The 143,341-nt window shown below is 51.7% G+C and overlaps 1 protein-coding gene across 1 annotated transcript; it reads left to right on the top strand.

Moving 5' to 3' along the window:
• The first annotated feature begins 32,267 nt into the window (after positions 1 to 32,267).
• trappc14 (trafficking protein particle complex subunit 14) lies at positions 32,268 to 136,805 on the top strand. Its single transcript, XM_085977499.1, has 12 exons — positions 32,268 to 32,774; positions 79,585 to 79,680; positions 96,320 to 96,448; position 96,765; positions 99,267 to 99,353; positions 102,981 to 103,101; positions 111,380 to 111,527; positions 116,588 to 116,670; positions 118,285 to 118,457; positions 125,879 to 126,033; positions 132,244 to 132,440; positions 136,623 to 136,805. Exons 1-12 carry the CDS (start codon positions 32,322 to 32,324, stop codon positions 136,774 to 136,776), a joined length of 1,797 nt encoding a protein of 598 aa, XP_085833625.1. The 5' UTR covers positions 32,268 to 32,321; the 3' UTR covers positions 136,777 to 136,805.
• The last annotated feature ends 6,536 nt before the right edge of the window (positions 136,806 to 143,341 follow it).

The following is a 143,341-nucleotide window of genomic DNA, read 5'->3' as shown; positions in this document are numbered from 1 at the left end:
CGGCAATAGAGTGGGAGAAGGGGAAGTGCAACGAGACCTGGGTGTCCTTGCGCACCAGTCGCTGAAGGTAAGCATGCAGGTGCAGCAGGTGGTTAAGAAGGCAAATGGTATGTTGGCCTTCATAGCGAGAGGAGTCGAGTACAGGAACAAGGATGTCTTGCTGCAGTTGTACAGGGCCTTGGTGAGACCACATCTTGAGTATTGTGTGCAGTTTTGATCACCTTATCTGAGGAAGGATGTTCTTGCCATGGAGGGAGTGCAGCGAAGATTCACCAGACTGATACCTGGGATGGCAGGGATGACATATGAGGAGAGATTGGGTCGATTGGGCTTATATTCGCTGGAGTTTAGAAGAATGAGAGGGGATCTCATTGAAACTTATAAAATTCTAACAGGACTAGACAGACTAGATGCAGGAAGGATGTTCCCGATGGCGGGGGAGTCCAGAACCAGGGGTCACAGCCTAAGGATAAGGGGTAAGCCATTTAGGACAGAGATGAGGAGGAATTTCTTCACCCAGAGAGTGGTGAACCTGTGGAATTCTCTACCACAGAAGGCAGTTGAGGCCAATTCATTAAATATATTCAAGAAGGAGTTAGATATATTTCTTAAGGCTAAAGGGATCAAGGGCTATGGGGAGAAGGCAGGGACAGGGTACTGAGTTTGGATGATCAGCCATGATCGCATTGCATGGCGGAACAGGCTCGAGGGGCCAAATGGCCTACTCCTGCTCCTATCTTCTATGTTTCTATGTAACTTTTTCCAGTTCTGACGAAAGGTCACCGACCTGAAACATTAACTTGGTTTCTCTCTCCTCAGAGGCTGCTTGACCCCTGCTGAGTGTTTCTTTATTCAATGCATTATTTTATATGCCGTTATTTTATATTCAGTCACGTTTTATTACTATCGAAAGGCTGAATGATATCTGCTGAAGTCTATAAAAGTGGGTTGCAGCCTGATGGTGCTGTCCTGCCTATTGCTGGTGGTTGTACTTCAGTGAGGAAGGACCAAGAGTGGTCCGTGCCGGTGTTTGTGCTCCACTCGAGCCTCCTCCCACCCCTCTTCATCTCACCCTATCAACATATCCTTCTATTCATTTCTCCCTCATGTGTTTATCCAGCTCCCCCTTAAATATATCTACAATATTCGCCTCAACCACTCCCTGTGGTAGCGAGTTCCACATTCTCACCACTCTCTGGGTAAAGAGGTTGCTCCTGAACTCCCGATTGGATTTATTAGTGACTATCTTTATATTTATGACCAATAGTTCTGGTTTCCCCCACAAGTAGACACATCTTCTCTACGTCCACCCTATTGAACCCCTTCATAATTTTAAAGACCTCTATCAGGTCGCCCCCTCAGCCTTCCCTTTTCTAGAGATTGAGGCCAGTGAGAGAAGAAAGAAAGAAGATCTAGATAATGGAATCCTCTACCACTGCTGGAGACTTAATAGTGGAGGACGCATCTTCATCATAGGACAGGTTGAGTGATTGGGCAGAAGCATGGCAGATGCAGTATAAGGTGGATAAATGCGATGTTATCCACTTTGGTGGCAAAAACAGGAAGGCGGATTATTATCTGAACGGCAATAGATTGGGAGAAGGGGAAGTGCAACAAGACCTGGGTGTCCTTGTGCACCAGTCGCTGAAGGTAAGCATGCAGGTGCAGCAGGCGGTTAAGAAGGCAAATGGTATGTTGGCCTTCACAGCGAGAGGGTTCGAGTACAGGAGCAAGGATGTCTTGTTGCAGTTGTACAGGGCCTTGGTGAGACCACACCTTGAGTATTGTGTGCAGTTTTGGTCGCCTTACCTGAAGAAGGATGTTCTTGCCATGGAGGGAGTGCAGCGAAGATTCACCAGGCTGATACCTGGGATGGCAGGAATGACGTATGAGGAGAGATTGGGTCGATTGGGCTTATATTCGCTGGAGTTTAGAAGAATGAGAGGGGATCTCATTGAAACTTATAAAATTCTAACAGGACTGGACAGACTAGATGCAGGAAGGATGTTGCCGATGGCGGGGGAGTCCAGAACCAGGGGTCACAGTCTAAGGATAAGGGGTAAGCCATTTAGGACAGAGATGAGGAGGAATTTCTTCACCCAGTGAGTGTTGAACCTGCGGAATTCTCTACCACAGAAGGCAGTGGAGGCCAATTCATTAAATATATTCAAGAAGGAGTTGGATATATTTCTTAAGGCTAAAGGAATCAAGGGATATGGGGAGAAGGCAGGGACAGGGTACTGAATTTGGATGATCAGCCATGATCTCATTGAATGGCGGAGCAGGCTCGAGGGGCCGAATGGCCGACTCCTGCTCCTATTTCTATGTATCTATGACACAAGGAATCTCTGCTCTGTATAGATTGAAATTTTCAGTTCTTAACTTTTGAAAATTGGCCAGGACTTACATTTCAAAAAATTGGGAGAGGGCTGTGGTGGAAATAAGTCAAGAGTTTTTTGGAAGTTAGAGGAAAAGCTAATCTTAACACAGTTGACAAATGTGAGTATTGTGTGCGAACATATGAAAGAAATTATTGTGCTCGGACTGCTCGGCATAATTGAAGCGCCGGACAGAAAGGGGGAAACCTGTTCGTATCGCAAGCTGGAAAGAGTTCAAAGCCATGGGGACTGTGAATGGAGGGAATGGATTTCAATCAGAGGGTATAGGGGTGCACAGAAGAGGTAGTGAAAAATCACAAGTTGGAAAATTTGAATGGCCTGAGGAGACAGAAAGGAATTTTTCAGTTTGAATGGGCAGCCCTCTCTATTTTTGCTTGATAATCGCTCATGTGAGGAGCCTTGTGATGTTTTCGAATGTTAAAGGCACTGTATAAATATAAGTTGTCGTATTTAGTTCTGTATAATTTACTTAATATGGCCTCGCCCCTCCCTATCTCTGTAATCTCCACCATTGGCGGCCGTGCCTTCAGCTGCCGGGATCCTAAGCTCTGGAATTCCCTCTTTTAACTTCTCCGCCTCTCTTTCCTCCTTTAAGACGCTCCTTAAAACCTACCTCTTTGATCAACCTATCCTAATATCTCCTTAAGTGGCTCGGTGTCAAATTCTGTCTGATAATCGCTCCTGTGAAGCGCCTTGGCACGTTTTGCTATGTTCTTTCAAAACCCTCCAGGGCCTCGCCCCTCCCTATCTCTGTTCTTCTACTTAGGCAGTCCCTCGGGAACCGAGGATGACTTGCTTCCACATTAAAAATGAGTTCTCAGGGGACTGATGAGTCCAATGCGGGACCGACAGTCTCTGTCACAGGTGGGGCAGACGGTGGTTGAAGGGGCGGGTGGGTGGGGTGCTCAGGTTGACGCGCGCTGCCTGCGCTTGGCTTCCGCTTGCTCCCGGCGAAGAGACTCGAGGTGTTCGGCGCCTTCCCGGATGCTTCTCCTCCACTTTGTACTGTCTTGGGCCGGGGATTCCCAGGTGTCAGTGGGGATGTTTTTTTCAAGGAGGCTTTGAGGGTGTCCTTGAAGCGTTTCCTCTGCCCACCTGGGGCTCTTTTGCCGTGCTGGAGCTCCGAGTAGAGCGCTTGTTTTGGGAGTCTCGTATCGGGCATGCGGACGACGTGGCCCGTCCATCAGAGCTGATCGAGCGTGGTCAAAGCTTCGATGCTGGGGATGTTGGCCTGAGCGAGAACACTGACGTTGGTGCCTCTATCCAGCCAATGGATTTGCAGGTACCCTCCATGGCCTCGCCCCTCCCTATCTTTGTAACCTGCTCCAGCTCCACAACCACCCCCGAGATCTCTGCGCTCCTCCAATTCCGGCCTCTTGAGCATCCCCAATTTCCATTGCCCCGCCACTGGGGGCCGTGCCTTCGGCTGCCCGGTCCCTAAGCTCTGGAATTCCCTTGCTATATGGATGCAAGTTGTTGTGGAGGGGCTTCAGTTATCTGGAGCGACTGGAGAAGGATTGTCCTCCTTGGAGGAGAGAAGGTTAAGGGGCCATGGAAGGAGTTCAGCGAAGATTCACCAGGCTGATACCTGGGATGGCAGGAATGACGTATGAGCAGAGATTGGGTCGATTGGGCTTATACTCGCTGGAGTTTAGATGAATGAGAGGGGATCTCATTGAAACTTATAAAATTCTGACAGGACTGGACAGACTAGATGCAGGAAGGATGTTCCCGATGGCTGGGGAGTCCAGAACCAGGGGTCACAGTCTAAGGATAAGGGGTAAGCCATTTAGGACAGAAATGAGGAGGAATTTCTTCACCCAGAGAGTGGTGAACCTGTGGAATTCTCTACCACACAAGACAGTTGAGGCCAATTCATTAAATATATTCAAGAAGGAGTTGGATATATTTCTTAAGGCTAAAGGGATCAAGGGATATGGGGAGAAAGCAGGGACAGGGTACTGAGTTTGGATGATCAGCCATGATCTCATTGAATGGCGGAGCAGGCTCGAGGGGCCGAATGGCCTACTCCTGCTCCTATCTTCTATGTTTCTATAGGAGATTCAACAGATTATGAAGGTGCTGTATGATCTCAGGATGTTCCAAAGCACTTTACACTGCCAACTGAGTACTTTTTTTTCGAAGTGTCATCACTTTTGTAATGCAGAGAAATGTGGAAGCCAAGCTGTTGTTGCACATTCATTTCACACTGTGGGGCTTTTATGCTGCCTTCTCTTAGGCAGTCCCTCGGAACTGAGGATGACTTGCTTCCACACTAAGAATGAGTTCTCAGGTGACTGATGAGTCCAATGCGGGACCTACAGTCTCTGTCACAGGTGGGGCAGAAGGTGGTTGAAGGGATGGGTGGGTGGGGTGCTTGGGTTGACGTGCGCACCTTCCGCTGCCTGCGCTTGGCTTCTGCTTGCTCCCGGCGGAGAGACTCGAGGTGTCCGGCGCCTTCCCGGATGCTTCTCCTGTGCCCTTCAGAACAGCGAGTAACCGTTTCTTAGGGCATGGCGAGTTCTAATCCTATTGGATTGTCCGTGCGGAGATTTATGCGTTATGCTGCAGCATTGCTTCCTGCTGTGGTTTGCACTTTTTTTTGAACTGCGAGTCTCTTTTCGCCGAGGCCTTTTTATTTTTTAGCCGCGGCGCTGTTGCGGACGGGAGCGGTTTCGCCAACAGTAGCCGCGGTGCTCGACAGCAGTCGTTCCACTTGGTCTTCCAAAGGCAGTCAGGGATGGAGAGGAATTCAGCAAGAGGGAGGTGGGGAAAAAAAAGAAGCATTTCCATCGCAAACATCTGGTTGGTAACGCCCTCGCCTCTGAGCCAGAAAGTCGTGGGTTCGCATCCCAGTCCGGAGAACTCAGCACAAAATCCAGGCATGATCTCAGGACGTTCCGAAGCACTATACACGACCAACTGAGCACTTTTTTTTTAAGTGTAGTCACGTTTGTAACGCGGAAGCCAATTTGCGCACAGCAAGCTCCCACAAACAGAAATGGGATAATGACTACATCACTTCTTTTAGTGAAGTTGGTTGAGGGGTAAATATTGGCCCCAGGACACGGGGGAGAACTCCCCTGCTCTTCGGTTTTTAATACTCTCTCCATTGAGGTTGCAATTTGGGGGTCAAGTACCACTCCAGAGATTTGAGCACATAATCCAGGCTGACACTGCCAGTGCAGTACTGAGGGAGTGCTGCACTGTCGGAGGGGCAGTACTGAGAGAGCGCCGCACTGTCAGAGGGGCAGTACTGAGGGAACGCTGCACTGTCGGAGGGGCAGTACTGAGGGAGCGCCGCACTGTCGGAGGGGCAGTATTGAGGGAGCGCCGTACTGTCGGAGGGGCAGTACTGAGGGAGTGCTGCACTATCGGAGGGTCAGTACTGAGGGAGAGCGCCGCACTGTCGGAGGAGCAGTACTGAGGGAGCGCCGCACTGTCGGAGGGGCAGTACTGAGGGAGAGCGCCGCACTGTCAGAGGGGCAGTACTGAGGGAGCGCCGCACTGTCGGAGGGGCAGTATTGAGGGAGCGCCGTACTGTCGGAGGGGCAGTACTGAGGGAGTGCTGCACTATCGGAGGGTCAGTACTGAGGGAGAGCGCCGCACTGTCGGAGGAGCAGTACTGAGGGAGCGCCGCACTGTCGGAGGGGCAGTACTGAGGGAGAGCGCCGCACTGCCGGAGGGGCAGTACTGAGGGAGCGCCGCGCTGTCGGTGGGGCAGTACTGAGGGAGCGCCGCGCTGTCGGAGGGGCAGTACTGAGGGAGCGCCGCGCTGTCGGAGGGGCAGTACTGAGGGAGCGCCGCGCTGTCGGAGGGGCAGTACTGAGGGAGCGCCGCACTGTCGGAGGGGCAGTACTGAGGGAGCGCCGCACTGTTGGAGGGGCAGTACTGAGGGAGCGCCGCACTGTCGGAGGGGCAGTACTGAGGGAGCGCCGCACTGTCGGAGGGGCAGTACTGAGGGAGCGCCGCACTGTCGGAGGGGCAGTACTGTGGGAGCGCCGCACTGTCGGAGGGGCAGTACTGAGGGAGCGCCGCACTGTCGGAGGGGTGGTACTGAGGGAGTGCTGCACTGTCGGGGCAGTACTGAGGGAGCGCCGCACTGTCGGAGAGGCAGTACTGAGGGAGTGTCGCACTGTCGGAGGGGCGGTACTGAGGGAGCGCCGCACTGTCGGCGGGGCAGTACTGAGGGAGCGCCGCACTGTCGGAGGGGCAGTACTGAGGGAGCGCCGCACTGTCGGAGGGGCGGTACTGAGGGAGTGCTGCACTGTCGGGGGTGCCGTCTTTCGGATGAGATGTTAAACCGAGGCCCCCGTCTGCCCTCTCAGGTGGGCGTAAAAGATCCCACGGCTGTTATTTTGAAGAAGAGCAGGGGAGCTCTCCCCGATGTCCTGCCGAAAGTCGCTATCTAAATGAAAGTCTTTCTTTTTGATAGTCCGTTCTTGGAATGATTCTGCACACCGTATGAAGACCAGAGCACACTGCTATTTGAGGGATGCTTTTTTACATTTTTTTAATTCATTCACGGAATGTGGGCGTCGCTGGCAGGGCCGGCATTTATTGCCCGTCCCTAATCGCCCTCGAGAAGGTGGTGGTGAGCCGCCTTCTTGAACCGCTGCAGTCCGTGTGGTGAAGGTGCTCCCACAGTGCTGTTAGGGAGGGAGTTCCAGGATTTTGATCCAGCGACGATGAAGGAACGGCCGATATATTTCCAAGTCAGGATGGTGTGTGACTTGGAGGTGGTGGTGTTCCCGTGCGCCTGCTGCCCTTGTCCTTCTAGGTGTAAGAGGTCATGGGTTTGTGAGGTGCTGCCGAAGAAGCCTTGGCGAGTTGCTGCAGTGCATCTTGTAGATGGTGCACACTGCAGCCACGGTGCGCCGGTGGTGGAGGGAGTGAATGTTTAAGGTGGTGGATGGGGTGCCAATCAAGTGGGCTGCTTTGTCTTGGATGGTGTCGAGCTTCTTGAGTGTTGTTGGAGCTGCACTCATCCAGGCAACTGGAGAGTATTCCATTGCACTCCTGACTTGTGCCTTGTAGATGGTGGAAAGGCTTTGGGGAGTCAGGATAGCCGCAATCATCTCTTTCTCCCTCCCCCCTCCGCCCTGGTTCCACAACGTCCCCGATCCCCTCTCCCTCCAGCCCCTCCCCTGTCCCCCCGGAGGCCAGCACCGGCCCCCACCCGATCCCTCCCTCCCTCCCCTCTCTGTGCAGCCTAGTGCCCCGGGCCTACTTGCCGAAGCCAGCCAGCCTCTCAATCTGGCTGAGGGTGGGAAACTCAGACTTGAGATGTCAATCAGGCCCTGCCTTGGATTTATTAGTGACTATCTTATATTGATGGGCCCTAGTTCTGGCCTCCCCCACAAGTGGAAACATCTCTACGTCCACCCTATCGAACCCTTTCATAATCTTAAAGACCTCTATCAGGTCGCCCCCTCAGTCTCCTCTTTTCTAGAGAAAAGAGCCCCGGCCTGCTCAGACTTTCCTGATAGGTGTAACCTCTCCGTTCTGGTGTCATCCTTGTAAAAAAAATTTGCACCTTCTCCAGTGCATTTTTTTGGTAAAATGGAGACCAGAACAAAACAACAGCCCCGGGGCTCCACTGTCCTTGGGAAAAGCAGAGAGCGGATGATAATTATTTGAATGAGCTGACCTTGCTGAATCCGACAAGGCCAGCTTCCCCACCTCCATCAATACATGCCGTTTTTTTTTAAATATCCGCTCCTGGGATGTGGGCGTCGCTGGCAAGGCCAGCATTTATTGCCCATCCCCAGTCGCCCTTGAGAAGGTGGTGGTGAGCCGCCTTCTTGAACCGCTGCAGTCCCGTGTGGTGAAGGTGCTCCCACGGTACTGTTAGGGAGGGAGTTCCAGGATTTTGACCCAGCGACGATGAAGGAACGGCCGATATATTTCCAGTTGGGCAGATGCAGTATAATGTGGATAAATGCGAGGTTATCCACTTTGGTGGCAAAAACAGGAAGGCAGATTATTATCTGAACGGCAATAGATTGGGAGAAGGGGAAGTGCAACGAGACCTGGGTGTCCTTGTGCACCGGTCGCTGAAGGTAAGCATGCAGGTGCAGCAGGCGGTTAAGAAGGCAAATGGTATGTTGGCCTTTTCGTAGCGAGAGGATTCGAGTACAGGAACAAGGATGTCTTACTGCAGTTGTACAGGGCCTTGGTGAGACCACACCTTGAGTATTGTGTGCAGTTTTGATCGCCTTATTAGAGGAAGGATGTTCTTGCCATGGAAGGAGTGCAGCGAAGATTCACCAGACTGATACCTGGGATGGCAGGAATGACGTATGAGGAGAGATTGGGTCGATTGGGCTTATACTCGCTGGAGTTTAGAAGAATGAGAGGGGATCTCATTGAAATTTATAAAATTCTAAAGGACTAGACAGACTAGATGCAGGAAGGATGTTCCCAATGGCCGGGGAGTCCAGAACTAGGGGTCACAGTCTAAGGATAAGGGGTAAACCATATAGGACAGAGATGAGGAATTTCTTCACCCAGAGAGTGGTGAACCTGTGGAATTCTCTACCACAGAAGGCAGTTGAGGCCAATTGATTAAATATATTCAAGAAGGAGTTAGATATATTTCTTAAGGCTAAAGGGATATGGGGAGAAGGCAGGGACAGGGTACTGAATTTGGATGATCAGCCATGATCTCATTGAATGGCGGAACAGGCTCGAGGGGCCGAATGGCCGACTCCTGCTCCTATCTTCTATGTTTCTATGAACGGCCAACGTATTTCCAAGTCGGGATGGTGTGTGTGTGACTTGGAGGGGAACTTGGAGGTGGTGGTGTTCCCGTGCGCCCGCTGTTCTTGGCAGTCCCATCACGCTAACATCCCATCCTGAATACAGGTAGGATAGCAATGTTCCCTCTAATATTTTTTTTTGGGCTGCGCGGCCCATTCAAAATTATTATTTCCCTATTTAAAAGCCGGTGAGCCGGCTGCGCGGGAGCCCCAGAGCGCCGTGCGGCTTAAAGGGAACATTGTAGGATAGTCCCCCACTCTTCAGAGAATGCGAATAAGGATGATCTTCAGGACAAAGCAACGATGCTTAATTTTATTTTAGTACCAGTTATTAATATTGTTAATGCATGCCTCGCCCTGTATGTTTACAAGTTAAATCTACATGTAATAAATCGGGCGTACAGATTTACATTGGTTATGTGTTTGTCCACCCTCTATGGACAAGGAACAACAAATGATGGAGGGATCCTACTGGGACTCATAGATAACCGGCTTGTATAAAGACTAAATTATGTTCCTTGGACCAATGTGACGGGGATATTTTTTGTAATTTGAAGTGTATTCCACTGGTGTCGACGCGAATTCATTATGCATAACGTTTTAACGATTGTTTTTAATCCAGATATTTAAAAAAAAAACGTCATGGCATGTCCTTAATCAATTTGTGAAAAGCTGTAATGGAGAAACATTTAATTTATTAAAATATGTTCAGTTATATCGATCACAATCTTAAAAATTCACTCTTTAAGCGGCTGTGAAAATCTAACAATTCAGGCACACTTCCTTTCCAAATTACAAGGAGTTTAATAGAATAGAGTACGTTCTAGTCCTCCACAATTGATAATCTTTTCTCAGGTCGTTTAAACACAAATTATGCAGCCTATTCTACAATGCAAATTAAAGTACTTCTCACAATGAAGCATACAACACCACAGCATATTGACCAAGGCACCCAGAAACTGATTTAAGCTGACGGAAGGTTGTGGGTTCAAGTCCCACTCCAGAGACTCGGCTAAAGAGGTAAGGGACAGCATAAACTAAAAGAAAAAGCCAGGATGAGAGGGGCTGTCCTATGATGAGAGATTGTGTAGATTGGGCCGATACTCTCTGGAGTTTAGAAGAATGAGGGCTGATCTCATTGAAACATATAAGATTCTGAGGGGGATTGACAGGGTCGATGCAGGGAGGTTGTTTCCCCCTGGCTGGAGAGTCTAGAACCAGGGGTCACAGTCTCAGGATAAGGGGTCGGCCATTTAGGACTGAGGTGAGGAGGAATTTCTTCACTCAGAGGGTGGTGAATCTTTGGAATTCTCTGCCCCAGAGGGCTGTGAATGCTGAGTCTCTGAGTATATTCAAGGCTGAGATCCATAGATTTTTGGACTCTGGGGGAATCGAGGGATATGGAGATCGGGCGGGAAAATGGTGTTGAGGTCGAAGATCAGCCATGATCTTATTGAATACTCCATGGGGGAAAAATTGAATTGCGCCCCCTTTGCAGCGCTCCAGAAAGATTAGCACCCCCACGGCCAAAATTGAGTGGTAGCACCCCAAGAGGGAAGCGGGATGCTACCGGAAGCGCCCCAGCCCCGTCTTGGGGCGCTGCGATGGAATATCGCGGCACTATGCGCTGCGGCATGTCACGCTGTGGTTTACAGGCCTTCCTCTGCTTCTTAAAGGACGGGGTCTTGCGCAGCGTGACCATGGGCCCAGCTGGGCCCCCGGGGATCGGAGTGCCAGCACTCTGCGGGAGGGGCAGGTTAGGAGGCAGGTACTGGCAGGCGGCCAGCAACAAAAATGGTCGCCCAGCACCTCGCCTTTAATTAGCGCCACCCTGGCCGCAGGTAGGCCCCCCTGGCCCCGTCGGACATAGCGTCCGGCGCTAAGTCAGGGGGCGCTACCGAAGATCGCGAGCGGGGTGCTGCGCGCGGCGATGATGTCAGCGCCGCGGAGCACTAGCGGTTAGCTACGCCGCGAGCCTCCCGCTGAATTTTGCGGGAGGCGTTAGCTGTGCTGCACCCGGGCGCGAGTTGCTTTGCGCCCCGTTAGCGCCCTCTTGGGTGCAAAGCAACCGAATTTTTCCCCCCTTGAGTTTAGAAGAATGAGAGGCGATCTCATTGAAACATATAAGATTCTGAGGGGGATTGACAGGGTAGATGCTGAGAGGATGTTTCCCCTTGACTGCAGTGTCTAGAACCAGGGGTCACAGTCTCAGGATAAGGGGTCGGCCATTTAAGACTGAGATGAGGAGGAATTTCTTCACTCAGAGGGTGGTGAATCTTTGGAATTCTCTGCCCCAGAGGGCTGTGGACGCTCAGTCATTGAGTATATTCAAGGCTGAGATCGATAGATTTTTGGACTCTGGGCGAATCAAGGGATATGTGGATCAGGCGGGAAAGTGGAGTTGAGGTCGAAGATCAGCCATGATCGTATTGAATGGCGGAGCAGGCTCGAGGGGCCGTATAGCTGACTTATTTCTCATGTCAAAAATTAGCACAGATCCTGGCAAATGGGGAAGATACAAAGAACGACAAAGGGTCACAAAACAGATAGTAAGAGAAAGAAGGAAAGATAGTAAGTGCTACAAAAAGGGAGTATAAAAGAAACTTGCAAGGGATATCAAAATCAGTACAAAGAATTTGTACAACTTAGGAAAAAGAGGGTGGTCAGGAGCAACATTGGCCCCCTAAAAACTGAACGCGGTGATATTGTCAATGACAATGGGGAAATGGCGGACATATTGAATAATTACTTTGCGTCAGTATTTACAGTAGAGGAAGAGTCGGAAATCCCAAGGAAATGAATATTGAATCGGGGACAGGGACTCAATAAAATTAACGTAAGTAAAATAACAGTAATGAAGAAAATAATGGCACTAAAGAGTGACAAATCCCCAGGACCAGACGGTTTCCATCCCAGGGTTTTAAAGGAAGCAGGTGAGCTCATTGCAGATGCCCAAACTATAATCTTCCAAAGTTCTCCCCATTCAGGAACCGCTCCTTTAGATTGGAAAATTGTGCATGTCACTCCGCTATTTAAGAATGGCGAGAGAGGGAAACCAATGAATTATAGACCAGTTAGCCTAACATCTGTTGTCGGGAAATTGCTCGAGTCTATAATTAAGGACAGGGCGACTGAACACCTCGCAAATGTTCAGTTGGTCAGAGAGAGCCAGCATGGATTTGTGAAAGGTAGGTCATGCCTGACAAGCCTGATGGAATTTTTTGAACAGGTGACTAAAGTAGTGGGCAGGGGAATGTCTATGGATGTTATTTATATGGACTTCCAGAAGGCATTTGATAAAGTCCCACATAAGAGAATGCTAACTAAGGTAGAAGCCCACAGAATTGAGGGCAAAGTATTGACCTGGTTAGGAAATTAACTGAGCGGCAGGAGACAGAGAGTAGGGATAATGGGCAGGTACTCAAATTGGCAGGAGGTGACTAGTGGTGTCCCGCAGGGATCTGTGTTGGGGCCTTAACTATTCACAGTAGTTATTAACGACTTGGATCATAAGAACATAAGAAATAGGAGCAGGAGTAGGCCAATCGGCCCTTCGAGCCTGCTCCACCATTCAATAAGATCATGGCTGATCTGATCCTAACCTCAAATCTACTTCCACTCTCCATCCCACCCGAACCCATGTGATCTCCCGGGAGAGGCGAAAAACCAGATAAAAAACCCAATGGCCAATTTGGGAGAAAAAATCTGGGAAATTCCTCTCCGACCCATCTAGGCGATCGAAACTCGTCCAGGAGATCACTCTGTCCTTGTATTTCCTACAGTACTTACCTTCTGTAAACAGTGATCTCCACCCCAGCCAGGAACAGGCCCAATTTACTCTTGAAGGACTCCTAGCTGGCAGCCTGTTCGATGTCTCCACTAATCCCTGTGAATAGAACCATCTCCTGAAATCTAACACAGAATTAGAACACAAGAAGTAGGAGCAGGACCAGGCTACACGGCCCCTGGGCCCGCTCCGCCACCCACAGGGCCATGACCATTCCGAACCTAGACTCATGTCCAATTTCCTGCCCGCTCCCCGTAACCCCTAATTCCCTTTACTTCTAGGAAACTGTCTATTTCTGTTTTAAATTTATTTAATGATGTAGCTTCCACAGCTCTCTGGGGCAGCAAATTCCACAGACCTACCACCCTCTGAGTGAAGAAGTTTCTCCTCATCTCAGTTTTGAAAGAGCAGCCCCTTATTCTAAGATTATGCCCCCTAGTTCTAGTCTCACCCATCATTGGGAACATCCTCACCGCATCCACCCGATCAAGCCCCTTCACAATCTTATATGTGGAGTTTGCACATTCGCCCCGTGTTTGCGTGGGTTTCTTCCGGGTGCTCCGGTTTCCTCCCACAGTCCAAAGATGTGCGGGTTAGGTTGATTGGCTATGATAAATTGACCCTTAGTGTTAGGGGGATTAAAGACGTGGGGTTATGGGGATAGGGTGGGATATGTGTTGGTATAGGGGTTACGGGGATCGGGTGGGATATGTGTCGGTGCAGGCTCGATGGGCCGAAATGGCCTCTATCTGCACTGTGGGGTTTCTGTGATTCTGTGATTATATGTTTCAATAAGATCACCTCTCATTCTTCTGAGCTCCAATGAGTAGAGTCCCAATCTACTCAACCTCTCCTCATATGTCCACCCCCTCATCCCCGGGATTAACCGAGTGAACCTTCTTTATACTGCCTCGAGAGCAAGTATGTCTTTTCTTAAGTATGGACACCAAAACTGTACGCAGTATTCCAGGTGCGGTCTCACCAATACCTTGTACAACTGCAGCAATACCTCCCTGTTTTTATATTCTATCCCCCTAGCAATAAAAGCCAACATTCCATTGGCCTTCTTGATCACTTGCTGCACCTGATGACATAGACAGTCATAAATCCAAATTTGCCGATGACACAAAGGCGGCATTGTAGGCAGTGTAGATGAAAGCATAAAATTACAAAGATTAAGTGAATGGGCAAAACTGTGGCAAATGGATTTCAATGTAAGCAAATGTGAGGTCATCCACTTTGGACCTAAAAAGGATAGAACAGGGGACTCTCTAAATGGTGAAAGGCTAAAAACAGTGGAGGTCCAAAGAGACTTGGGGGTGCAGGTACATAGATCACTAAAATGTCATGAACAGGTCCAGAAAATAATCAAAAAAGGCGAATGGAATGCTGGCCTTTATATCTAGAGGACTAGAGTACAAGAGGGTAGATGTTATGCTGCAGCTATACAAAACCCTGGTTAGACCACACCTGGAGCACTGTGAGCAGTTCTGGGCACCACACCTTAGGAAGGATAGATTGCAGCGTAGGTTTACCAGAATGATACCCGGGCTTCTGGACTGGTTCCATCTCCTGAGAGGGGATCGTAGAGGAATTTCCCAGTGTGTTTTTTTTCCCCTTATTGGCCCTGGGATTTTTTCTCTGCTTGTTGCCTCTCCCAGGAGATGACATGGCTGCAGGGTGGGGTGGGCGGGAGGGCGGTAGGAAGTGTTTAGTCGAAAGGTGATGCGGCCATCATGAGGTTGGGTAGGCTCGATGGAGCAGCTGGTCTATTTCCTGCCCGCCAATTCTGTATGTTCATATGAGAGTAAACATAGAAACATAGAAGATAGGAGCAGGAGTAGGCCATTCGGCCCCTCGAGTCTGCTCCGCCATTCAATGAGATCATGGCTGATCATCCAAATTCAGTACCCTGTCCCTGCCTTCTCCCCATATCCCTTGATCCCTTTAGCCTTAAGAAATATATCTAACTCCTTCTTGAATATATTTAATGAATTGGCCTCAACTGCCTTCTGTGGTAGAGAATTCCACAGGTTCACCACTCTCTGGGTGAAGAAATTCCTCATTTCTGTCCTAAATGGCCTACCCCTTATCCTTAGACTGTGACCCCTGGTTCTGGACTCCCCCGCCATCGGGAACATCCTTCCTGCATCTAGTCTGTCCAGTCCTGTCAGAATTTTATAAGTTTCAATGAGATCCCCTCTCATTCTTCTAAACTCCAGCGAGTACAAGCCCAATCGACCCAATCTCTCCTCATACGTCATTCCTGCCATCCCAGGTATCAGCCTGGTGAATCTTCGCTGAACTCCTTCCATGGCAAGAACATCCTTCCTCAGATAAGGCGACCAAAACTGCACACAATACTCAAGGTGTGGTCTCACCAAGGCCCTGTACAACTGCAGCAAGACATCCTTGTTCCTGTACTCGAATCCTCTCGCTAAGAAGGCCAACATACCATTTGCCTTCTTAACCGCCTGCTGTACCTGCATGCTTACCTTCAGCGACTGGTGCACAAGGACACCCAGGTCTCGTTGCACTTCCCCTTCTCCCAATCTATTGCCATTCAGATAATAATCTGCCTTCCTGTTTTAGTAAAGATCCCATGCCTCAATTTGAAGAATAGAAGTGCTGAACAGCAATCCTCCCTCAACCGGCTAAAAATAGACTGGCCATTCATTCATCTCACGGATGTTTATGCCTGTGTTCCCCTGAAAGTATGAGGGAAGTTCATAAAGCTTTTTGGGTTTTACAAATAGGGGTATAGAGTTCAAGAGCAAAGAAGTGATGACAAATTTGGACAAAATATTGGGTAGGAATTATCGGAACAGGAGGAGGTCGTTCAGCCCCTCGAGCCTGTTCCGCCATTCCATTAGATCATGGTAGATTTGCATCTTAACTCTATCTAGCCGCTTTCATTCTATGTAACTGGAGCCCCAAGTCTCTTTGGACCTCCACTGTTTTCAGAAGGCCTTCGATAAGGTCCCACACAAGAGGTTGGTGAACAAAATTGGAGCACATGGAATTGGGGGTAATATACTAGCATGGATTGAGAATTGGTTAACAGACAGAAAACAAAGAGTAGGGATAAACGGGTCATTTTTAGGAAGGCAGGCTGTGACTAGTGGGGTACCGCAAGGATCGGTGCTTGGGCCCCAGCTATTCACAATCTATATCAATGATTTGGATGAGGGGACTAAATGTAACATTTCCAAATTTGCTGATGATACAAAGCTAGGTGGCAGTGGCAGTTGTGAAGAGGATGTGAAGAGGCTTCAAGGGGATCTCGACAGGCTCAGTGAGTGGGCGAGAACATGGCAGATGGAACATAATGTGGATAAATGTGAAGTTATCCACTTTGGTAGAAAAAACAGAAAGGCAGAGTATTTCCTAAATGGTGAAAGATTGGGGAATGCAGATGCTCAAAGGGACCTGGGTGTCCTTGTACATGAGTCACAAAGTGAATGTGCAGGTGCAGCAAGCCATCAGGAAGGCAAATGGTATGCTGGCCTTCATTACAAGAGGATCTGAGTACAGGAGTAAAGAAGTCTTACTCCAATTATATAGGGCCTTGGTGAGACCACACCTGGAGTACTGTGTACAATTTTGGTCTCCTTACCTAAGGAAGGATATACTGCCATAGAGGGAGTGCAACAAAGGTTCACGAGATTGATTCCTGGGATGGCGGGACTGTCGTATGAGAAGAGATTGAGTAAACTAGGCCTGTATTCTCTTGAATTCAGAACAATGAGAGGGGATCTCATTGAAGCATACAAAATTATTACAGGGCGTGATAGGGTGGATGCTGGGAGAATGTTTCCCTTAGCTGGGGAGTCTAGAACCAGGGGCCACAGCCTCAGAATAAGGGGTCGGCCATTCAGGACTGAGATGAGAAGAAATTTCTTCACACAGAGGGTGGTGAATCTTTGGAATTCTCTACCCCAGAGGGCTGTGGAGGCTGTCATTGGGTATATTCAAAACAAAAGTCGATAGATTTCTGACGAGTAAGGGCATCAAGGGATATGGCGATAAGGCCAGAGAATGGTATTGAGGCAGAAGATCAGCCATCATCTCATTGAATGGTGGAGCAGGCTCGAAGGGCCGAATGGCCTACTCCTGCTCCTATTTCTTATGTTCTTAACCCTTAATACCCTTACCCAACAAAAATCTATCGCTCTCTGTTTTGAAATTTTCAATAAATGAAGTACTTTTTGAAGTGTAGTCACTGCTGTAATGTAGGAAAAGCCACAGCTAATTTGTGCACAGCAAGCTCCCACACACAGCAATGTGATAATGACCAGATCATCTGTTTTTAGTGATGTTGGTTGAGGGATAAATATTGGCCCCAGGACACCGGGGAGAACTCCCCTGCTCTTCTTCGAAATAGTGGCCATGGGACCTTTTACAACCACCTGAGGGAGCAGATGGGGGCCTCGGTTTAACGTTTCATCCGAAAAACGGCATCTCCGACAGTGCGGCGCTCCCTCAGTACTGACCCTCTGACAGTGCGGCGCTCTCTCAGTACTGTCCCTCCGACAGTGCCGCGCTCCCTCAGTACTGCCCCTCCGACAGTGCGGCACTCCCTCAGCACTGCCCCTCTGACAGTGCGGCGCTCTGTCAGTACCGTCCCTCCGACAGTGCGGCGCTCCCTCAGTACTGCTACTCCAACAGTGCAGCACTCCCTCAGTACTGCCCCTCCGACAGTGCCTCGCTCCCTTAGTACTGCTCCTCGACAGTGCGGCACTCCCTCAGTACTGCCCCTCCGACAGTGCGGCGTTCCCTCAGTACTGCCCCTCCGACAGTGCGGCGGTCCCTCAGTACTGACCCTCCGACAGTGCGGCGCTCCCTCAGTACTGCCCCTCCGACAGTGCGGCGCTCCCTCAGTACTGCCCCTCCGACAGTGCGGCGCTCCCTCAGTACTGCCCCTCCGACAGTGCGGCGCTCTCTCAGTACTGTCCCTCCGACAGTGCAGCGCTCCCTCAGTACTGCCCCTCTGACAGTGCGGCTCTCCCTCAGTACTGCCCCTCCGACAGTGCGGCGCTCCCTCGGTACTGCCCCTCAGACAGTGCGGCACTCCCTCAGTACTGCTCCTCCAACAGTGCAGCACTCCCTCAGTACTGCCCCTCCGACAGTGCCTCGCTCCCTTAGTACTGCTCCTCGACAGTGCAGCACTCCCTCAGTGCTGCCCCTCCGACAGTGCGGCGTTCCCTCAGTACTGCCCCTCCGACAGTGCAGCACTCCCTCAGTACTGCCCCTCTGACAGTGCGGCGCTCCCTCAGTACCGCCCCTCCGACAGTGCGCTGCTCCCTCAGTACTGCCCCTCCGACAGTGCAACGCTCCCTCAGTACTGCCCCTCTGACAGTGCAGCACTCCCTCAGTACTGCCCCTCCGACAGTGCTGCGCTCCCGCAGTACTGCCCCTTTGACAGTGCGGCACTCCCTCAGTACTGCCCCTCCGACAGTGCAGCGCTCCCTCAGCAGTGCCCCTCCGACAGTGTGGCGCTCCCTCAGTACTGTCCCTCCGACAGTGCGGCGCTCCCTCAGTACCGCCACTCCGACAGTGCGGCGCTCTCTCAGTACTGCCCCTCCGACAGTGCAGCGCTCCCTCAGTACCGCCCCTCCGACAGTGCGGCGCTCCCTCAGTACTGCCCCCCGACAGTGTGGTGCTCCCTCAGTACTGCCCCTCCGACAGTGCGGCGCTCCCTCAGTACTGCCCCTCCGACAGTGCGGCGCTCCCTCAGTACTGCCCCTCCGACAGTGCGGCGCCCCCTCAGTACTGCCCCTCCGACAGTGCGGCGCTCCCTCAGTACTGCCCCTCCGACAGTGCGGCGCTCCCTCAGTACTGCCCCTCCGACAGTGCGGCGCTCCCTCAGTACTGACCCTCTGACAGTGCAGCGCTCTCTCAGTACTGTCCCTCCGACAGTGCAGCGCTCCCTCAGTACTGCCCCTCCGACAGTGCGGCGCTCCCTCAGTACTGCCCCTCCGACAGTGCGGCGCTCCCTCGGTACTGCCCCTCCGACAGTGCGGCGCTCCCTCGGTACTGCCCCTCAGACAGTGCGGCACTCCCTCAGCACTGCCCCTCTGACAGTGCGGCGCTCCCTCAGTACCGCCCCTCCGACAGTGCGGCGCTCCCTCAGTACTGCCCCTCCGACAGTGCGGCGCTCCCTCAGTACTGCCCCTCCGACAGTGCGGCGCTCCCTCAGTACTGCCCCTCTGACAGTGCGGCGCTCCCTCAGTACTGACCCTCTGACAGTGCAGCGCTCTCTCAGTACTGTCCCTCCGACAGTGCGGCGCTCCCTCAGTACTGCCCCTCCGACAGTGCGGCTCTCCCTCGGTACTGCCCCTCCGACAGTGCGGCGCTCCCTCGGTACTGCCCCTCAGACAGTGCGGCACTCCCTCAGTACTGCTCCTCCAACAGTGCAGCACTCCCTCAGTACTGCCCCTCCGACAGTGCCTCGCTCCCTTAGTACTGCTCCTCAACAGTGCGGCACTCCCTCAGTGCTGCCCCTCCGACAGTGCGGCGTTCCCTCAGTACTGCCCCTCCGACAGTGCAGCACTCCCTCAGTACTGCCCCTCTGACAGTGCGGCGCTCCCTCAGTACCGCCCCTCCGACAGTGCGCTGCTCCCTCAGTACTGCCCCTCCGACAGTGCAACGCTCCCTCAGTACTGCCCCTCTGACAGTGCAGCACTCCCTCAGTACTGCCCCTCTGACAGTGCAGCACTCCCTCAGTACTGCCCCTCCGACAGTGCTGCGCTCCCGCAGTACTGCCCCTTTGACAGTGCGGCACTCCCTCAGTACTGCCCCTCCGACAGTGCAGCGCTCCCTCAGCAGTGCCCCTCCGACAGTGTGGCGCTCCCTCAGTACTGTCCCTCCGACAGTGCGGCGCTCCCTCAGTACCGCCACTCCGACAGTGCGGCGCTCTCTCAGTACTGCCCCTCCGACAGTGCAGCGCTCCCTCAGTACCGCCCCTCCGACAGTGCGGCGCTCCCTCAGTACTGCCCCCCGACAGTGCGGTGCTCCCTCAGTACTGCCCCTCCGACAGTGTGGCGCTCCCTCAGTACTGCCCCTCCGACAGTGCGGCGCTCCCTCAGTACTGCCCCTCCGACAGTGCGGCGCCCCCTCAGTACTGCCCCTCCGACAGTGCGGCGCTCCCTCAGTACTGCCCCTCCGACAGTGCGGCGCTCCCTCAGTACTGCCCCTCCGACAGTGCGGCGCTCCCTCAGTACTGACCCTCTGACAGTGCAGCGCTCTCTCAGTACTGTCCCTCCGACAGTGCAGTGCTCCCTCAGTACTGCCCCTCCGACAGTGCGGCGCTCCCTCAGTACTGCCCCTCCGACAGTGCGGCGCTCCCTCGGTACTGCCCCTCCGACAGTGCGGCGCTCCCTCGGTACTGCCCCTCAGACAGTGCGGCACTCCCTCAGCACTGCCCCTCTGACAGTGCGGCGCTCCCTCAGTACCGCCCCTCCGACAGTGCGGCGCTCCCTCAGTACTGCCCCTCCGACAGTGCGGCGCTCCCTCAGTACTGCCCCTCCGACAGTGCGGCGCTCCCTCAGTACTGCCCCTCTGACAGTGCGGCGCTCCCTCAGTACTGACCCTCTGACAGTGCAGCGCTCTCTCAGTACTGTCCCTCCGACAGTGCGGCGCTCCCTCAGTACTGCCCCTCCGACAGTGCGGCTCTCCCTTGGTACTGCCCCTCCGACAGTGCGGCGCTCCCTCGGTACTGCCCCTCAGACAGTGCGGCACTCCCTCAGTACTGCTCCTCCAACAGTGCAGCACTCCCTCAGTACTGCCCCTCCGACAGTGCCTCGCTCCCTTAGTACTGCTCCTCAACAGTGCGGCACTCCCTCAGTGCTGCCCCTCCGACAGTGCGGCGTTCCCTCAGTACTGCCCCTCCGACAGTGCAGCACTCCCTCAGTACTGCCCCTCTGACAGTGCGGCGCTCCCTCAGTACCGCCCCTCCGACAGTGCGCTGCTCCCTCAGTACTGCCCCTCCGACAGTGCAACGCTCCCTCAGTACTGCCCCTCTGACAGTGCAGCACTCCCTCAGTACTGCCCCTCCGACAGTGCAGCGCTCCCTCAGCAGTGCCCCTCCGACAGTGTGGCGCTCCCTCAGTACTGTCCCTCCGACAGTGCGGCGCTCCCTCAGTACCGCCACTCCGACAGTGCGGCGCTCTCTCAGTACTGCCCCTCCGACAGTGCAGCGCTCCCTCAGTACCGCCCCTCCGACAGTGCGGCGCTCCCTCAGTACTGACCCTCTGACAGTGCAGCGCTCTCTCAGTACTGTCCCTCCGACAGTGCAGCGCTCCCTCAGTACTGCCCCTCCGACAGTGCGGCGCTCCCTCAGTACTGCCCCTCCGACAGTGCGGCGCTCCCTCGGTACTGCCCCTCAGACAGTGCGGCACTCCCTCAGCACTGCCCCTCCGACAGTGCGGCGCTCCCTCAGTACTGCCCCTCCAACAGTGCGGCACTCTGTCAGTACTGCCTAGGGTTGCAAAGGGGTGGAAAGTTTCCGGCAAATTTCCGGAAATTTTCCACGGGAAGTTTAGCTTGGGAATTTTGCCCAAAAAAGCACATGCTAGCATAATATTGTTTTTTTTGTATTTCTTTCTTTTTTTTCCACAGGTCCTCTCTTAAAATTACTAACAGAGCTGGAATCTTAATTATTAAGGAATTTCTTAATCAATATATGTTTATCTTCTTACTTGGCCTGTTTTAATAATTACAAGTTTTGTGTGTGACTGTGAACAAATGTGTCCTGATTGGTTGGATGAGTGGATGAGCGATTAGCTCCCTCTCTTTGTAATATTTGCATATCGAATTGTGATTGGCCTGCAGGCATCTGTAAGACTGCTATAGTTTTTTTAATATCCAGGTTAGGGGTCCTGAGGGAAGTCATTTTGTTTTTTGCTGATGTTGTGATGATGCAGTAAGTAAATCAGACTTTATACCAAATAAACCAGTTACTTGTTGAACTCTGTTGTCCTTCAATTTAAAATATACAAAATAATACACTATTGGTGATGTAGCGTCGTGTGTGTACAGGTCATGCTTCCATCAGATGGAGCATCAGCAAAAATGTACTCACCCTGTTGCAATAGTGCTGATCGACCGCAGTTCGACAGAGTCGAATGCCCTTTATTTCTCTGCATAGGACAATGCCACGTTTATCGTCGGATGTGTGGAAGCATTTTACCCCAGGCATTAAAGATGGAAAGACTGTGTACATGTGCAAACACTGTAGAAAGCCATATGTAAAGAATGCCACAAAGATGCAGCAGCATTTATCCAAATGCAACAACTTCACTCAAAGCTCACAGCAGTCAGCCCAGAGTTCCTCTGCTTCCCTTCAAGAAGATGATGGTTCGCATTCAGCATCAGGCTCCTTATCATCAGCAACTCCTGGCCCACTTGGAAGGTTCTTTGATACAATGGATAACCATAGCCAGAAGAATGCAGATGAGTGCCTTGCTCGAGCTGTATATGCAACAGGCTCACCCCTCATGCTCAGAGCCAATGTGTACTGGAAGAGATTTTTCAATGTTATTCGCCCTGCATACTGTCCTCCCACCAGACATGCTTTGTCTACTTATTTGCTGGAGGCTGAGTATAACAGAGTCCAAGGAAAGCTCAAAGAAATGATAGCGATGGCAGACTGTGGTGCAGTTATCTCAGATGGGTGGTCAAATGTACGAGGGGAGGGCATCATAAACTACATCGTCTCCACTCCTCTCCCAGTGTTCTTCAAGAGCACAGACACGAAGGACAACAGACACACAGGCACATACATTGCTGATGAGCTGAAAGCGGTCATCAACGATCTTGGATCACAAAAGGTCTTTGCAGTAGTTACTGACAATGCTGCGAATATGAAGGCTGCTTGGGCTCAAGTGGAGGAGGCCTACCCTCATATTACGTCTATTGGGTGCGCAGCTCATGGGCTTAGCCTGCTCCTCAAGGACATCATGGGTTTGAGAACCATGGAAGCACTGTACAAGAAAGCCAAGCAAGTTGTTAAGTATGTCAGGGGAAAACAGGTAGTTGCAGCAACCTACAACTCCAAGCAAATGACAAAGAACAAGAACACCACACTGAAGCTGCCCAACAACATTAGATGGGGTGGTGTTGTCATAATGTACAACAGCCTTCTGGAGGGTAAGGAGTCGCTGCAAGAAATGGCAATATCCCAGTCTGGGGATATGGAAACCACCATCAAGAAAATACTGCTGGATGATGTGTTTTGGGAGAGAGTGGTTAGCAGCCTTAAACTACTCTCACCAGTAGCATCTGCAATTGCTCAGATTGAAGGAGATGACGCTGTCTTGTCAGATGTTCTCAGGCTTTTTACTGATTTAAAAGAACAAATCAGCATTGCCCTACCCACATCCCTGCTGCTCAAAGCAGAGGAGAAGGCAATTGTTCAATTCATACAGACGCGTCAAGAATTTTGTGTCAAGCCGATTCATGCTGCAGCATACATGCTGGACCCAAAGCATGTTGGGAGACCAATACTTTCTGGAGAACAGATCAACAGTGCTTAGAGTGTGATTTCTACCCTCTCACACCATCTCAATCTGGATGTGGGCAAAGTTCTGGGAAGTCTGGCAAAGTTCTCTACCAAACAAGGTCTTTGGAATGGGGATGGGATATGGGAATCATGCAAGCACATCAGTGCACATACCTGGTGGAAGGGACTTTGTGCATCTGAGGCCCTGTCACCCATTGCATCGGTGATACTCCAAATCCCACCTTCATCAGCGGCCTCTGAACGAAACTGGTCACTTTTTGGGAATACGCATACAAAGGTGCGCAACAGGCTGACTAACAAGAGAGTGGAGAAACTGGTGGCTATCCGGGCGAACCTACAACTTATTGAGCCAGATACAGAAGTGTCCACCACACAGCTAGACAGTGACACAGAGGAGGAAATGGACACGTCAGAGCCAGAGTCAGAGAATCAGGAGGAGTAATGATGAGTAGAAGACTCAGAAGACTCATGAGCAGAAGACTCAAAGGGACAAAATAAGGACAAATTACAGGCTAAATAAGCTGACGCTCTTTTTATTTTATTTTAGATGGGTCTTTTTTGTGGGGGTTCAATAAAGTTCAAAATTATAACCTAAATAAAGTTTTGAAAGCCTGTTTTTATTTGTATGGAACAGTATGTCTATTTTGACGACAAAGATAATATAAGGGCCAGAGACAAAAATCATCAGTGTGCAAAAAAACTCAAAATTCCCATAAATTCCCCAAATTCCCATAAATTCCCAAAAATTCCCATGGAAAGTTTCCTCTTTTAAAAATTCCCAGAATTTTGCAACCCTAGTACTGCCCCTCTGACAGTGCCTCGCTCCCTTAGTACTGCTCCTCGACAGTGCGGCACTCCCTCAGTACTGCCCCTCCGACAGTGCAGCGCTCCCTCAGTACTGCCCCTCCGACAGTGCAGCACTCCCTCAGTACTGCCCCTCCGACAGTGCCTCGCTCCCTCAGTACTGTCCCTCCGACAGTGCGGCGCTCCCTCAGTACCGCCCCTCCGACAGTGCGGCACTCCCTCAGTACTGCCCCTCCGACAGTGCCTCGCTCCCTCAGTACTGCCCCTCCGACAGTGCGGCGCTCCCTCAGTACTGCCCCTCCGACAGTGCGGCGCTCCCTCAGTACTGCCCCCCGCCAGTGCGGCGCTCCCTCAGTACTGCCCCTCCGACAGTGCGGCGCTCCCTCAGTACGGCCCCTCCGACAGTGCGGCGCTCCCTCAGTACTGCCCCTCCGACAGTGCGGCGCTCCCTCAGTACTGCCCCTCCGACAGTGCGGCGCTCCCTTAGTACTGCTCCTCGACAGTGCGGCACTCCCTCAGTACTGCCCCTCCGACAGTGCAGCGCTCCCTCAGTACTGCCCCTCCGACAGTGCAGCACTCCCTCAGTACTGCCCCTCCGACAGTGCCTTGCTCCCTCAGTACTGTCCCTCCGACAGTGCGGCGCTCCCTCAGTACTGCCCCTCCGACAGTGCGGTGCTCCCTCAGTACTGCCCCTCCGACAGTGCGGCACTCCCTCAGTACCGCCCGTCCGACAGTGCGGCGCTCCCTCAGTACTGCCCCTCCGACAGTGCGGCACTCCCTCAGTACTGCCCCTCCGACAGTGCGGCGCTCCCTCAGTACTGCCCCTCCGACAGTGCCTCGCTCCCTCAGTACTGCCCCTCCGACAGTGCGGCGCTCCCTCAGTACTGCCCCTCCGACAGTGCGGCGCTCCCTCAGTACTGCCCCTCCGACAGTGCGGCGCTCCCTCAGTACTGCCCCTCCGACAGTGCGGCGCTCCCTCAGTACTGCACCGGGAGTGTCAGCATGGATTTTGTGTGCGAGCCACTGGAGTGGGACTCGAACCCACGACCTTCTGCCTCAGAGGGAAGAGTGCTACCAACTGGGCCACGGCTGACACCTTCAGATTGTGGGTAAGTGAAAGAGACCACTTTTTGCAGCCACAGGTGGATAGACCTAAGGATCTTAATTGGAGCTTACTGTCTTGTTGAGGGAAACTCCCATTCGGCTTCAGTCAACCCTGTAAGTCAATACCTTGGTGACTGCACGGCTGGCCAAGCAGCGGAAAGCAGACCCGTTCTGTGTTGATAGGCTGGATAGTTTTGGCTGGTTAAACATTGTCAGTATTCACGTGTACCTTTAGGGATGTTACTGAGCAAAGTGAGCCGTGTCCAACACAGCTGATTAGGTGTTATAAATCTCATCATCATCAAGAAACTACTCATGAAATAACGCTGGACGGCCAGCTGGTGGCGCCGTCCAAGGAGTTTAAATACTCGGGCATGGGCCCAGCCTCCCAGGGACATTTTGTAAGACAAGGGCCTAGTGAAGTACAACTAGACCTCCATGTTCTGAAACAAGTTGATTAAAGCCTTGCTTTATACTCAAACCAAGTGCATAGTGAGCTTCATTATGTCATCAGGCAAACAGAATCTTTATCTCTATGCAATTCTCAATACCCGCCCTGCTGTATGCCTTGGAGTCACGGACCATGTACAGCAGGCACCTCAAAGCACTGGAGAGGTACCACCAACGCTGCCTCCGCAAGATCCTGCAAATCCATTGGCAGGATAGACGCACCGACGTCAGTGTTCTCGCTCAGGCCAACATCCCCAGCATCGAAGCTTTGACCACGCTCGATCAGCTCCGATGGACGGCTCACATCGTCCTCATGCCCGAAACGAGACTCCCAAAACAAGCGCTTTACTCGGAGCTCCAGCACGGCAAGAGAGCCCCGGGTGGGCAAAGGAAATGCTTCAAGGACACCCTCAAAGCCTCCTTGAAAAAATGTAACAACCCCCACCGACACATAAGAACATAAGGACATAAGAAAAAGGAGCAGGAGTAGGCCAATCGGCCCCTCGAGCCTGCTCCGCCATTCAATAAGATCATGGCTGATCTGATCCTAACCGCCAATCCACTATCACAGAACCATCTCCTGAATCTAACAGAATTAGACACACGAACTAGGAGCAGGATCAGGCTACACGGCCCCTGGGCCCGCTCCGCTACCCACAGGGCCATGACCGATCCGAACCTAGACTCATGTCCAAATTCCTGCCCGCTCCCCGTAACCCTTAATTCCCTTTACTTCTAGGAAACTGTCTATTTCTGTTTTAAATTTATGTAATGATGTAGCTTCTACAGCTTTTTGGGGCAGCATATTCCATGGACCTATCACCCTCTGAGTGAAGTAGTTCCTCCTCATCTCAGTTTTGAAAGAGCAGCCCCTTATTCTAAGATTATGCCCCCTAGTTCTAGTTTCACCCATCATCGGGAACATCCTCCCCGCATCCACCCGATCCAACCCCTTCACAATCTTATATGTTTCAATAAGATCGCCTCTCATTCTTCTGAACTCCAATGAGTAGAGTCCCAATCTACTCAACCTCTCCTCATACGTCCATCCCCTCATCCCCGGGATTAACCGAGTGAACCTTCTTTGTACTGACTCGAGAGCAAGTATGTCTTTTCTTAAGTATGGACACCAAAACTATATGCAGTATTCCAGGTGCGGTCTCACCAATACCTTGTACAACTGAAGCAATACCTCCCTATTTTTATATTCTATCCCCTAGCAATGAAAGCCAACATTCCATTGGCCTTCTTAATCACTTGCTGCACCTGCATACTAACCTTTTGAGTTTCGTGCACCAGGACCCCCAGATCCCTTTGTACTTCAGTACTTTCCAGTTTCTTGCCATTAAGATAATAACTTGCTCTATGATTTTTCCTGCCAAAGTGCATAACCTCACACTTTCCAGTATTGTATTCCACCTGCCAAATCTCTGCCCACTTACTTAGCCTCTCTATGTCCCCTTGCAGGTTTTTTATGTCCTCCTCACTCACTACTTTCACCCCCATCTTAGTATCATCTGCAAACTTTGATATGTTACACTCGGTCCCCTCCTCCAAATCGTTAATATAGATTGTAAAGAGTTGGGGACCCAGCACTGACCCCTGCGGAACACCACTAGTTACTGATTGCCAGTCTGAGAATGAACCATTTATCCCAACTCTCTGCCTTCTGTTAGATAGCCAATCCTCTATCCATGCCAGAATATTACCCCCAATCCCGTGATTTTTTATCTTAAGCAATAATCTTTTGTGTGGCACCTTGTCAAATGCCTTTTGGAAGTCTAAATACACTACGTCCACTGGTTCCCCTTTATCCACCCTATATGTTACTTCCTCAAAGAACTCCAGCAAATTTGTCAAACATGACTTCCCCTTCATAAAACGATGCTGACTTTGTCCTATTAAATTATGATTATCCAAATGTCCTGTTACTGCCTCCTTAATAATGGACTCCAAAATTTTACCTACCACAGATGTTAGGCTAACTGGTCTATAGTTTCCAGCCTTCTGTCTACTGCCCTTTTTAAATAAGGGTGTTACATTAGCAGTTTTCCAGTCTGCCAGGACCTTTGCCGAGTCCAGGGAGTTTTGGAAAATTATTACCAATGCATCCACAATCCCTACCGCCACTTCCCTCAAGACCCTAGGATGTAAGCCATCCGGTCCAGGTGATTTATCCGCCTTGAGTCCCATTATTTTACCGAGTACCACTTCCTTAGTGATTTTGATCGTGTTTAGCTCCTCCCCCCCTATAGCCCCCTGTTTGTCCAGTGTTGGGATATTCTTGGTGTCCTCTACTGTAAAGACTGATACAAAATATTCATTCAGTGTTTTTGCCATCTCCATATTTCCCACCATTAATTTCCCGGTCTCATCCTCTAAGGGACCAACATTTACTTTAGCCACCCTTTTTCTTTTTATATAACTATAAAAACTCTTACTATCTGTTTTTATAATTTTTGCTAATTTACTTTCATAATCTATCTTCCCTTTCTTAATCAATCTTTTTGTTATTTTTTGCTGTCTTTTAAAGTTTTCCCAATCCTCTATCCTCCCACTAGATTTGGCTACCTTATATGCCCTTGTTTTTAGTCGAATACTATCCTTAATTTCTTTACTTAGCCACGGATGGCTGTCTTTTCTTTTACAACCTTTTCTTCTCAGTGGAATATATATTTTTTGGAAGTTGTAAAATAACTCCTTAAATGTACACCACTGATCATGTATCGTCTTACCCTTTAATCTATTTTCCCAATCCACTCTACTCAATTCCGCTCTCATACCTTCATAGTCTCCTTTATTCAAGCTTAGCACGCTTGTTTGAGATCCAACCTTCTCACCCTCTAATTGAATATGGAATTCAACCATGTTATGGTCACTTATTCCAAGGGGATCCTTTACTAGGACATTTTTAATTAATCCTGTCTCGTTACACAGGACCAGATCTAAGGTTGCTTGCCCCCTGGTCGGTTCAGTTACATACTGCTCAAGAAACCCATCCCTAATACATTCAATGAACTCATCCTCAAGGCAGCCCTGCCCAATTTGATTTGTCCAATTAATATGATAGTTAAAATCCCCCATAATTATAGATGTTCCCTTATTACAAGCCTCAACTATTTCCTGATTGATACTCCGTCCAACAGAGTTGCAACTGTTCGGAGGCCTATAGACTACGCCCACTAGTGTTTTTTTCCCCTTATTATTCCTTATCTCCACCCAAACTGTTTCATTATCCTGATCTTTTGACCCAATATCATTTCTCTGTATTACAGTGATTCCTTCCTTTATTAACGTAGCCACCCCACCTCCCCTTCCTTCCTGCCTAGCCTTCCTGATCGTTAAATAACCTGGTATGTTTAATTCCCAGGCATTGTCACCCTGCAGCCATGTTTCTGTAATGGCCACAAGATCATACCCATATGTAGTTATTTGTGCCATTAACTCGTCTATTTTGTTACGAATGCTACGTGCGTACAGATAGAGAACTTTCAAATATGTTTTGTGACACTTAGTTCCTGCTGTTGCCCTTTTTATTACTTTACCTTTTACTCCACACCTTCTGCCCCCTCCTGACACGCTCTGGTTTTTAATTTCCCCACTGCTACCTAAGTCTATGACCTTCTCTGTTGTCATTTTTATTATTTGCTCTCTAGGAACCTCCCCCCCACTAGTTAGTTTAAAGCCCTCTCTACAGCCCTAGTTATATGATCTGCCAGGACTCTAGTCCCAGCACTGGCCAAGTGAAGCCCGTCCCAACGGAACAGCTCCCTCCTGCCCCAGTCCTGGTGCCAGTGTCCCAGGAAGCAAAACCCATTTCTCCCACACCAGTCTTTGAGCCACGCATTTAGCTCTCTAATTTTATTTGTCCTAGCCAAATTCGCTCGTGGCTCAGGTAATAATCCAGAGATTATTACCCTTGAGGTTCTGTTTTTTAATTTGACCCCTAGCTGCTCATACTCCTTTAACAGAACCGGCTTCCTAGTCCTATCTACGTCATTTGTACCAACATGGACCACGACAACTGGATCCACCCCCTCCCACTGCAAGTTTCTTTCCAGCCCAGAGGAGATGTCCTTAACCCTGGCACCGGGTAGGCAACACAGCCTTCGGGACTCTCACTCTCGGCTGCAGAGAACTCTATCTATCCCCCTAATAATACTATCCCCTACCACTACAACATTTCTATTTACTCCCCCCTCTTGAATGGCCCCCCGTTCCACGGTGCTGTGGCCAGGTTGCTCATCCTCCCTACAGTCCCTGCTCCTGTCCCCACAGGGAGTAAGAACCTCGAACCTGTTGGTCAAGAGCAAGGGCTGCGGCTCCTCCAGCTCTACCTCCTGGATCCCCGTACCTGCCTCACTCGTAGTCACACCGTCCTGTCCCTGACCATGGGCTACATCTGAATTACTTAACTTCATAGGTGTGACCACCTCCTGATACACAGAGTCCAGGTATTTCTCCCCCTCCCTGATGTGTCGCAGTGTCTGAAGCTCAGACTCCAGCTCATCAACACGGAGCTGGAGTTCCTGTAGCAGCAGACACTTGTCACAGACGTAATCACCGCGAGCCTCAATGGGGTTCACCGGCTCCCACATCTCGCAACAGTAGCACATCACCTGCTCCATTCTATGTAATTAATTAAATTTGTTATTGTTAGTTATGGACACCCTCTGCCTGATTTTAGATGCTAGTATCCCCTTTAATTAATTGGATTTAAATTAAATCAACCCCTCTAGTTACGCCAGTTAAATGGTTTACCAACAGTCACTCTGCACCAGAAAGGCCTTATTAACTACAACCCACAGAGTTAAAGTTTGAAAAGAGCACCTAACACCCCACTTAACCTCTCTCACACTTACCCAAACTCACAGCACTCTCTGCTGACCTCGCACTCAGTGCTTGATCGCACTAGCAATGGTCTTTTTATACTGTTTGTTTGTTTACAGCCAAATGAGTCACCCCTGCTGATTGGTTAGAAAACTGCCAATTTACTCCTACTGCAGTGTAACCTTGTTTTACTCTTCTTAAACCAACAGAATCCCAAATACTTAACTTTTCCCCTTTACTTAAACTGCTTAAGTAATCTTATCAAGAATGATTTAAAGAGAGATAACAATTAAAGAACTCTCACACTTACCCAAACTCACAGCACTCTCTGCTGACCTCACACTCAGTGCTTGCTCGCACTAGCAATGGGAATCCCTGGCCCAAGACCACACAAAGTGGAGGAGAAGCATCTGGGAAGGCGCCAAACACCGCAAGTCTCTTCGCCAGGAGCAAGCAGAAACCAAGCGCAGGCAGCACAAGGAGCACACGTCAACCCAAGCACCACACCCACCCGCCCCTTCAACCACCGTCTGCCCCACCTGTGACAGAGACTGGAGATCCCGCATTGGACTCATCAGTCACCTGAGAACTCATTTTTAATGTGGAAGCAAGTCATCCTCAGTTCTGAGGGACTGCCTAAGAGAAGAGAGGTTCAAAGCTTCTTATTATGTTCATTCTTTTTTGGACTCTAGGGATATGGGGATAGTGCAGGAAAGTGGAGTTGTGGTCGATGATTAGCCATGATCTTATTGAATGGCGGAGCAGGCTCAAGGGGCTGAATGGCCGACTCCTGCTCCTATTTCTTATGCTCCCTCAACACTACGGTGGGAGTGTTCTCCTTGATTTTTGTGCTCAAGTCTCTGGAGTGGGACTCGAACCCACAACCTTCTGACTTAGAGGGGAGGTGTGGTACACAATGAGCCACAGGCTGAGTGAGGGGGTTGAGGGGATTGGTGGATGAGTGAGGGCGGGATGGAGGTGATTGGTGGATGAGTGAGGGTGACGGGATTGGCCGATGAGTGAGGGGGGATGGAGGTGATTGGTCGATGAGTTAGGGTGAGGGGATTGGTCGATGAGTGAGGGGGGATGGAGGTGATTGGTCGATGAGTTAGAGTGAGGGGATTGGTCGATGAGTGAGGGGGGATGGAGGTGATTGGTCGATGAGTGAGGGTGAGGGGACTGGTCGATGAGTGAGGGGGATGGAGGTGATTAGTCGATGAGTGAGGGTGAGGGGATTGGTCGATGAGTGAGGGGGTGGAGGGGATTGGTCAATGAGTGAGGGGGAGGTGATTGGTCGATGAGTGAGGGTGAGGGGATTGGTCGATGAGTGAGGGGATGGAGGGGATTGGTCAATGAGTGAGGGGGAGGTGATTGGTCGATGAGTGAGGGGGAGGTGGAGGGGATTGGTCGATGAGTGAGGGTGAGGGGATTGTTCGATGAGTGAGGGGGAGACCGCGGATTGGTGGCTGTGTGAGGGGGGGGGAGCGGGCTGTGATTGGCCGGCGCGGTTGCGGTTGCCGGGGGGAGCGGGTTGTGATTGGCCGGCGCAGTTGCCGGGGGGAGCGGGTTGTGATTGGCCGGCGCGGTTGCAGTTGCCGGGGGGAGCGGGTTGTGATTGGCCGGCGCCGTTGCCGGTGGTGGCGGGCGGGTGGAGAGGCTCCAAGATGGAGTCGCTGTGCGAGTATCTGATGTACTTCCCGGCCGGCCCGCTGGCCGACTACCGCCGCTACCGCAGCCTGCCCCGCCGCAGCCACCTCTACCTGGGCGAGACGGTGCGCTTCGTGCTGGTGGTGCGCTGCCGGAGCCGGGAGCCGGAGGGCGAATCGGAATCGGATTCGGCGGCAGACCGAGGCCTCCTCCCGCTGCCGGGCCCGGCCTGGCGCCGCCTCTCCGCCTCGCTCTCCGCCCTGGCTAGCGTCTGCCCCGGCCTGCGGCGCCACCAACACCCGCTGGAGCAGCAGCAGGAGGAGCTGCAGCAGGAGCCGGACAACATCAGCCTGGGAGCAGCAGGAAGGGAGCTGGGCCTCAGCCTGGGGCTGGCAGTGGCGGAGCAGCCCGCCGACAAGGGTTTCCGCCACTGCCGGCCTCTGCTCACCCACAACGGCGGCCGGAGCCAGGTGAGCCTCTCCCCCTCTCCTTCCCTCTCTGGGGTGTGGAGGAGCGCCTCCTGAATTGCCCCATTGGATTTGTACAGTGACTGTCTTCACATTAGAAACATAGATCGGTCCTTGGACCCCAGCTATTCACAATATATATTAATGATCTGGACGAGGGAATTGGATGTAATATCTCCAAGTTTGCAGATGACACAAAGCTGGGTGGGCATGTGTGCTGTGAGGAGGATGCAGAGAAACTCCAGTATGATTTGGACAGGTTGGGTGATTGGGCAGAAGCATGGCAGATGCAGTATAATGTGGATAAATGCGAGGTTATCCACTTTGGTGTCAAAAACAGGAAGGCAGATTATTATCTGAATGCCAAAAGATTGGGAGAAGGGGAAGTGCAACGAGACCTGGGTGTCCCTTGTGCACCAGTCGCTGAAGGTAAGCATGCAGATGCAGCAGGTGGTTAAGAAGGCAAATGGTATGTTGGCCTTTGTAGCGAGAGGGTTTGAGTACAGGGACAAGGATGTCTTGCTACAGTTGTACAGGGCCTTGGTGAGACCACACCTTGAGTACTGTGTGCAGTTTTGGTCGCCTTATCTGAGGAAGGATGTTCTTGCCATGGAGGGAGTTCAGCGAAGATTCACCAGACTGATACCTGGGATGGCTGGAATGACGTATGAGGAGAGATTGGGTCGATTGGGCTTATACTCGCTGGAGTTTAGAAGAATGAGAGGGGATCTCATTGAAACTTATAAAATTCTGACAGGACTAGACAGACTAGATGCAAGAAGGATGTTCCCGATGGCAGGGGAGTCCAGAACCAGGGGTCACAGTCTAAGGATAAGGGGTAAGCCATTTAGGACAGAGATGAGGAATTTCTTCACCCAGAGAGTGGTGATCCTGTGGAATTCTCTACCACAAAAGCAGTTGAGGCCAATTCATTAAATATATTCAAGAAGGAGTTAGATGTATTTCTTAAGGCTAAAGGAATTAAGCGATATGGGGAGAAGGCAGGGACAGGGTACTGAGTTTGGATGATCAGCCATGATCTCATTGAATGGCGGAGCAGGCTCGAGGGGCCGAATGGCCTACTCCTGCTCCTATCTTCTATGTTTCTATCCTTAGCCTGTGACCCCTGGTTCTGGACTCCCCCGCCATCGGGAACGTCCTTCCTGCATCTAGTCTGTTTAGTCCTGTTAGAATTTTATTAGTTTCAATGAGATCCCCTCTCATTCTTCTAAACTCCAGCGAATATAAGCCCAATTGACCCAATCTCTCTTCATACGTCATTCCTGCCATCCCAGGTATCAGCCTGGTGAATCTTCGCTGCACTCCCTCCATGGCAAGAACATCCTTCCTCAGATAAGGTGACCAAAGCTGCACACAATACTCAAGGTGTGGTCTCACCAAGGCCCTATACAACTGCAGCAAGACATCCTTGCTCCTGTACTTGAATTCTCTCGTTATGAGGCCCAACATACCATTTGCCGCCTTAACCGCCTGGTGCACAAGGACACCCAGGTCTCATTGCACTTCCCCTTCTCCCAATCTATTGCCGTTCAGATAATCTGCCTTCCTGTTTTTGCCACCAATGTGGATAACCTCGCATTTATCCACATTGGGCAGAAGCATGGCAGATGCAGTATAATCACCCAACCTGTCCAAATCATACTGGAGACCTCTGGTTATTGACCTACTCACCGAAGGGAAGAGTTTTTCTCTATCTACTCTTATCAAAACCTCATCATATCGCAAACCTCTATTAGGTCAGCTCTTAACCATCTCTGTTCCAAGGAGAACAGTCCTAACTTTTCCAATCTCTCCTCATAACTGAAGTCCCTCATCCCTGCTAACACCCTGGTAAACCTCCGTTATACCCTTTCTAAGGCCTGTACATCTTTCCTAAAGTGCGCTGCCCAGAATTGTCCGCAATACTCCAGCTGAGGCCTAACCAGTGAAGTGTAAGGTTCTAGCCTGATCATCTTGGTGTGTTACATAAGTACATAAGAAATAGGAGCAGGAATTGGCCCCTTGAGCCTACTCCACCATTCAATAAGATCATGGCTGATCTTGGGCTCAAAGCCACTTCCCAGCCCGCTCCCCATAACCCTTCACTCCCTTATCTTGCAAAAATCTGTCTCTCTCCACCTTAAATGTATTTAATGACCCAGCCTCCACGGCCCTCTGGGGCAGAGAATTCCACAGATTTACGACCCTCTGAGAGAAGAAATTCCTCCTCATCTCAGTTCTAAAAGGGCGACCCTTTATTCTGAGACTGTGCCGCCGAGTTCTAGATTTCCCCACGAGGGGAAACATCCTCTCTGCATCTACCCTGTCGAGCCCCCTCAGTATCTTATATGTTTCAATAAGATCACCTCTCATTCTTCTAAACTCCAATGAGTACAGGCCCAGCCTGCTCAACCTTTCCTCAGAAGCCAACCCCCTCCTCTCGGCCGTGTTAGTTGACTCTTGGTGATGCCCACTGGCTGTGGGTGGACTGGTGCCAGTCGCCTCAGGCCCTGGCACAGTGGTCGCAGTCAGTTGAAAGCATGTTACTCGATGGTTTGCTGGCGCGGCTGGATTGATAGTACAAGGGGGTTCATTCCAGTTGGTTCAGAGCCTACTGCCGGTATTCGGTGGTGCCAGGTCGTTGTGAATATGCTGTTGTCAGTGCGTGGTGTGCAGGTTGTTTGCATTTCTGTTTCTTGGATGCATGCTTAAGTTGATTAACTCATTAACACTTCGAGCTGACAACTAGCTGACGAACGTGTCCCTGCTCCCTGTGCTGTATCAGTGTCCTAATTGTTGAGAATTGTGTTACTAGCAGTTTCTTTACAGCTGAGGTGTGTATCTAATATTGCACTGTTTACATAGAAACATAGAAGATAGGAGCAGGAGTAGGCCATTCGGCCCCTCGAGCCTGCTCTGCCATTTAATGAGATCATGGCTGATCATCCAAACTCAGTACCCTGTCCCTACTTTCTCCCCATATCCCTTGATCCCTTTAGCCTTAAGAAATATATCTAACTCCTTCTTGAATATATTTAATGAATTGGCCTCTACTGCCTTCTGTGGTAGAGAATTCCACAGGTTCACCACTCTCTGGGTGAAGAAATTCCTCCTCATCTCAGTCCTAAATGGCTTACCCCTTATCCTTAGACTGTGACCCCTGGTTCTGGACTCCCCGCCATCGGGAACATCCTTCCTGCATCTAGTCTGTCTAGTCCTGTTAGAATTTTATAAGTTTCAATGAGATCCCCTCTCATTCTTCTAAACTCCAGTGAGTATAAGCCCAATCGACACAATCTCTCCTCATACGTCATTCCTGCCATCCCAGGTATCAGCCTGGTGAATCTTCGCTGCACTCCCTCCATGGCAAGAACGTCCTTCCTCAGGTAAGGTGACCAAAACTGCACACAATACTCAAGGTGTGGTCTCACCAAGGCCCTGTACAACTGTAGCAAGACATCCTTGTTCCTGTACTAGAACCCTCTCGCTACGAAGGCCAACATACCATTTGCCTTCTTAACCGCCTGCTGCACCTGCATGCTTACCGTCAGCAACTGGTGCACAATAACACCCAGGTCTCGTTGCACTTCCCCTTCTCCCAATCTATTGCCGTTCAGATAATAATCTGCCTTCCTGTTTTTGCCACCGCAGTGGATAACCTGCGGTGTCCTGGATTTGGCGCATGAGCTCTCATCAGTCCAGTATGGAAACCTAAAGGAGCTGCGTCATTTTGACTGCATGCCGCTGTAACTGAGAGTTTCTCCAAGCCGTGTGTTCTGCTTGTACTCCCAACCACTGACCACTTAGTTTTTATGCTGAATTGGGATGCGTTGCGATCACCCGCTATCGTAAGCCTCTATAACTGCGACTGTTGCAACCGCTTACTTTTGCTCTGAGCCAGACCGACTGGAAGACTGGGTTCTGCCATAACCGCCATGCTATTCCAGCGGCCAGTGTAAAACCTAACGTGTCTCGAATGCACGCGCCTAAATGTGGGCCGGTCGTGTTGGGATGTTGGCTCCCGGTCTGGCAGCTCCTCAAATTAAAAATTCTCCTCCTTGTGTTCAAATCCCTCCACGGCCTCCCTATCTCAGTAACCTCCTACAACCCTCCGAGATCTCTGCACTCCTCCAGTTCTGGCCTCTTGCGCATCCCCGATTTCCGCCATTGGAGGCCGTGCCTTCAGCTGCCTGGGCCCTAAGCTACGAATTCCCTCCCTAAACCTCTCCGCCTCTCCTCCTTTAAGACGCTCCTTAAAACCCACCTCTTTGACCACCTGTCCTTTTGTGGCTCGATGTCAAAGTTTGGCTGATGACGCTTCTGTGAAACGCCTTGGGGCATTTCACTACATTAAAGGTGCTGTAAGTTGTTGTTGGTATGGTTACATGCCAACGTACAAAATTCTTACAGGGCTTGACAGGGTAGATGCAGGGAGGATGTTTCCCCTGGCTGGGGAGTCTAGAACCAGGGGTCACAGTCTCAGAATAAGGGGTCGGCCATTTAGGACTGAGATGAGGAGAAATTTCTTCACTCGGAGGGTGGTGAATCTTTGGAATTCTCTCCCCCAGAGGGCTGTGGAGGCTCAGTCATTGAGTATATTCAAGGCTGAGATAGATTTTTGGAATATTAAGGGACTCAAGGGATATGGGGATAGAAACATAGAAAAACAGGAGCAGGAGTCGGCCATTCGGCCCTTCGAGCCTGCTCCGCCATTCAATAAGATCATGGTTGATCCTCTATCTCAATCCCATATTCCCGCTCTCTCCCCATGCCCCTTGATGCCTTTTGTGTCTAGAAATCTATCGATCTCCGGATAGTGCAGGAAAGTGGAGATGCGGTGGATGATCAGCCATGATCTTATTGAAATGGTGGAGCAAGTTCGAGGGGGTCGAATGGCCGACTCCTGCTCCTATTTCTTGCGTTCTTACGCAGTTTTATCATGCACAGGTTAAGAACACTGTTGCCGGCTGTGCATTTCTATTTAAATCGCTTCCATACTCGTGCCAGCTTAGTTGGTCGCATTCTCATCTCTTGCTTCAGAAGGTTGTGGCTTTGAACCCCATCTCAGACCTGAGCACAGAGCATGGGCAGCTACGTGTGTTTGCCCTGCAGGAGTGCTGCGTCGCTGGAGGCGAGTGTTTCGCACGGGATATTAAGCCAAAGTGCCATCTCCCTGTTCACAAAAGATCCTGTGGCAGCATCTGAATAAAAGCTGGAAATTCTCTCATTTTGGCAAACATTCCTCCTCAACTGACGCCACCCAGAGCTGATCGCCTGGTGGCTTCTTCATGCGTGTTGGCGGGACCGAGCTCTGTGCAACTTTGGCTTCCTTGTTTACCGGCATTAGAATGCTTCAGAAGTAATTAGTTAGGTGTCGAGAGCTTTGGGATGTCCCGAGGGCACAATAAAACATTGTATAAATACACAGTTGCTTTCTCTGCCATTAAGTCCCTCGACGTTTCATAGAATGATACACACGGAAGGAGGCCATTTGGCCCATCATGCCTGTGCCGGCTCGTTTGCAAGAGTTCTCCAATTAATCCCCCTCCCCCACAGCACTGCACACATTTTCCCCCTTCTTTCCTTAGTATGCAGGCTTTTACGTTACTTCAGTTCTCTTGCAGACAATATCATTTGATAGATTGGGAGAAGGGGAAGTGCAACGAGACCTGGGTGTCCTTGTGCACCAGTCGCTGAAGGTAAGCATGCAGGCGCAGCAGGCGGTTAAGAAGGCAAATGGTATGTTGGCTTTCGCAGCGAGAGGGTTTGAGTACAGGAACAAGGATGCCTTGCTCCAGTTGTACAGAGCCTTGGTGAGGCCACATCTTGAGTATTGTGTGCAGTTTTGGTCGCCTTATCTGAGGAAGGATGTTCTTGCCATGGAAGGAGTTCAGCGAAGATTCACCGGACTGATACCTGGGATGGCAGGCATGACGTATGAGGAGAGATTGGATCGATTGGGCTTATACTCGCTGGAGTTTAGAAGAATGAGAGGGGATCTCATTGAAACTTATAAAATTCTAACATGACTAGACAGACTAGATGCAGGAAGGATGTTCCCGATGGCAGGGGAGTCCAGAACCAGGGGTCACAGTCTAAGGATAAGGGGTAAGTCATTTAGGACAGAGATGAGGAGGAATTTCTTCACCCAGAGAGTGGTGAACCTGTGGAATTCTGTACCACAGAAGGCAGTGGAGGCCAATTCATTAAATATATTCAAGAAGGAGTTGGACATATTTCTTAAGGCTAAAGGGATCAAGGGATATGGGGAGAAAGCAGGGACAGGGTACTGAGTTTGGATGAACAGCCATGATCTCATTGAATGGCGGAGCAGGCTCGAGGGGCCGAATGGCCTACTCCTGCTCCTATCTTCCATGTTTCTATAATTTCCTGCTCATTTATTTATCTCGTTGCTGTTTTGTGGGAAGGCAGGGGGAGACCAGCCGGCCCCTCGAGCCTGTTGTGCCATTCAGTGAGATCGTGGCTGATCTGTGCACCTCGACTCCATTTAACGTGTCTTTTCTCGCTTTAATGGACAAAAATCTATCCAAGTCTCACTGACCCAGCGTCCACAGCCTTTTGGGGGACCAGAGTTCCACTTGGAACTAGCTTTGTGTCGTGTGGCCGCCTCGTCTCCGACATTGCAACAGTGGCGACACTTCAAAAACACTTCATTGACCGCAAAACGCTCTGGGATGTCCCACATGAATTGGCCGTCAGCATAGCAGTGGCCTGGTTTACTGCCACCATTTCCCTTTTCATCTGTCCTAATAACTCCTTATGTGGCTCAGTGTCAAATTTTGTTTGCGAGCACTCCTGTGAAGCGCCTTGGGACGTTGTACTACACTAAAGGCGCTGTATAAATAGAAGTTGTTGATTCCTCTCAATATACCTCCTATTTTCTCGTGTTACTGTCAATTTATGCATCTTCTATTTTCCACATAAGCTGCAGTTTTTCTTTGTGCGTACATGTATCTGTTCCCCTGCCTCTTCATTCCGTTCCTTTTGTAAAATGCTTGTTCGCCCGTTTAAGACTGCGCCGGTTCTGATGGAGGTTTCGCCCCGAAAATGTCTGTCCTCTGCCTCGACGCTAACTGACCCGCTGAGTGTTTCCGACGCTTTCTGTTGACTTTCAGGATATGCTCACCCTGTATCCTGGTCACAGGTCTGGAATCTTTCCTGAATTGTTTTAAGGACACGGTGAAGTTGCCAATAATCAAATAAACGTGCCGTGGCCACCGTGTCGTCAATATTGCAGCATCGGAAGAGGCCCGTTGAGCCTGTGCTGATGCTCGTTTTTCAAATCGTTCCCCTTCGCTGCATCTCTCTAAGATTATTCATTTTTAAATGCTTATTCAATTCCCCTTTATCAGGAAAGGCCGAACATGGCTGGGGCTCTTTGCTCTACAAAAGAGAAGGTTGAGGGGGTGACCTGATAAGAGACACGAACACAAATTCCAGGCTGACACTCCCAGTGCAGTACCGAGGGAGCGCCGCACTGTCGGAGTGGCAGTACCGAGGGAGCGCCGCACTGTCGGAGGGGCAGCACTGAGGGAGCGCCGCACTGTCGGAGGGGCAGCACTGAGGGAGCGCCGCACTGTCGGAGGGGCAGTACCGAGGGAGCGCCGCACTGTCGGAGGGGCAGTACTGAGGGAGCGCCGCACTGTCGGAGGGGCAGTACTGAGGGAGCGCCGCACTGTCGGAGGGGCAGTACTGAGGGAGCGCCGCACTGTCGGAGGGGCAGTACTGAGGGAGCGCTGCACTGTCGGAGGGGCAGCACTGAGGGAGCGCCGCACTGTCGAAGGTGCCGTCTTTCGGATGAGACGTTAAACTGAGGCACCGTCTGCTCTCTCAGGTGGACGTAAAAGATCCCACGGCCACTACTTCAGAGCAGGGGAGCTCTCCCCGGTGTCCTGGGGCCAATATTTATCCCTCATTCAGCATCACTAAAACAGATTCTCTGGCCATTATCTCATTGCTGTTTGTGGGAGCTTGCTGTGCGCAAGTTGGCTGCCACTTTTCTACATTACAACAGTGACTACACTTGAAAAGTATTTCATTAGCGGTGAAGGGCTTTGGGACATGCTGAGGTTGTGAAAGGCGCTATAGAAATGCACGATTTTCTCTTCGCAAGCGAGCAGAGATTAAAACAATAAGTATTTACAGTGCAGAAACAGGCCATTTGGACCAACTGGGCCATACCGTTGCTTGTGTTCCACACGAGCCTCCTCCCACCCCTCTTCATCTCACCCTATCATTCTATTCCTTTCTCCCTCATGGTTTTATCCAGCTTCCCCTGAAATGCATCGATACTATTCTCCTCAACCACTCCCTGTGGTAGCGAGTTCCACATTCTCACCACTCTCTGGGTAAAGAAGTTTCTCCTGAATTCCCGATTGGATTTATTAGTGACTATCTGATATAGATGGCCTCAAGTGTTGCTCTTCCCCGCACGTGGAAACATCTTCTCTACGTCTACCCTATCGAACCCCTCCGTATTCTCCCTTCTAGAGAAAAGAGCCCCAGCCTGTTCAATCTTTCCTGATGGATATAACCTCTATTCTGCAAAGAACGAATAGAAAGAGAATTGGAAAAGGCAGGGGGATAGGACTAGTGCCAGGCGAAGAGCTAGCACTGCCACGATGGGCTGAATGGCCTCCTTGTGTACTGTCAAGTGTTTCTCGCAATGGAAGCGGACAAAATATCCGAGTTTTATACGCCTACTGTTCTACTGAACTGCAATCTTAGAGGTCATTGAGGGTAGGAAACACAGTAAGATTAGGCTTTGTCTTTTGAGACCTTTTTGGGGGTGGCGGAGGGGGGGAGAGCATGAATTTTAGGACAGTGCCTTGTGAAAAGGAAACTGTATTTGGCCCCAACTAGGAATTGACCTGCTGGGGTAGAATTGTTGGCAGCACTTGTGAAATAAATAGTTAATGGAGTCCCATCTTTCTTTCCACATTGCAGTGCACAGAGTTGGAAGGGGGAGGATTATTCGCTCTCTGCTGTGAGTTGCCGCATTGAAACAACAGGGCCAAATCAATACATTGTTAATGGAATCACAAATGTTGGGAGTGCTGAGGAATGGAGAATTGGATTTTCTCGCTCTGCTACAAAGGTTGTCTGTTGAGGCAGCCGAGACCTTGCCTGTTCGGCTGGGGTCTCAGTAGATTATGTAAATCTTGTTTCCATTTTACTGAAGTATTCTCCAGCTCGCTTCCATTTAAAAGGCAGTTCCATCATATCGCAGCTAAAAGCCTCCGAGGACACTTAAGGAATTATTCAAGAGAAGTGAATTAAAACCGGGCCCGAGAATAGAGAGTGGAGCCGTTCCATCAAATCTGCCGCCCTCTGCATTTAAACTGCAGCCCTTTCCCTGTGCACCACTTGGGGTCTTGGCCACAAGTTAAACTTGTTGCAGTTGTGTATAATCCTGTCTTGCCCTCTTGAGCATCTCTGATTATAATCGTTCAACCTTTGGTGGCCGTGCCTTCAGCTGCCTGGGCCCTAAGTTCTGGAATTCCCTCCCTAAACCTCTCCGCCTCTCCACCTCACTTTCCTCCTTTAAGACGTTCCTTAAAACCGACCTCTTTGACCAAGCTTTTGCTCACCTGCCCCAATTTCTCCTTATGTGGGTCGGTGTCAAATCTTTTGTCTTAAAATACTCCTGTGCAGCGCCTTGGGATGTTTTACTAAGTTAAAGACGCTATATAAATACAACTTGTTTGGGGTGATTCTGGAATCGGCGGTCTGTTAAAACCTGGTCTACATCGAATTCCATAGGACGTACAGCACAGAAACAGGCCATTCAGACCAACTGGTCCATGCCGGTGTTTATGCTCCACACGAGCCTCCTCCCACTCCATCAACCCATCCTTCTATTCCTTTCTCCCTCGTGTGTTTATCCAGCTCCCCCTTAAATGCATCTGCATTATTTGCCTCAGCCACTCCCTGTGGCAGCGAGTTCCACATTCTCACCACTCTCTGGGTAAAGAAGTTTCTCCTGAATTCCCGATTGGATTTATTGGTGACTGTCTTATATCGATGGCCCCTAGTTCTGGTCTCCCCCACAAGTGGAAACATCTTCTCTACGTCTATCCTATCGAACCCTTTCATAATCTTGAAGACTTCTCTCATTGAAGACCTCTCTCAGGTCACCCCTCAGCCTTCTCTTCAGCCCCAACTTGTTCAATCTTTCCAATTGGGAATAACCGTTCAGTTCTGATATCCTTGTAAATCTTTTCTGCACCTTCTCCAGTGCCTCCATATCGCTTTTATAATAGAGACCAGAACTGTGCGCAGTGCTCCAAGTGTGGCCTAGCCCAAGGTTCGATAGAATAACAAAACTCTGCTTTTCAATTCCATCCGCCTAGAAATGAACCCATGTAATTCTTCATGAAAAATTAATGTGTTTGAGCTCTTCAAGGCAGTTGCTGTGGATAAGAACCATGTTTCCACTTGGGCGGCTCAAAGTTTGCATTGAGCTTTCCCAGGACTGGCAGGGCAAGGATTAGGTGCAGATTAAAGCTCCCTCTATTGTGCCCCGCAGCATCATGATATTACTGCAAAGATCATTCGGGTGTCAGCCATTGCTCAGTGGGTAGCGCACTCGCCTCTGCGTCAAGACGATCGTGGGTTCGTCGCCCACTTCAGAGACTAGGCCGACACTCCCAGCGCAGTACTGAGGGAACGCCGCACTGTCGGAGGGGCAGTACTGAGGGAGCGCCGCACTGTTGGAGGGGCAGTACTGAGGGAGTGCCCCACTGTCGGGGGTCAGTACTGAGGGAGCGCCGCACTGTCGGGGGGCAGTACTGAGGGAGCGCCGCACTGTCGGGGGGCAGTACTGAGGGAGCGCCGCACTGTCGGGGGGCAGTACTGAGGGAGCGCCGCACTGTCGGGGGGCAGTACTGAGGGAGCGCCGCACTGTCGGAGGGGCAGTAATGAGGGAGTGCCGCACTGTCGGGGGGCAGTACTGAGGGAGCGCCGCACTGTCGGGGGGCAGTACTGAGGGAGCACCGCACTGTCGGAGGGGCAGTAATGAGGGAGCGCCGCACTGTCGGAGGGGCAGTACTGAGGGAGTGCCCCACTGTCGGGGGTCAGTACTGAGGGAGCGCCGCACTGTCGGAGGGGCAGTACTGAGGGAGCGCCGCACTGTCGGGGGGCAGTACTGAGGGAGCGCCGCACTGTCGGAGGGGCAGTACTGAGGGAGCGCCGCACTGTCGGAGGGGCAGTACTGAGGGAGCGCCGCACTGTCGGAGATGTGGTACTGAGGGAGTGCCGCACTGTCAGAGGGGCAGTACTGAGGGAGCGCCGCACTGTCGGAGATGTGGTACTGAGGGAGCGCCGCACTGTCGGAGGGGCGGTACTGAGGGAGCGCCGCACTGTCGGAGGGGCTGTACTGAGGGAGCGCCGCACTGTCGGAGGGGCAGTACTGAGGGAGCGCCGCACTGTCGGAGGGGCAGTACTGAGGGAGCGCCGCACTGTCGGAGGGGCAGTACTGAGGGAGTGCCCCACTGTCGGGGGGCAGTACTGAGGGAGCGCCGCACTGTCGGAGGTGCTGTCTTTCAGATGAGACGTTAAACCGAAACCCCCATCTGCCCCCTCAGGTGTACGTAAAAGATCCCACGGCCACTCTTCGAAGAAGAGCAGGTGAGTTCTCCCGATATTTATCCCTCAATCGACATCACTTTAAAATAAAAACAGATGATCTGGTCATTATAACTTTGCTGTGTGTGGGAGCTTGCTGTGTGCAAATTGTCTGCTGCGTTTCCTACATTACAACAGGGAGTTAATTGGCTTTAAAGTGCTTTGAACATCCTGCGCTTATGAAAGGCGCTGTAAAAATGCAAGTTCTTTCTAACAAAGCCCATGAATTAAAAAGTTGATCTGTAACAGTTGTAGACAGTCTACACTAATCTCTCCCCTCTTATTTCAATCATCATTTTCTTTCTCTCCCCCCTCTCTTCCATTCTCAGTTATTCTCTCTCCCTCTGTATCTCCCTCTTGGACGAAGGGCCCGAGTGTACTGTAGCCAAATTTGCTGCTGATACAGAGGTAGGTGGGAAAGCAAGTTGTGAGGAGGACACAAGGAGTCTGTAAAGGGATATAGAGAGGTTAAGTGAGTGGGCAAAAGTTTGGCAGATGGAGTATAATGTGGGAAAGTGTGAGGTTATCCACTTTGGTAGGAAGAATGAAAAAGCAAATTATTATTTAAATGGAGTGAGACTACAGAATGCTGTGGTACAGAGGGATCTGGGGGTCCTCGTACATGAAACGCAAGTTAACGTGGGTACAGCAAGTAAGTAGGAAGGCTGATGGAATGTTGGCCTTTATTGCAAAGGGGGATGGAGTATAAAAGTAGGGAAGGTTTGATGCAACTGTACAGGGCGCTGGTGAGACCACACCTGGAGTACTGCGTACAGTTTTGGTCTCCTTATTTAAGAAGGGATATACTTGCATTGGAGGCAGTGCAGAGAAGGTTCACGAGGTTGATTCCTGGGATGAAGGGGTTGCCTTATGAAGAAAGGTTGAGCAGGTTGGGCCTATACTCATTGGAGTTTAGAAGAATGAGAGGTGATCTTATTGAAACATATAAGATTCTGAGGGGGCTTGACAAGGTCGATGCAGAGAGGATGTTTCCCCTCGTGGGGCAATCTAGAACTAGGGGGCACAGTCTCAGGATTAGGGGTCGCCCATTTAAGACGGCGATGAGGAGGAATTTCTTCTCTCTGAGGGTCGTGAATCTTTGGAATTCTCTTCCCCAGAGAGCTGTGGAGGCGGAGTCAGTGAATATATTCAAGGTGGAGATTGACAGACATTTGAACTACAGGGGGGTCAAGGGTTACGGGGAGAGAGCGGGCAAGTGGAGTTGAGGCCAAGATCGGATCAGCCATGATCTTATTGAATGGCGCAGCAGGCTCGAGAGGCCGATTGGCCCACTCCTGCTTAATGTTTCTTATCCCCTCACACACCAAACATTATTACCGATAAAGAGCAATCAGGGAATCGGCTGAGCGTCCTTTGGCAGTTCCACTCTTCAGTGAAGGGGGATTCGCGCCTGCTTGTTAAAATCCTGTAAAGGTTTATGCTGCTGGCAGCTTATTTCCCACCCGCTGTTCCAAAGAGGTTAAGCAGAAGCCTTGGGTTTAATCCGAGGCTCCCATTGATGCTATTGCTAATCAATTCTGCAGTCTGTTAAACCTTTTCAAAATATGCTCCCCCCCTCTCCAAAATACCCCTCGGCGCTGGTGCATTTCATCCTTGTGCAGATTAGCTGGCTCTCTTTTTTTGGTCCCAGTTTTCTTTCCTCTTGGAGGCACAGATTCTTGATCGGGATATGGAGCCAGAAGCCCCCTCGTACCTTGCCCAAGTGGCCAACTCCTCACACTGGAGCCGAATCTCTTTTTTAAGTTTCTTTACGGGATGTCCACGTTGGGAAGTGGGCACCTCCAAGTCACGCACACCATCCTGGCTGGGAAATCTATCGGCCGTTCCTTCATCGTCGCTGGGTCAAAATCCTGGGACTCCCTCCCTAACAGCACTGTGGGAGCACCTTCACCACACGGACAGCAGCGGTTCAAGAAGGCGGCTCACCACCACCTTCTCAAGGGCGATTAGGATGGGCAATAAATGCTCAGCGACGCCCACATCCCATAAACTAATTTTAAAAAAATGATTCATTGTAGTCTTAGCTAATGTGTGTTTATTTTGAAATAGCAATAAGTGAGCACAGCGTTCTCTGAGCAATGGAAATGGTTGTTAAAAGATTAGAGTAATGGATGGAAAAGTGAATAATGTTATTGAAGTCATTATATAGCCATTAGAAAGCAGGAACTAGAATTGCGCCCTCAACTTTTGAAGAGTGGCAGTGTCGGCATGTAAGTAAATGTGGCAATAAATTTGCACAGCAAGATCCTACAAACAGCAAATGATTGAATGACCAGTACTTTTTCTTTTTTGTTTTGGTGCGGTTATCTGTCTCTGTTAGTTCCTCCAAGAACATAGGAATATAAGAACAGGAGTCGGCCATTCAATGAGATCATGGCTGATCATCCAAATTCAGTACCCTGTCCCTGCCTTCTCCCCATATCTCTTGATCCCTTTAGCCTTAAGAAATATATCCAACTCCTTCTTGAATATATTTAATGAATTGGCCTCTACTGCCTTCTGTGGCAGAGAATTCCACAGGTTCACCACTCTCTGGGTGAAGAAATTCCTCCTCATCTCTGTCCTAAATGGCTTACCCCTTATCCTTAGACTGTGACCCCTGGTTCTGGACTCCCCGACCATCGGGAACATCCTTCCAGCATCTAGTCTGTCCAGTCCTGTTAGAATTTTATAAGTTTCAATGGGATCCCCCCCTCATTCTTCTAAACTCCAGCGAGTATAAGCCCAATTGACCCAATCTCTCCTCATACGTCGTTCCTTTCCAACTCCTAAAAGCCTCAATGAAATCACTCCTTACCCTTCTATATTCCATGGAATACAAGCCTAGTTTCTGTAATCGCTGCTCATAATCTAACCCTTGGAGTCCAGGTATCATTCTGGTGAATCTACGCTGCACTCCCTCCAAGGCCAATCTATCCTTCCTAAGGTGTGGTGCCCAGAACTGCTCACTACTCCTGGCGTGGTCGAACCAGGGCTTTGTATAGCTGCAGCATAACTTCCTCCCCTTTATTTCTAGCCCTCTCGATATAAAGGTTAACATCCCATTAGCCTTTTTGGTTATTTTTTGTACCTGAACTCTGTGTTCCTCCAATTTTGACTTCTTCTACATCCCTGATTTCCTCCACCCACCATTGGCGGCCGTGCCTTCAGCCGCCTGGGCCCGAAGCTCCGTAATTCCCTCGCCTAAACCTCTCCGCCTCTCTCTCCTTTTAAGACGCTCCTTAAAACCTATCTTTGTCTATGCTTTCGGTCACCTGTCCTAATATCTGCTTTGGTTTGGTGTCAATCTTTGCCTGATTACGCTGCTGTGTAGCACCCTGGGATGTTTTACATAAGAACATAAGAAATAGAAGCAGGATTTGGCCCCTGGAGCCTGCTCCACCATTCAAATAAGATCATGGCTGATCTTCTACCTCATCTCCACTTCCCTGCACTATCCCCATATCCCTTGATTCCCTTAATATTCAAAAATCTATCGATCTCTGTCTTGAATATATTCATCGACTGGGGCAGAGGTTTCCAAAGATTCACCACCATCTGAGTGAAGAAATTTCTCCTCATCTCAGTCCTAAATGGCCGACCCCTTATTCTGAGACTGTGACCCCTGGTTCTAGACTCTCCCCAGCCCAGGGGAAACATCCTCCCTGCATCTACCCTGTAAGAATTTTGTGTGTTTCAATGAGATCACCTCTCATTCTTCTAAATGACACAAAGCTGGGCGGGCGTGTATGCTGTGAGGAGGATGCCGAGAAACTCGTATGATTTGGACAGGTTGGGTGATTGGGCAGATGCAGTATAATGTGGATAAATGTGAGGTTATCCACTTTGGTGGCAAAAACAGGAAGGCAGATTATTATCTGAATGGCAATAGATTGGGAGAAGGGGAAGTGCAACGAGACCTGGGTGTCCTTGTGCACCAGTCGCTGAAGGTAAGCATGCAGGTGCAGCAGGCGGTTAAGAAGGCAAATGGTATGTTGGCCTTCGTAGCGAGAGGGTTAGACGACAGGAACAAGGATGTCTTGCTGCAGTTGTACAGGGCCTTGGTGAGACCGCACCTTGAGTATTGTGTGCAGTTTTGATGGCCTTATCTGAGGAAGGATGTACTTGCCATGGAGGGAGTGCAGCGAAGATTCACCAGACTGATACCTGGGATGGCAGGAATGACGTATGAGGAAAGATTGTGTTGATTGGGCTTATACTCGCTGGAGTTCAGAAGAATGAGAGGAGATCTCATTGAAACTTATAAAATTCTAGCAGGACTAGACAGACTAGATGCAGGAAGGATGTTCCCGATGGCCAGGGAGTCCAGAACCAGGGGTCACAGTCTAAGGATAAGGGGTAAGCCATTTAGGACAGAGTTGAGGAGGAATTTCTTCACCCAGAGAGTGGTGAACCTGTGGAATTCTCTACCACAGAAGGCAGTGGAGGCCAATTCATTAAATATATTCAAGAAGGAGTTGGATATATTTCTTAAGGCTAAAGGGATTAAGGGATATGGGGAGGAGGCAGGGACAGGGTGCTGAGTTTGGATGATCAGCCATGATCTCATTGAATGGCGGAGCAGGCTCGAGGGGCCGAATGGCCTACTCCTGCTCCTATCTTCTATGTTTCTAATATAGGCCTAGTCTACTCAACCTCTCCTCATAGGACAATCCCCCCATCCCAGGAATCAGTCTGGCGAACCTTCGCTGCACTCCCTCTACGGCAAGTATATCCTTCCTTGGGTAAGGAGACCAAAACTGCACAGTACTCCAGGTGTGGTCTCGTTAAAGGCGCTTTCTAATTACAAGTTGTTGTTGGCGTTGCTTGAGGGAGAAATGTTGGCCGAGACACACGGAGAGAATTCCCTGCTCTTCTCTCCGTTGGTGCTGCGGGATCTTTTCTGTCCACTTGAGCCCTGATTCGGGCCTTGGGTTTAAAACCTCGCCCCAAAAGGCGCTGGCTCCAACAATGCAGCGCTCCCTCAGTAACGCACTGAAATGTCGGCTTTGATTATGCGCTCAAGCCTCGGAAGGGGCCGGAACCTGCACTCGCGGCCGAGAGAGCTGCCGGCTGAACCAAGTTGCCACTTCTGGTTGGCTTTGGTTGCATTGGCAAACTATTAAACTTCTAAATCATTCCATTTGGAAACTGTGCAAGCATAATAAGGTGTACTAACCGGGGAGGAAAATCGGCATCAACTGGCATTTGTATAGGGCACTCAACCTAGAAAAACATCCTCCGACACGAGGCGGGGGGGGGGAAATCAGAACCAAAGCCGAATAAAATGCCAATTCAATGTTGCTGCGGTTAATACTTGAGAGTTGGCCGAAAGCACCATAAAACGAGGAAGGGCAGAGGTTGACAGAAGTAGAATTGCTACTTTCCGCTCAAAGTTCCATGTATTGCGAGCACCAGCTTTTAATTGGAATCTGTGCTAAATTTTTGTACTAAAAATAGATTTGGGAAGCCTCCTGCAACCGCACCGCTCCTGCCTCCAAACGTTGGGAGATTTTGTGGTAGATTTCCAAGGTCGATATCAGAACTGAGGGGTTCTACCCATCTGGAAAGATTGAACAGGCCGTGGCTCTTTTCTCTAGAAAAGAGAAGGCTGAGGGGCGACCTGTTAGAGGTCTTTAAGATTATGAAAGGCTTCGATAGGATCGACGTCGAGAAGATGTTTCCAGTTGTGGGGGAGACCAGAACTAGGGACCATCAATATAAGAGAGTTGACGTAATAAAACCACTACGCACTTGGTTGGAGTATAAAGCAAGGCTTTAATCAACTTGTTTCAAAACATGGAGGTCTAGTTGTACTTCACTAGTTCCTTGTCTTACAAAATGTCCCCGACAAGCTGGGCCCACGCCCGAGTATTTATACTCCTTGGATGGCGCCACCAGCTGGCCGTCCAGCGTTATTGCATAAGTAGTTTCTTGATGAATGATGAGATTTATAACAATAGTCACTAATAAATCCACTAGGGAATTGAGGAGAAACTTTTTTTTATCCAGAGCATAGGAACAGGAGGAGGCCATTCAGCCCCTCGAGCCTGTTCCACCATTCAATCATCGCTCATCTTTAACCCAACTCTATATACCTGCCTTTGCTCGATATCCCTTAATACCTTTGGTTAACAATCTATCAATCTCCGATTTAAAATTAACAATTGACCCAGCATCAACTACCGTTTGCAGAAGAGAGTTCTAAATTTCTACCACCCTTTGTGTGTAGATGTGTTTCCTGACTCCACTCCTGAAAGATCTGGCTCTCTTTTTTTAGACTATGCCCCCCTAATCCTAGAATCCCCAACCTGTGAAAATAGCTTCTCTCTATCTGCCCTATCAGTTCCCCTTCTCGTCTTGAGAGAGTGGCGAGAATGTGGAACTCGCTGCCACGGGGAGTGGTCGAGGCGAAGAGCGTAGATGCTTTTAAGGGGAAGCTGGATAAGCACATGAGGGAGAAAGGGAATAGAAGGAGATGTTGATGGGGTGAGATGAAGAGGGGTGGGAGGAGGCTCGCGTGGAGCGTAAACATCGGCACGGACCAGTTGGGCCGGATGGCCTGTTTCTGTGCGGTACGTTCTATGGAATGCAGTTATTTCTCGTGTGGTATGGTCTTTACCGAGGATGTGGCAGCATTTGTTTCTGTTGGAGATTAGATCACGTACTCGGAATGAGGAAAAAGAAGCATTCTGCCTTTCCCATTGACCTGTCAGTTAAGACCATGAACAGAAATTAATGACCGCATTTTCAGCTCCCTGCAGTCTTGGTGTTAAGCCCAACGCCGTCTGCTCTGTGTTGAATTGGGAAACCGGCCCATTTTCTCTTTGTTCAGTTGATTGCACATTCACTGTGCTGTTCCGTTCTTGAAGTTGACTCAAGGATGCAGTGGTTGTGCCTTTCTAAGTTATGGTGAGCTGCGTGCCTTTGCTTTTCATCTGAAATACTTGTTGGAAAATAGGAACATAAGGATTTGGAGCAGCATTCGGCCCCTCGAGCCTGCTCCGCCATTCAACAAGAACACATGGCTGATCTTCTACCTCATCTCCACTTTCCTGCACTGTCCCCTTGATTCCCTTAGTATCCAAAAATCTCTCGATCTCTGTCTTGAATTTACTCAACGGCTGAGCCTCCACAGCCCTCTGGGGCAGAGAATTCCAAAGATTCACCACCCTCTGAGTGAAGAAATTTCTCCTTGGAAGAATGAGAGGGGATCTCATTGAAACTTATAAAATTCTAACAGGACTAGATGCAGGAAGGATGTTCCCGATGGTCGGGGAGTCCAGAACCAGGGGTCACAGTCTAAGGATAAGGGGTAGGCCATTTAGGACTGAGATGAGGAGGAATTTCTTCACCCAGAGAGTGGTGAACCTGTGGAATTCTCTACCACAGAAGGCAGTGGAGGCCAATTCATTAAATATATTCAAGAAGGAGTTGGATATATTTCTTAAAGCTGAAGGGATCAAGGGATATGGGGAGAAGGCAGGGACAGGGTACTGAGTTTGGATGATCAGCCATGATCTCATTAAATGGCGGAGCAGGCTCGAGGGGCCGAATGGCCTCCTCCTGCTCCTATGTTTCCTCATCTCGTTCCTAAGTGGCTCTCCTCAGTCACAAATTAACAGAAAAAAAAATGCTGAGAATTTCTCCCACCTAAAAGGAGAAATCCTATCGCTTTGAGGAGGAAGCAACCACGTTGTGGAGAAGGACAAAAAGCAATCAGAAAGGCTGATGGGATCACAGAATCACAGAAACCCCACAGTGCAGATAGAGGCCATTTCGGCCCATCGAGCCTGCACCGACACACATCCCACCCGATCCCCGTAACCTCTACACCAACACATATCCCACCCTATCCCCGTAACCCCACGTATTTAATCCCCCTAACACTAAGGGTCAATTTATCATAGCCAATCAACCTAACCCGCACATCTTTGGACTGTGGGAGGAAACCGGAGCACCCGGAGGAAACCCACGCAAACGCGGGGAGAATGTGCAAACTCCACACAGACAGTCGCCCGAGACCGGATTCGAACCCGGGTCCCTGGCGCTGTGAGGCAACAGTGCTAACCACTATGCCACCGTGCTGCCCCTGGATGTAGGGGGTTGGGATACACAGGGGTGGAAGTGATGCTCCGGTTGTACAGAGCCTCGGTCAGGCGCCATCTGTAGTGACTGCGTTCAGTTCTGGGCCCCGTGCCTCGGGAAGGATACATCGGCCTTGGAGGAACGCAGATTCTGCAGATTGATCCCGCAGCTAAAAGGATTTAATTAGGAGGACAGGCTACATCGACTTGGCTTGCCTTCCCTTGAGTATAGAAGGTTGAAGGGGTGATCTAATCGGTGTTTAAAATGAAGAGAAATAGCAACAGAGAACGCTGGAAACACTCAGCAGGCCAGAGCAGCATCCGTGGAGAGAGAAACAGTCAACGTTTCAGGTCGAGGACCCATCGTCAGCACTGTGGAAATCCGGAACACACTTTCCGCCGAAAGGCTGTGGATACAGGGTCTATTCAAGACTGAGATCGATAGATTATTGTTGGGTAAGGGTGTCGAGGGAGGTGGAGCAAAGACTGGTAAATGGGGTTGAGGTGCAGATCAGCTGCGATCTAATTGAATGGTGGAGCAGCCTCGAGGAGCTGAACGGCCTCCGCCTGTCCTTGGTTCCTACGTTTCTGACTCCAGAGGAACATTACGGGCTTCTAACTTGCTCCTTGGCATCCGATCTTATTCACAAGAACACGTTGGAGGGTTTCGATTGTTGGGAGGCCTGGGTTAATTTGACCCCATTGCATGATGAAATTCAGAAGAAAACCGACGGATGGTTTCGATGGTATCAGAGAGAGGTTGCGCCATTCTGGTTAATATGTGACAACCTTTTTCATTTTAGTGTCAGCCGTGGCTCAGTTGGCAGCACCTTCACCTCTGAGCACAAAAATCTGGGCTGGCACTGAGGGAGCGCCGCACTGTCGGAGGGGTAGTACTGAGGGAGCACCGCACTGTCGGAGGGGCAGTACTGAGGGAGCGCTGCACTGTCGGAGGGGCTGTACTGAGGGAGCGCCTTGCTGTCGGAGGGGCAGTACTGAGGGAGCGCCTCGCTGTCGGAGGGGCAGTACTGAGGGAACGCTGCACTGTCGGAGGAGCAGCATTGAGGGAGCGCCGCACTGTCGGAGGGGCAGCATTGAGGGAGCGCTGCACTGTCGGAGGGACAGTACTGAGGGAGCGCTGCACTGTCGGAGGGACAGTACTGAGGGAGCGCTGCACTGTCGGAGGGGCAGTACTTTTAAAAATTCGTTTGTTATGTGGGCGTCGCTGGCGAAGCCAGCATTTATTGCCCATCCCTAGTTGCCCTTGCGAAGGTGGTGGTGAGCCGCCGCCTTGAACCGCTGCAGTCCGTGTGGTAAAGGTGCTCCCACAGCGCTGTTAGGGGGAGGGAGTTCCAGGATTTTGACCCAGCGACGATGAAGGATCGGTGATATACTTCCAAGTCAGGATGGTGTGTGACTTGGAGGGGAACTTGGAGGTGGTGGTGTTCCCATGCGCCTGATGCCCTTGTCCTTCTAGGTGGTAGATGTTGCGGGTTTGGGAGGTGCTGCCAATGGAGCCTTGGCGAGTTGCTGCAGTGCGTCTTGTAGATGGTACACACTGCAGACATGGTATGCCGGTGGTGGAGGGATAGAATGTTTAAGGTGGTGGATGGGGTGACAATCAAGCGGGCTGCTTTGTCCTGGATGGTGTCGAGCTTCTTGAGTGTTGTTGGAGCTGCACTCATCCAGGCAAGTGGAGAGTATTCCATCACACTCCTGACTTGTGCCTTGTAGATGGTGGAAAGGCTTTGGGGAGTCAGGAGGTGAGACACTCGCTGCAGAATACCCAGCCTCTGACCCGCTCTTGTTGCCACAGTATTTATGTGACTGGTCCATTAAGTTTCTGGTCAATGGTGACTCCCAGAATGTTGATGATGGGGGATTCGGCGATGGTAATGCCGTTGAATGTCATGGGGCGGTGGTTAGACTCTCGCTTGTTGGAGATAGTCATTACCTGGTACTTCTGTGGTGCGAATGTTACCTGTCACTTATCAGCCCAAGCCTGAGCGTCGTCTAGGGCTTGTTGGATGCGGGCATGGATGGCTTCATTATCTGAGGAGTTGCGAATGGCACTGAACACTGTGCAGTCATCAGCAAACATCCCTATTTCTGACCTTATGTTGGAGGGAAGGTCATTGATGAAGCAGCTGCAGATGGTTGGGCCTAGGACACTGCCCTGAGGAACTCTTGCAGCGATGTCCTGGGGCTGAGGAAGTGCTGCACTGTCGGAGGGGCAGTACTGAGGGAGAGCCGTGCTGTCGGAGGGGCAGTACTGAGGGAACGGCGCACTGTCCGGAGGGGCAGTACTGAGGGAGCGCCGCACTGCTGGAGGGACAGTATTTATCCCTCAATCAGATTATCCGCTCATTTATCTCATTGCTGTTTGAGGGAGCTTGCTGTGCACAAATTGGCTGCTGCGTTTCCTATATTACAACAGTGACTACTCTTCAAAAGTACTTCATTGGCTGTGAAGCGCTTTGGGACGTCCGGTGGTCGTGAAAGGCGCTGGAGAAATGCAAGTTGTTTCAGAGCACTGGGTTACGGAGATAGGGTGGGATATGTGTTGGTGTAGGGGTTACGGGGATCGGGTGGGATATGTGTCGGTGCAGGCTCGATGGGCCGAAATGGCCTCTATCTGCACTTTGTGGGGTTTCTGTGAACAAAGAACTTGGATTAATTTACAACCTTTTGCATGTGTTGTCGTTTTAAATGTTCACCTTTTTTCCCCCCCCTCGTGTCACTGTGGTGAGCAGCTTCTGTGGCCGAGAGCGGAGGGGGAGTTTGTGAAAGCACCTTCAGAGGACGCCCTCTCTCCCTCCACCTCCGCCCTTGTCCCACCCCCCCCCCCCCCCCCCCCATTGTATCACTGAGAAGATCCCTTCTTACTGTAGTAGGTTTCGCGTTGCAGTGTTTGAATTACAGAGACTCTGGTGTGTGCTCCAGTGAGGCAGTTTGATAAGGTTATGACACCTATTGAGAAGAAAAGGTTGATATTGCGACCGTTAATCACTCCCCTCTCTTCACCCTCCTCCCCCCCTGCCCCCTCCCAAAGACCTTGTATTAGAATCACAAAAGAAAAAGATTTAAGTACATTCACAGATGTTGAGTATTAGCGATTTATGATCTGTTCCCTTGAATCTTGCTGGTTTTCCTGCTTTTTATCCTTCCCATCTTTCACAGATGAATATCTTGTTTCTTTCCGCAAGAGCATCAGAAGTTTTTTTTGTACCAAAGCAGATCGTCTTAATTCTGCTTCTCTCAGCAAATGCACTACTCAAAATCCTGCCGCATATTCTTCCCGAGAGAGCCTGGAACGCGTTCTTCTCCCCAAGCTCTCCCGTAATCCGGGAAAATAGCTGGTTGATCATCATGGCATTAATCTCGGGCAAAACTTTAAACAATAATGATGTGCCTCTTTCTCTGTTGCTGTCTCTCTGCTCCGCCATGGCCAATGGCCTTGCCCTCCCCGCCCAAATCTCTGTAACCTCCTCCAGCCCGACAACCCGCCAAGATCTCGGCACTCTTCCAATTCTGGCTTCCTGTCCATTTCCCCTTCGCCCCGCCATTGGCGGCCGTGCCTTCAGCCGTCCAGGTGCTTAGCTCTGGACTCCTCTCCCTAAATCTCTTCACCTCTCCATCTCTCCTCCATTAAGCTGCGACCCAAAACCTACCTCTTTGACCAAGCTTTTGGCCACCTGTCCTACTGTCTGCTCCTTTGGTTCTGTGTCAGGTTTGGTCTGATTACGCTCCTGTGAGGCGCCACGGGACATTTTACTACGCTAGAGGTGCTGCGCAAATGTAAGTTGTACTCTGCCACTCTTGAATATTTCTGTCTTTCTCTTTGTCTTCCGTTCATTCCATCTCCCTTTTTTAAGAGTCAGCTGTGGCTCAGTGGGTAGCACTCTCGCACTCTGAGTCAGAAGGTTGTGGGTTCAAGTCCCGCTCCAGAGACTTGAGCACATAATCCAGGCTGACACTCCAGTGCAGTACTGAGGGAGCGCCGCACTGTCGGAGGGGCAGTACTGAGGGAACGCCGCACTGTGGGAGGGGCAGTACTGAGGGAGCGCCGCACTGTCGGAGGGGCAGTGCTGAGGGAGCGCCGCACTGTTGGAGGGGCAGTACTGAGGGAGCGCCGCACTGTCGGAGGGGCAGTACTGAGGGAGCGCCGCACTGTCGGAGGGGCAGTACTGAGGGAGTGCCGTACTGAGGGAGTGCCGCACTGTCAGAGGGGCAGTACTGAGGGAGCGCCGCACTGTCGGAGATGTCGTCTTTCAGATGAGATGTTAAACCGAGGCCCCGTCTGCTCTCTCAGGTGGACGTAAAAGATCCCATGGCTACTATTTTGAAGAAGAGCAGGGAAATTCTCCCCGGTGTACTGGGGCCAATATTTATCCCTCAACCAACATAAGAAAAACAGGTCATTGGATCATTATCACATTGCTGTGTGTGGGAGCTTGCTGTGCCAAATTGGCTGCCGCGTTTCCCACATTTCAACAGTGACCACACTTCAAAAGGTACTTCATTGGCTGTAAAGCGCATTGGGACGTCTGGTAGTCGTGAAAGGCGCTATAGAAATGCAAGTCTATCTTTCACTTGATTCCTTCTAATGCCTCTCAGATGATTTCTCTGTACCACCTCAGTCTCTCTGTGGTTGACTTTTCCTCGCTTGTAGTCTGCAACCCTCCCCTTCCTTCTGTCGTCTCCCTTCAGTATGCTTCCACTTCTGGGATCATGAGCAGGAGCAGGCCATTCGGCCCCTCGAGCCCGCTCCGCCATTCAATGAGATCATGGCTGATCATCCAATCTCAGTACCCTGTCCCTGCCTTCTCCCCATATCCCTTGATCCCTTTAGCCTTAAGAAATATATCCAACTCCTTCTTGAATATATTTAATGAATTGGCCTCTACTGCCTTCTGTGGTAGAGAATTCCACAGGTTCACCACTCTCTGGGTGAAGAAATTCCTCCTCATCTCAGTCCTAAATGGCTTACCCCTTATCCTTAGACTGTGACCCCTGGTTCTGGACTCCCCGACCATCGGGAACATCCTTCCTGCATCTAGTCTGTCAAGTCCTGTTAGAATTTTATAAGTTTCAATGAGATCCCCTCTCATTCTTCTAAACTCCAGCGAGTACAAGCCCAATGGACCCAATCTCTCCTCATACGTCATTCCTGCCATCCCAGGTATCAGTCTGGTGAATCTTTGCTGCAAGAACATCCTTCCTCAGATAAGGCGACCAAAACTGCGCACAATACTCAAGGTGTTCATGGCTGATCTGTAGCCTCAGCTCCATTTACCTGCCTTGGCTCCATATCCCTTGATGCCCTTACCCAACAGAAAGCTATCGATCTCTTGCAAGCTCCAAGGGTCCCCCAGCATCCACGGCCACTGGGGGACGAGCGTTCCAGCTTTTTACTACCCATTGTGTGAAAATTCCCCCCCCCGTGTCTTTCACGTTTGTCTGTATTTCTCTCTCTACATCTGACACTCTGCCCCAGTAAATGTCTGTGAGATCCACCTTTGTGCGACATGGTTACACCCCCCACCCCTCAGCAAGACCACCATTTGGAATGGACCAGGCGCACAAACGACATGACCCCCCCCGCCCCCCCTTCACATCAGCAGCACTGAAACTCTGCTGGACTGGGACTTCACCGAGGTGCCTCCGACGCAAATGAACGGCATGTGCTGGTTGGACGAGGGTTAGACCAACCACTTTGGGGTCTAAGCCGGTCACCATTTTCTCCGGATGAAAGACCTGCAACCGCCAGTCTCCACCCCAGTGTCGTCCATCTCAAAATGCTCACAGATAGTCGGGGGCTCAAACCCCACTCCAGGGTTAATGCTCCACACGAGTCTCTTCCCACCCCCCTACTTCATCTCACCCTATCCTTCTATTCCTTCCTCCCTCGTGCGTATCTAGCTTGCCCTTCGATGAATGGTAGGACCCTAGGAAGGACAGAGCATCAGAGGGACCTTGGTGTGCATGGACATAGATCCCTGAAGGCAGCAGGACAGGTAGATAAGGTGGTTAAAAAGGCATATGGGATACTTGCCTTCATTAGCCGAGGCATAGAATATAAGCCATGGTGTGGAGATGCCGGAGTTGGACTGGGGTGGACAAATGTAAGAAGTCACACAACACCAGGTTATAGTCCAACAGCTTTATTTGAAATCACAAGCTTTCGGAGCGCTGCTCCTTCGTCAGGTGAAGTGGAGAAATGCATAAAAACACAGCTTATATAGTCAGAGAATAATGTCAGATGTTTACAGGTAATCTTTCTAACTGCCATTTATCACACCTCGGCAGAGAGATAATCACAGCAATCAAAGGTGTGAATGGTGTCCCAACAGGTCAGTCAGGAAAACATTACATCAAAGAACAATGAGGTGGGGTCACAAGGGGTCAAATACTGCTGTGATTTCCAGCAAAAAAAATGTGTTTTGTCTTTTTTTGTTTTTCATACAGACCCCAGCATCTGCAATATTTGACCCCACCTCATTGTTCTTTGATGTAATGTTTTCCTGACTGACCTGTTTGGACACCATTCACACCTTTGATTACTGTGATTATCTCTCTGCCGAGGTGTGATAAATGGCAGTTGGCAAGAATACCTGTAAACATCTGACATTATTCTCTGACTATATAAGCTGTGTCTTTATGCATTTCTCCACTTCACCTGACGAAGGAGCAGCGCTCCGAAAGCTTGTGATTTCAAATAAAGCTGTTGGACTATAACCTGGTGTTGTGTGACTTCTTACATAGAATATAAGAGCAGGGAGCTTATGATGGAGCTGTACAAAACGCTAGTTAGGCCACAGCTGGAGTACTGTGTGCAGTTCTGGTCGCCACACTATAGGAAGGATGTGATTGCATTGGAGAGGGTGCAGAGGAGATTCACCAGGATGTTACCTGGGCTGGAGCGCTTCAGCTATGAAGAGAGACTGGACAGGCTGGGGTTGTTTTCCTTAGAGCAGAGAAGGCTGAGGGGGGACCTGATTGAGGTGTACAAAATTATGAGGGGCATAGATAGGGTAGATAGAAAGGAACTTTTCCCCTTAGTAGAGGGGTCAATAACCAGGGGGCATAGTTTCAAGGTAAGGGGCAGGAGGTTTAGAGGGGATTTGAGGAAAAACTTTTTCACCCAGAGGGTGGTTGGAATCTGGAACTCACTGCCTGAAAGGGTGGTAGAGGCAGGAACCCTCACAACATTCAAGAAGCATTTAGATGAGCACTTGAAACGCCATAGCATACAAGGCTACGGACCAAGTGCTGGAAAATGGGATTAGAATAGACAGGGCTTGATGGCCGGCGCAGACACGATGGGCCGAAGGGCCTCTTTCTGTGCTGTATAACTCTATGACTCTGACATCTGCGCTATTCTCAACTATTCCCTGTGGTAGCGAGTTCTACATTCTCTCCAGATAAAGATGTTTCTCCAGAATTCCCTATTGGATTTACTATCGGCTCCAGCGATTCTCGAGAGCGGTGCTTTGTCCGCAGCCCGTGGGCCGCTGCTCCAAGCAGTAACAACAAGCCTTCTGCAGCCACCTCCTCTAAAATAAGGCACCACATGCGGCTCTGCAAAAACCCTTTAGGTCACACTCTGCGCTTCGAAAGCACCCTGCAATCCACTTCTCACCCAGCACAGCTAATGAACGTGGCACGGCCTGCTCACACATTCCTAACTCCCCTCGTTCCAGTGCTGCGGAGAATTGATCCACGAGATGTCGGGCTCCACTCCAGTGTTGCAATATTCATGGGCGTTATATTCGGAGGCGGATGTTTTTCACATTCATCGTTCCCTGGAATCAAACAGGAGGCAATTCATGCTTGAAATCCGAACACAGCAATGTTAATTCATGAGGCACTCATAGCCCATCAGAATTATTAAAAGAACTTGCTTTTCTGCAGCCCCTTTCACAACCTCGGTGTCCCAAAGAGCTTGAAGTGCAGTAATGTAGGATACGTGGCAGCCAATTTGCGCACCGCAAGCTCCCACAAACAACCGTGTGATACTGACCCAGATAATTTTTTTTTGTGATGTTGATTGAGGGATAAATATTGGCCCCAGGACACCGGGGAGAACTCCCCTGCTGCTCTTCGAAATAGTGGCCTGTGGGATCTTTTGCGCCCACCTGAGAGAACAGACGGGGCCTGGGTTTAACGTCTCATCTGAAAGACGGCCCCTCCCACAGTGCGGCGCTCCCTCAGTACTGCCCCTCCGACAGTGCGGAGCTCCCTCAGTACCGCCCCTCCGACAGTGCGGAGCTCCCTCAGTACCGCCCCTCCGACGGTGCGGCGTTCCCTCAGTGCCGCCCCTCCGACGGTGCGGCGCTCCCTCGGTGCCGCCCCTCCGACGGTGCGGCGCTCCCCCGGTCCCGACGGTGCGGCGCCCCCCCCGGTCCCGACGGTGCGGCGCCCCGACGGTGCGGCGCCCCCCCCGCTCCCTCGGTCCCGCCCCTCCGACTGTGCGGCGCTCCCTCGGTACTGCGCTAGGAGTGTCAGTCTGGATTTTTGTGCTCAAGTCTCTGGAGTGGGGACTCGAACCCTCAACCTTCTGACTCCGAGGTGCGAGAGTGCTGCCCACTGAGCCACGGCTGACACTAAAAAGGTAGAAAGCACCCCATCCCCCCCTTAAAGGGGCACAGCCAATAAACTGTAACTAAAACTAAAAGTTTAAAGGAAACTTAATAAATCAAATTAAAATACGATTCCGGAGGGGTGAGGAAGCACTCCAGTCCCTGCGGTGCCCACCGGTTGTGTTAGGCCTCAAGCGTAGCGGTGGACACCGTGCGCTCCATCTCCAGGGATACCCGGGTGCGAACATAGCCGTGGAAGAGAGGCAGGCAGTCGGGCCGAACGAGCCCCTCGACCGCCCGCCCGCGATCGCTGCTGGTTGTGGAGCAGTGTGAGGTGACAAACTCGAGAGTACATTGCGCAACATTGGAGGGTATTGGCTTAAGTGCGGTTTATTCTCTCCTCTCTTCCCCCCCCACACACATTTTGTTGGTACTGAATGTGCTAAAATATTCCAGAGACAACCGTAACAATCTGACCTTGTCTAATGTGTAGCTTCAAATATGTGTCGAGCAAGCGGAGAGTTACTGGGATAAATCACTGAGAGTCAGGCCTATAACTCACTCGGGCTGCAGCTAGATGGTGACTTATTGGGCCTGACAGTGCTCAGCTTTATTTCCCAGAAAAGCACCAGACCCTACCTCGAATATGTATTATTAAATCCAGTCTGCTTCCGACTGTGCACTGTAGCTAGTTACTGTGGAATACTTGGAATCTAAACTACTTACTCAGCTTAATATTTGATGCTTGGGAAGAGCATATACATCGCTCTGAACTCATTCGGAATTCAGCTTAATATTTTAGTACCAAGAGCCTCTGGTGCCGGTGAGCCAACCATAAAACAGCACAGAACAGAATGAGGTCATTCGGCCCATCGTGCCTGTGCCGGCTCTTTGAAAGAGCTCTCCGATTAGTCGCACTCACCCCTGCTCTTTCCCCACAGCCCTGCAAATCTTTCCTCTTAAAGTATTTCTCCAATTTCCCTTTTGAAAATTACTGTTGAATCTGTTTCCATCGCCCTTTCAGGCAGCGCGTTCCAGATCACAACTCGCTGCCTTTATTAAAAAAAAAAAAATCTCATCTCCCCTCTGGTTCTTTTGCCAATTATCTTAAACTATTCAAGCGTAACAGAAATTTTCTGACTGCTCACTAATATACTGTTACGCAATATTTAGCTTTATTTTAATCAATTATTCTCCCTGTCGTAAAACACCGAGGATTGGACATTGAAATCAAAATGGAAGCTGCTTCAAACGCGGAGCGGTTAGTCAGCATCTGGACGAGAGCTGCTTGAAACAGTTAGCCATTTTTATTTCTGCTTTCAGGCGCCGACAGACTTTCTGTGTTATCCCTGTGTCTGTGGGTTTACACAGAATTACATCACATAGATTGTACAGCGCAGAAACAGGCCATTCGGCCCAACTGGTCCATGCCGGTGTTTCTGCTCCACACCAGCCTCCTCCCACCCCTCTTCATCTCACCCTATCAGCATGTCCTTCTATTCCCTTCTCCCTCATATGCTTATCTAGCTCCCCCTTAAATGCATCTCTGCTATTCACCTCAACCACTCCCTGTGGTAGCGAGTTCCACATTCTCTCCACTCTCTGGGTAAAGAAGTTTCTCCTGAATTTCCTATTGGATTTATTAGTGACTATCTTGTATTTATGGTCCTTGGTAGTTACAGAAAACTTTGGTTTATCCGGAGGTTAACTGTCCGGAATGCTCGAGCCACCGGCAAAAATCAGGAGCCGTTTCGTTAGGTTTTTTTCTTTTTGTTGCTTTTTTTTCACCAGTCAGGCTCTGCAAAGTCTCGCTGAAGCTGTTGCTAAGCTACAGAGGCGCTTGCAAGGCACTACCGACTGTTTAGAAGCTGTAGGGTTTGTTGCCAGATAGTTCTGTATGTTTCAACATTAGCACTGGTTTGTCCGGCAGTTTTGATGGGACGGCAACAGCTCGGTCCCGTCGGTGCAGGATATCACAAAGTTTCCTGTATAACCTCTCCGCTCTGCCATCATCCTTGTAAATCTACCATATAACATGAGCTTGGGTGTAGAGGCGGGATAGTCGGCTCTGTCTGACTCACAGCAAGATCCAAGTCCCTTTGCAGCATGTAGCCCTGAATCTGTGTTTTGTGTGCTGAGACTATCTATTGTGGACCACTGGGGCAGGAGGAGGCCATTTGGCCCATCGAGCCTGTTTCTGTTAGATCATGGCTGATCTGTACCTCGACTTCACCAACTCAGCTCGCCTTCTCAACAGCAACTAATTCGGAAGGCTAATGGAATGTTGGCCTTTATTGCAAGGGGGATGGAGTATAAAAGTAGGGAAGTCCTGCTACAACTGTACAGGGCGCTGGTGAGACCACACCTGGAGTACTGCGTACAGTTTTGGTCTCCTTATTTAAGGAGGGATACACTTGCATTGGAGGCAGTTCAGAGAAGGTTCACGAGGTTGATTCCTGGGATGGAAAGGTTGTCTTATGAGGAAAGGTTGAGCAGGTTGGGCCTATACTCATTGGAGTTCAGAAGAATGAGAGGTGATCTTACTGAAACATATGATACTGAGGGGGCTCGACAGGGTAGATGCTGAGAGGATGTTTCCCCTCGTGGGGCAATCTAGAACTGGGGGGCACAGTCTCAGAATAAGGGGTCACCTATTTAAGACGGAGATGAGGAATTTCTTCTCTCAGAGGGTCGTGAATCTGTGGAATTCTCTACCCCAGAGAGCTGTGGCGGCGGAGTCAGTGAATATATTCAAGGCGGAGATTGACAGAGATTTAAACTACAAGTGAGTCGAGGGGAGAGAGCGGGAAAGTGGTGTTGAGGCCAAGGTTGGATCAGCCCTGATCTTATTGAATGGCGGAGCGGGCTCGAGGGGCCGATTGGCCCACTCCTGCTCCTGTTTCTTATGCTCTTCTCTCCACAAGGCCTCGGTACCCTTGACCAAGCTGTCCTAACAGCTCATTATGTGGCTCGGTGTCAGACTTTGTTGTTGATCGCTCCTGCGAAGCGCCTTGGGGAGGTATTACTAAGTTAAAGGCGCGTTATAAAATGCAGGATGTTGTTGTTGTGACAGCATGGAGCTAGTTTAAAATCGATGCAGCTCCTCCGCGCTGGGCTGAGACGAGGACCTGAGCGGGCTGACTGATGGGAGCCTGCGTTTGTTATTTTCCACAGGCGGCACTTGAATAATTCTTTAATTCGTTTTTTTTTAATCTGTCCTACCGATTTCTCCAAACGTGGGAAGGATCCCAATTTCGAGCACTGATCATTCGGCACTTGGCTTCAGTTTGGTCGAACGGTGCTGTAAATTAATCGCATGGCTGACGGCACGGGGCAGGCAGTAACTCAGGCAAGCACTTCTCTCGTTATAAGCCATTGAAGCAAAGCTCGAGCTACCAACAAATCACAGTGGAAATCCGAGATGGATTACTGCCTTAAATTTGCTGGCAAGCGTTTGTTACTGATTTTGTTTTTAAAACATTTTTTTCTTGTGACTTTCACTGCTTGGAGTTCTGTACATCAGGAGCATTGCGACTTAACTCAAAAAGGGGAATTAAACAAAGAAGTGAGCAGAGCATTTATGTCGGGTGGAGTGTAAGGTGTCAGCCGTGGCTCGGTGGGTCGCACACTCTCGTCTCAGAGTCGGAAGGTTGTGCGTTCAAGTCCGACTCCAGAGACTGAAGCGCAAAATCCACACTGACACTCCCAGTGCAGTACTGAGGGAGCGCCGCACTGTCGGAGGGGTGGTACTGAGGGAGCGCCGCACTGTCGGGGGGGCGGTACTGAGGGAGCGCCGCACTGTCGGAGGGGCAGTACTGAGGGTGCGCCGCACTGTCGGAGGGGCAGTACTGAGGGAGCGTCGCACTGTCGGAGGGGCAGTACTGAGGGAGCGCCGCACTGTCGGAGGGGCAGTACTGAGGGAGCGTCGCACTGTCGGAGGGGCAGTACTGAGGGTGCGCCGCACTGTCGGAGGGGCAGTACTGAGGGTGCGCTGCACTGTCAGAGGTGCTGTCTTTCGGATGAGACGTTAAACCGAGGCCCCGTCTGCTCTCTCAGGTGGACGTAAAAGATCCACTATTTTGAAGAAGAGCAGGGGAGCTCTCCCCGGTGTCCTGGGCCAATATCTATCCCTCACTCAACATCACAAACAGATTATCGGGTCATTATCACATTGCTGTTTGTGGGCGCTTGCTGTGCACAAATTGGCTGCCGCGTTTCCTACATTACAACAGTGACCATACTTCAAAAGTACTTCATTGGCTGTGAAGCGCTCTGGGAGGTCCGGTGGTCGTGACAGGCGCTGGAGAAATGCAAGTCTTTCTGGTTCAGAACAAAGTGGGATAGTCAACTCGAGGGGAACACGGGGAGCAATTGAAATTGTAAATGAATGTGTGAGGTATGTAAGTCTTTCTGTTAGTACAAAATGTTGCTACAGTTGGTTACTGGTCTTCCAATGTGACATTTCTTGCAATTGTTGCTTAGTTCTAATATACTGTACACCATGGGCACAACGTTGGCCCCGAAATTCGGGTCGGGGGCTTCCCGCGGGTGTAAGCCCCCGACCTGCACTTACCTACCGCGCCGGCCGTTGAGCTGTGGGCCCGTGTGGGATTCCGATCCTGGGCCTGCTCCAGCTGCCGGCGCGCAGTGCTTGCGTATCCCAGGGGCGCAGTTAGTTCGAAGCGTCCCCTGGGATCACGTGGGCCATGGAGAGCCAATGGTAGCAGGGAATGCTTCATTCATAAGTGACCTGTCAAACCTATAAATACTATAAGCCCCAAAACATCACCAAATCTTCAAATAAATTTTTTAAAAATCACATTTTTAAAATAAACTATAAATTACATGAAATAATAACTTTCAAACAATAATTTTCAATTTTTGAAATTAAAAAAAAAAAAATTCTAACGAGGCTAAAAATAAACTTCCCTTTCTTTAAAGTATTTAAAAATAATAAACCTGTGGGGAAAAATGTTTTAATTTTAATTAATTCACCACTTAACCTTGTAAAATGCAGGCCTTGCGACTGCTTTTTACATGGCTAACTTCTGGAGACTTACCCTCCCGGGAAAACCAGCAAAAAAACCGTAAATTCGATGCGCACATGCTGCCTCTCCGGCGCACGTATTTGACCTCTGAACCCTTTACTTTAAGGGGACGGAAGTGCCGATTTCCCGTGCATGCGCAGTGCATGCACGAAACCGGCACTTTCGTTGGGTCTACGGGTGAGTACCCCGTGCGTACTCACCCGTGGAGACCTGAATTTCTGGGCCCACATCTCTGGCAGTGTGCAGTGTAAATGCCCCCCCCCCCCCCCCCCCAGTGTGCTAGTGAGCGTGGTTGTGCTTTACGGATGATTAAGCGGTGTTAATGTCGGGGAGCATCTTATTACTGCGTCTTTGCACGAAACTTTCCCATTGTTCACTGGTGGTGTTTGTGGGCAGCGTGCATTCTCGCAGCCTGAATCGTTTTGCATAATTTATTCTGGTGCAGAGCTGTTGCTGCATTCCTCCAAATGGTTAAAGTGCATCTTCTGCAAGAAGACTTCGGTATCTCCCCTCCCCCCTCAGCTTGGTGTAGTGAAGAGCATTTTTTTTTAACATATTTAATAGAATCGGGCGATGATTCTGTTGCCTGTCTCCTCTGCTTATGTATCTGTCACGCATTTTGAGGCAGTGGATGATCACATTGGAAGCCTCGCATCTAGAGCATGTTAATGGGTTTCAAATCGGTTCTGCAATGTTGGCTGGGATGTGGAAATGACAGTACTCGGTTTTGTGGTGGATTCCACGGGTTGGTACTTTTCAAACACCGTTTTCTGGTTTGAACAACTTGAGCTGTTTCTGTTTATATACTTTTTAAAAAAAAAGGCTCGTCTCCCTTACTTTCGGTTGAGTAGACTAGGCCTACATTCCCTAGAGTTTTAGAAGAATGAGATTCTTGAGGGTGGACGCTGAGAGGCTGTTTCCCCTGGCTGAGGGGGTCACAGTCTCAGGATAAGGGGTCGGCCATTTAGGATTGAGATGAGGAGGAATTTCTTCACTCGGAGGGTGGTGAATCTTTGGAATTTTCTACCCCAGAGGGCTGTGTCGTTGAGTATATTCAAGACAGAGATCGATATTTTGAATACCAAGGGCAATGGGGATAGTGCGAGAAGTTGGAGTTGAGGTAGATCATCAGCCAGGATCTTATTGAATGGCGGAGCTATTCCGATCTTATTGAAGGGCCTAATGGCCGACTCCTGCTCCTATTTCTTCCGTTCTTATGTTCTTACGATTCAAATGTCTTTCAGCCTTGCACCTCGATCAGATCACCCTGTCAAACTTCTGTGCTCAAGGGAGTACAAGCCAAGTTAATGCAACCTGTCCTCATAGTTTAATCCCTGCTATCGTTCTGATGAATCAGCACTGCACCCCCTCCAAGGACAGTATATCTTTCCTGAGGTGTGGTGCCCAGAACTGAACGCAGATACTCCGGGTGGGAGTCTGACCAAGGCACTCTGTACAGCTTCCTCCCCTTTGTTAATCCAGCCCGGCTAAGCCACGTTGCTGGATGACCAGTAAAGAAGGTCTGTGTTTCTCGTGAAGGGCCGCCTTGCCTCTGATGACTAAGATAACTGGGGCGATGGGTAGCTTTTTGCAATTGAGCCACACTGGTTGGAAAGACCACCTCTTTATGGGGACCCTACCGCCCTCCAATACCCCGGTGCTGTTGGAGAGGTCTGTAGGGAATTCCACACGCTAAGAAATACTCCTCGCTCCTCATGTCTCCCGCCGCCTCCTTAGTTTGTGGAGTCATTATTTTTTTGAGAGTGCTCCTTCCATTGAACCCAGCAGACAAACGTGAACGAACAACCTGCACGAGCATCAAACAATGATGAACTAATAAATCTTCCAAGGCATGAGAATTCCAATGAATTGGCAACTCCATGCAGGCTAAAGTAACTAATCGAATTTATTTACATTTGGTCAATTCATAAGAGTAAAAAGTGTTGGGTAAATGCTTGTTGCCCTCTTCTGCAAGATAAGGGAGTGAAGGGTTATGGGGAGCGGGCTAGGAAGTGGCTTTGAGCCCAAGATCAGCCATGATCTTATTGAAACATAGAAACATAGAAGATAGGAGCAGGAGTCGGCCATTCGGCCCCTCAAGCCTGTTCTGCCATTCAATGAGATCATGGCTGATCATCCAAATTCAGTACCCTGTCCCTGCTTTCTCCCCATATCCCTTGATCCCTTTAGCCTTAAGAAATATATCCAACTCCTTCTTGAATATATTTAATGAATTGGCCTCCACTGCCTTCTGTGGTAGAGAATTCCACAGGTTCACCACTCTCTGGGTGAAGAAATTCCTCCTCATCTCTGTCCTAAATGGCTTACCCCTTATCCTTAGACTGTGACCCCTGGTTCTGGATTCCCCCGCCATCGGGAACACCCTTCCTGCATCTAGTCTGTCTAGTCCTTTTATAAGTTTCAATGAGATCCCCTCTCATTCTTCTAAACTCTAGCGAGTATAAGCCCAATCGACCCAATCTCTCCTCATACGTCATTCCTGCCATCCCAGGTATCAGTCTGGTGAATCTTCGCTGGCGGAGCAGGCTTGAGGGGCCGAGTGACCTATTCCTGCTCCTATTTCTTAGGTTCTTATGTTCTCGTGCCCTCTCACTGATCTAATCAATTGCCCGGCAGACGTGGGACCGGACATGTTCCACGTTGCTCTCTGCGGACTGAACGCCCTTTAGTTGTGCCGACTTGGCTGTATCTCTTTCTTGCGCACGTCGCACAACTGAAGGCCAAGTTTTCACGCTAGCATTGCAATTCAAGACATGCCAGTCTGCTCTCCGCCCCCCCATTCAGCACCTCAAGGCTCTTGTGGTTGGCGGGCATCCAGGGCAAGGAGTGACGGCTAATGCCATGGGAAGAACACCGCGCTGGTTCCTGAGGCCGCCTCCTACAGCAAGAAAAATTGAAGCTGCCACCACCTTCGACCAGGGTAGTGGAGCATTATGTAGAATGGCACTATTCCGCGCCTGGGACTGAATCCCAGGTCACCCGAGAAGAGAATTTCCCCACTTTGTCATCCTGTCGAGGAGGGATGTACATCATAGAACGGTTTAAATTGCCAATCGAAGGAGGGCTTGGCCTGATGCGACTGTGCTGCGACCTTCACAGTCCCTGCTCTGAAGAGATGATTCTTCCCAATGCAGCGTTGATGTGCCGGTCACACTTCAAGGACCGCACAGTGGCAATTTGTAAAGATTACTGTTTTGCAATCTTGAGTCCTCCAAATTGGCGCGCGCGCACATTCACGAGCTTCAAAACAAGAGTTCTTAATGACACTGCATGTGAGTGAATTCACCTTATCAGAATGTGAGAGTGTGGGGAGGAGAGACCAGAGCTTTGAGAGAACGACAAATGTGATGAAGCTGCGTGTCTGCGTTGGAAACATAGATTCCTGTTCCTCTGTCTGCTGAGCGCCCGATAAGAGTGCCCTCCTGTAGCTACTGTCGCCCTCGGGCTGCCTTATCCTGTCACTGTTGACTTCTTATAAATAACTGGAGAGCAAAGCATTCATGCAGGGATTATTTAATTTCACACAGAAGGACTGTTTTTCACGCCAGCTTTTTAATCTTTCCTGCACCACTTCTTTTTCCACTAAACCGCTAAATAATGAACTGGGTGTGAAGAAATGTTTACCTGATTGATTAAATGTCATTTTACATTTTCACTCTTCAAGCTTCTACCCTTTTCATCCCCTTCTCTTCTGCTTCCTTCCCTTTCCTCCCCCTTCCCCCCATTCTCTCTCTTCCCCCTCACCTCCCTCTTCTCTCCCCCGCTCTTCTCTCCCCCCGCTCTTCTCTCCCCCCGCTCTTCTCTCCCCCCGCTCTTCTCTCCCCCCGCTCTTCTCCCCCGCTCTTCTCTCTCCCCCGCTCTTCTCTCCCCTCCGCCACCTCCTCCTCCCTCCTCCTCCTCCCTCTCCGCCCCCCCCTCCTCCCCCTCCCTCTCCGCCCCCCCCTCCTCCCCCTCCCTCTCCGTCCTCCCCCTCCCTCTCCGTCCCCCCTCCTCCCCCTCCCTCTCCGTCCCCCCTCCTCCCCCTCCCTCTCCGTCCCCCCTCCTCCCCCTCCCTCTCCGTCCCCCCTCCTCCCCCCCTCCCTCTCCGTCCCCCCTCCTCCCCCTCCCTCTCCGTCCCCCCTCCTCCCCCTCCCTCTCCGTCCCCCCTCCTCCCCCTCCCTCTCCGTCCCCCCTCCTCCCCCTCCCTCTCCGTCCCCCCTCCTCCTCCTCCCTCTCCGCCCCCCCTCCTCCGCCCCCCCTCCCTCTCCGTCCCCCCCTCCCTCTCCGTCCCCCCCTCCCTCTCCGTCCCCCCTCCTCCCCCTCCCTCTCCGTCCCCCCTCCTCCCCCTGCCTCTCCGTCTCCGTTCCCCCTCCCTCTCCGTTCCCCCTCCTCCCCCTCCCTCTCCGTTCCCCCTCCTCCCCTCCCTCTCCGTTCCCCCTCCTCCCCCCTCCCTCTCCGTTCCCCCTCCTCCCCCCTCCTCTCTCCGTTCCCCCTCCTCCCCCCTCCTCCCTCCACCCCCTCCTCCCTCCTCCCCTCTCCACCCCCTCCTCCCTCCTCCTCCCTCTCCACCCCCTCCTCCCTCCTCCTCCCTCTCCACCCCCTCCTCCTCCCTCTCCACCCCCTCCTCCCTCCTCCTCCCTCTCCACCCCCTCCTCCCTCCTCCTCCCTCTCCATCCCCTCCTCCTCCTTCGCCCTCTCCACCCTGTCCACCTCCTTCTCCTCCCTCTCTTCTATGATATGCACATCCTTTGGATCTGGGCCTAGTGTGTGCTTGTTGACGTGTCTATACAGCATCTATACAGCAGTAATGGTTCTGGTAAACAATGAAAGGTGGAATACTGGAATAAAACCCCGGAATATCAGCAAGGCGCAGTAGGTCCGGCAGCATTGGAAAGAGGAGTCGGTTACTGATTGGGTGGGAGCCCTTCATCACTGCAGCGTCAGTTCATTTAACAGCAACGCTCATTTGTTGGGGTTGATGGTTACTGATTTTTAGCAATTCGACATTTCCAGTAAATTGAGACACACACTAACTGCACAACGCAGTGAACGTGAGCTTGCTGGTTAATGCTGCCGTCTCTGCAAAGTCATTTTTTTCCCCTAATGTGCAGGCAAGGGGCTGAGAAGTTCAATCTTGGCAGCCGCCCTTGGGAAACTGTTTAAGCGAGCGGCAATCCAACGTTATTTTTTAACCACTGATCCTTTTACCTGGGACTTCTGCCAATCCAGAGCTTCGGAAAACCAGTGATCGTAGAATCCTAGAATAGCACAGCACGGAAGGAGGCCATTCGGCCCATCGAGTCTGCGCCGGCTCTTTCGAAGAGCAATCCAGTTAGTCCCACTCCCCCGCTCTTTCCCCATATCCCTGGATATTTTTTCTCAAGTATTTATCCAATTCCCTTTGGAGGCTGCTATTGAATCTGTTTCCACCACCGTATCAGGCAGCGCATTCCAGATCCTAACCACTCGCTGCGCAATAAAGTTTTTCCTCATGTTGCGTCTGGTTCTTTTGCCAATCACCTTAAATCTGTGCCCTCTGGTTATCGACCCGTCGGCCAACGGGAACAGTGTCTCTTTATTTACTCTGTCTCAACCTTTCCTGATTTTGAGCACCTCCATCAAACCTCCTCTTAGCCTTCTCTGCTCCAAGGAGGTCAGTGATGCACTTGGTGCAAGATTGACTTTTACCTGCCGACTTGAAGCAGAAAAGACTTGGAAACAATTTGGGTCTTTGGATCGTCCTGGAGTCTCCAGGAGTTCATGATTATTCTCCTGCTGCGAGCAAACCCCGGGAGAAAAAAAATCACCGGAGCATTAAAGGAAAATAGCGTGCGCATTTTATTTCATGTTCTTCGAACACTTTTTTAATTTATGAATGATTAAAAATATTGGAGGTGGGAATGTGACTGGGGCTGGGCGGGAGGCACTGCGATGGATCCTCCAGGAATACAACCAGTCAGAGTTGGCAACCCTAATTCCAGGGCGATCTGATGGAAGTGTTTAAGATTATGCAAGGCTGGGATAGGATCGTTCGAGGGCTGACCATTTCCAGTGGCCAAAAAAAAAACTTGCATTTCTATAGCACCTTTCACGACCACTGTTCTGAAGCAGCAACAGGGTTTGTTGCTTTATACGGAGCTCTCAGCTCCGTATCTTTTACTATAGCGTTCGGTTATCCGGAATTTTTGATGAACCGGCACCATGTCGGTCCCGTCCGTGCTGGATAAAAAAAAGTTTCCTGTAATGCTTAAGGCGTAGTGAATTTTTAATGGTCTTGATTGGTACTTTCAATGTTTGCCGCTAATGTCTTCACTCGAGCTGGTGCCGTGGGATCTTAACTGATCACTCATCTTATTTGCTGAATATTGGACCCAACCTTGCGCAAAGTGTAGCCGCGTTTGCCTAGAAAACAACGCTTGAAAAGAATTCCTTTGAAGTGCAGCGCCTTTGGGACATGGCTGAGCGATGCGATAATATAAATGTAAATTCCCCCTCGCCCCCGGCTGCGTGGATGCTTTTGAGCCACGTCCATATATTTACTGTCTCTCGCTCTCTTACGGGCACTCATTTTAGATTATTAAACAGTCTGGTCGCTGAATAAATACTTAATGCGGTCGGTTCTGTGTATTGTACTGGGGAGTTGAACGTGGGCAGATAGAAGTGTGTGGTGGGCGGATTGAAGAGCCCAGCCAGACTTCAGTGTACGATTGGCTGGCAGTGCAACGCGAGATAGCAGTGCAGTCATAGTTGTGGACAGGCGGATTGAAGAGCCCAGCCAGACTTCAGTGTATGATTGGCTGGCAGTGCAACGCGAGATAGCAGTGCAGTCAAAGTTGTGGACAGGCAAAATGATTTGTATCTCTTGAGCTTACTCCAAAAAAGAAAAAAGCAAGGCTTACATATCTATAGCACCTTTCATGACCACCGGAGGTCCCAAAGCGCTCAACAGCCAATGAAGTACTAGTCACTGTTGTAATGTGGGCAACGCGGCAGCCTAATTGCGCACAGCAAGCTCCCACAAACAGCAATATAAGTATATATAATGCTTAAGGCGTAGTGAATTTTTAATGGCCTTGGTTGGTACTTTCAATGCTTGCCGTTAATGTCTTCACTCAGAATTGGAAGATTATTCTAACGCTCTCCTGGCTGGTCCTCCCACCCTCTATAAACTTGAGCTCATCCTCAACTGCTGCCCCGTGTCCTAACTTGCTCCGAGTCCTGTCCACCCATCTCGCACCCCCCCCCCACCGTCTGTGCTCGCTGACCTACATTGGCTCCCGATCCGGCAACGCCTCGATCTTAAAATTTTCAGCCTTGTTTTCAAATCCCTCCATGGCCTCGCCCCTCCCCATCTCTAACCTCTTCCAGCCCCACAACCCTCCGAGATCTCTGCACTCCTCCAATTCTGGCCTCTTGCGCATCCCCCCGATTTTCATCACTCCACCATTGGCGGCCGTGCCTTCAGCTGCCTGGGCCTCGAGCTCTGAAATTCCCTCCCTAAGCCTCTCTGCCTCGATACTTCACCCAGAGAGTGGTGAATCTGTGGAATTCTCTACCACAGAAGGCAGTTGAGGCCAATTCATTAAATATATTCAAGAAGAAGTTAGATATATTTCTTAAGGCTAAAGGGATCGAGGGATATGGGGAGAAAGCAGGGACAGGGTACTGAATTTGGATGATCAGCCATGATCTCATTGAATGAAGGAACAGGCTCGAGGGGCCGAATGGCCGACTCCTGCTCCTATCTTCTATGTTTCAAAATTAACAATTGGACCCAGCATCAACCGCTGTTTGCGGAAGAGAGTTCCAAACTTCTACCACCCTTTGTGTGTAGAACTGTTTTCGAACTTCGCTCCTGAAAGATCTGGCTCTAATTTTTAGGCTATGCCCCCTGGTCTTGGACTTCCCCCCCTCCCCCCCCCCCCCCCCCCCCAACTAGCGGAGTTTCTCTCTAATAAATAAAAGACCACTTGATTTGTTGCGGTCAGTGTCCTGGCACTTGGAGTTGCTGGGCTTTGATGGTTGAAATGGTGCTCTGCAATGGTCGTAAACTGACTTATCCAGTGGTGGTAACAAACCTTTTTAACGCCTCGTATTTAATTGGGCAATCTGACCCGGGTTATGGTCAGTGGGCCTCCAGTGGAACTCATTGACCCCCACGGTTCTCGAGAGCCCGAGAAGAACAGTTCCTTAGAAGAGGTAAAAAAAAAAATCAGTAGAAGTGATTCTAAGAGCGAGGAGACGGTTGGGGGAGAATGGGAGAGACTTGTTTTAAATTTAAGAAACCTGGGTGCAGAAAGAGGATGGGGGATCTGGGAAAATGGGTTTGTGCCAAGTCAGAAAATCATAAAAGAATTCCACTAATGCACAATTCTGATTAAGAGAGTAGGATATCCTGGTTAATTATTCTCTCTGTCCAGGAGGTCCCAGTAAGACAACGCCTTGCTTAACCAGCTGCTGTTCTATATAGGAACAGGAGGAGGCCATTCAGCCCCTCGAGACTCTTCCACCATTCAATAGAAACATAGATAGGAGCAGGAGTAGGCCATTCGGCCCCTCGAGCCTGCTCCGCCATTCAGTGCGATCATGGCTGATTTTATGTTTCAATGAGATCATGGCTGATCTGTACCCTAACTCCATCCACCTGCCATGGCTTCACATCCCTTCATACCAAAAATCTATCATAGACTGGTTACAGCACGGAAGAAGGCCATTCGGCCCGTCGAGCCCGTGCCAGCTCTCGGCTAGTCCCGCTCCCCTGCCCTTTCCCCGTAGCCCTGCAAATGTTTCTCCTTCAGGTACTTATCCAATTCCCTTTTGAAAGCCACGATTGAATCTGCCTCCACCGCCCTTTCAGGCAGTGCATTCCAGATCCTAACCACTCGCTGCGTAAACTTTTTTTTTTTCTTACGTCGCCTTTGGTTCTTCTGCCAATCACCTTAAACCCATGTCCTCTGGTTCTCGACCCTTCCGCCAATGGGAACAGTTTCCCTCTATCTACTCTTGTCCAGACCCCTCATGATTTTGAACACCTCTATCAAATCTCCTCTTAACCTTCTCTGCTCTAAGGTGAACAACCCCAGCTTCTCCAGTCTATCCACGTAACTGGAGTCCCTCATCCCTGGAAACATTCTCGTAAATCTTTTCTGCACCCTCTCTAAGGCCTTCACATCCTTCCTAAAGTGCGGTGCCCAGAATTGGACACAATACTCCAGTTGAGGTCGGACCAGTGTTTTATAAAGGTTCATCATAACTTCCTTGCTTTTGTACTCTATACCTCTATTTATGAAGCCCGGGATCCCGTAAGCCTTTTTAACGGCTTTCTCAACCTGTCCTGCCACCTTCAACGATTTGTGCACATATCCCCCCAGGTCTCTCTGTTCGTGCTCCAGTTTAAAATGATTAATTGACCCTCCAGCATCTACTGCTTTTGCAGGAGAGAGTTCCACATTTCTACCACCCTTTCGCATGAAGAAATGTTTCGTAACTCCTCTCCTGAATGGCCTGGCTCTGATTTTAAGGTCCTAGACCCTATCAACGCCAGACAGGAGGACGGAGGTCACGCTGGCGCTCCAGTATACGTGGTGGGAGTGGGGTGCTGATCTGTTGAGCTTCGCGAATGGCCGCACTGTTGAGTGCGGATGTAGGAACAGATGGATACGCTGATGGGGTGAGATGAAGTTGGGTGGGAGGAGGCTCGTGTGGAGCATAAGCGGCCGTTTCGGTGCTGTGTGTAAACGAGCTGCCCCGGGGGCCCGAGTTATGTCTTAACGCACATAAAATGGCTCATTTGAGGAGAAACATACCAGGTATCATTCACCGAGGAATCAGACCCCACTTGTGAGCTTTGAAGGGTGTGTGGATTGCGCAGCGCGTTCAGGGAGGTTCTCGGCAGACTACCTCTGTACCTTCTCCAGGGCCTTGACATCCTTTCTGGGGTGTGGTGCCCGCAGTTGGGGGCAGTGCTGGGGCCTAACCGTCGATTCGTAGAGGTTTGACATGACTTCCTTTTTGTATTCAATGCCTTCTATTTACAAACCGGAGCGGGAGATGAGAATTTTTTTTTTACGCAGCGAGTTCTGGCGATCTGGATCGCACTGCTTGAAGCAGATTCAACAGTAACTTTCAAAAGGGATGCGGATAACTACTTGAAAGGGAAAGATTTGCAGGGCTTCTTCTTCTTCGGCAGTCCCTCTGAACCGAGGATGACTTGCTTCCACACTAAAAATGAGCTCTCAGGTGACTGATGAGTCCAATGCGGGACCTGCAGTCTCTGTCACAGGTGGGGCAGACGGTGGTTGAAGGGGCGGGTGGGTGGGGTGCTTGGGTTGACGTGCGCTTGGCTTCCGCTTGCTCCCGGTGAAGAGACTCGAGGTGTTCGGCGCCTTCCCGGATGCTTCTCCTCCACTTTGTGCGGTCTTGGGGCCAGGGATTCCCAGGTGTCGGTGGGGGATGTTGCACTTTTTCAAGGAGGCTTTGAGGGTGTCCTTGAAGCGTTTCCTCTGCCCACCTGGGGCTCTCTTGCCGTGCCGGAGCTCCGAGTAGAGCGCTTGTTTTGGGAGTCTCGTATCGGACATGCGGACGATGTGACCCATCCATCGGAGCTGATCCAGCATGGTCAAAGCTTCGATGCTGGGGATGTTGGCCTGAGCAAGAACACTTCTTACTAATGGGGTGTATACATGGGAATATTGATACTTCGTTGGTTTACATGGTTAATCAATCAACTACTAAGCCTGTCCTTCAAACTCGAGTACCCCCTGAATACGTCAGTAACAAGCTTATGGGCTGCAAAAGCATCATTCTAACATCGCCTTCATGAGCTTATCTCTCATTCCTGTTATCAAAGTAGGGAGGCAGGCATCTCCAGCACGACATGGCCTTGCTGAGCAAAGCCCTCGTCTAAAAGGACCAGCTGCCTATTCTCTAAGACCTGTCCGCTAAAGTCTCATCAATGTGCCTTTGTGCCTTATCTCTTTCAAGAGGCCTCCTCCAAACCTGTACTCGGGGTAATTTACGAGCGAAGCTTTGGAATGTCCTTGGTCATCTACTTGTTAGTTTAAAAGAGTTAATATAGCCAAGTATCCCATGGTGCTTTGCGTTTCGTCTTCCAGCTAACAAGACTAAATGGTACCTTTCATATAGTTTTACACCGGTCGAATATTGAAGCCCCTTTATATCCCTTCAACCAAATTTTATCCTAACCGCCTAATTGGGGGTTCATCCAGTTTTTATACCGGGTGGGTGAATGGCCCAAATTTCAGATGATTTCTAGGGTCACTTATAAATCAAATGGTCATATTGAACAAACTAAATGCACCTCCCTTTGTAATGTAAAGGAAAGTGGAAAGTTTCGTTTATATAGCAGCTTATCGCAACGTCTTCTAACAATTCAGTACTTTTTGAAACGCGGTAACCATTGCTCTGTAGGCAGACATCCGCCATTTTGAAAAAGCAACACAGACTTGCATTTCTCCAGCGCCTTTCACCACCTCAGGGCGTCCCAAAGTGCTTTACAGCCAATGAAGTGTAGTCACTGTTGTAATGTGGGAAACACAGCAAGCTCCCACAAACTGCAATGTGAAAATGACCAGATCATCTGTTTTAGTGATGTTGGTTGAGGGATAAATATTGGCCCCAGGACACCAGGGTTAACTCCCCTGCTCTTCTTCGAAATAGTGCCACGGGATATTTTACATCCACCTGAGAGAGCAGACGGGGCCTCGGTTTAACGTCTCATCCGAAAGACAGTACTGAGGAAGCGCTCCCTCAGTACCGCCCCTCCGACAGTGCGGCACTCCCTCAGTACCGCCCCTCCGACAGTGCGGCGCTCCCTCAGTACCGCCCCTCCGACAGTGCGGCGCTCCCTCAGTACCGCCCCTCCGACAGTGCGGCGCTCCCTCAGTACCGCCCCTCCGACAGTGCGGCGCTCCCTCAGTACCGCCCCTCCGACAGTGCGGCGTTCCCTCAGTACTGCCCCTCCGACAGTGCGGCGCTCCCTCAGTACTGCACTAGGAGTGTCGGCCTAGATTTCTGTGCTCAAGTCATCTTGCACCTGGTGTGTCCTGTTGACTGAACAGTTGTTTTGGTATAAGTTGAGGGGGGCGGGGGGAATATTAGCCGATACACCAGGAGAATCCCGACTCTTTGAATAGTGCCGTGGGATTTTCGGCTGGCAGGGCCTCAGTTTAAAATCTGACCCAAGGGGCCGGCACCTCAATAATGCAGTACTGCACTGGAGTGCTGGCGTTGACTACTCGGTCAAGCCCTGCTCTAGGACTCAAACCCACTACCTACCTAACCAGGTACTTATTAGCTGTAAAGCACTTTGGGACGTCCTGAGGTTGTGAAAGGCATTGTATAAATGCAAGCCTTTTTTCTTTCTTTTTCCCTTCACTGAAGTCCATTAGTGAACCAGTTGAGTTTAACGACCGCTTTCATGGTCACGAGATTCATAGTCATTACTCTGATTTATTGAATTCAGCTTCACAGCTAGCCTGAGTGGGACCTTGAACTCTCAACCCCTGGGTTGCCAGTGCGATACCAGAAGCGCTGCACTGCCATACCCTGTATAACACGGGGGAGCGCAGGCTTTTATCCTGGGGACTGTACATAGAATCAGAGAATGATACAGCACAGGAGGAGGCCATTCATAGAAACATAGAAGATAGGAGTAGGCCATTCGGCCCTTCGAGCCTGCTCTGCCATTCAGTGAGATCATGGCTGATCATCCAAACTCAGTACCCTGTCCCTGCCTTCTCCCCATATCCCTTCATCCCTTTAGCCTTAAGAAATATATCCAACTCCCTCTTGAATATATTTAATGAATTGGCCTCCACTGCCTTCTGTGGTAGAGAATTCCACAGGTTCACCACTCTCTGGGTGAAGAAATTCCTCCTCATTTCTGTCCTAAATGGCTTACCCCTTATCCTTAGACTGTGACCCCTGGTTCTGGACTCCCCCGCCATCGGGAACATCCTTCCTGCATCTAGTCTGTCTAGTCCTGTTAGAATTTTATAAGTTTCAATGAGATCCCCTCTCATTCTTCTAAACTCCAGCGAGTATAAGCCCAATCGACCCAATCTCTCCTCATACGTCATTTCTGCCATCCCAGGTATCAGTCTGGTGAATCTTCGCTGCACTCCCTCCATGGCAAGAACAGCCTTCCTCAGATCCACCCACCATCTCAGTCCTAAATGGCTTACCCCTTATCTTTAGACTGTCCCATCTCTTTGGTAGAGCTGTCCAATTAGTCCCCCCTCCCCACCCCCCCCCCCTCGGCTCTTTCCCCACTGCCCTGTCAATGTTAAATTTTTCCAAATCGGTGTGTTTTAATGGGGCTTTGCCACGTGCCGAATGTACGTTGTGGGCTTGAGCATAGCGCGTGCATGTTCCCAATGGGACCCATGCCCAGAACGTACCTCAGTGTTTCTGTTTTTCTTTTCTCCAGACGACGGTGGAGGAGCCAATCATTTCCAACGATGAAGTGATTTTCCCGCTCACGGTGGCTCTGGACAAGCTACCAGTTGGAACCATAAAAGCGAAGGTGAGACACGAACCATTTTGTATTATCTGAGGAAGGATGTTCTTGCCATGGAGGGAGTGCAGCGAAGATTCACCAGACTGATACCTGGGATGGCAGGAATGACGTATGAGGAGAGATTGGGTCGATTGGGCTTATACTCGCTGGAGTTTAGAAGAATGAGAGGGGATCTCATTGAAACTTATAAAATTCTAACAGGACTAGACAGACTAGACGCAGGAAGGATGTTCCCGATGGCCGGGGAGTCCAGAACCAGGGATCACTGTTGTATCCGTTTGTTAATGGAGACACGGAATGCAGGAGCTGGTTTAACAGGTGTTTACTGAACAAAGTCTGGAGGTGAACTAAAAGATACAAGATACTATCCAGGCTTATATAGCCCGAGTGGCCACTACCGGCATTACAGTACACAGGGGCTCTTAAAGGCACATACACCACAATTCCTCCCCTTTTAGACAACCAGTACATAACATTTTAAGTAATCATTAATTAACATGTTTACAAGAACAATAATCTACACATTTGCTGCAGTTAATCAATTATAAGTCAGTCTCTCTGGAGGCTTCCTGACTCGGTCCGGATAACGCCTCGGTGGTGTAGTAGTTTTCGGTGGTGTAGTAGGTTCTTTTGGCAAGGTCGATTCGGCTTGAATGCCAGTGTCGGGTTCATCTGGTTCCAGTATCACCGGATCGGAGGCAGATACTATGGGTATCTCTGCTTCATCATTAGGCGTATAGAGTTGTGGTGTAGGTTGTCCCTTTTCGGATGACTCTATGATCTGGTCAGCATGGCGCCTTATTATGCTTTCTCCAATGTCCACGGTATACATCAGCGGTCCTAATCGTGTGCAAATAGTTCCAGGCTGCCATTTCTCGGTACGGTAGTCCCGGGCCAAAACTTGTTGACCTATCTGGAAGGTTCTAGTTGGCCTTTCATTCATGCCTTGAAATTGCCGGTTCTCTACGTCCCTTCTGATGTTTGGCTTGATCAAATCCAGCCGGCATCTTAGCCTTCTATTGAAAAACATCATGGCGGGAGTTTGGTTTGTAACCACATGTGTTGCATTCCTGTATGCAAACAAGAAGTTATCTACCTTATGCTGTAGATTTATGTCTTCATTACCCATGGCCTTTATGGCCTCCTTGAAGGTCTGGACAAACCTTTCAGCCAATCCATTGGTGGCGGGATGGTATGGGGCGGACGTGTAGTGCTTAACCCCATTGTTTTTTAAGAACTTCCTGAATTCTTCGGACACAAATTGCGGTCCATTGTCAGAATAGATCTGTTCAGAGAGTCGGGTCATTTCTCGTTTCCTTTTCAATGGTAGAATTTGTTACTGGTAGACATTTCACTATGGTTGAGTGGAACATCTCCACTGGGTCCACTGTAGGTGCCTCTTCTACCGTTGGCAACGGTAGACGCGATAAACCGTCAGCATTTCCATGCTGTTTTGATCCTTTGTATTCTATGTCATATTGGTGTGCCCCTAGGAAAAGGGACCACCTCTGTAGCCTTTGCGCTGTCATAATGGGAACGCCCTTTTTAGGGTTGAATATGGAGACGAGGGGTTGATGGTCAGTCAACAAGGTAAATTTTTGTCCGTGTAGGTAATGGTTGAATTTCTTCACTCCCCATACCAGGCTGAGTGCTTCCCTGTCGATCTGGGCATAGTTACGCTCAGCTGAGTTCAATGAGCGTGACGCAAAAGCTATCGGCCGCTCCGAGCCATCAGGGAATCTATGCGATGATACCGCTCCTACGCTGTAAGGGGATGCATCGCACGCCAGTCTGATTGGCAGTGATGGGTTGTAATGAGCCAAAACTTCCTTGGACGTGATCACGCCTTTGCATTTATGGAAGGCACGTTTACAGTCTTGCTCCATTTCCAATTTACTCCCGTTTGTAGCAGTTCGTTAAGAGGGTGCAGAACAGTTGACAAGTTCGGTAAAAATTTATGATAGTAATTTATCAATCCCAGGAACGACCTTAATTGTGAGACATTTTCAGGTGCTGGGGCTTTTATGACCGCTTCAATTTTTTCAGGTGACTTATGCAACCCTTCTTCGTTAATTATATGGCCACAATATGATATTTGTTTCTGGAAAAATTCGCACTTGGGGCGATTTGCTCGTAGGCCCCGTTCTCTCAGCCTAGTGAGCACCTGCTCCAAATTGGCAAGGTGCTCGTTGTTTTCTCCTGTTACAAGGATGTCGTCTAGGTAGCATTGAGTCCCCGGAATCCCGTGCAGGACTTGCTCCATAGCTCTTTGCCAGATAGCTGGAGCTGATGCTACTCCGAAAACCAGTCGATTGTACTGGTACAGGCCTTTGTGTGTGTTTATCGTGAGATACTTTTTAGAGGCCTCCTCAACCTCCATCTGTAGATATGCCTGTGCCAAGTCAATTTTGGTGAAATGTTTCCTTCCGGATAGTGAGGCGAAAATATCTTCTATCCTCGGGATACTGTACCGTGTGAAGGACCGGGTTTACAGTCACCTTGAAGTCCCCACAGATGCGAATTTTTCTCTGTTCTTCAGCTTTATCATTATTCAACGTTTTCTTCATGACCGGGACGATGGGTGTTGCCCACTCGCTCCAATCTATCTTGGATAACACGCCTGCCTTTTCCAAATTCTCCAGCTCTGCCTCGACTGCTGGACGAATTGCGTATGGCACCGGCCTTGCCTTAAAAAACTTGGGAATTGCCGCATCTTCCACTTTTATTGAGGCGGTGACGCCTTTCAAGGTTCCTAGTTCCTGTTGAAACACTTCTTTGGCGTTGGCCAAGATGTCTTTTAATCATTCAGGTATGACGTCGTCATCATTTTTTTTCTTACTGGTCACCGTCAGTGCCTGAATGGAGTGCCAGTCTAAACGTATCTTCCTGATCCATTCACGTCCCAACAGCGGTGGACCACCATCTTGCAGAACGTATAAATACAACTTCTGTATTTCCTTGCCGTTGTATACAACAGGCACCCTTATTTTCCCTCTTGGGTATACTTTCTGCCCCGTATATGTTTTCAAGATAATGGATGTGTCTTTCAAAGGTATATGCGGAAATAGCCGCTCGTAATCCCGTCGACTTATGATGGTCAGAGCTGATCCTGTATCTAGCTCCATTTTAACTGGGGACCCCGCCATCGTGAGGGTAACCCAAATGGTCTGGTAATCTTCTTTGGCAATTACATTATGTAATTTGAGACAGCTTAGTCTCTTGTTTCCGGAGTCGCTATCGCTCTTCTGGTCTTCGGAGCTACTGTCCGTCATCATTTGTACCTTTCTGTACTTTTCCTTATTGATTTTTTTTTCTTGTCAGTGGATTTTTTGTTTCCAGATCGGCATACACGTACAATGTGTCCCATCTTTCCGCATTGCCTGCATGCTTTGTCCTTGAACCAGCAGTCCCTCTGGTCATGGGTGGATCTGCTGCAGCGATAACATCTCTCGAAACCCTGTGTCATTTCATGGGTGCCGAAGTCTTGTGGCTTTTGCTGTATCTCTGCAGCTCCTCTTGCTGCTGCTTCGTATGATACAGCCACACTGAAAGCCTTGTCCAGTGTCAAATCTTTCTCAGAAAGTAGCCTTTTCTGTGTTCCTTCACTTAGGAGACCGCAGACGAATTTGTCTCGAAGAGAATCTGCCAGTCCTGCCCCGAATTGGCAGTGCTTTGACAGCTTTCTTAATTCGGTGAGGTAATCAGCGTTACTTTCATTCTTGTGCTGATTCCTCCTGAAGAATTTGAATCGTTCCGCTATCAGCAGCGGTGTTGGGTTTAAGTGCTCCTGTAGGGTATCAACAATCTCTTTAAAATTCTTGTCCATCGGTTTGGCTGGCGTGATTAAGTTTCGTAACAGCCCGTATGTCCTTGCGCCCATTAGATTTAGAAGTACCGATGCCTTTTTATCATCCTCTATTTCATTCGCTGTGCAATATACCTCCACTCTTTCCACATATGTGGTCCAATCCTCTACATCACTATCGAAAGCAGTAATATTGCCAGTCTTAGGCATCCTGAAAAAAAATGGCGCCTCCCGCGCTTTCCTTTCTTCCCTGCCGAGAAAAAATGGCGCCTCCCGCGCTTTCCCGCCGCTGCCGCTGCTGGCAACGCTGTTCTCCGTGGTTTTTATTTATACAGATATTTTTAATAGTTGGAGACTCGTTCCCGCCGGACTCTCTGGGACTTTTCCCTCCCTCTGCTTGGTCCGAACGCCGACCTGCTTTGCAGCGCTGGCCGTCTCCCGAGTGCTCCACCCTCCGTCTCTGTTTGCCTCCGCCTTTGCTGCTCGGCCCCGCTGCAGAGCCAGCCGATCGAGCCCCAGCCCGCTGCCCAGGAAGGATTATTGCAGTACCTGCCACCAGCCCGGCTAGCTGGTGAAACCAGAGTTTTTTCTTTTTTTTTTCTTCGACCTTCGTCTGAGGAATCGATCTCCTTGAGGTGCTGCCCAATTGCAGGTCAGTTCGTTTCCAATTCGTCGCCACTGTTGTATCCGTGTGTTAATGGAGACACGGAATGCAGGAGCTGGTTTAACAGGTGTTTACTGAACAAAGTCTGGAGGTGAACTAAAAGATACAAGACACTATACAGGCTTATATAGCCCGAGTGGCCACTACCGGCATTACAGTGCACAGGGGCTCTTAAAGGCACATACACCACAGTCTAAGGATAAGGGGGAAGCCATTTAGGACAGAGATGAGGAGGAATTTCTTCACCCAGAGAGTGGTGAACCTGTCGAATTCTCTACCACAGAAGGCAGTTGAGGCCAATTCATTAAATATATTCAAGAAGGAGTTGGATATATTTCTTAAGGCTAAAGGGATCAAGGGATATGGGGAGAAGGCAGGGACAGGGTACTGAATTTGGATGATCAGCCATAATCGCATTGAATGGGGGAGCAGGCTCGAGGGGCCGAATGGCCTACTCCTGCTCCTATCTTCTATGTGACCACAGGTCTGCCGCCCCTCAGAGCCAGTACCGTGAACAAGCTCTAAATGCGCTCCTCAGAAATTCACCTCTCCACTGTTGCGGGCTGATCCCAGGCTGGCTCTGTCGGGATATATTGCCCCTGACGTCGGTGCTTATTTTTTAGTCTGCTCCAGTTTTCTCTCCTCCCTGAAGGTGTGGACTCTCTTGCTGGGCACTTGTCGTCCTCTCGTGTCCAACCGAGTGCCCTCTGGGCGAGGGAGTGGAGAATTCAGCGTGAGTCTGCCCGCCTCGGCTGTGATGCCTCTCCGTGGTTGAATAGCCTGCTGGCCCTTGCTGGCTGGCTCTCGCTCAAAGAATGAGCCACACTCGTTCAACGGAGAAACCCAGAAAGCCCAACAATATGGCATTGTAACAGGTGCGGTGAGACTCGCCAGCAGTGGACGCCTCACTGGGACCCGGACCCTTACATGGCTGAGCGTGGGGAAAAATATACCCTGTGGGGTGTGCCAACACGCTATACTAAATACACTCTGTATGAAACTTAGAACCACGTGATGGTTTAGACATTAACCAGCCAGCTTAAAGCCAGACAAAACCAACTACAGGAAACTTTTTTTATCCGGCACCGGTGTGGTGCCGGTTGATCAAGAAGTCCAGATTACAGAGAGGTATACTTACCAAGGTACGAGAGCCCCGTACACGGCACTTGTGCAGGAGTCCCGGTTACACGGCCAAAGATCCAGGCGTCCCTGTTGCATGGCCACAGGTGCAGGAACCCCGGTTACACGGCCACAGATCCAGGAACTCCGGTTACACTGCCCACTAATATATAGTAAAATGTACCTGAACCTACTCCTGAATTTTGCCGGTTAAGAGAGATTTCCGGTTTCCTGTAGTTTGAAGCCACCACCATAAACATTCACTCCCTCCACCACCGGCGCACCGCGGCTGCAGTGTGTACCATCTACAAGATGCACCGCAGCAACTCGCCAAGGCTTCTTCGGCAGCACCTCCCAAACCCACGACCTCTTCCACCTAGGACAAGGGCAGCAGGCGCTCAGGAACACCACCACCTCCAAGTCACACACCATCCGGACTTGTAAATATATCGGCCGTTCCTTCATTGTCGCTGGGTCAAAATCCTGGAACTCCCTCCCTAACAGCACTGTGGGAGCACCTTCACCACACGGGACTGCAGCGGTTCAAGAAGGCGGCTCACCACCACCTTCTCAAGGGCGACTGGGGATGGGCAATAAATGCTGGCCTTGCCAGCGACGCCCACATCCCATGAATGAATACATTTTAAAAAAATGGAATCTACCTCAGTTTTCCCCTTCTTTTGTTCTGCCAGGCCTTGTAGGGGGTGTGGGTGGTGCTGGGGAGCATCGATTTGGCGTAAAAAGGCCATTTTATTATCTATACCAAAAATGAGAGAGTTCGGTTTTTACTGAATAGTGTAAAGCATTATGTATTTGTAGGAAGTCCATTCGGAGACGCTGGAGAAGGTGCAAGAAAAGATTAACGTGGATGATACCAGAACTGAGAGGTTATAACCATCAGGAAAGACTGAGCAGGCCGGGGCTCTTTTCTCTGGAAAAGTGAAGGCTGAGGGGACGACCTGATAGAGGTCTTTAAAATAATGAAGGGGTTCGATCAGGTAGACGTAGAGAAAATGCTTCCACTTGTGGGGGAGACCAGAACTAGGGGCCATCGATATCAGATAGTCACTAATAAATCCAATCGGGAATTCAGGAGAAACTTCTTTACCCAGAGAGTGGTGAGAATGTGGAACTCGCTGCCACAGGGAGTGGTTGAGGCAAATGGTATAGATGCATTTAAGGGGAAACTGGATAAACACACGAGGGAGAAAGGAATAGCGGGTTATGTTGATTGGGTGAGATGAAGGGCGGGAGGAGGCTCGTGTGGAGCACAAATACCGGCACGGACCAGTTGGGCCGAATGGCCTGTTTCTGTGTAAGCAAGCAGATGATTACAGGATGGAAATCACGCACAGAAAGCTTTTTATGTTTCCCCAAGCTGCCGGAGAGATTATTTACGGTTTTTAATTGTTCCGTGGGTTGTGAGTTACTTTGCACTAATGCGCCAGTCTGTGGCTGCCTGAGATAGTAACCCGCCAACACATATACACACACACACACACACACACACACGGTGAATAATAATCAGGCTGGCTGCCTCCAGTAATTCAGAGACCGAAACTCAACTAGACTCGAGGATTTAATGCTGCGCGCTCAAAAGCAACGCTGTCACTTGGAAAAGCATCAGAGCCTCATTGTGCAGCCACAGAGGACTGTATGTGTGGAGTGATGGAGTGCTCGTCTCCGTTTGGAATTAGCTGCCCTTCGAAGCGAGCTCATTATAGTCCTCGTTCTTTGATCTGATTTCAATTGATTTCCTTCTGACTCTTAATTCCGTTTTTAACAACAGCGTCCCCCCTCACAACCCGAGAACGGGTTTGAACCGCTGGGCCTTTCCACAGGGGCAGGCACCGCCAGGAGTTCCAAGAGTAATCCCGAGCCCGCTGGCTGCGGGTACGCGCCCCATCGCTTATAGCGGGCGTGTTGGCGAGGGCGTGATTTGCCCGCTGTACGCGATGACCGGTATAACGGGGGTAGCGCTATTACACTGCTCCATTATATAACAAGAATGTTGTAGCTCACTATTGAATACGTTAAACAGGACTCCACTCGATGCAGTTAGCTTTATTTAAACGGTAGGCAAGTGCTTAGAGACAAACTAACTCCCCCTCCTCCATATCGCTTAGAATGGCTTAAGTACACGAAGGTAATTGAACCGTAAAGTGCTGTTTACCCGTCAACTAAAACTAAACGCTGCGGATGCTGGAAATCTGAAATATCAGCAGAAAATGCTGGCAACACTCGGGCAGCATCTGTGGAGAGAGAAGCAGAGTGAACGTTTCAGGTTGAGGACACTTCACAGAAATCACAGAATCACAGAAACCCCACAGTGCAGATAGAGGCCATTTCGGCCCATCGAGCCTGCACTGACACACATCCCACCCGATCCCCGTAACCCCTACACCAACACATGTCCCACCCTATCCCTGTAACCCCACGTATTTAATCCCCCTAACACTAAGGGTCAATTTATCATAGCCAATCAACCTAACCCGCACATCTTTGGACTGTGGGAGGAAACCGGAGCACCCGGAGAAAACCCACGCAAACACGGGGAGAATGTGCAAACTCCACACAGACAGTCGCCCGAGGCCGGATTCGAACCCGGGTCTCTGGCGCTGTGAGGCAACAGTGCTAACCACTATGCCACCGTGCAGAACAATTGACTGGGGTTCGTTCCTGCACTCAGCGCAACCTTAACAAGGTGCGAACTAGTGAGTAAGCAACGCTGTTTCTGCCCGAAAATAAGCAGAGCGCTTAACAACGCTGTAATCTGCAGCTTTGAAACGGATAGGATCCTGGAAATTTACGGCACAGGAGGAGGCCGTTCGGCCCATCATGTCCGTGCCGGTCGAAAGAGAGCCATCCAGCCTAATCCCACTCTCCAGCTCTTGTTCCGTAGCCCTGTAGGTTACGGCATGTCCAAGTACTTTTTAAACGCGATGAGGGTTTCTGCCTCGACCACCCTTTCAGGCAGTGAGTTCCAGACCCTCACCACCCTCTGGGTGAAGAAAGTTCTCCTCAACTCCCCTCTAAACCTCCGACCAATGACTTTAAATCTATGCCCCCTGGTTATTGACCTCCCTGCTAAGGGAAATATGTCCTTCCTATCCACTCTATCCAGGCCCCTCATCATTTTATACACCTCAATTAAGTCTCCCCTCAGCCTCCTCTGTTCCAAAGAAAACAACCCCAGCCTCTCCAATCTTTCCTCATAGCTAAAATTCCCCAGTCCTGGCAACAATCTTGTAAATCTCCTCTGCACCCCCTCTAGTGCAATCACATGTTAATGCATTAATTGGGAATTGTATCTACATTTAGGAACATTAGGTATGGAGGTGGAATTGGTCAGGTGGAGCAAAGAAGGACTAGAACATCAGTTGGTTGGTGCGGGGCGTGGGGGATTACAGATTGGGATGAGTGAAGCCAGGGTCCTTTGTTAACGATTGGAGTAATGGCTCTATTCCCCCCCCACCAACAAGCTGTCGAGGCTGGGGGGTCAATTCAAAACTGAGATTGGTCGCTTTTTGTTGGGTGAGGGTATTGAGGGCTATGGAACCAAGGCGGGTAGATGAAGTTAAGATACAGATCAGCCCTGATCTCATTGAATGGCCGGAACAGGCTCCGAGGGGCTGAATGGCCTCCTCCTGTTCCTAGGCAAGTACGGGTAAGGGTAAATATAGAGGGGGCGAGTTGTTGCCAATTGGCAAGGGGTAGGTAGGGAGGAGGAGGAGCGGGGAGTGTCTGCTAGTCAAAGGACCTAAAAAAAAAAAAAAGAAAATGGAATCCATTTTTCAAAAGCAAAACAAACTACAGGAAACTCTCGCTTTACCGGCACCCAAATAACCAGAAATCTCTGTTAACCGGCAAAATTCAGGAGTAGGTTCAGGTAATTTTTATTTAATATTAGTGGCCATTCCTGGATCTGTGGCCGTGTAACCGGGGTTCCTGCACCTGTTGCTATGCAACAGGGACGCTTGGTCTGTGGCCGGGGTTCCTGCACCTGTTGCTATGCAACAGGGACGCCTGGATCTGTGGCCGTGTACGGGGCTCTCGTACCTTTTACTATACCGCTCTGTAATCCGGACTTTTTGATAAACCGGCGCCACGCCGGTCCCGTCGGTGCCGGATAAAAAAGAGTTTCCTGTATTTTATTGAACTGTTTGGAAATGATTAAATGCCTCCGATAAAATGTGCATATTTGCTCATGGTCTTGGAAAATTGAGAACTGGGTCAGGTATTGGAAAACTGTTGTGATTCAATTACATTCTGGTTAACCAGCTAACCACGGAGGAATGCGAGCTGAAATAATTTGTGATTTCCTCCGAGGCCTAAGTAAAGACCGCGTGTCTGCAAGTTTCAGATTGGTGAGATTTATTTCCTAATCCCCCGAATGGCCATCCCACGTATTTAAAAGACTGCACAGCCATTGTTAAACCACCAAATGTGAGCAATTTCTCTCTCTTCTCTTCCCCCCCCCCCCCCCCCGAATTCATAGAATCATAGAAATTTATGGCACAGAAGGAGGCCATTCGGCCCATCGTGTCCGTGCTGGCCGACAAAGAGCTATGCACCCTAATCCCACGTCCCAGCTCTTGGTCTGTAGCCCTGCAGGTTACGACGCTTCAAGTGCATATCCAAGCACTTTTTAAATGCGATGAGGGTTTCTGCCTCTACCACCCTTTCAGGCAGTGAGTTCCAGACCCCCACCACCCTCTGGGTGAAAAAAGTTCTCCTCAACTGCCCTCTAATCCTTCTACCAGTTACTTTCAATCTATGCCCCCTGTTATTGACCCTTCTGCTAAACATAGAAACATAGAAGATAGGAGCAGGAGTAGGCCATTCGGCCCCTCGAGCCTGCTCCGCCATTCACTGAGATCATGGCTGATCATCCAAATTCAGTACACTGTCCCTGCCTTCTCCCCATATCCCTTGATCCCTTTAGCCTTAAGAAATATATCTAACTCCTTCTTGAATATATTTAATGAATTGGCCTCAACTGCCTTCTGTGGTAGAGAATTCCACAGGTTCACCACTCTCTGGGTGAAGAAATTCCTCCTCATCTCTGTCCTAAATGGCTTACCCCTTATCCTTAGACTGTGACCCCTGGTCCTGGACTCCCCGGCCATCGGGAACATCCTTCCTGCATCTAGTCTGTCTAGTCCTGTTAGAATTTTATAAGTTTCAATGAGATCCCCTCTTATTCTTCTAAACTCCAGCGAGTATAAGCCCAATCGACCCAATCTCTCCTTGTACGTCATTCCTGCCATCCCAGGTATCAGTCTGGTGAATCTTCGCTGCACTCCCTCTATGGCTGAGGGAAATGGGTCCTTCCTATCCACTCTATCTAGACCCCTCATAATTTTATACACCTCAATCTAGTCTCCCCTCAGCCTCCTCTGCTCCAAAGGAAATAACCCCAGCCCCTCCAACCTTTCCTCATAGCTAAAATTCCCTAGTCCTGGCAACATCCTCGTACGTCTCCTCTGCACCCTCTCTCGTGCAATCACATCCTTCCTGTAATGTGGTGACCAGAACTGCACGCAGTCGTGCTGTGCGAGGGTAGAACGTGCGACGGTCGGATATTGCAACCTCTTCGAGGGTTGCCGGCTCTCCAGGCCGGTCCTGGGGTCTCCAGGTCAATTTAAAATGAATCTCCCAGACAGTGTCTTGCGAGCAACTTGGGCGGAAAAATCCTAAGGGCATTTAAAAATTTTTTTTAAAAAATGGACTATTTAAAAACTTTTGTTTGTTTATTCGTTCTAAAAATGTTGGCGGTGGGCGGGGGGAGGAGGAGGAGAAAAGACTACTTGACTGGGCCAGGCGGGAGGCCCGATGATTAAACCTTCAGGAAAAGTCTGACCCGGAATTGGCAACTCCAAACCTCATCCTGTGTGATGGAGGGTTTCAAGCTGAAAATAGGCACAGGAAGCACAGCACAGCACAGCATGACTTCAGTCCTCCCCGTGCGGGGGTGGGAGGGGGAATCGGAAAACCAAATAACCTGTGCGACCAATCCAACAATTCTATTTAAAGGAACTGACTGGAACTGAGGGAAGGTTCCGTGAATCAGTTTGTTGTGTCTTTTTACCAGAAAAGGATTGAACTTGGATTTGTTTTTTAATCTTCTTTCAAAAATCTGACTCTGTGTGGACGGGCTTAACTTTTCAAGCTGCTTAAACCTAAGAGTGAGCTTGCATTTCTCCAGCGCCTTTCACCACCTCAGGACGTCCCAAAGCGCTTTACAGCCAATGAAGTACTTTTTGAAGTGTCGTGATGTCGGAAATGAGGCAACTAAGTTGTGCACAGCAAGCTCCCACAAACGGCAATGCGATAACGACCAGATAATCTGGGTGTTTTTTTTTTAAACTAATGTTGATTGAGGAATAAATATTGGTCCCACGACACCGGGGAGAACTCCCCTGCTCTTTGAAATAGTGGCCCGTGGGATCTTTTACGTCCGCCCGAGAGAGCAGACGGTTTAACGTCTCATCCAAAAGGCGGCCCCTCCGACAGTGCGGCGCTCCCTCAGTACTGCCCCTCCGACAGTGCGGCGCTCCCCCGGCGCCGCCCCTCCGACAGTGCGGCGCTCCCCTGACAGTGCGGCGCTCCCCCGGCGCCGCCCCTCCGACAGTGCGGCGCTCCCTCGGCACCGCCCCTCCGACAGTGCGGCGCTCCCTCGGCACCGCCCCTCCGACAGTGCGGCGCTCCCTCGGCACCGCCCCTCCGACAGTGCGGCGCTCCCTCGGCACCGCCCCTCCGACAGTGCGGCGCTCCCTCGGCACCGCCCCTCCGACAGTGCGGCGCTCCCTCGGCACCGCCCCTCCGACAGTGCGGCGCTCCCTCGGCACCGCCCCTCCGACAGTGCGGCGCTCCCTCGGCACCGCCCCTCCGACAGTGCGGCGCTCCCTCGGCACCGCCCCTCCGACAGTGCGGCGCTCCCTCGGCACCGCCCCTCCGACAGTGCGGCGCTCCCTCGGCACCGCCCCTCCGACAGTGCGGCGCTCCCTCGGCACCGCCCCTCCGACAGTGCGGCGCTCCCTCGGCACCGCCCCTCCGACAGTGCGGCGCTCCCTCGGCACCGCCCCTCCGACAGTGCGGCGCTCCCTCGGCACCGCCCCTCCGACAGTGCGGCGCTCCCTCGGCACCGCCCCTCCGACAGTGCGGCGCTCCCTCGGCACCGCCCCTCCGACAGTGCGGCGCTCCCTCAAAAAAAAAAATCAAATCAACTTTTACTGTCATTGTTAGTGCACAAGTGCAGTACAACGAAATGTAGGCTTGCGGCTCCCGAGAGTGTACATTTGGATTAAAACATTTAAACATTCAACATACATTTGGCTTGTAGTATATTAACATAAACATAACCATAATAAAGTGCATTGGCAGATATGCAGGCTTTAGAGTTTATTTGTGGAGTTCAGTAGGATGACAGCCCTGGGAAAGAAGCTGTTCCTAAATCTGGTCGTACGGGTGCGAATGCATCTGTAGCGTCTCCCAGATGGCAGGAGGGCGAACAGACTGTGGCTGGGGTGGGTAGGGTCTTTGATGATGGACCCTGACCTCCGTAAACAGCGTTTCTGGTATATGTGCTCTATGGTCGGTAGCCGGGAGCCGGTAATGCCGGCACCGCCCCTCCGACAGCGCGGCGCTCCCTCAGCACTGCCCCTCCGACAGTGCGGCGCTCCCTCAGCACCGCCCCTCCGACAGTGCGGCGCTCCCTCAGCACCGCCCCTCCGACAGTGCGGCGCTCCCTCAGCACCGCCCCTCCGACAGTGCGGCGCTCCCTCAGCACTGCACTGGCAATGTCGGCCTGGATTATGGGCTCACGTCCCTGGGGTGGGACTCGAACCCACAACCATCTGACTCTGAGGCAAGGGTGTTGCCCACTGAGCCACTGCTGACAGCATTAACAAAAACACACACACACACACCAAGTATGCACATTTAATAATGTCCAAACACGCTAACTGAAAGTGTCTGGCATCTAGCTTTCAGGACCTCTGACCCTAGTGTTGGATTCAGGGATTTAAAGTGGGGGGCGTGGGCGGGCGGCAAATTTGGGTCATGCAGTCTGGGGCACAGGCCTTTCACATCTCGGATCTGGGTTGAAAGCTAACCCAAGCTGACTGAATGGAAGTCTCCAATAGCGGGCTGGATAGATTCCATGCAAAATAAATTTGGGCAATCTCAAATCTGGTCACTCGGGCGTGTGGACTGATAGAGAGAGGAAGGAGCACAAAACTGCCCTCATTGGGGACTGATTTCGCAATCTCGCTCGGAGAGGCCTTAGGGTAGCAGGAATAATGCTGCCGACTCAGTAAGTGATGCCTCGGGCAGGGTGGAGGGACGAAGGAAAAGTTGTTGCAGCCTTGGTAATCTGCCAGATGATATTTATGGATATAATTGGACGTTTAGCACATCCGCTCGTGCGATCGCCCATCAATTCTGCGGCGGCTTGTGTGTATTATTCTTATTGACGTGCTGTCCAGTTTGGGTCTCTGTTGAAATGCCGATTCTCTTCATTGGACCCGGCTATAATGGCTCCGTTTCGGACAGCCCCCTGGGATATGAGCACTGCAAACATTAGGTTTGGTCCATGGCTGTGTCCAATGAGTCATTAAACCACTGCTACAGTCCCATGTCTGTCTAGCACAGAAACCGTTATTGATTCTGAACCACGGCGATTTTGCATGTTGTTTTTAATGTACAGTATGTACCTGCCGGGTACAGTATGTTTTATTCCCCCCTCCCAATTTACCGCTGTCCTCGGCTTAGTTACTTTGCATTCAGATCCTGCTTGATCAAGAGGAATGGCCTCAGATGATCTCCTTGTCCCCCCCACTCGCCCTCTCCCTCTCCGCCCTCGTGCTCGCCCTCTCTCTCTGCCCCCTCGCCCTCTCTATCTGCCCCCTCGCCCTCTCTATCTGCCCCCTCGCCCTCTCTGTCTGCCCCCTCGCCCTCTCTGTCTGCCCCCTCGCCCTCTCTGTCTGCCCCCTCGCCCTCTCTGTCTGCCCCCTCGCCCTCTCTGTCTGCCCCCTCGCCCTCTCTGTCTGCCCCCTCGCCCTCTCTGTCTGCCCCCTCGCCCTCTCTGTCTGCCCCCTCGCCCTCTCTGTCTGCCCCCTCGCCCTCTCTGTCTGCCCCCTCGCCCTCTCTGTCTGCCCCCTCGCCCTCTCTGTCTCCCCCCTCGCCCTCTCTGTCTCCCCCCTCGCCCTCTCTGTCTCCCCCCTCGCCCTCTCTGTCTCCCCCCTCGCCCTCTCTGTCTCCCCCCTCGCCCTCTCTGTCTCCCCCCTCGCCCTCTCTGTCTCCCCCCTCGCCCTCTCTGTCTCCCCCCTCGCCCTCTCTGTCTCCCCCCTCGCCCTCTCTGTCTCCCCCCTCGCCCTCTCTGTCTCCCCCCTCGCCCTCTCTGTCTCCCCCCTCGCCCTCTCTGTCTCCCCCCTCGCCCTCTCTGTCTCCCCCCTCGCCCTCTCTGTCTCCCCCCTCGCCCTCTCTGTCTCCCCCCTCGCCCTCTCTGTCTCCCCCCTCGCCCTCTCTGTCTCCCCCCTCGCCCTCTCTGTCTCCCCCCTCGCCCTCTCTGTCTCCCCCCTCGCCCTCTCTGTCTCCCCCCTCGCCCTCTCTGTCTCCCCCCTCGCCCTCTCTGTCTCCCCCCTCGCCCTCTCTGTCTCCCCCCTCGCCCTCTCTGTCTCCCCCCTCGCCCTCTCTGTCTCCCCCCTCGCCCTCTCTGTCTCCCCCCTCGCCCTCTCTGTCTCCCCCCTCGCCCTCTCTGTCTCCCCCTTCGCCCTCTCTGTCTCCCCCTCGCCCTCTCTGTCTCCCCCCTCGCCCTCTCTGTCTCCCCCCTCGCCCTCTCTGTCTCCCCCCTCGCCCTCTCTGTCTCCCCCCTCGCCCTCTCTGTCTCCCCCCTCGCCCTCTCTGTCTCCCCCCTCGCCCTCTCTGTCTCCCCCCTCGCCCTCTCTGTCTCCCCCCTCGCCCTCTCTGTCTCCCCCCTCGCCCTCTCTGTCTCCCCCCTCGCCCTCTCTGTCTCCCCCCTCGCCCTCTCTGTCTCCCCCCTCGCCCTCTCTGTCTCCCCCCTCGCCCTCTCTGTCTCCCCCCTCGCCCTCTCTGTCTCCCCCCTCGCCCTCCCTCTCTCCCCCCCTCGGCCCCTCTCGGCTCTCCCCCCTCGCCCTCCCCCCTCGGCCCTCCCCCCTCGCCCTCCCCTCTCTCCCCCCTCGCCCTCCCTCTCTCCCCCCTCGCCCTCCCTCTCTCCCCCCTCGCCCTCCCTCTCTCCCCCCTCGCCCTCCCTCCCTCCCTCTCTCCCCCCTCGCCCTCCCTCTCTCCCCCCTCGCCCTCCCTCCCTCCCTCTCCCCCCCTCGGCCCCTCCCCCTCTCTCCCCTCCCCCTCTCTCCCCCTCGGCCCCTCCCCCTCTCCCCCCCCCCCTCGGCCCCTCCCCCTCCCCCCCCCCTCGGCCCCTCCCCCTCTCTCCCCCCCCCTCGGCCCCTCCCCCTCTCTCCCCCCCCTCGGCCCCTCCCCCTCTCTCCCCTCCCCCTCTCTCTCCCCCCCCCTCGGCCCCTCCCTCTCTCTCCCCCCCCCCTCGGCCCCCTCCCCCTCTTCCCCCCCCCCCTTCCCCCCCCCCCCTCGGCCCCCTCCCTCTCTCCCCCCCCCCCTCGGCCCCCTCCCTCTCTCCCCCCCCCCTCGGCCCCCTCCCTCTCTCGCCCCCTCCGTCTCCCCCCTCGCCCTCCCTCTCGCCCTCCCCCTCGGCCCCTCCCCCTCTCTCCTCTCCCCCCTCGCCCTCCCTCTCTCCCCCCCTCGGCCCCTCCCCCTCTCTCCCCCCCCCTCGGCCCCTCCCTCTCTCCCCCCCCCCCCCCTCGGCCCCCTCCCTCTCTCGCCCCCTCCGTCTCCCCCCCCCGCCCTCGTCCTCCCTCTCTTCCCCCCCCCCCCCCCCGCCGGCCTTCCATCGTGTCTGCCCCTCGAGCGACCTGTTTCTCTCTCTCTCTCTCTCTCTCTCTCTCCCCCACCCCCCCCTTTTTCAGCTGATCGAAATTGCTGCTGCCGCCATCTTCACTTAACCGTACACTCGATTGCAGATCATTGTGACCGTGTGGAAGAGGGACCAGGAGAAAGCAGAGGTGCGGGAGCACGGCTACCTGACCATTCTACAGAACCGAAATCCCTCCCAAATTTTCAGAGAAGATCAAAGCACTTTAAAGCTCAAGGTATGATGATGGTCGACAGCCCAGCAATGTAGCACTGAAGGCAGAGTGAGGAATATCCCAGAAGGGCTGCTGGAGATTTAAAGCCAAGTATCTTTGCAAAAAAAAGAGGTCAGTGTCGATTCTCATCAACATGAACAATATCCATGCTGAGAAATGGACCCAATGCCATTGTAGTGCTGTGGCTGAGAGTGTGAAACACGGTATGTGGAACCTGCGCATCGCCCCATGTACCACTCTGATGGCTCTTGGCCATTGTGGTCATCCGTATTTTAAGTTGTAGGTGAGTTCTTCAAAGGAGAAAGAAAGTGTTAAGTAGGGTGCGATCGACGTACTCTTCCAATGTCCGATTTGACCCTGAGCTGAGCTTCCGACCCCCATATCCTTTCCATCACCGACTTCCACCTCCGTCACATCGCCCGTCTCCACCCATCGCTGCTGAAACTCTCGCCCCCCGCCTTTGTTACTTCCAGTCTCGACTATTTCAACACTCTGCTGCCCGGCCTCCCACATTCCGTTCTCCGTCAACTTCAACTCATCCAAAGCTCTGCTGGTCCGTGTCCTAAATCGCACCAAGTCCCGTTCACTCATTCCTCCTCCCCCCCCCCCCCCCCCCCGTGCTCGCTGACCTACGTTGGCTCCCGGTTAAACAATGCCTCGATTTAAAATTCGCATCCTCGTTTTCAAATCCCCCCCCACAGCCTCGCCCCTCAAATCCCCCCCACAGCCTCGCCCCCCTCCCTATCTCTGTGACCTCCTCCAGCCCTACAACTCTCCGAGATATCTGCGTTCCTGCAATTCTGGCCTCTTGTGCATTCCCGATTTTAATCGCTCCACCATTGCCGGCCGTGCCTTCAGCTGCTTGGGCCCTAATCTGGAATTCCCTCCCTAAACCTCTGATGCACTATCAACAACACCAAAGACTACGAGTTGAACTTATACGAAGTAGGCTTTTATTGACTAAGAACTGGAGCATGCCTCTGCTAGTGGATCCATCCTAAGAGCTCCTGGGGGAAGGGTGGTGAGTCACCTTTATACCCGGGCTTAGGGGTGGAGCCAGGGGCGGAGACATGCCCGGACCTGTACAGAGTTAACAGTGGTTTACCACACAGACATGTACAGAGTTAACAGTGGTTTAACACAACCTCTCTGCCGCTCTCTCTTTAAGACGCTCCTTAAAACCGACCTCTTTGACCCTGTCCTAATATCTCCTTATGTGGCTCGGTTTGATAACGCTCCTGTCACACCCCTTGCGACTTTTTACTACGTTATCGGCGCAATATCAATGCATGTTGATGTCGTCGCCTCCTCCCCCCCCCCCCCCCCCCCCCCCTCTCCTCCTCTCACCAGGGCCCTATATAATTGCAGTAAGACGTCTTTACTCTTATCAAATCCTCTTGCAACGAGACCTGGGTGTCCTTGTGCACCAGTCGCTGAAGGTAAGCATGCAGGTGCAGCAGACGGTTAAGAAGGCAAATGGTATGTTGGCCTTCGTAGCGAGAGGATTCGAGTACAGGAGCAAGGATGTCTTGCTGCAGTTGTACAGAGACCACACCTTGAGTATTGTGTGCAGTTTTGATCCCTTATCTGAGGAAGGATGTTCTTGCCATGGAGGGAGTGCAGCGAAGATTCACCAGGCTGATACCTGGGATGGCAGGAATGACGTATGAAGAGAGATTGGGTCGATTGGGCTTATATTCGCTGGAGTTTAGAAGAATGAGAGGGGATCTCATTAAATCTTATTAAATTCTAACAGGACTAGACAGACTAGATGCAGGAAGGATGTTCCTGATGGCGGGGGAGTCCAGAACCAGGGGTCACAGTCTAAGGATAAGGGGTAAGCCATTTAGGACAGAGATGAGGAGGAATTTCTTCACCCAGAGAGTGGTGAACCTGTGGAATTCTCTACCACAGAAGGCAGTAGAGGCCAATTCATTAAATATATTCAAGAAGGAGTTGGATATATTTCTTAAGGCTAAAGGGATCAAGGGATATGGGGAGAAGGCAGGGACAGGGTACTGAATTTGGATGATCAGCCATGATCGTATTGAATGGTGGAGCAGGCTCGGGGGGCCGAATGGCCTACTCCTGCTCCTATCTTCTATGTTTCTATGTTAATAAAGGCCAACATACCACTTGCTTTCCTAATTGCTTGCTGCACCTGCAGGTTAACTTTCAGTGATTCGTGTACAAGGACACCCAGGTCCCCCTGAACACCAACATTTCCCAATCTCTCTCCATTTAAAAAATAATCTGCTTCTCTATTTTTCCTACCCAAGTGGATAACTTCACATTATATTCCACTTGCCATGTTCTTGCAGAGAGCTGACCTAATCGAGGTTTTCAATATGATGAGAGGTTTTGATAGAGTAAAGAGAGAAACGCTCTTCCCTCGGGCGAGGGGGTCAATAACCACAGGTCACAGATTGAAAATCAACGACAAAAGATCGAGGAGAAATGCTTTCGATCCGAGAGTTTTGGGGATCTGGAACGCTGGACTGGAAAAGGAGGTGGAAGCGGATTCCAGCGATTATTTTAAAAGGGTGAAATTAGACATGGGAGGGAGACGCAAACCAGGCGGAATCACGTTGACCGACAGTTATACAGTTATAAGACACGCCTGATACTCAGTTGTATTGAAGTCGACTGAGTGGAATATCGGGCGGAGCGAATTACAGGCGACCGATTGGAAACCACTTGCCTTCCCTCACCGTCCAAGTCCAGTTTCGCTCCCCTATATCTCTCCTGCTTGATAACTGTGCACTAAGATTGATTTATTTTTTGCTTTAATGTCTCTTGTGTCCCTCCTCCTCCCTCCCAGTGAGTACGTTGCTAACCGTACTGCCGCCTCCAACAGTCAAGTGTCGACAGCTCAACGTGTCCGGGAAACAGCTGACCGTGATTAAAGGTAATGGTGTCAATCCGTTGCACTTTGCAGCAGTGGGGGGGGGGGGGGGGGGGGTATTCTTTTTCCAGCTTCCCGGAACCATCCCCTTTAACGCACGCAGCCTGCCGATCCTGTATTGAAGACCAGGCGATTTAAATGTGTCGCACGTTCAAGGCGGCGACATTATCTTGCGTGCTGCTCGGACTGAAGTCACTTGAAGTGCCCGATATTTCAACCTCCCGCTCCCTTCCCGGATTCCGTCAGTCTTGCGTGGTGTTATCCTCAAAAAGAAGGGAAGTCGGAGGAAAGTTCAAACAAAGCTGCCCTTTTATTTTACATACAAGAAATACAGACTTGCATTTCTGTAGCGCCTTTCACGGCCTCAGGACGTCCCAAAGCGCTTTACAGCCATGGAAGTACTTTTTGAAGTGTGGTCACTGTTATGATGCCATTTTGCGCACAGCAAGCTCCCACAAGCAGCAATGAGATAATGACCAGATCATCTTTTTTTTAGTGATGTTGGTTGAGGGATAAATATTGGCCCAGGACACCGGGGAGAACTCCCCCTCCTCTTCGAAATAGTGCCATGGAATCTTTTACGTCCACCTGAGAGAGCAGACGTAGGCGTTGGGGCGATCGGTCCCAAGTCTTTGAGGGTTCACTTTCAATGCCTTCTGTCTTTTGAGGCGGTAGTTTCTCACTGCCGACTGCAGCCCAAGAAGGGCCTAACGGCCTCTTTATTATTCACCTTGTACTGCCTGCTCGGGCCACAAACACTGGCATGGTCTCCTTCTCCTCCAACCCTAAATGCTTGTTCGCACGCACAGTGTTTGGTGATTGTTTGGAGCCGTAAAGCATGAAGTGTCTTATTCATAGCCCAAACTGTTGGTGTGGTCAGGGCCACCTGTTGTCCATGTTCCGTTTCTGCTTTCTTTCAGCTGATCCTAGGCCCCACCATTCGCTTATCTGATGGTGACCTCCTGACACTGGTAGCTTCTTACTGATAGACCAGTTCAGAGCGCCACAATCCCTTGCCATTGGTAACGTAAGGTTCTTTCTCTCTACCTCCTGACTCCCCAAAGCCTTTCCACCATCTATAAGGCACAAGTCAGGAGTGTGATGGAATACTCTCCACTTGCCTGGATGAGTGCAGCTCCAACAACACTCAAGAAGCTCGACACCATCCAGGACAAAGCAGCCCGCTTGATCAGCACCCCATCTACCACCTCAAACATTCACTCCCTCCACCACCGGCGCACCGTGGCTGCAGTGTGCACCATCTACAAGATGCACTGCAGCAACTCGCCAAGGCTTCTTCGAAAGCACCTCCCAAACCCACGACCTCTTCCACCTGGAAGGACAAGGGCAGCAGGTGCACGGGAACACCACCACCTCCAAGTTCCCCTCCAAGTCGCACATCATCCTGACTTGGAAATATATCAGCTGTTCCTTCATTGTCGCTGGGTCAAAATCCTGGAACTCCCTCCCTGACAGCGCTGTGGGAGCACCTTCACCACACGGACTGCAGCGGTTCAAGAAGGTGGCTCACCACCACCTTCTCAAGGGCGATTAGGGATGGGCAATAAATGCCGGCCTTGCCAGCGACGCCCACATCCCAGGAACAATTTTTTTTTAAAAGCAAACTTTTCCCAGTGATCCTTCAGGCTGACTGGTCGTCAGGCTGCCCGAATCTCAAAGCCTCGCCCAGGGAGCGCCACTTGCTAAAACAGCCATACTGGTTCTCGCAGTATTACACGGCACGCAGGGTTCGTGCCCACTCCCATCAGGTGGCGAGTTCCTGATCTCGGCCGTGCTGCTGGGTCGATGGGGTCCCGCTGATCGAAGGACAGGTAATTTCCCCCCCGCCCCGCGGCGAGGGTAGAGGTTGGGTTAACCCATTGTAGATCACCTCATAGAGTGACGCTTCAAGACCTGGGCAGGTGCTGTCCGATTAAACCCCTTGAATCGGGATTGGACATCAGCACCGAGACTCTGACCGAGAAAGGATGAAGAATACATGTTTTGTTTTAAACTGGTGGATAAGAAACAATTAATTTTTATTTCTTTTTTTCCCCCCTTTAATTCGTCCCTCTCGGCTAACATTCCTACATTACCACAGTGACTACACTTCAGAAAGTACTTCATCGGCTGTAAAGCACTTTGGGACGCCCTGGGGTCGTGAGAGGAGCTCTCGAAATGCAAGTCTTTCTTTCTACCACTTGGCGACCTGGCTTTCTTTCTGAATTAAATGTCTTTGACATGAATCAGTCATTCATGAAAGAAAGACTTATGAAATAATACTGAGCGGCCTGCGGGTGGCGCTGTCCAGGGGGAGTATAAATACTCGGGCACGGGCCCAGCTTGTGCAGGACACTCTTAACAGGAACTAGTGAAGGACACAACTAGACCTCCATGTTGTAAAACAGTTGATTAAAGCTTTGTTTAACGCTTAGACCAAGTGCCTAGTAGTTTTCTTATGTCAGTCTTTTTAAAACGGTCGTCGGCTTGTGCTTTGAAGGCAGAAGTCGTGGCTCTTATCGAAGCCCCGATGCACACGAGGCTCCTAATGCAGTACAGTCCGAATTGTGCATGTTGCTTCAGCCAGCTCGATCGACGTAGGGACAGATGGCTGACTGCGGAGTTAGAGACTATACCGGCAGTGCGTGCTGCTTATAGAGTAACGGCTGGGTTCTGAGGACATAATCACGCTCGTATTAAACAAGTGACATTGGCCGGACTTGTAATCACCTGACCCTGGGGCTAAATTCAATTTTGTGAGCGCTTATGAAATCCTCATCCGTGCGCTTGTTACCTCTGGACTCGACTATTCCAATCCTATCCTGACCGGCCTCCCACCATCCACGCTCCATAAACTGCAGCCCATCGAGACACTGCTACCCCGTGTCCTAACTCGCACCGAGTCCCGTTCACCCCCCTGTGCTCGTTGACCTACATAGGCTCTCGGTCCAGCGACACCTCAGTTGTAAAATGCCCATCCTTGTCTCCAACTCCCTCCAGGGCCTCGTCCCTCCCCATCTCTCTAGCCTCCTCCAGCCCCAGAACCCTCCGAGATCTCTGCGCTCCTCCAATTCTGGCCTCTTGCGCATCCCCCGATTTTAATCGCTCCACCATTGGTGGCCGTGCCTTCAGCTGCCTGGGCCCTAAGCTCTGGAATTCCCTCCCTAAGCCTCTCCACCTCTCTCTCTCTCCTGCTTAAAGTCGCTCCTTAAAACCTGCCTCTCTCGACCAAGGTTTTGGTCACCTGTCCTAATATCCACTTAATGTGGCTCGTTGGACCTGGACCCAATGTAGGCCGGCGAGCGCAGGCGGGTGATGGGCGGACGGGACTTGGTGCGAGTTAGGACACGGGGCAGCTGAGTTTTGGATGAGCTGAAGTTTACGTTGGGGGGGCAAGCTGGGACGCCGGCCAGGAGAGCATTTGAATAGTCAAGTCTAGCGGTCACATAGTGTCTGATAACACTCCTGTGAAGCGCTTTGGGAGGTTTGACTGTGTGAAAGGCGCTATGTACATGCAAGGCGGCGTTGTTGACGATCTGAATGTAACGTTTTGCAGTGCCTTGGGTGCCACAGCACTGCAATGTCTCGGCCGCACGCTGATATGGCTGCTTTCTCCTCTTCCCCCGACAGTGCTAAACACCTCCTCTCAGGAGGAGATCTGCGTCCAGGATGTGCGGATTTTGCCAAACTTCAACGCCAGCTACCTGCCCATGATGCCCGATGGCTCTGTGCTGCTCGTGGACAATGTCTGGTGAGAGCTGTGCGTAATATCTTTTTGAGATCTCTGAGGGACTGGGAAGGGTGTGGAGAGGCCGCGTGGCCGGTTCGGTGGTGCCTCCAGACAACTTTGCCGGTGATTTTTCACTTCAAACCGGTCCCGTTGGGTTGGTTTAGGGAGTGGTGGGGAGGGAGGGCCGGGACAGATGCCTCCCGGTGTCGGTACCCGAGCTGGAAAGACCACGCGCGGTTCGATTCTTGCTCCTTTCAGTGCCGAGTTGGCTGGGGTGGCAGTAGGGCGGCAGCAATCAGCCCCCGCAGCCTGGGGAAGGAGGGGCTGGAGGGTGAGTGGGGTAATCGATCCAGTGACCTGCGCTGGGAGGTTCTGAGTACGTACAGGCAACTTCGGCCTGGCACTCCCTGGTCCTTGAGTTATATTCAAACCTGTGCAGATTCGAGAGGAATAGAACTAAGAAGCGGAGAGTTTATGTTAAACTTGTATAAAACCTCGGTTAGACCACACTTGGAGCACTGTGCACAGTTCTGGTCTCCATATTACACTTGGAGCACTGTGCACAGTTCTGGTCTCCATATTACACTTGGAGCACTGTGCACAGTTCTGGTCTCCACATCACACTTGGAGCTCTGTGCATAGTTCTGGTCTTCATATCACACTTGGAGCACTGTGCACAGTCCTGGTCTCCACATCACACTTGGAGCTCTGTGCACAGTTCTGGTCTCCACATCACACTTGGAGCTCTGTGCACAGTTCTGGTCTCCACATCACACTTGGAGCACTGTGCACAGTTCTGGTCTCCACATCACACTTGGAGCTCTGTGCACAGTTCTGGTCTCCACATCACACTTGGAGCACTGTGCACAGTTCTGGTCTCCACATCACACTTGGAGCGCTGTGCATAGTTCTGGTCTCCACATCACACTTGGAGCACTGTGCACAGTTCTGGTCTCCACATCACACTTGGAGCACTGTGCACAGTTCTGGTCTCCACATCACACTTGGAGCAGTGTGCACAGTTCTGGTCTCCACATCACACTTGGAGCACTGTGCACAGTTCTGGCCTTCATAATGCACAAAGTATATAGAAGCACTGGAGAAAGTGCAATAAAAGATTTACAAGAATGATATCAAAACTGAGAGGTTATACCCATCAGGAAAGACTGAGTAGGCTGGGGTGTTTCTGTAGAAAGGAGGAGACTGAGGGGGCGACCTGATGGAGGGTTCGATAGGGTCGACTTAGAGAAGACGCTTCCACTTGTGGGAGAGACCACAACTGGGGGCTGTAAATATAAGAGAGTCACTGATAAATCCACTAGGGAATTTAGCAATTTCTTTACAGAGAGTGGTGAGAAAGTTTGGGTGGTGGAATGGGATTAGACTGGGAGTCTAATCCCACTCGATGGGCCAAATGGCCTTATCCTGTGCTGAGAACTCTCTGGATTTTCATGGGTTGGAACCCTTGGTGGGAGATGTCATCACCAAAGGCTAGTCGGGAGGCAGCTTACCACCTTGTGCAGGGCCGCTCAATCACAACGAAAAACTTACTGTCTCTGAGGGGGGAAAAACTGCTTAATGACGCGGATCGGAAAAATGGTTTTCTCTCTACGACTCTGTAATTTCGTGCAGCCAGCATTTTAATCATACTTTCCCTGTGCCTTTTGTAAAGCCCTGAAAAAAGCATTTGAATCTGCCCATAAGTACACACCGAACGTTGCGATAATAAGTGATGCAGTCGTTGCTGAAGAGTTATTTTTCAACTTGTGGTGAGGAGAGAAGGATGGAACGCTGCTTTAATGTTGGGATGCCCAAACTCGGCCGCCCCGTGTCCTAACTCTCACCGAGTCCCGTTCACCCATCATCCCCCCCCTGTGCTCGCTGACCTACATTGGCTCCCGGTCCGGCAATGCCTCGATTAAAAAATTCTCCTCATGTTCATATCTCCACGGCCTCGCCCCTCCCTGTTTCTCTAGCCCCACAACCCTCCGAGATCTCTGCACTCCCCCAATTCTGGCCTCTTGCACGTCTCTGATTTTAATCGCTCCACTAGTGACGGCCGTGCCTTCAGCTGCCTGGGCCCCAAGCTCTGGAATTCTCTCCCTAAACCTCTCCGCCTCTCTCTCCTCCTTTAAGACACTCCTTAAAACCTCCCTCTTTGACCAAGCTTCTGGTCGCCTGTCTGCGTATCTCCTTATGTGGCTCGGTGTCAAATTTTGTCTGATTAACGCTCCTGTGAAGCGCCTTGGGACGTTTTTCTATCCCCGTAGCCCTGCAAGTTTTTTTCCCTTAAGTGCTTATCCAGTCTCCCCTTGAAAACATTGAGTGTCTCCGCTTCCACCACTTCCGTCGGCAGCGAGTTCCAGGTCCTCACCACTCGCTGCGTAAAAAAGTTTTTCTTCACGTCCCCCTGTATCTCTTGCCCCAAACCTTAAATCTGTCTTCCCCTAGTCCTTGTGCCATCAACTAGTGGGAACAGCCTTTCCCCGTCTAGCCTATCCAAACCCGTCATAATCTTATACACCTCGATCAAATCACCCCTCAACCTCCTTTGCTCTAATGAAAACAAATCCAGCTTCTCCAACCTGTCCTTGGTAGCTAAGTCACAGCACGTCCACGGTAAATCACTGCATCAAGCACTTTCAGACACAAGGCACCAAACAAATACAAGCGTATTAAGTGCGAGAACAATCTGAATACCTTCGCACCGCCTCCTGTGCCAATCGTCACACAGGCGGCACCTACTCATCCTCTTGTGGAAGGCCTTTGCTGTAGTGTATGTAACCTGTACCACCTTAAGAGACTACCTTAAGGTGATGGACTACTTTCTGATGGCTCCTGTATATTGTAGTACCGGTGGTGACCACACCGGTATATAAACCCTGTGGAGCAAAGTGTATTTCAGTTCAGCCCTGACCCTCAGTTACTAAAGACCTGTTTAAGTATTCTGTTGTGTGTCCAGTTATTCAGCATAACTACATTTGAAAGCACAGACTCAACAGTGGCGACGAGTCTGATCGTACCTAGCGGCAGTTTTGCATCCAAGGAAGCTTCGTCCTCAGAACGGGCGTCGAAAAGGGGCATCCGCCCTCAACATCCTGCTGAGCACTGCATCGCACGGGAGGCCATCGGGAACCCGGGTTGGTTTGCTGGCCACGAAGTCCACCATCAGCAACAGGCAGTGATCATCCCTTCTACGACAGCGGCAGGTAAGCCCGATCGAGCGGCACGGAGGGGAAGTCGGCCGAGTTGTCAGTGGGGGAAGGGGAGGGAAAACGAAGAAAAGGGCGGAGAACATGACCGCAGCCGGTGTCAGGGGCCGGACTGCAATCGGGGCAGAGACGCGCAGCAGCCAGGAAAGCGTTGATGTCCACGAGGACCGCGGGAGCGGCGGGGAACAAGAGCAGCAGCGTCGGGGGAAATAAAGGACCGCTGGGAGGCGAGAACGGCAACAGCGCAGTAATCGCCATTTTAGTCGGCGGGGGAAGAAGACAAGCGCGGGAAAAGCCGCCAAGCGCGGGAAGCCGCCATTTTGAAAAATAAAATAAAATAAAGGAAACTCAACCAGGATGCCAAAAACGGGTAACATCACTGCTTTTGATAGCGATGTAGAAGATTGGGCCACTTATGTGGAACGCGTTGAAGTTTACTGTACAGCGAATGAGGTACCGGTGGATAAGAACGCACTAACCCTATTAAACTCGATGGGTGCGAAGACATACGGGTTATTAAGGCACCTTGTAACACCAGATAAACCGGTAGGAAAGAGTTTTGCGGATATTGTTACTATCCTGCAAGAGCATTTAAACCCCACGCCGCCGCTGCTGATAGCGGAACGATTCAAATTTTACAGAAGAATTCAGCTGAAAGAGGAAAGCAACGCTGAATTCTTAATCGAACTGCGCAAGTTATCAAAGTACTGTCAGTTCGGTACAGGACTAGCAGACGCTCTGAGAGATAAGTTTGTGTGTGGGCTACTAAAGGAAGGAACCCAGAAGCGACTGCTAGAGGAAAAGGATCTTACGCTGGACAAAGCTTTCAGCATTGCAGCATCGCACGAGGCAGCAGCACGAGGCACTGCAGAAATGCAGCAAAGGCCATCGGAATTCAGCACCAATGAAATGGCATTGGGCGCAGTAAAGTGCTATCGTTGCGGAAGGACAACGCATGACCAGAACCAGTGCTGGTTCAAAGATAAAGAATGCAGGAAATGTGGCAAACTTGGTCACATAGCGAGAGTATGCCGGTCAGAAAAGAAGACCAGCAACAAAAAGTCGCCGCAGGAGAAGTACAAAAAAGTACACAAGGTGACAGAGAACAGTTCGGATGAACAGAAGACGGATTCAGACTCCAGCAGTAAGGAACTGGGTTGTCTAAAAATACATAATGTGGGTAACACAGCAGACCACCAAACTATCTGGGTCATGCTTCGGATAGCAGGAGTCCAAGTGAAGATGGAATTGGACACTGGATCGGCATTGACGGTCATGAATAAGCAAGATTACAAAAGGTTATTCTCACACATTCCCCTGAGGGATACGGAGATTGTATTGAAAACATAAACGGGGCAAAGAGTATACCCCATCGGAAAGATAAAGATAAAGGTAAAGGTGGTCTACAATGGTAAAGAAAGTCAGGGAATGGACTTGTATGTGTTACCTGAGGGAGGTCCGCCACTACTGGGACGGGAATGGATCCGGAGAATAAATGTGGACTGGCATTCCTTACAAGCACTAACTGTAGATTCCTGTAAAGAGGACGACGTCAAACCTAAACGACTGTCCAAAATATTGGGCGATGCTAAGGAGGTGTTCCAACAGGGACTGGGAACACTGAAAGGAATTACAGCAAACATCAAGGTTGAAGAACATGCAAACCCAAAATTTTTCAAAGCCAGACCGGTACCTTATGCGATACGACCTGCTGTGGAAGCAGAGCTGGAAGGGCTAGAACGTTCAGGAGTTCTGTCAAAGGTGGACTGGAGCGAATGGGCCACACCCATTGTTCCCGTCATGAAGCGTTCGTTGAGCAACAAGCCGGGGTAACCTGGGAAGGTCCGCATCTGTGGCGATTTCAAGATCACTGTTAATCCGGTTCTTCACACGGTGCAATATCCGCTTCCGCGGATATCTTCGCTTCGCTGTCTGGCGGGAAACACTTCACCAAGATAGACCTGGCGCAGGCGTACCTACAGATGGAAGTTGATGAAGCTTCACGCCAGTATCTCACGATCAACACACACAAGGGCTTATATCGGTATAATAGACTGTTTTTTGGAGTGGCATCGGCTCCAGCGATTTGGCAAAGGGCCATGGAGCAGGGAGCAGGTATTACAGGGAATTCCAGGCACACAATGCTACCTGGACGACATTCTGATTACAGGAGATGATAAGGAACACCTCGCGAATTTGGAGCAGGTGCTCACCAGATTGAAAGAATATGGACTCAGAGTTAATCGCCAGAAATGTGAGTTCTTTCAGAAGCGAATCTCGTACTGCGGCCACGTCATTGACCAGGAGGGGCTCCATAAGTCACCTGACAAGATCGAAGCTGTTGTGAAAGCTCCCGCTCCGGAAAATGTATCCCAGTTGAGGTCGTTCCTTGGGTTGATTAACTATTACCACAAGTTTCTTCCAAATTTATCCACGGTGTTACACCCGCTGAACACTCTTTTGCAAATGGGAGTACCATGGAAGTGGAGCGAGGACTGTAAGCGGGCTTTTCAAAAAAGCAAGGCATTGATCACCTCTAAGGAAGTGTTGGCTCACTTTAACCCAACGCTGCCTATTCATTTAGCTTGTGATGCTTCTCCATATGGTATCGGGGCAGTGCTCTCTCATAAGTTGCCAAATGGCTTGGAAAGGCCAGTCGCGTTCGCATCCAGATCATTGACCTCCGCAGAGCGCAACTATGCTCAGATAAGGAGGCTCTCAGCCTCGTGTGGGGAGTTAAGAAATTTAACCATTACCTGCAAGGCCAAAAGTTTACGCTGCTGACAGATCACCAGCCGTTGGTTTCCATTTTTAACCCTAAGAAGGGTGTTCCAGTTATGACGGCGCAAAGGCTTCAGAGATGGTCCCTTTTCCTAGGGGCACATCAATATGATATCGAATTCAAAGGTACAAAGCAACATGGTAATGCTGATGGGCTGTCGCGCCTGCCACTACCTACAGCGGAAGAGGCACCGGCAGTTGACCCTGTCGAGATATTTCACTCGACCATCATCGAATGCTTACCAGTCACCAATGCGAGTATTGAGAGAGAGACCCGAAACGACCCGACACTGTCTCGGGTCTACGATTTGACAGTGAAGGGATGGCCAGCACATGGCGAACCACTGTTACCAGCATTCTCAGCCAGACGAGAACAGCTGTCCGTCTGTCAAGGAACATTGATGTATGGAACAAGGGTGATTATTCCTCCTAAATTAAGGGAGAGAGTTCTGAAGGAACTGCATGAAGGTCATCTGGGGGGAGTCAAGATGAAAGGCCTTGCTAGGGCTTATGTGTGGTGGCCAGGTATCGACAAACAAATAGAGGATCTGACGAAAAGCTGCTCAGGGTGCCAAAAAGTTCAAAACGCACCTCCAATTGCACCGCTGCATCCGTGGGAATGGCCTTCAACCCCATGGCAACGTGTGCATATCGACTTTGCCGGTCCATTCATGGATTCCATGTTTTTGATAGCGGTAGACGCACATTCTAAATGGCCAGAAGTGACTAAGATGTCGACCACTACCTCTGAAAAGACGATCGCAGTTCTAAGAACCATATTTGCAAGGAATGGGTTGCCGGAACAAATATGTTCAGACAACGGACCACAGTTCGTGTCAGAAGAATTCCAGAAATTCATGAAAAAGAATGGGGTGAAACACTATACATCTGCCCCATATCATCCGGCTACCAATGGGTTGGCCGAGAGATTTGTACAAACGTTCAAAAAGGCGATAAAGGCCATGAGCGAAGACCATATTCCAGTACAACACAAGGTGGACAATTTCCTGATGGCGTATCGAAACGCCACGCATGCAGTGACAAATCAAAGCCCTGCCATAATGTTCTGTAACAGGAGGTTGTGGTCCCGGTTGGATTTGTTAAAACCCAATGTGCGTAGGGAAGTCGAAAACAAACAATTCCAGCACGTAAATAACAAGGCCACTCGGAGTTTCGAAATAGGACAACCAGTGTTGGCCAGGGACTATAGGAATGATAAATGGCAATCCGGAACAATTCGTGCCCGACAAGGACCCTTGATGTACACGGTAGACGTTGGTGAGAACGTAATACGACGTCATGCTGACCAACTTGTGGAATCGAGAACAAGGGTCGACCCCATGTCTACGGCAGAGACACCAGTTGAAGAAGTTATTGAGCCTGTAGCATCTACCTCAGACTCGAACGTACATGATGATGTTCAATCCATAAGAGATCAAATGGATGAGTCACCCCAGCAACGAGAACCAGAGACCCCTGAAAGGCGTTATCCGGCCCGGATCAGGAGGCCTCCTCAGAGACTGAATCTTTGAACAGTTTTGTATGAAAGTTGTATATATGTTATCCATGTTATGTTTAAATTGGGGTGTACACTGTTAAGCTAAAAGGGGAGGAATTGTAGTGTATGTAACCTGTACCACCTTAAGAGACTACCTAAGGTGATGGACTACTTTCTGATGGCTCCTGTATATTGTAGTACCGGTGGTGACCACACCGGTATATAAACCCTGTGGAGCAAAGTGTATTTCAGTTCAGCCCTGACCCTCAGTTACTAAAGACCTGTTTAAGTATTCTGTTGTCTGTGTCCAGTTATTCAGCATAACTACATTTGAAAGCACAGACTCAACATTTGCCAACTCCATTCTTTCCTTTTTTGCTTCGAGCATTACCTCCGCCAGTCAAGTGAAACTCAACGGCGCATTTCCCAGACTTCGCGCCAGCAGAACACTTAATTCGGGCGTCGGCGCAAACCCACGGTCCCACAAGGCTCCTAATGCAGAGAGATGACCAAGCATGCCGTGGGCTCCGGATAACCCAAGACACCTCACCCACCTCCTCGTTACCAGGGATTTTAAGGCCAGCACACACCCACACAAGAATTAGGAGCAGGAGTCGGCCCCTCAAGCCTGCTCTGCCATTCAATATAATCATGGTTGATCCGCTATCTCAACATCACATTCCCGCTCTCTCCCCATACCCCTTGATGCCGTTTGTGTTAAAGGTGCTGTATAAGTTGTTGTTGATGTTGAGCTCTGTGTTGTGATGGTTTGTTTGAACGTGTCTGCCGCTGGTTTTTCCCCCCACAGCCACCAGTCAGGCGACGTGTCCGTGGCCTCGTTCTACAGGATGGACGGCAAATCCAGCCACCTCCCGATAAAGCTCAGCGCCCTGGAGGAGCAGGCTTTCCTCTTCCAGCTACAGGTTAACGAGCGGCCTCAGCAGGACACCAAGGAGGTACGGCACGGCACGGCACGGCGAGTGAGGGCTCGCTTCATGCCAAGAAAGGAAAGGCTTCAGTAACTGATTCTGTGCATAAGAAAAACTTGCAAGGGGAGTGGGACGGAGCTGGGTAACTGTTTCAGAGACACGACACAGGCAGGATGGTCTGAATGGGGGAACGGGTAGGGGAGTGGGATGGAGCTGGGTAACTGTTTTATTAAGTTGCAAACATTTCCCCCTGTGCCGGAGTGGGTGAGGGAGTCGGCCAAATCATTTGACCGTTTTGCACAAAGAAGGGTAGGAGGAGAGATAGGGAATATACCGCAACAGGCGAGCGTGCCTGGCTGGTTTTCCGTCTGGTTGTGAAACTGGGGGCGATCCGCTGAGGAATGAACTCGGTTAAGGATGAAAAAGGAAACCAGCGATCGGTGACGATGAGGACAAGTTGAGGCCATTCAGCTCCTCGGGCCCGTTCCGCCATTCTAATAGATGATGGCTGATCTGGACCTCAACTCCAATTACCTGCCTTTGAACCGTATCCCTCGATACCCCGATCCAACAAAAATCTATCCGTCTCAGACTTGAAGCGACATTAAACCGAGTCCCGCCTGCCCCCTCAGGCGGACGTCAAAGATCCCACGGCCACTATTTCGAAGAGGAGCAGGGGTGTTCTCCCCGGCATCCTGGGGCCAATATTTATCCCTCAACCAACTCCTGAAACAGATTATTTGATCGTTGTTTCACTGCTGTTTGTGGGAGCTTGCTGTGCGCAATTTGACTGCCCGCCTTTCCTGCATTTACAACAGTGACTAGTGTTTAAAATCACGAAAGGTTTAGACAGAGTAAATTAAAGCGAAGCTGTTTCCAATGGCTGAAGGACCGATAACCAGAGGACACAGATTTAAGGTGATTGGCAAAATGAGGAAAAACATTTTTATGCAGCGAGTGGTTTGGATTTGGAATGCGTTGCCTGAAAGGGCGGTGGAGGCAGATTCAATAGTAGCCTTCAAAAGGATAAATACTTGAAGGAGAAAAAAATTGCAGGGATATGGGGAAAGAGCGGGGGAGTGGGACTGACTGGATTGCTCTTCGAAAGAGCCGGCGCAGACTCGATGGGCCGAATGGCCTCATTCTGTGCTGTGCTATTCTATGAATTGACCCTCAGCATCCGCAGCCTTTTGGGGGAGGGAAATCCAGATTATTTAGACCCTCACCAACCAGCAGCCAGAGATCATCATCCCGCTTCTATAGAGTGAACTTGAACCTAGATCCGGAGAGCGACACAGCACAGGAGGCGGCCATTCGACCCACCGTGCCTGTACTGGACCTTCGAAAGGCAGTCCTACCCTGGGCCTTGCTTCGAGCAGAATCGGGAACCTGCTATTTTTGGAAAGCTTGACAGTTTCCCAGCAGACAGCAAATGTTGGTGCTGCGTTGTTTACGAGGCCCCCCTGGAGCGCGCGAGAGGCAGGGAGGAAGCATCTCCCCAAAAGGGGGCCGAGTCGCTACGCGCTGCCGTTCCAACCCAGTCAACTGCTCAGTTCCTGGCAGCTTCTCTTCCCTTCCCGCCTGCGGTTCCGTTGCTGCTGTTGCTTTCTGCCAAGATCCGCACGATCGACAAAGCCAGCAGGAAATACAGATACGCTGGCCCGTCCGCAGCCTGGGTTGGGGGGGGGGGGAAACTGCTGAACTGTGTCTCATCAGAATGAAACCTTGGGATCAACGTTCCTGTTCGGCCGCGCGACGATTTGCAGGTCCCGTGCAGCCTGCTCCGTGGCGTTCTAACGGAGATTTGAATGGGCCGGGCACCCAAAAAAAACAAATGATGGAGAAACCTTGTTTGGGATCAGAATTGTAATGGCCCAGAAATTCGGGTCGGGGGCTTCCCGCGGGTGCAAGCCCCCGACCTGCACTTAACTAGCGCGCCGGCCGTTGAGCTGTGGGCCCGCATGGGATTCCAATCCTGGGCCTGCTCCAACTGCCGGCGCGCAGTGCTTGCGTATCCCAGGGGCGCAGTTAGTTCGATGCATCTCCTGGGATCACGTGGGCCATGGAGAGCCAATGGTAGCAGGGAATGCTTCATTCATAAATTTGACAGGAAGAGCTGTCAAACCTATAAATACTATAAGCCCCAAAACATCACTAAATCTTCAAATACATTTTTTTTTAATCACTTTTTTAAAATAACTATAAATTACATGAAATCTCTATTTCAAACAATAATTTAAATTTTTGAAAAAATTAATTAGTTCTAACGGGGCTAAAAATAAACTTACCTTTCTTTAAAGTATTTAAAAATAATAAACCTGTGGGGAAAAAATGTTTTAATTTTACTTAATTCATCACTTACCTTGTTAAAAGCAGGCCTTGTGACTGCTTTTTACATGTCTAACTCCTGGAGACTTACCCTCCCGGAGAAACCAGGAAAAAAAATGGAAGTTCCATGCGCACGCGCTGCCTCTCCGGCGTACGCGTTCCACCTCTGAACCCCTTCCTTTAAGGGAACGGAAGTTCTGGTTTCCCGCGCATGCGCAGTGCATGCACGAAACCGGCACTTTCGTTGGGCCTACGCGTGAGTACCCCGTGCGTACTCACCCGTGGAGACCCGAATTTCTGGGCCATTGTTTTAGCGTAGACTTCTTTTTATTTAAGCAGTGCTGTCACCAGGGGGCATGGGTATTAACCACAACATAGCCCAGAAACAGGCCATTCGGCCCAACTGCTCCGTGCTGGTGTTTAGGCTCCACGCGAGCCTCCTCCTACCCCTCTTCATCTCACCCGATCTGCATTTCCTTCTATTCCCTTCTCCCTCATGTGTTTATCCAGCTTCCCCTTAAATGCATCTCTGCTATTCGCCTCAACCACTCCCTTTGGTAGTGATCAGGTTTAAGGTCACATCCGAAAGACGGCACCTCCAACAGTGCGGCGCTCCCTCAGTACCGCCCCTCCGTCAGTGCGGCGCTCCCTTGGTACCGCCGCTCCCTCGGTACCGCCCCTCCGACAATGCGGCGCTCCCTCGGTACCGCCCCTCCGACAGTGCGGCGCTCCCTCAGTACCGCCCCTCCGACAGTGCGGCGCTCCCTCAGTACTGCCCCTCTGACAGTGCGGCGCTCCCTCAGTACTGCCCCTCCGACAATGCGGCGCTCCCTCGGTACCGCCCCTCCGACAGTGCGGCGCTCCCTCAGTACTGCCCCTCTGACAGTGCGGCGCTCCCTCAGTACTGCCCCTCTGACAGTGCGGCGCTCCCTCAGTACTGCCCCTCTGACAGTGCGGCGCTCCCTCAGTACTGCCCCTCCGACAGTGCGGCGCTCCCTCAGTAGTGCCCCTCTGACAGTGCGGCGCTCCCTCAGTAGTGCCCCTCCGACAGTGCGGCGCTCCCTCGGTACCGCCCCTCCGACAATGCGGCGCTCCCTCGGTACCGCCCCTCCGACAGTGCGGCGCTCCCTCAGTACTGCCCCTCCGACAGTGCGGCGCTCCCTCAGTACTGCCCCTCTGACAGTGCGGCGCTCCCTCAGTACTGCCCCTCCGACAGTGCGGCGCTCCCTCAGTACTGCCCCTCCGACAGTGCGGCGCTCCCTCAGTACTGCCCCTCCGACAGTGCGGCGCTCCCTCAGTACTGCCCCTCCGACAGTGCGGCGCTCCCTCAGTACTACCCCTCTGACAGTGCGGCGCTCCCTCAGTACTGCCCCTCCGACAGTGCGGCGCTCCCTCGGTACCGCCCCTCCGACAATGCGGCGCTCCCTCGGTACCGCCCCTCCGACAGTGCGGCGCTCCCTCAGTACTGCCCCTCCGACAGTGCGGCGCCGCCCCTCCGGCGCTCCCTCGGCGCTACACTGGGAGTGTCTGTCTGGATTTTTGTGCTCGAGTCTCTGGAGTGGGACTCAAACCCACGACCTTCTGACTCAGAGGCGAGAGTGCGACCCACTGAGCCACGGCCGACACAAAGCTGACATTAACCTAGTTAACTAAAGCTAGCAGAATGCAGCTTGCGTTACAAAGCACGTAGGAGCTTGCGTTTACACTGTGTTCTCCCTCAAGCCGCCTCCAAAACACTGAACGCCTACCGTCACCTTGGCAGAATCCCCCGTAGAAATGGTGCGAGCGGCCATTGGCGCCATTGCCCCCTGGGTGGCTTCCTTTACCGAAACCAAAGCAGGAGATTGGGGAACCCCCTGCTGAAGCTCTGCACCCCCAGCCCCCGAGGACTTGAATCAATCGCGTACCAACTGCAGAGTTAAAACAGAAACTGCTGGAGACACACAGCAGGTTTGCCAGCATCTGTCAGAGGGATGGCGGCTATCCTTTTGGTTATGGGCGCTCCATCCCAACTGGAAGACAGAAACATGCATTTACACAGCCCCTCTAATGTAGAAAAAAAAACCTCCCAAGGCGCTTCACGGGAGTGTAGTCAGACAAAAACTGACCCAGCAGCCTATAGCGACAGGAGGAGGCCATTCAGCCCCTCGAACCTGTTCCATTGTTCAGTGAGATCGTGGCCGATCTGTGGCCTAACTCCATCTACCCGCCTTTTGCCCCGTATCCCTTAATACCCTTTGGTTAACAGAAATCTATCAATCTCCGATTTAAACAGGCGACCAAACGCTCGGTCGAAGAGGCAGGTTTTAAGGAGCGTTATGTGCGGTCCCCGCCACTTATAACTGGTGTGAACGGTCCAGATAATTAATCGGCGAGGAATTTATTTGGCCTTGGGTTTTTAATCTGTTTTGTTTGCCTCTTCCCAGGAGATTACCTGACCTGTGGGTGGGCGGGGGGTTCTAATCGCGATGCTTCACGAATCACGACTGTGTGGTGTGGGGCAGGCTTGATGGGCCAGGCGGTCTTTTCCTGCCCATCCGTTCTGCAGCTTAAATGACCTGATCAGAATTTATTTCTTTTCACCCAGTCTGGTTGGGCAAATATTAACCGAGCGGGTGCGGGACAATATTCAGCTTGCCACTCCCTGTTCCGATTTGGACGGTCTTGGACCCACACTCGCTCAGTAATGTCGTGTTAAAGTGCGGCGCGGTTCAGTGATAACTTGTTCCTTTTTCCTGTGTTTTTAAAAACGCAATTAGGGTCTGGAGGTGCCGTTGACTGCGATAGTGCGCTGGTCCACCACTAACCTGCCTCCCGGCAACAAGATCTACACACATTACAGGTGGGTATCTGAGCACGGCCTCTCCCACTTTACAATGGCCCATCAGTCCGTCTTCAGTCACCCTCTGCGTCGCCCGTCGACTATATCGGTTCTTATATACAAGATTCGCTGCTCCCGGGGTATGTGGGTAAATGGGGTGATGGTCACCCAACGTCCTGTAGATCAGGGTGCAGCTCGGCAGGACTCGAGGCTTGGGGACGCCTCCCCTTGTATCCTCCCTCCATCTTCCCCACCCTCCTCCTTCCCCTCCCCTTCTCGCCCCTCCTTCCCCTCCCCTTCTCCCCTCCCCTTCTCCCCTCCCTCCATCTTCCTTCTCCCCTCCCTCCATCTTCCTTCTCCCCTCCCTCCATCTTCCCCCTCCCTCCATCCATCTTCCCCCTCCCTCCATCCATCTTCCCCCTCCCTCCATCCATCTTCCCCCTCCCTCCATCCATCTTCCCCCCCCTCCCTCCATCCATCTTCCCCCTCCCCCTCTGCAGGCGAGTATTCCATCGCGCTCCTGACTTGTGCTTTGTAGGTGGCGGAGAGGCTTTGGGGAGCCGGGAGGCGAGGCAGTCGCTGTACAGAACACCCAGCCCCTGACCTGCTGCAGTTGCCGCGGTCTTTGTGTGGCTGGTCCACGTTGAGACTGCAACGGTCTCTGCCAGTCCTGTGCAAAGTGCTTCTGCGAAGGAGCAGTGGGCAGTGGTTAAATTGATAGATTGCACCCCCCTGTGGTAGCTCATGGGTTTACACCCATGGTTTGAATCAAATTGGCAGGGAATGCTGGAGTGACCGGAGCTGCTTTCAAGTACTTCCGAGTAGCGCAGGATTAAGGACTGGGAGCAGGTTGCCTGCCTGCCTGGTATTTTGGTTGGTGAAAAAGTGCAGATGAGAACAGGATGGGGAACATACCTGGTCGGATTGCCCACGAAACAGTCACTTCGCCCCAAAAGTAACTTTTTTTTATATTTGCTCATGGGATCCGTGCGTCGCTGGCAAGGCCAGCATTTATTGCCCATCCCTTGCTGTATGTGAAGTGCTCGCGGACGTTTGAGAAGCGATAAGGGAACCAGGGACAGGAAGAGGCCGTTCAGCTCCTCCGCCATTCATTCAGATCACGGCCGATCTGTGCCTTAACTCCATTTACCCGCCTCGGTTCTGTAACCCTTAATACCATAATTGCCTAATAAAAATCTTCTCAATCTCAGTTTTGAAATTTTCAATTGACCCCTGGCCTCGACAGCTTTTTGGGGGAGAGAGTTCCAGATTTCCACCACCCTTTGTGTGAAGAAGTGCTTCCTGACATCACCCCTGAACGGCTTGGCTCTAATTTTAAGGTTCTGCCCCTTGTTCTGGACTCCCCCCACCAGAGGAAATAGTTTCTCTCTCTCCACCCGATCAACTCCTTTAATCATTTTAAACACCTCGATTAGATCACTGCTGATTCTTCGATATTCAAGCTACGTAAACACAATCTGCCTTTTCTTTACTTGTAGTTTGCTGTTTTATTATTTCCCCTTTATACTGATTGGGTTAAGTTGGGAGGTTTGTTCGAAAGGAATTGCAGGGCGGTGTCGGAACAGGGTGGAGATGTTTATTGCCTCATTGATGTCTTTTCCCCCCGGCAATCAGGCTGCCGAACATCCAGCTCGACCGGCCCAAGTTTGTGATGATGGCGTCGTGCGAGTCGCCGGTTCCCGTGTACAAGCGATTCACCGTCAAGTACACGCTCCTCAACAACCTGCAGGACTTCCTGGCTGTTCGGCTCGTGTGGACACCGGAGAGTGCCCTCAGCGCGCAGGCGGGTGAGTCGTGAGAGGCGATCTCATTGAAACGTATAAAATCCTTCAGGGGATTGACAGGGTAGATGTAGGGAGGATGTTTCCCCCGGGCTGGGGAGTCCAGAACCAGGGGTCACAGTCTCAGAATAAGGGGTCGGCCATTTAGGACTGAGATGAGGAGAAATGTCTTCACTCAGGGTGGTGAATCTTTGGAATTCTCTACCCCAGAGGGCTGTGGAGGCTCAGTTGTTGAGTATATTCAAGGCTGAGATCGATAGATTTTTGAATATTAAGGGAATCAAGGGATATGGGGAGAGAGCGGGAAAGTGGAGTTGAGGTCGATGATCAGCCGCGATCATATTGAATGGCGGAGCAGGCTCGAGTGGCCGACTCCTGCTTCTAATTCTTGTGGGTGTGTGCTGGCCTTAAAATCCCTGGTAACGAGGAGGTGGGTGAGGTTTCTTGGGTTATCCGGAGCCCACGGCGTGCTTGGTCATCTCTCCGCATTAGGAGCCTTGCGGGACCGTGGGTTTGTGCCGACGCCAGAATTACGTATTCTGCTGGCGTGAAGTCTGGGAAATGCGCCGTTGAGTTTCACTTGACTGGCGGAGGTAATGCTCGAAGCAAAAAGGGAAAGAATGGAGTGAGAAAAGGCCTTCCACAGAGGATGAGTAGGTGCCGCCTGTGTGACGATTGGCACAGGAGGCGGTGCGAAGGTATTCAGATTGTTCTCGCACTTAATACGCCTGCATTTGTTTGGTGCCTTGTGTCTGAAAGTGCTTGATGCAGTGATTTACCATGGATGTGCTGTGACTTAGCTACAAGGACAGGTTGGAGAAGCTGGATTTGTTTTCATTAGAGCAAAGGAGGCTGAGGGGTGATTTGATCGAGGTGTACGAGATTATGACGGGTTTGGATAGGCTAGACGGGGAAAGGCTGTTCCCACGAGTTGATGGTACAAGGACTAGACACAGATTTAAGGTTTTGGGCAAGAGATACAGGGGGGATGTGAGCAAAAACATTTTTACGCAGCGAGTGGTGAGGACCTGGAACTCGCTGTCGACGGAAGTGGTGGAAGCGGAGACACTCGATGTTTTCAAGGGGAGACTGGATAGGCACTTGAGGGAAATAAACTTGCAGGGCTACGGGGATAGAGCGGGGGAATGGGACTGACTGGATTGCTCTACAGAGAGCCGGCACGGACTCGATGGGCCGAATGGCCTCCTCCTGTGCCCTTATGACTATGACTATTATTATGTAGGCTAATGCAGCAACTCATCTGCGCCAGTGGCATCCCACGAACAGCAAGAAGATGGATGGCCAGTTAAACAGACGAGGGAGAAGGGAATAGAAGGTTGCGTTAATGGGGCGAGATGAAGAGGGGCGGGAGGAGGCTGGTGTGGAGCATAAACACCGGCACGGGCCAGTTGGGCCGAATGGCCTGTTTCTGTGCTGTAGACTCGATGTAAATGCCTCTCCAATCCATTTCCTCTGTCCATTTCAGTAGTCTTCCCTGGTAACTCATTCCATGAAAGATTGCTGTCCGACATCCCTTCTCGCTCCTACCATGAGTTGAGCATGTTGCCCCCTCCCTCGCTGCCGGTATTTGATCCATTTACCATAGTCAGCACTGTGCCTGGATCAGTTTTTTTGCAGTTCCCTTCAACAGCAACTTGTATTTATACAGCGCCTTTAACGTAGTCAAACGTCCCGAGGTGCTTCACAGGAGCGATTATCAAACAAAATGTGACCCCGAGCCACATAAGATATTAGGGCAGGTGACCAAAAGCTTGGTCAAAGAGGTAGGTTTTAAAAGGAGCGTCTGAAAGGAGGAGAGCGAGGTCGAGGGGCGGAGAGGTTTAGGGAGGGAATTCCAGCGCTTAGCTGAAGGCACGGCCACCAATGGTGGAGCGATTAAAATCGAGGACACGCAAGAGGCCAGAACTGGAGAAGTACAGAGATCTCCGAGGGTTTATGGGGTGGAGGAGGTTACAGAGATAGGGAGGGGTGTAGGGGCTGGAGGAGGTTACAGAGACAGGGAGGGTTGTAGGGCTGGAGGAGGTTACAGAGATAGGGAGGGGTGTGGGGCAGGAGGAGGTTACAGAGATAGGGAGGGGTGTGGGGCAGGAGGAGGTTACAGAGATAGGGAGGGTTGTAGGGCTGGAGGAGGTTAGAGATAGGGAGGGTTGTAGGGCTGGAGGAGGTTACAGAGATAGGGAGGGTTGTAGGGCTGGAGGAGGTTACAGAGATAGGGAGGGTTGTAGGGGCTGGAGGAGGTTACAGAGATAGGGAGGGTTGTGGGGCTGGAGGACGTTGGAGATAGGGAGGGTTGTGGGGCTGGAGGACGTTGGAGATAGGGAGGGTTGTAGGGCTGGAGGAGGTTACAGAGATAGGGAGGGTTATAGGGCTGGAGGAGGTTACAGAGATAGGGAGGGTTGTAGGGGCTGGAGGAGGTTAGAGATAGGGAGGGTTGTGGGGCTGGAGGAGGTTACAGAGATAGGGAGGGTTGTGGGGCTGGAGGAGGTTACAGAGATAGGGAGGGTTGTAGGGGACTGGAGGAGGTTAGAGATAGGGAGGGTTGTAGGGCTGGAGGAAGTTACAGAGATAGGGAGGGTTGTAGGGGCTGGAGGAGGTTACAGAGATAGGGAGGGTTGTAGGGGCTGGAGGAGGTTAGAGATAGGGAGGGTTGTGGGGCTGGAGGAGGTTACAGAGATAGGGAGGGTTGTGGGGCTGGAGGAGGTTACAGAGATAGGGAGGGTTGTAGGGGACTGGAGGAGGTTAGAGATAGGGAGGGTTGTGGGGCTGGAGGAGGTTACAGAGATAGGGAGGGGAGCGAGGCCACGGAGGGATTCAAACAAGAGGATGAGAATTTTACAATTGAGGTGTTGTCTGACGGGGAGCCAGTGTAGGTCAGTGAGCACGGGGTGGTGATGGGGGAATGGGGGCTCGGTGCGAGTTGGGACACGGGGCAGCTAGCACGGGGGGGTGATGGGGGAATGGGGACTCGGTGCGAGTTGGGACACGGGGCAGCTAGCACGGGGGGGTGATGGGGGAATGGGGACTCGGTGCGAGTTGGGACACGGGGCAGCTAGCACGGGGGGGTGATGGGGGAATGGGGACTCGGTGCGAGTTGGGACACGGGGCAGTGAGCACGGGGGGGTGTGATGGGGGAATGGGGACTCGGTGCGAGTTGGGACACGGGGCAGCGAGCACGGGGGGTGATGGGGGAATGGGGACTCGGTGCGAGTTGGGACACGGGGCAGCTAGCACGGGGGGTGATGGGGGAATGGGGACTCGGTGCGAGTTGGGACATGGGGCAGCGAGCACGGGGGGGGTGATGGGGGAGTGGGGACTCGGTGCGAGTTAGGACACGGGGCAGCGAGCACGGGGGGGGGTGATGGGGGAATGGGGACTCTGTTCGAGTTGGGTCACGGGGCAGTGAGGGGGGGGTGATGGGGGAATGGGGACTCGGTGCAAGTTGGGACACGGGGCAGTGAGCACGGTGGGGTGATGGGGGAATGGGGACTCGGTGCGAGTTAGGACACGGGGCAGCGAGCACGGAGGGGTGATGGGGGAATGGGGACTCGGTGCGAGTTGGGACACGGGGCAGCGGGGCTTTAGATGAGCTGCGGTTTACGGAGGGTGGGAGGCCGGCCCGGAGAGCGGTGGGACACTGGGCAGCGGGGCTTTAGATGAGCTGCGGTTTACCGAGGGTGGAAGGTGAGAGGCCGGCCCGGAGAGCGGTGGGACACGGGGCAGCGGGGCTTTAGATGAGCTGCGGTTTACGGAAGGTGGGAGGCCGGCCCGGAGAGCGGTGGGACACGGGACAGCGGGGCTTTAGATGAGCTGCGGTTTACAGAGGGTGGAAGGTGAGAGGCCGGCCCGGAGAGTGGTGGGACACGGGGCAGCGGGGCTTTAGCTGAGCTGCGGTTTACGGAGGGTGGAAGGTGAGAGGCCGGCCCGGAGAGCGGTGGGACACGGGGCAGCGGGGCTTTAGATGAGCTGCGGTTTACAGAGGGTGGAAGGTGAGAGGCCGGCCCGGAGAGCGGTGGGACACAGGGCAGCGGGGCTTTAGATGAGCTGCGGTTTACGGAGGGTGGGATGTGGGAGGCCGGCCCGGAGAGCGGTGGGACACGGGGCAGCGGGGCTTTAGATGAGCTGCGGTTTACGGAGGGTGGAAGGTGAGAGGCCGGCCCGGAGAGCGGTGGGACACGGGGCAGCGGGGCTTTAGATGAGCTGCGGTTTACGGAGGGTGGAAGGTGGGAGGCCGGCCCGGAGAGCGGTGGGACGCGGGGCTTTAGATGAGCTGCGGTTTACGGAGGGTGGAAGGTGAGAGGCCGGCCCGGAGAGCGGTGGGACACAGGGCAGCGGGGCTTTAGATGAGCTGCGGTTTACCGAGGGTGGAAGGTGAGAGGCCGGCCCGGAGAGCGGTGGGACACGGGGCAGCGGGGCTTTAGATGAGCTGCGGTTTACGGAGGGTGGAAGGTGGGAGGCCGGCCCGGAGAGCGGTGGGACACGGGACAGCGGGGCTTTAGATGAGCTGCGGTTTACAGAGGGTGGAAGGTGAGAGGCCGGCCCGGAGAGTGGTGGGACACGGGGCAGCGGGGCTTTAGCTGAGCTGCGGTTTACGGAGGGTGGAAGGTGAGAGGCCGGCCCGGAGAGCGGTGGGACACGGGGCAGCGGGGCTTTAGATGAGCTGCGGTTTACAGAGGGTGGAAGGTGAGAGGCCGGCCCGGAGAGCGGTGGGACACGGGGCAGCGGGGCTTTAGATGAGCTGCGGTTTACGGAGGGTGGGATGTGGGAGGCCGGCCCGGAGAGCGGTGGGACACGGGGCAGCGGGGCTTTAGATGAGCTGCGGTTTACGGAGGGTGGAAGGTGAGAGGCCGGCCCGGAGAGCGGTGGGACACGGGGCAGCGGGGCTTTAGATGAGCTGCGGTTTACGGAGGGTGGAAGGTGGGAGGCCGGCCCGGAGAGCGGTGGGACACGGGGCAGCGGGGCTTTAGATGAGCTGCGGTTTACGGAGGGTGGAAGGTGAGAGGCCGGCCCGGAGAGCGGTGGGACACGGGGCAGCGGGGCTTTAGATGAGCTGCGGTTTACGGAGGGTGGAAGGTGGGAGGCCGGCCCGGAGAGCGGTGGGACACGGGGCAGCGGGGCTTTAGATGAGCTGCGGTTTACGGAGGGTGGAAGGTGAGAGGCCGGCCCGGAGAGCGGTGGGACACGGGGCAGCGGGGCTTTAGATGAGCTGCGGTTTACGGAGGATGGAAGGTGGGAGGCCGGCCCGGAGAGCGGTGGGACACTGGGCAGGGGGGCTTTAGATGAGCTGCGGTTTACGGAGGGTGGGATGTGGGAGGCCGGCCCGGAGAGCGGTGGGACAGTCCAAGTCCAGAGGTAACAAAGGCACGGATGTGGGTTTCATATAATCTTACAAAATTGAATTGTATACGAGCCCGTCCAACGTCACTGAGCAGCTCAAGCTTGGCTTAGTGCCGCATCTCCAGAGACCCTGGCAGTCGGGTCAACTGCCCAACTCCATCGTCGAATCATAGAAATTTACAGCACAGAAGGAGGCCCTTCGGCCCGTCGTGTCCGTGCCGGCTGACAACGAGCCATCCAGCCTAATCCCACTTTCCCGCTCTTGCTCCGTAGCCCTGTAGGTTACAGCACTTCAAGAGCATATCCAAGAACTTTTTAAATGTGGTGTGGGTTTCTGCCTCCAGCACCCTTTCAGGCAGTGAGTTCCAGACCCCCTCCACCCTCTGGGTGAAAAAAAATTCTCAACTCCCCATTAAACTTAAATTACTTTAAATCTATGCCCCCTGGTTATTGATCCTTCTGTAAGGGAAATAGCTCCTTCCTATCCACTCTATCTAGGCCCTTCAATTTTATACACCTCAATCAAGTCTCCCCACAGCCTCCTCTGTTCCAAAGAAAACAACCCCAGCCTATCCAATCGTTCCTCATAGCTAAAATTCTCCGGTCCTGGCAACATCCTTGTAAATCTCCTCTGCACCCTCTCTGGTGCAATCACATCCTTCCTGTAATGTGGTGACCAGAACTGCACGCAGTACTTTAGCTGCGGCCTAACTAGTGTTTTATACAGTTCAAGCATAGCCTCCCTGCTCTTGTATTCATGATCAAAGGTTACGTGTAGTCAGTATATATTACAACATAGAGAAAATGTTTCCACTTGTGCGGAATCCAAAACTAGGGGCCATAAATGTAAGATAGCAAAATACTGCAGATGCTGGAAATCCAAAATAACAACAGAAAATGCTGGAAAAACTCAGCAGGCCAGGCAACATCTGTGGAGAGAGAAACAGAGTTAACGTTTCGGGTCGAAACCCTTTGTCAAGACTGAAAAAGCACAGGAAATGAAACAGATTAAAAGGCCAGGCTGGGGGCTGGGAGAGAACAAAAGAGAAGTGAAGAGACATTAAGAGGTATCGAGAAGTGAAGAGACATTAAGAGGTATCGAGAAGTGAAGAGACATTAAGAGGTATCGAGAAGTGAAGAGACATTAAGAGGTATCGAGAAGTGAAGAGACATTAAGAGGTATCGAGAAGTGAAGAGACATTAAGAGGTATCGAGAAGTGAAGAGACATTAAGAGGTATCGAGAAGTGAAGAGACATTAAGAGGTATCGAGAAGTGAAGAGACATTAAGAGGTATCGAGAAGTGAAGAGACATTAAGAGGTATCGAGAAGTGAAGAGACATTAAGAGGTATCGAGAAGTGAAGAGACATTAAGAGGTATCGAGAAGTGAAGAGACATTAAGAGGTATCGAGAAGTGAAGAGACATTAAGAGGTATCGTTTTGAATACATCTTAATGTCTCTTCACTTCTCTTTTGTTCTCTCCCAGCCCCCAGCCTGGCCTTTTAATTTATTTCATTTCCTGTGCTTTTTCAGTTTTGACAAAGGGTTTCGACCCGAAACGTTGACACTATCTCTCTCTCCACGGATGCTGCCTGGCCTGCTGAGTTTTTCCAGCATTTTCTGTTATTTTGGATTTCCAGCATCTGCAGTATTTTGCTATCTTACATTTATGGCCCCTAGTTTTGGATTCCGCACAAGTGGAAACGTTTTCTCTATGTTGTAATATATACTGACTACACGTAACCTTTGATCATGAATACAAGAGCAGGGGGGCTATGCTTGAAGTGTATAAAACACTAGTTAGGCCGCAGCTAGAATACTGCTGATGGGGTGAGATGAAGGAGGGTGGGAGGAGGCTGGTGTGGAGCAGAAACACCGGCACGGACCAGTGGGGCCGAATGGCATGTTTCTGTGCGGTGCGTTCGATGGAATTCTATATAACTTGCAGAGCTGTGAGTGGATGATACTGTTACTGTGGCGCCTCGGTCTGGAACCCGCTTCACACCAGCTGGTGCGAGAGAGTCTCTTTCTGTGAACCCTTGGCGTTGAGATCTCCCTTCTCTCTCAATTAGGGAAGAAGCTGTCGGACGAGGACCTTCGTGCAGCCGAGGCCACCCTGAGCTCGGTGGTGTGTCACACGCCGCTCAACCACTTGGGCTACTGCAAGAAGGGCAGCACGGTGACGTACAACGTGGCCTTCCAGGTGCTTCGCCAAGGGCTCTTTGAGGTAACGGGGCGCAGCTTCAAGCCCGCCATGTAGTTTCACAATCGACGCCATATCGTTTCCCACTTCGCTGGTTCCTTCACCAATTCTCCCTCTCAGGCAGTCCCTCGGAACCGAGGATGACTTGCTTCCACACTAAGAATGAGTTCTCAGGTGATTGATGAGTCCAATGCGGGACCTACAGTCTCTGTCACAGGTGGGGCAGACGGTGGTTGAAGGGGCGGGTGGGTGGGGTGCTTGGGTTGACGTGCGCTCCTTGCGCTGCCTGCGCTTGGCTTCCGCTTGCTCCCGGCGGAGAGACTCGAGGTGTTCGGCGCCTTCCCAGATGATTCTCCTCCACTTTGTGCGGTCTTGGGCCAGGGATTCCCAGGTGTCGGTTGGGGATGTTACACTTTTTCAAGGAGGCTATGAGGGTGTCCTTGAAGCGTTTCCTCTTCCCACCTGGGGCTCTCTTGCTGTGCCGGAGCTCCGAGTAGAGCGCTTGTTTTGGGAGTCTCATATCGGGCATGCGGACAATGTGACCAATTACCGTTTCCCAAATGACGGTAAGTTTTTAAAAAAAAAACAAGTGTCCTTACAAAAAACAAAGTTGCATTTCTCCAGCGCCTTTCACCACCTTGGGACGTCCCAAAGCACTTAACAGCCAGTGAGGTACTTGCGAAGTGTAGTCACTGTTGTAATGTAGGAAACGCGGCAGCCAATTTGCACACAGCAAGCTCCCACACACAGCAATGTGATAATGACCGGATCATCTGTTTTAATGATGTTGATTGAGCGATAAATATTGGCCCCAGGACACCGGGGAGAACTCCCCCTGCTCTTCTTCGAAATAGTGCCCGTGGGATCTTTTACTGAGAGAGCAGACGGGGTCTCATAGAATGTACCGCACAGAAACAGGCCATTTGGCCTAACTGGTCTGTGCCGGTGTTTATGCTGCACACCAGCCTCCTCCCACCCCCCCTTCATCTCACCCTATCAACAAATCCTTCTATTCCTTTCTCCCTCACGTGTTTATCTAGCTTCCCCTTAAAAGTTATCTATACTACTTGCCTCAACCACTCCCTGTGGTAACGAGTTCCACATTCTGTGATCACTCTCTGCTGAGTTCCCTATTGGATTTATTAGTGACTATCCTATATTGATGACCCCTACTTTTTGAATCCCCTACAAGTGGAAACATCTCTGTCTACCCTATCAAACCCCCTTCATAATTTTAAAGTTCAGCACCTCCGCCTTCTCTTTCTACAAAAAAGAGTCCCAGCCTGTTCAGTCTTAAATCTGTAAATCCTTAACACACCCTACAGCTTTGCACAGCATTCTCTGTTATACGTCGAATCATCATTTGCACCTCCACCTTCCCCCCCCCCCCCCCACAAACAAATATTCAAAATGGCGTTCGCCGTATACAGACTGAAACCACCAGGAAATAAATCCCATTTTGACCGTGCGATTTTAGTCTTTCGGTGAGATGATGAAATGAATATACTGCGTGCTTACATTTTTTTTGGAAACTGTCAAATGTTGGAAATAAACGGCGGGTCTTTCAGCATCTGTGAACAGACAAGGCAGGTTCATGTTATGCATCCAGTGACTTCCTCGAGACTGCAACTCTGACAACAGTCATAGAACGACACAGCCCAGGAGGAGGCCATTCGGCCCACCGTGCTTATGCCGGCTCTTTCAAAGAGCTCTCCGATTGGTCCCACTCCCCGCTGCTCTTACAAACAGTAACAACTTGCATTTATATAGCGCCTTTAACGTAGTAAAACGTCCCAAGGCGCTGCACAGGAGTGTTGCAAGACAAAATATTTGACACCGAGCCACATAAGGAGAAATTAGGGCAAATTAGGTGACCAAAAGCTTGATCAAAGAGGTAGGTTTTAAGGAGCGTCTTAAACGAGGCGGAGAGGTTTAGGGAGGGAATTCTAGGGCCGAGGCAACAGAAGGCACGGCCACCAAAGGTTGAGCGATTATAATCAGGGATGCTCAAGAGGGCAGAATTAGAGGAGTGCAGATATCTCGGTTGGGGGGGGGGGGGTGGTTTGTGGGGCTGAAGCAGATTAGAGGTAGGAAGGGGCGAGGCCATGGAGGGATTTGAAAACAAGGATGAGAATTTTGAAATCGCTTAACCGGGAGCCAATGTGGGTCAGTGAGCACAGGGGGTGATGGGTGAACGGGACTTGGTGCGAGTTAGGACACGGGGCAGTGAGCACAGGGGGTGATGGGTGAACGGGACTTGGTGCGAGTTAGGACACGGGGCAGTGAGCACAGGGGTGATGGGTGAACGGGACTGGGTGTGAGTTAGGACACGGGGCAGTGAGCACAGCGGGTGATGGGTGAACGGGACTTGGTGCGAGTTAGGACACGGGGCAGTGAGCACAGGGGGTGATGGGTGAACGGGACTGGGTGTGAGTTAGGACACGGGGCAGTGAGCACAGCGGGTGATGGGTGAACGGGACTTGGTGCGAGTTAGGACATGGGGCAGTGAGCACAGGGGGTGATGGGCGAACGGGACTCGGTGCGAGTTGGGACAGGGGGTGATGGGCGAACGGGACTGGGTGCGAGTTAGGACACGGGGCAGTGAGCACAGTGGTGATGGGTGAACGGGACTCAGTGCGAGTAGGGACACGGGGCAGTGAGCACGGGGTGATGGGTGAACGGGACTCGGTGCGAGTTGGGACACGGGGCAGTGAGCACGGGGTGATGGGTGAACGGGACTGGGTGTGAGTTAGGACACGGGGCAGCGAGCACAGGGGTGATGGGTGAACGGGACTGGGTGTGAGTTAAGGACACGGGGCAGTGAGCACGGGGTGATGGTGAACGGGACTGGGTGTGAGTTAGGACACGGGGCAGTGAGCACAGGGGGTGATGGGTGAACGGGACTCGGTGTGAGTTAGGACACGGGGCAGTGAGCACGGGGTGATGGGTGAACGGGACTGGGTGTGAGTTAGGACACGGGGCAGTGAGCACGGGGTGATGGGTGAACGGGACTCGGTGTGAGTTAGGACACGGGGCAGTGAGCACGGGGTGATGGGTGAACGGGACTCGGTGTGAGTTAGGACACGGGGCAGTGAGCGCAGGGGGTGATGGGTGAACGGGACTCGGTGCGAGTTAGGACACGGGGCAGTGAGCACGGGGTGATGGGTGAACGGGACTCGGTGCGAGTTAGGAGACGGGGCAGTGAGCACGGGGTGATGGGTGAACGGGACTCGGTGCGAGTTAGGAGACGGGGCAGTGAGCACGGGGTGATGGGTGAGCGGGACTTGGTGTGAGTTAGGACACGGGGCAGTGAGCACGGGGTGATGGGTGAACGGGACTCGGTGTGAGTTAGGACACGGGGCAGTGAGCACGGGGTGATGGGTGAACGGGACTGGGTGTGAGTTAGGACACGGGGCAGTGAGCACAGGGGGTGATGGGTGAACGGGACTCGGTGTGAGTTCGGAACACGAGGCAGTGAGCACAGGGTGATGGGTGAACGGGACTGGGTGTGAGTTAGGACACGGGGCAGTGAGCACGGGGTGATGGGTGAACGGGACTGGGTGTGAGTTAGGACACGGGGCAGTGAGCACGGGGTGATGGGTGAACGGGACTGGGTGTGAGTTAGGACACGGGGCAGTGAGCACAGGGGGTGATGGGTGAACGGGACACGGGGCAGTGAGCACGGGGTGATGGGTGAACGGGACTGGGTGTGAGTTAGGACACGGGGCAGTGAGCACGGGGTGATGGGTGAACGGGACTGGGTGTGAGTTAGGACACGGGGCAGTGAGCACAGGGGGTGATGGGTGAACGGGACTCGGTGTGAGTTAGGACACGGGGCAGTGAGCACAGGGGGTGATGGGTGAACGGGACTGGGTGTGAGTTAGGACACGGGGCAGTGAGCACAGGGGGTGATGGGTGAACGGGACTGAGTGTGAGTTAGGACACGGGGCAGTGAGCACGGGGTGATGGGTGAACGGGACTGGGTGTGAGTTAGGACACGGGGCAGTGAGCACAGGGTGATGGGTGAACGGGACTGGGTGTGAGTTAGGACACGGGGCAGTGAGCACAGGGGGTGATGGGTGAACGGGACTGGGTGTGAGTTAGGACACGGGGCAGTGAGCACAGGGGGTGATGGGTGAACGGGACTGGGTGTGAGTTAGGACACGGGGCAGTGAGCACAGGGGGTGATGGGTGAACGGGACTGGGTGTGAGTTAGGACACGGGGCAGTGAGCACAGGGGGTGATGGGTGAACGGGACTGGGTGTGAGTTAGGACACGGGCAGCAGAGTTTTGGATGAGCTCAAGTTTACGTAGGGTGGAATGTGGGAGGCCGGCCAGGAGTGCGTTGGAATAGTCAAATCTAGAGGTAACAAAGGCATGGCTGAGGGTTTCAGCAGCGGATGAGCTGAGGCAGGGGCGGAGACGGGCGATGTTACGGAGGTGGAAAGAGGCGGTCTTTGTTATGCTGCGGATATGTGGTTGGAAGCTCGTTTCAGGGTCAAATATGACACCAAGGTTGCGAACAGTGTGGTTCAGCCTCAGACAGATGTTAGGGAGAGGGATGGAGTCAGTGGCTGGGACCGAAAACAATGACTTTGGTCTTCCCAATATTTATTTGGAGAAAATCTTTTGCTCATCCAGAACTGGATGTCTGACAATTTAGAGACCGTGGAGGGATCGAGAGACGTGGTAGTGAGGTAGAGCTGGGTGTCGTCAGCGTACATGTGGAAACTGAGGCTGTGTTTTCGGATGATGTTGCCAAGGGGCAGCACGTCGATGTGAAATAGGAGCGGGCCAAGGATCGATCCTTGGGAGACACCAGAGGTAACAATGCGGGAGTGGGAAGAGAAGCCATTGCAGCTGATTCTCTGGCTACGATTAGATAGATAAGAATGGAACCAGGCGAGTGCAGCCCCACCCCAGCTGGACTATGGTGGAGAGGTGTTAGAGAAGGATGGAGTAGTCAACCACGTCAAAGTCTGCAGACAGGTCAAGAAGGATGAGGAGGGATGGTTTACCTTTGTCAGTCACAAAGGGTGCTTCCACTGCCCTTTCAGGCAGCGCATTCCAGATCACAACAACTCGCTGCGTAAAAAAAATTCACCTTGTCTCCCCTCTGGTTCTTTTGCCAATGATCTTCAATCTGTGTCCTCTGGTTACCGACCCTCCTGCCACTGGAAACAGCTTCCCCTTATTTACTCTATCAAAACCCCTCATAAATTTGAACACCTATTAAATCTCCCCTTAACCTTCTCTGCTCTAAGGAGAACAACCCCAGCTTCTCCAGTCTCTCCACGTAACTGGAGTCCCTGATCCCCGGTACCATTCTGGTCAATCTCCTCCGCACCCTCTCCAAGGCTTTGACATCCTTCCTAAAGGCTGGTGCCCAGAGTTGGATGCAACAATACACAAAACCTGAATGTGTCTCTTTCTGTTTACAGATGCTGGGTTCATCAACACCTTGTACAGCTGTTATTGTGTTTATATCTACTGTCTATATGTAAACTATTGATGAGAGCATTGTGAAGAGATTTCCTGTATTCATGCTGTGCTGATTAATTCAACAATATTTGTCTGGTGTGATTACAATGTCGGTAAGTTACTTACCTACAATTTAATTTAATTTCATACCTTAACATCCAGCAATATTGGATAATTGTTTGATGCTTTTAAACCGTGCACGAGCACCCAGAACTTAAACCTTATTCCATCTTCCTCCGTTTGTGCTCCTGCCCTGTGTGTGTGTCTCTCTCTCTCTGTCTCTCTCTCTCTGTCTCTCTCTCTCTGTCTCTCTCTCTCTCTGCCTCTCTCTCTCTGTCTCTCTCTCTCTCTGTCTCTCTCTCTCTCTGTCTCTCTCTCTCTCTCTGTCTCTCTCTGGCTCTCTGGCTCTCTCTCTGGCTCTCTCTCTGGCTCTCTCTCTCTCTGGCTCTCTCTCTCTCTCTGTCTCTCTCTCTCTGTCTCTCTCTCTCTCTGTGTCTCTCTCTCTGTCTCTCTCTCTCTCTGTCTCTGTCTCTCTCTCTCTCTGTCTCTCTCTCTCTCTGGCTCTCTCTCTGGCTCTCTCTCTGGCTCTCTCTCTCTGGCTCTCTCTCTCTGGCTCTCTCTCTCTGGCTCTCTGGCTCTCTCTCTCTGGCTCTCTCTCTCTGGCTCTCTCTCTCTGGCTCTCTCTCTCTCTGGCTCTCTCGCTCTGTCTCTCGCTCTGTCTCTCGCTCTGTCTCTCGCTCTCTCCGTCACCAGCTGAGCCAGCACATGAAGCTGAAGTTACAGTTCACCGCCAGCGTAACGAACCCTCCCCCCGAGGCCAGGCCGGTTTCCCGGAAGAACAGCCCGAGCAGCCCGGCAGTCCGAGACCTCATGGAGCGTCACCAGGCCAACCTGGGCCGCTCACAGTCCTTCTCCCATCAGCAGCCCTCGCGGAACAGCCACCTGATGAGGTAAGGGCGCTGCCATGGGCAATAAACCAGGTGCAGCTGGCATCGTAGAGGAGGTCATTCGGCCCATCGTGCCTGTGCTGGCTCTTTGAACGAGCTCTCCAATTAGTCCCACTCCCCCCTGCTCTTTCCCCACAGCCCTGCAAATTTTTCTTTTTCAAGTATTTATCCGATTCCCTTTTGAAAGTTACTATTGAATCTGCTTCCACCGCCCTTTCAGGCAGCGCGTTCCAGTTCACAACAACTCGCTGCGTAAAAAATCTCCTCATCTCCCCCTCTGGTTCTTTTGGCAATGATCTTCAATCTGTGTCCTCTGGTTACCGACCCTCCTGCCAGTGAAAACAGCTTCTCCTTATCTACTCTATCAAAACCACTTATTATTTTGGACACGTGGACAACCGCATTCCATGTAAAGCTGTCAATCCATTTCAATGCCGCCTCATTGTTCTCGGAAACTGTAAGACTTAGTCATAATCATCACCTCGAATTTAAAATTCTCATCCTTGTTTTCAAATCTCTCCATGGCCTCGCCCCCTATCTCTGTAACCTCCTCCAGCCCCACAACCCCTCCGAGATCTCTGCGCTCCTCCAATTCTGGCCTTTTGCGCATCCCCGATTTTAATCGCTCCACCATTGGCGGCCGTGCCTTCAGCTGCCCAGGCCCCCAAGCTCCAGATTTCCCCATATCCCTTGATTCCCTTAGTGTCCAAGAATCTAGCGATCTCCGTCTTGAATATATTCAGCGACGGAGCATCCACAGCCCTCTGGGGTAGAGAATTCCAACGATTCACAAGTCTCCGGTGTCAGCCGTGGCTCCGCTGGTAGCACTCTTGCCTCTGAGTCAGAAGGTGGCGGGACATGCATTTAAACTAGGCGAAAAGAAGAACCAATGTTGGGCAGTTCTTCCTTTCCCAGGGAGTAGTGAGCCTCTGTTGCTGGCTGGTGCGATGGGTGCTGACTCTCTACTCCTTCAAGAGGTAGCTGGACCGGCCCCTGACTGTGGCCCTGAGATCACATCATTTTTTTTCAGTTCCATTCGCAACTCCTCAGATAATGAAGCAGTCCATGCCGGAATGCAGCAAGACCTGGACGACATTCAGACTTGAGTTGATAAGTGGCAGGTAACATTCACGTCATGCAAGTGCCGGGCAATGACTATCTCCAACAAGAGAGCGTCTAACCACCGCCCCTTGACATTCAACGGCATTACCATCGCCGAATCGCCCACCATCAACATCCTGGAGGGTCACCATTGACCAGAAACTTAACTGGACAAGCCACATAAATACTGTGGCAACAAGAGCAGGTCAGAGGCTGGGTATTCTGTGGCGAGTGTCTCACTTCCTGACTCCCCAAAGCCTTTCCACCATCTACCAGACACAAGTCAGGAGTGTGATGGAATACTCTCCACTTGCCTGGATGAGTTCAGCTCCAACAACACTCAAGAAGCTTGACACCATCCAGGACAAAGCAGCCCGCTTGATCGGCACCCCATCCACCGCCTTAAACATTCACTCCCTCCACCACCGGCGTACCGTGGCTGCAGTGTGTACCATCTACAAGATGCACTGCAGCAACTCGCCAAGGCTTCTTTGGCAGCACCTCCCAAACCCGCGACCTCTTCCACCTAGAAGGACAACCTCCCATTGCAGTCTCGATCCCGACCTCCATCCAACCTCCCATTACAGTCTCGATCCTGACCTCCGTCCAACCTCCCATTACAGTCTCGATCCCGACCTCCGTCCAACCTCCCATTACAGTCTCGATCCCGACCTCCGTCCAACCTCCCATTACAGCCTCGATCCCGACCTCCGTCCAACCTCCCATTACAGCCTCGATCCCGACCTCTGTCCAACCTCCCATTGCAGTCTCGATCCTGACCTCTGTCCAACCTCCCATTACAGTCTCGATCCCGACCTCCGTCCAACCTCCCATTACAGTCTCGATCCCGACCTCCGTCCAACCTCCCATTACAGTCTCGATCCCGACCTCCGTCCAACCTCCCATTACAGTCTCGATCCCGACCTCCGTCCAACCTCCCATTACAGTCTCGATCCCGACCTCCGTCCAACCTCCCATTACAGTCTCGATCCCGACCTCCGTCCAACCTCCCATTACAGTCTCGATCCCGACCTCCGTCCAACCTCCCATTACAGTCTCGATCCCGACCTCCGTCCAACCTCCCATTACAGCCTCGATCCCGACCTCCGTCCAACCTCCCATTACAGTCTCGATCCTGACCTCCGTCCAACCTCCCATTACAGCCTCGATCCCGACCTCCGTCCAACCTCCCATTACAGCCTCGATCCCGACTTCCGTCCAACCCCCCATTGCAGTCTCGATCCCGACCTCCGTCCAACCTCCCATTGCAGTCTCGATCCCGACCTCCGTCCAACCTCCCATTACAGTCTCGATCCCGACCTCCGTCCAACCTCCCATTACAGTCTCGATCCCGACCTCCGTCCAACCTCCCATTACAGTCTCGATCCCGACCTCCGTCCAACCTCCCATTACAGTCTCGATCCTGACCTCTCTCCAACCTCCCATTACAGTCTCGATCCCGACCTCCGTCCAACCTCCCATTACAGCCTCGATCCCGACCTCCGTCCAACCTCCCATTACAGCATCGATCCCGACCTCCGTCCAACCTCCCATTACAGTCTCGATCCCGACCTCCGTCCAACCTCCCATGACATTCTCGATCCCGACCTCCGTCCAACCTCCCATCACAGTCTCGATCCCGACCTCCGTCCAACCTCCCATTACAGTCTCGATCCCGACCTCCGTCCAACCTCCCATTACAGTCTCGATCCCGACCTCCGTCCAACCTCCCATTACAGTCTCGATCCCGACCTCCGTCCAACCTCCCATCACAGTCTCGATCCCGACCTCCGTCCAACCTCCCATCACAGTCTCGATCCCGACCTCCGTCCAACCTCCCATCACAGTCTCGATCCCGACCTCCGTCCAACCTCCCATCACAGTCTCGATCCCGACCTCCGTCCAACCTCCCATCACAGTCTCGATCCCGACCTCCGTCCAACCTCCCATCACAGTCTCGATCCCGACCTCCGTCCAACCTCCCATCACAGTCTCGATCCCGACCTCCGTCCAACCTCCCATCACAGTCTCGATCCCGACCTCCGTCCAACCTCCCATCACAGTCTCGATCCCGACCTCCGTCCAACCTCCCATTACAGTCTCGATCCCGACCTCCGTCCAACCTCCCATTACAGTCTCGATCCTGACCTCCGTCCAACCTCCCATCACAGTCTCGAATCCCGACCTCCGTCCAACCTCCCATTACAGTCTCGATCCCGACCTCCGTCCAACCTCCCATCACAGTCTCGATCCCGACCTCCGTCCAACCTCCCATTACAGTCTCGATCCTGACCTCCGTCCAACCTCCCATTACAGTCTCGATCCCGACCTCCGTCCAACCTCCCATTATAGTCTCGACCCTGACCTCCGTCCAACCTCCCATTACAGTCTCGATCCCGACCTCCGTCCAACCTCCCATTACAGTCTCGATCCCGACCTCCGTCCAACCTCCCATTACAGTCTCGATCCTGACCTCCGTCCGACCTCCGTCCAACCTCCCATTACAGTCTCGATCCCGACCTCCGTCCAACCTCCCATTACAGTCTCGATCCCGACCTCCGTCCAACCTCCCATCACAGTCTCGATCCCGACCTCCGTCCAACCTCCCATCACAGTCTCGATCCCGACCTCCGTCCAACCTCCCATCACAGTCTCGATCCCGACCTCCGTCCAACCTCCCATCACAGTCTCGATCCCGACCCCCGTCCAACCTCCCATTACAGTCTCGATCCCGACCTCCGTCCAACCTCCCATTACAGCCTCGATCCCGACCTCCGTCCAACCTCCCATTACAGTCTCGATCCCGACCTCCGTCCAACCCCCCATTACAGTCTCGATCCCGACCTCCGTCCAACCTCCCATTACAGTCTCGATCCTGACCTCCGTCCAACCTCCCATTACAGTCTCGATCCCGACCTCCATCTCACATCTCCGCCCACTGTCGGATCTTGGGAATGTCACCCCCCAAAGACCCGCACCTCATTCCCATTGGCGGTACACGCCCACCCCCGAGCCCTTTGCTCTGCCCGGTATTGCCTCCTCCACCTTGTGACATTGTCCCTTTTTTATTTCTTCTCCCATTAGGACCGGGAGCGTGATGGAGCGGCGAGCGATCACTCCCCCCGTAGGGTCTCCGATCGGCCGGCCGCTTTACCTTCCGGCCGAGAAAACGGTGCTCTCCGTAGACAAGATCGCCAAGCGGGAGTGCAAGGTGCTGGTGGTGGAGCCCATCAAATAGGAACCAGCGGGCGAGAGGGAAATCGGAGGAGCGGGCGGGAGGGAGGGGAGAGCGGGGAAATCCCGCTCCGCCGCTGCCTCGAACAAAGCTACTCCCAAGCAACTGTGCACCACACAGGAACAGCACGAAGCCTTCGCTGCTCACTCAACCAAGGAAGGGCTTTTGTTTTTTTTTGATTGCGCTGGCTTGGAAACCCCATCGTTTCGACGCTTGGGCCTTGACGTTGTGCCGCGTTTCGTGCTCGGTGGAGGTGGTTGAAGCAGTTGGTGATTTCAAGGATGGTTTCATATCGGGCGGAGGGGGGATTCTGAATTCTTTGACCGAAGTTGTGTTTTTAATTGAGGGTTGGGGGGAAGCCACAGATATCTGAATGCAGTATTACGGGTTGACCAATATTGATTGCGATCATTGTTTGCTTTAGAGGGGAGAGGAGCCAGCCACACATTGTGTCGGCCTCGCAATTCAGAGTTGAATTATCAAACTTGCCCCACCCACACCCCAGTTTTGCTTTCCACTTATTAGGAGAGGATCTATCAAGTTATCTTCTATGTTTCTATCAGGGACAGGGTACTGAGTTTGGATGATCAGCCATGATCTCATTGAATGGCGGAGCGGGCTCGAGGGGCCGAATGGCCTACTTCTGCTCCTGTCTTTATGTTTCTACAACCCCAGCCCCCAAATATCATTGCTGCATTATGCCACTGCGAATTTCTCCCAATCTCCCACCAAGAATCTCGATGCCACTCTCAAATGTACCAGTGCAGAGTCTTGCGGTGTGGACCCGTGTCCATTCGGAGCATCGCGATTGCTAAACTCTCACTTCAGACTCTTGTGTCAGTCAGGAGAGGAAGCCCTTGGTTCCTGAGTGTGGGGCGGTTGCGAGTCCAGGTCCGACATGAAAGGACACTGTGGCCCCCCCACCGCCCCCGAGACTTGTACAGCACCCTTTAAACAGTGCTGGTGTTTAATATTTGAGCTGCGTGCATGGTGAAGAGGGTAATAGCAGGTTTCTGGTATTGTTCCCACCAACTTGCAAAAACCCTTCAACCAGGGGTGGCTGACCAGTTGGAAAGCCAGTCAAGGTTGACGTCATCGACTCTGAGAGTTGGTTTCAGTGATGTGCTAGTTATGCAAATGGCCCCGACATTCTGCTGCTGGAGTCTTGAGGCTCGGGGGGGGTATTTTAGAGGCTTTTGATTTGCGTTCTCAACCCCAATTTGTGGTGTCTTTGTCTTTGTCGCTGTCCACCTGTCCCCGGCACTCTGCCAGCGCCGTGTTATAACTGACAGCTGCGAGGTGCAGGTGGGTGGCTCGAGGTACCTTGCCAATTTTTTTTATTATCTCTTTTTTTGGCCCAGCAACCTTGGTCAGAAGCCTCCGCTGACCCATCTGAGATTGGCATCTGGCCAAAGTGTGTGTGTGTGTTGTCTCACCAACCCTCGGCTGCACTGGTCCAACTCCTTGAACCCCACACATCGGTAAAGCAACTGTACCTGAGCCTCAAGCAGCCGGAGGATTCTTGACTCCCCTCATGGCGATGTGGCACGGGCAGTGAACGTGGCCACCCAAACGTTGCCCCCAGATCCAGTTGAAACACAAGGGATGGGACCAAGACCCTAACTGGAGATGTCCCGCGCTGCTGCTGCTTGTATGTGTAATGGGGTAGCACGAGGCTTTTCACACACGTGCTGCACAGAATGTGATCTTTGAACCATTAACCAAATGCACTTTACAGATTGTTTAGCCAACTCTGCAGCTGTCACTCTTAACAACAAACGCACAAACGTCAACACTGGCCCACTTGACACTCCTGCGTGTGACTGCAGGCGCCCGGAGATCTCGGCGTTTCGGGGACTTTCAGCTCCAACAAAGGCCGCGCCGTAACTCCAGTTAACTTGTCAGTCCGCATTCGCTCCGACCCCTTTTCAATAAGAGACACGGGCTCGGTCACTGACTGGGAGATCGATGACTGAAACCTCCGCCTTCGAAAGGAAGTGATTAATTAATGATGTGTTCATTTAATAGACTTAATGTGGCACCACAAAACTTCGATAATATGACGTTTTTACTGTCTGTCTATTCCTACCGTAGCGGAATGCAAATGCTGTGAGTGCCGCCATTTAACCTGCTCAGACACTGACATTGTGGCTTGCTCATGTATCCTCTCACTTGAAGGAAACTATGAAAATGGGAAAGAGGTGGGGAATTGAGAAGGGAAATCTAACGTTTTTATTTTAAAGAAAAAAAACTAGTTCAAGACGCCCATCAGTGGGCCAAACATTTCAGAATGATGGTATTGTCCAACGGCATCTTCCAGTCAGGTGGCAGTCGCTGTCCCCTGGTGTCTGTCGGCCTCCTTGTTGCTCTGTTCCTGTGGATTGCCAAACGCTGCTCTTGACACAGGTGGGGGTGTTGAGCTGCGACTCTGCTCACAGGCTCGGGGACTGAGGTGAGATTTATTCTGTACATATCTGTCAATAGTGAAGCTGGGAACCGGTGGTTTGATGGCTGTGTTTTCGAGAGCGGTCAGGATCATCCTCCGCGCGCACACACGCACACTCTCTCCAGGTCGAGGGGAGCGTTCCGTCAGACCGCAGAAAGCAAAGGGAAAGCAGCAAAGCCGTTCCCACCACTCCGACCTTCGCACTCCGACCCCAGCGTGCGTCAATGTGCCATACCCGTTCTGCTTTTCACCAGCTGCCCAAATTTCTTTTCCCGCGTTACTTGATTTAGAACGGAAATCTTGGATCTGTTGGGAGCAGTGTTCTTGAAATTGTGTGAACTCGGGATTATTTGTTTTTTAAAAGTAGGCGCTCAAATTATGCATCTCGAGGCTGAACTGTGCAACCTGGGTGCGGCTGGCTGGCATTTCTTTCCTTGACGGGAAGTGACCGCTGACTCTATCGAGGGAGTTGACCCAGTGACGGCTGAGCTGGTGCGTTTCTGATCTCTCTCTCTCCCGCTCTCTTTTTTCCGGCAGTCCGTGCCTGTCACTTAATGCGTTGCGGCTCTCAGTCACCGGTGCTGGTTATGCCGCACTGACTGAAAGTGGCGGTGGGGCTGCTACAGTGGGCCTTTCGTCGGATCCTCATCTCCCATTGGCATGAAATTCAAAATTCCCGTCCTCCATGTACAATTCCTGCCATGGCCTCTCGCCATGGCCTCACCCCGACACCTCCAACTTTAGATCTCTGCTTCTGGTCTCTCGTGTACATCCTGCCCCACCCCCCACGACCGTCCACATGCTCCCACCTTTGAGGGCAGAGCCTTGTTTGAGAGGAAGTGTGCAATACCCTATGAGCTCCAAAGTGCGGTTAAACAATGGAATTTCTTCAGATTTGTGTCGCCCGTCAGACATCGAGGCTGTGGTCGTCAATGTTCCTTCTAAATTTTTTCTGCGCGCGGTCCCTTTAGCTGGCTGCGTGGCCCATTCAAATTTTCGCACGTATGCGGTTTCATCCATGTAAAAGCTGCCGAGCAACTTGGCGGGAACGTTGGTGGTCATTATATCTGCGATTGTCCGTCGGTGCCGCACTTTTCAGTATCGTGTCTCTCTCCCACAGTGTAGAAGCCCCGACTCCCATGGGGTCTCCTGCCCTGAAGCTCCAGCTCCGCGGGGCGGGGGGAGCTGGAATCTCCTGCCCTGAAGCTCCAGCTCCCATGGGCGGGGCGGAGGTGGAACCTCCTGGCCTGAAGCTCCAGCTCCCATGAGATGTGCCCGGGTGAGCGGTGTCTGTGCTGCCAGTGGTGTCACGTTGCCACCATGCAAGAAACTGGCAGGGTTGGCAGCTGGCGATCGCCGGATGGACCCATGCAAGGAGATGCATGGCAACCCGCCAGCTCTGCCTCCTTCCACCACGGACTTGCACCCTTCCTTGTGGGGTGGGGTGGGTTGTGTAGTGAGGTCATTTCCTCTGCCGTTGGCCCCCTTCAGTGCATCTCCAGACTGCACCACCGCTTCCCGCGGCCGTAGTATCCGGGTTTGACCCCTCGTGGCCAGTCCATCCGGGTTTGACCCCTTGCGGCCGTTGTACCCGGGTTTGACCCCTCGCGGCCGTTGTACCCGGGTTTGACCCCTCGCGGCCGTTGTACCCGGGTTTGACCCCTCGCGGCCGTTGTACCCGGGTTTGACCCCTCGCGGCCGTTGTACCCGGGTTTGACCCCTCGCGGCCGTTGTACCCGGGTTTGACCCCTCGCGGCCGTTGTACCCGGGTTTGACCCCTCGCGGCCGTTGTACCCGGGTTTGACCCCTCGCGGCCGTTGTACCCGGGTTTGACCCCTCGCGGCCGTTGTACCCGGGTTTGACCCCTCGCGGCCGTTGTACCCGGGTTTGACCCCCCTCGGCCGGCCGTTGTACCCGGGTTTGACCCCTCGCGGCCGGCCGTAGTACCCGGGTTTGACCCCTCGCGGCCGGCCGTTGTACCCGGGTTTGACCCCTCGCGGCCGGCCGTTGTGTCCGGGTTTGACCCCTCGCGGCCGGCCGTTGTGTCCAGGTTTGACCCCTCGCGGCCGGCCGTTGTACCCGGGTTTGACCCCTCGCGGCCGGCCGTTGTGTCCGGGTTTGACCCCTCGCGGCCGGCCGTTGTGTCCGGGTTTGACCCCTCGCGGCCGGCCGTTGTGTCCGGGTTTGACCCCTCGCGGCCGGCCGTTGTGTCCGGGTTTGACCCCTCGCGGCCGGCCGTTGTGTCCGGGTTTGACCCCTCGCGGCCGGCCGTTGTGTCCGGGTTTGACCCCTCGCGGCCGGCCGTTGTGTCCGGGTTTGACCCCTCGCGGCCGGCCGTTGTGTCCGGGTTTGACCCCTCGCGGCCGGGTTTGGCCCCCCCCCCCCCCCGAAGGCCTCCTTTCCGTTCTCAGCGGTGTGAATGACGTTTAAGTACACGTTGGAACAGGACAGAGATTTCAGGGGAAGAAAAATTGAAAGTGACGGGGATCCTGGGGCACAATTCACACGCACACGTCACAACAGGGAAAGGGGCCATTCATAGAAACATAGAAAAAAAATAGGAGCAGGAGTCGGCCATTCGGCCCTTCGAGCCTGCTTCGCCATTCAATATGATCATGGCTGATCCTCTATCTCAATACCATATTCCCGCTCTCTCCCCATACCCCTTGATGCCTTTTCTGTCTTGAAATCTATCTATCTCTTTCTTCAATATATTCAGTGACTGGGCCTCCACAGCCTTGTGTGGTAGAGAATTCCACAAGTTCACCACCCTCTGAGTGAAGAAATTTCTCCTCATCTCAGTCCTAAATGTCCTACCCCGTATCCTGAGACTGTGACCCCTCATTCTGGACCCCCCCCAGCCAGGGGAAACATCCTCCCTGCATCCAGTCTGTCTAGCCCTGTCAGAATTTTATACGTTTCAATGAGATCCCCTCTCATTCTTCTAAACTCCAATGAATACAGGCCGAGTCGACCCAATCTCTCCTCATAGGACAGTCCTGCCATTCGGCCCAACCAGTCCGTGTTGGTGTTTTACCAAACCGTTCTAACCGCATTTACCCGCCCTGGTCTTGTACCCGTGGCCTCTTGTTCTAGACCCCCCCCCCGACTACTGGAGACAATCTGCTTGCATCCTTTGAAATGGCCCGAGCCTCACTGCCTTTTTCGGGAGCTGAATGGAAGGGAAAGTGGTGATGCCTGACCCTCCAGTACCCCGAGCTTGTGCTGAGGGGGGAGGGGGTAGAAAGCCGCCACCTTCCACCCGGGATCTCGGGCCAGGAGAGTCGGGTCCCTGTGTGTGTGTGTGTGTGTTACTGAACGACGCGGCTGAAATAAATTAACAGATGAGAAAGCTGCTTTTCCTGCCACTGTCTGTCGGGGGTGGATTTATCTCCTTGCTTATGCTGTTTGTGAAGTGTCCACTACTTATAATTATGAATTGTAAAGGTGCTGGTCAGGGATTTTTTTGTGATACTTTGTATTAATGCATAATAATCTGGTTTGAGGTGTCTACAATGCAATGTAACTAATATCTGATGGTGACGGGTATGTTTCTCTGCCTAGCCCAGGGAGGGGGCTTATTATCCAACAGTCACACAGCACGTTACCTGAGCCATGTCCTGTTCTTTACTCCCCCTGGTCGGGTGCAGTTAGAGATTATAATGCAGCGGGGAATAGTTCAGCGGGTTTCCTGATCTGCACTGAAAATCGCTGAGAAAGCAAAAGCAATGTCCCCCTGTAATCCCAAACTCCAGTGCACAGCTGTTAAGGGAGATGGGAATGAACTGTACTTTTCAGTAAGGTTAGGAATGAAGGGAATAGAATTCTGATTAAACTACATAAATAAGAAATACTTGCACAAAGTACAACTCTTTTTTAAAAATCTCCAAAAAGCAGCAATTTTAATTTATTTTTCCATTTTAAAAAGCATATTGCAACTTGAGGCCCTCTCCTGCGCTCACTCTCCGAGGGCCGGGGACGCACTGAAGCTCGGGCTGCGGCTGGTTTGCTCCCAGGACCGCGGCCTGGTGACTTGTGCAAGAGTCTTTGAGTATGTTCAAGGTAGATAGATTTTTGGACTCTAGGGGAATCAAAGGATATGGGGATCGGGCGGGAAAGTGG

The sequence above is a fragment of the Somniosus microcephalus genome, unplaced genomic scaffold (assembly GCF_052327205.1).
Source record: "Somniosus microcephalus isolate GS21.2 unplaced genomic scaffold, FLI_Smic_1.0 unresolved_chr4, whole genome shotgun sequence".
NCBI lineage: Eukaryota > Metazoa > Chordata > Chondrichthyes > Squaliformes > Somniosidae > Somniosus > Somniosus microcephalus.
This window is presented reverse-complemented; position numbering and strand designations above follow the sequence as displayed.

Coding starts and splice junctions, on each gene's coding strand:
- trappc14 (XM_085977499.1), top strand. CDS start 32,322: ATGGAGTCGCTGTGCGAGTATCTGATGTACTTCCCGGCCGGCCCGCTG. Junction 99,354..102,980: donor ACAGCTGACCGTGATTAAAG/GTAATGGTGTCA, acceptor TTCCCCCGACAG/TGCTAAACACCTCCTCTCAG. Junction 116,671..118,284: donor AAGATCTACACACATTACAG/GTGGGTATCTGA, acceptor CCCGGCAATCAG/GCTGCCGAACATCCAGCTCG.